The sequence below is a fragment of the Zootoca vivipara genome, chromosome Z2 (assembly GCF_965207765.1).
Source record: "Zootoca vivipara chromosome Z2, rZooViv2.hap1.1, whole genome shotgun sequence".
Taxonomy (NCBI): Eukaryota; Metazoa; Chordata; class Lepidosauria; order Squamata; family Lacertidae; genus Zootoca; species Zootoca vivipara.
In genome coordinates, this window is record NC_142585.1 from 29,137,294 (window position 1) to 29,281,472 (window position 144,179).

Sequence of the window (144,179 nt, forward strand, 5' to 3'; positions counted from 1 at the left end):
GGAGAAACAAGGGTGGTGTGTGCGCTGTGGGTGGTGTGTGCAACTGAGTAGTGGGGACCAGACAGGTCTTTTCCTCCCTCTCTCCTTTGCCTGCTCAGCTGCAGGGTGCAATGAGCAAAGGAGAAGAAGCCAGATCTCTTGTTGCAAATGAGAGACAAGAGTAGCACGAGGGGCAGCTTCAAGTGAGCAGGGGTGGCAAGACATCACAGTGCAACTAACAACTGCTGTGGGGAGGAGGAGGTGAGAGAGGTCAGGTGACAGAGACAGAAATGGTGCCATAAGAGGAGGAAGAGGAGGCTAATGCAATAGTGCAGGAGAAACATGGCGGTGTCAAAGAACATTAATGTCTCAATAGAAGGAGCAGGCAGCCCAGTACAATTATAAATTCGCACTGGGAGCATACACCAGCAATAAGACACCTACCTGGATATGCTCTAAGACCATAAAAAGAAGCATAAAGAACAGGAGTAGAACAACCAGTTAGCAAGTAAGAGAGAAAATAAGATACTGCAGAAGAGGATGGGCTTCTTAATTATGATGCTTTGAGATGGGGTGGAACCCAGACATTCTGCTGCCTAAGGCAAAGGAAAAGATGGCACCCTCCATGCCATGAACAGAGACTAACTAGACTGGCAGTTGAATCTGACTTCAACCCTGGTAGTGAGGTAACATACACTACTGCCCCCTGGGGGCAGCAAGCTAGTTTACAGAGGTTCTGGGACTCACATAACTCTGCTCTCCAACAGAGGGGGATGGCGGCCTGCCCCCGCCCCCGCCCCAAAATTTTCCACCTGAGGCGATTTCCTCACTTTGCCTAATGGTAGGACTGGCTCTGCTCAAAGGTAAACATCAAATGGGTTTCAACTAATTTGCCTTAAGGTTTTCTGATAGGATCTTAAAGCTGGAAGAGTAATTATGATTTATGCCAAGCGAAGCAACGGGAGCCTGAACAGCTTAACCATTGATGGGTGATTTCATGTGAGCAGACCCCACTGTCTCTTTTTAATTCAGTATATCCATCTGCAGCATAAAGAGGTTAGCATTGTGGGATCCATTTCTTCTTTGGGAACTGTCTTATACGGTAATTTCCCCTAAACACACACCATTTGCAGCTGCCTATGCCAGTGGGTCCCCCCAACTCTAATAAGCTTTTGGGAAGCACCAGAGGAATAAATGAAAATCAAGTGCCCTGCTTTGCAAAAACAGAACCAACAGTGGATACATCTCTGCATCCATTTCTTATTTACACATCACTTTCCACATACGTAGCAGCCTGCTAATGTGAGCTAATGATCTCCATTTATAAATGGGTGTAGAAGGCAGTGGGGAGGAACACATACAGATCAACGAGGGCAGAGGGGTTCACTCTTTTGAACCTTACAGAGCTGAGTCTAGCTGTAGGCAAGTGGGTGAACATATGGGGGAATGGTGGAAGCTGCCTTATGCCACGTCAGCTCATTGGTCAACCTAGCTCAGTACTGTTGACAATGATTGGCAGTGGCTCTCCAGGGAGGAGTCCTTCCCAAACCTACCAGGAGAAGACAGGGATTGAACCTGGGGTCTTCTGTGTGTGAACATTTCCCACCCACCCCTCCTCCAACATTCTCCTGCACGCCAGCTCCGCTTTTGCGTGTGGTGCAGGAAGATCAGAATGGAGAGTTTGTGTTCCACATGAGACGGTCAGAAGTTGAGCACCGGCTGGACTGTCAAGGGCAGAGCTTGTGTACATGCATGCCCTGACCCATTTTCAGCCCTTGTCAGATACACCAGACAACTTGTCAAATACACTGAAGTTAGAAGCAGTAATGCTTCTGAATATCAGTTGCTGGAAATGCTCTTCTGCAACAGGTTTCACTCTGGGAACTCTGGGAAGAGGATGCTGGACTAGATGGGCCACCGGCCAGATTTAGCAGACTAGATGCATAGGACTTTTCTGTTCTACTCAACCAACAATGAACTAATAAATCACTTCTTAGAATATAGTAAATGACTTTGTCAGGCTGGAAAACCAAAAGTGACTGGCTGGGAGAGCTGAAAGTGACAAAATGAAATTCAGCCTAGACAAATCTAAAGTTATGCATTTAGGCACACATACATAAATAACAAGAGACACGGGTGGCGCTGTGGGTTAAACCACTAAGCCTAGGACCTGCCAATCAGAAGGTCGGCGGTCCAAATCCCCACGACGGGGTGAGCTCCCGTTGCTCGGTCCCAGCTCCTGCCTACCTAGCAGTTTGAAAGCACATCAAAGTGCAAGTAGATAAATAGGGACCGCTCCGGCGGGAAGGTAAACGGCATTTCCGTGCGCTTCTCTGGTTCGCCAAAAGTGGCTTACTCATGCTGGCCACATGACCCAGAAGCTGTACGCCAGCTCCCTCAGGCAATAATGCGAGATGAGCGTCGTAACCCCAGAGTCGGTCACAACTGGACCTAATGGTCAGGGGTCCCTTTACCTTTACCTTTACATAAATAACAATCATATGTGCAGGCATAGGATAGCTACATATGTACATGGATTGCTGTCTGGACGTACAAAAAAAGATCTCAAGTTTGCAATCAAACACAAGCTGAAAGTGAGCCAGATAAAATAAAGCTAATGTGTTTTCACACATTACCTTTAATGTGTTTTCAAGCTGCATTAATACAGCCATAGCTTCTGTTATGTACTGAGCTGAATCCTAGAACAATAGGATTCAGAATCAGCGGGAGCTACCCAATCCAACTCCAGGTGGAAGTGAATCCGCAACCTGATTGGCCTGCTGGAGCAGCCAATCAGGCGGCTGGCAGAAGTGAATCTGCTACCTGATTGGCCTGTAGGAGCAGCCAATCAGGCTGCAGGCAGAAGTCAATCCACAATATAATTGGCCCACAGGTGTAGCCCTGAAGTAGCCAATCACGCAAGGCCCATTGTGTAAATAATGTATATAAGCAGATGGTTTGGGGAAAAGAGCCATTCGTCTTCTCTTCTCCTCCTTGATGACTATGAGCTGAATAAAGAGCATGAAATTCACTCTTGACTCCGAGTATATTTCAGCTTCCAAGTCACAAAGCAAGTAATCATTCCACTTTACACTGCACTTAACTAGTCAGATCTCACTTGGCGTATTGTGGGCAGTTCTGCACAACATGGGAAACAAGTTCAGAAGAAGGGTGATGATGGTGGTCAGGGGCATGGGGAATAAGCCCTATCAGGAAAGGTTGAAGGACTGGGTGTGCTTCACCTGCAAGAGAGATTACTCTTGTAATCCCTGGAAGCCTTTATTATTATTATTATTATTATTATTATTATTATTATTATTATTATTATTAAGTGACAGAAAGGAGTAGAGCAACAAATGTGAACTTTACAAATGTGCAATAGACTCAAACAAGTGACAGCAGAAAAGGAGAGACGCATTTGCCCCCTACATTTGAAGCAGTATCATACCCAGGTCCTTTTTTCAGTTGGAACTCTCTGGAAGTCAGTTCCAGCACCTCTCAGGTAGGCACCATTGCTATTCCAAGAGAACAAAGGAGGTGTTCATGGTGAGTTCAAGCACCTCTTTTTCTAGGTTGGGAAGAACTGATCATATCACTTCGACGTCACAGCTTTTTCCAAAGATTATGGGAAATGCAGTTTTCTCATTCTCTCCAAAAACTAATTCTGTCTCCTCTGTTATCTCTTACACACAGACCACATTCACACAATATATTTATGATTCCACTTTAAACAATCAGGGCTTCCCACAAAGAATTCTGGGAGCTTTAGTTTGTTCAGGTTGCTGCAAGTATCGAATTCCTCCTTCACAACAAGCTGAGAGTCAAATGTGTCCCTTTCCTTTGCCCTGTTTGCATATCCTTCTGTGAAGGCTTAAAATCTCTTTTCCCACTTTAAATGCCATCTCTAAAAAATGGTGTAGGAATTGTGTGGCCAATATTTTTCCACTGCCGAAAACATTCTCTCCTATCCTATAGAGCAGGGGTGGCCAACTCCCAAGAGACTGTGATCTACTCACAGAGTTAAAAACTGGCAGTTCAGTGTTTTTTTTAGGAAGGAGGAACTCCCATTTTTGAGGGGTGCAGGGCAAAAGTGTTGAGCTTCTTTTAGGGGAGTCAAACTTGTTGAGCTTCTTTGGGGGGAGCCAGTGATCTACCACAGATGTTCAGTGATCTACCGGTAGGTCACGATCTACTTGTTGGACATGCCTGCTATAGAGCATCCACTATATATAAGTTTTAAATATCACAAAATCTGGGAGACTCTCACATAGGCTCTGGGAGGCTCCTGCAAAATCTTTCAGGGCCATTTGAGTTCTCACAGGAACCTCCCAAAGCCCTGTAAAAAGCCTGAGAGCTTGGAAGCTCTTTTTGAGTCAGGAAAACCCTGTGCAAAAAGAGCTTCTAAGCTGTCTGCCTTCTGTGCATTCAGTTTGTGTGATTTCAGACATCAACTACCTAAAGGTTTTGTATTAATTTTAAAAGTCCTGAAGAGTTTAGCTCCAAGGTGTCTCAGGGTTGCCTGAGTCCTTATGTCCCAGCTCAGTCACTGTGATCAGTGGCGTAGCAAGGGGGGGCGTGGGGGCGGGCTGCCCCAGGTGCCACCCTGGAGAGGGGGTGACACTCCCCCCCCCGCAACTCCCAAGCCGAGCCCCGCTGCCCAGTAAAAAGCCTCGCTCGGTGGCTGGCTGCTCGCTCACTTGTTCAGCGTGCGTTTTGCTTCCTCCTGCTGGGGCGGAGGCAAGGGGTGGGCCAGGGAGGGGCCTCACACGCCCCGTGTGCACAGCAATTTGCCGCTCCAGGTGACGCAGCAGCTTCCTACGCCGCTGACTGTGATCATCTGCAGGAACGTTGTTGGTCGTTCCCCGAGTTGGTGAGGCTTGACAACAATGAGAAACTGACCCTTTGGTGTCATTTGCCCAGTCCTGTGGAACACCCTGCCAATAGAGATTAAGTGGGCCTTCTGTGCCAACCTTTAAATGCCTGATGAAAACTTTTTTTAAGAGTGTATCTCCCACAATGGTTTGTTGATGCTTGTTAACATTTTTTGCTGTTTTAATGCTTTTATTGCATGGTTTCTATCCTTTTAATGTTGTAAACTGCTTTGATATGTTTGGTGAATTAGTGGTGTATTAATATTAGTAAAATGTTATTATTTATTAAATTTTTATACCACCACTGAGTGTCACAGGGCGGTTTACAATATAGCAACACAAAAATACATACCATAATAACAAACTAAAACCACACACACACACACACGTTTAAAAGGCCAAAAATTATTTAATTAGCCAAAGGCCTGGGAGAAGAGGAATGGTTAGCCTGGTGCCTAAAGATACATAATGCAGGCACCAGGTGGGTGTCCCTGGGCAAGTGGGGAGCCACCACAGAGATTAGCAATTGGCCAGTAGTTAGTTAGGTTTTCAAAATCCAGCAAGGACTTCCTGAGGAGTGGTTTTAATACAGCATGCTTCAAGCAGGCAGGGACTACCCACTCTCGCAATGAGACATCAATCACTTCTCTGGCCCAGACAGCCCAGACCCCTGCTAGTTTTGTCAGACAAGGGGGCCAAAGGTCCAGAGCACAAGTGGTTGCCCTGACCTATCCACATTCTTGAGGCTTATTAGCGGAAACTCAACCAACATAACAGGACTAGACAGTGTTCCGGACACCTCAAGATTTGTCCGCTTTCGGGATGCCTTCCAGCTCCACAATTGTATGATTCTCCACCAGTGCCCTCATCCTAACAGAGAAGGGGGGGAAAGAGGAGGGAACAGCGGAGGAGGTTTAGGGTGCCCAGGGGGCTGTGTTGGCAAAAGTCATGACAGGAGGTGCTTCTGGATTCTGGATCGCATTAGTGCAGTCATGCTTTTTGAATCTCTGTCTTGTACATATGTATATAAATAAACCCTGTAAAAACCAAGTGCAGGGTTTGGAGCTGCTTACTCGTGAGGAAGCGACTAATACCATTACAATTATGCACGGCATAGAGTGGATAGATTTTTTTCTCCTTGCCTCGTAATGCTAGAACTTGTGGACACCCAATTAAGCTGAACATTAGAAGATTTAGGACAGAGAAAAGAAAGGACTTTCAACTATGGATCCCACAGGAGGCAGCAATGGCCACTAACCTATATGGCTTCAAAGGATCATTAGACAAATTCATGAAGATGGCTATAGCCTATGATGGCAGCAATGCTTCTGAATGTCAGTTGCTGGGAACCACAGATGAAAAGGTTCTTGTGTTTGGGCGTTACTTGTAGTTTCCCCCAGGCATTAGGGTGGCCAGTGTGAGAACAGAATGCTGGACAAGATGGGCCACTGGCCTGACCCAGCAGGGCTCCTCTGGTCTTCTGCATGTGTCCCTTCCCTTCTGGGTCTCAAGCATTGCTTGAACTCTGGGGATTCAAGCACACTGTAAAAGGAACTTTCGCAGCTGCCATCCTCCCCGAGCCTCCTGCACACACACACACACCCCAAGAGAATCAGGATACACTTCTCTGCCTGCAGACCAGTTAAAAGCAGCTTGTTCTGGTCTCTATGATGCTGGGTTCTAAGCACATTCAACACAAGGCCAGACTTCCCAGCATTTCTGCCACATTGTTTGCAAAATGTTACGAAGTTAATTTTATCATTGGCCACTGAGCCAAAGCTATCAGAACCGCCAGAAAAAGGTGATTAGATTTCCTTCAACACCTGAGACCCGCAACTCTTGAATCATTTAAAGCTCTGGACCAGAGTGGAAAACATCTTTCAATTTCCTTCTGGACAACTTTCTGGGGTCCACATACCCCAGGTGGGAGGGCTACAGGGACAAAGCGGCAGAGCAACAAACGTGAACTTTACAAAAGTGCAGCAGGCTTGTTGCCTTACATATGCACAGACCTCAATCCAGACAAGCAAAGGGCACTAACAAGAGTTCAATGATATGTTCCATTCAGTCAAAAAAACCCAAGGGGGGGGGTTAGCTGGCTGGTGCAGGTTGTGGTTTGGGTAAAGTTCAGAGGGCCATAGAGGCCTAGATCATATCTGACCCCTGGGCCCAAGGCTCCACACTCCTGCTCTATAAAATGTCAGTATGAAAACCCAGTAACCCCTGTACCTTGCTCCCCACCCCATGGCACTGCACTATGAGTTGCTTCCTGAGGTTCCAGTACTTGTGCCCCCCCCCCCAAAAAAAACCAGATTGTGTGGCAAGGCTGATTACATGTCATTTTCTTTGGATCAGTATTCCTCCAAGATATGGTGGTATGATTAGGTGGAAAGATTCATGCAATAAATCTTATCCACGTGGTTGCAATATTCATACGTTCTGCACCACGAAAGCAGCAGGAAAGCGGCTGTGGCTGTTTGTGAAAGCAAGACTGGGTTTCCACATTTCCAGTACTAGTTTTTAATACAGCTTAAGTTTTAAAGGGTGCTATTTTTCAATCATTAATTTTTTTAATCTGACTAAACCTCAAAAGATTAGAGAAGCAGCAAGATGTACAGAAAGCACATACTGCTCTACAGGGTGTGCAGGATGAGAGAAATGGTGTTCCTGGATCCAGCTCAGCTCAAGGCATAAATGTATAGTATTAACCCCTTCCTCTCGCACACACAAAATTCACAATGGCATCTCTCTCTACCTATCTCTCTAAATCCAGCAAAACTTTTGTGACCATGAATATGAATGGAAACACTTGGGATACCTTTGTCTTGTTAGGATGGATATTTGTTATTTTTTAAATTGGTGTTTGAATCGCAAAAGTTGAGTTCCATGAACTGTACCTGTGAACTGAACTGAAGGTTCTCCACAGCAATTAAAGCAAGTTATCTGGTAAACCTGCAAAGGAAAAGCTGCTCAAACTGAGCCTTAGAGGGAGCTGTTGGAATGGATGAACTAACAAGAGCATAATCCATTTTCAGGTGCATCTCACAATACAGTGGTACCTTAGTTCCCGAACAGCTTAGTTGTTGAACAAATCGGCTCCCAAACACCACAAACCCGGAAGTGTTCCTGTTTGCGAATGTTTTATGCAAACAGAACATCCAATGCAGCTTCCGCTTGACTGCAGGAAGCTCCTGCAGCCAATTGGAAGCTGCAGCTTGGGTTTTGAAGGGTTCCGGGAGTTGAACGGACGTGGTACCTCTAGTTACAAACTTAATTCATTCTGGAGGTCCGTTCTTAGCCTGAAACTGTTCTTAACTAGAGGCGTGCTTTTACTAATGGGGCTTCTTGCTGCCACTGTGCCGCCAGCAAACAATTTACGTTCTCATCCTGGGGCAAAGTTCTCAACTCGAGGTAACTCTTCCAGATTAGCGGAGTTTGTAACCTGAAGCGTTTGTAACCTGAGGCGTTTGTAATGCAGCTTTTGGGAAGTACGTTTGGCCATGATGAATATGGGTCATAGATATTAGTCTTTCAGGAACATTACTACTCAGACAAAGTTTATGGTTTATCAAAATCTAGGGGTTTCTTAAATCTCCCTATTCGGCACCCACCAGTTAGCTATGTCAAGAGCATCACGTGTCGTGTTAGCAAAGCAGCACAACAAAAATTAATGCATTTTGGTCACTTTATTAAATCAGATATTAAATAGCTTTAACTACCAAACAGCACTTCGAATGGTGAAAACACAGATAGCGTATTGCCATACTTGAATGCTTCTCCTTAGAAACACGTTTCCAGTCCTTAATATATATTTTACAAAACAGCCTTATAAGAAGTGACATATTTTCTACAGTACTCTTATGATATTTAATACACAACTGAAAAACTGTCTTAAAAACAGAATAGAAACAAAGGCCAAGTCTTAACAGCTGTATGATTTCAGCAGCCAAAGCTGGTCAAGGGACTGAAACATTACTATGCAACTGGGACAAAAACATGTACAATATCACAATACTAAGCAAAAACGCTTTACATCCAAAGGAATAAACAGGTTACAAAAGGTGGAGAATTTAGCAGGCAAAACTGTATTACGAGCAACAATTTATCATCTTATATAAGCTATTTCAACTAGGTAAACATTAAAAACAAATATAAAAATGAGTTTTTTAATAACTGATGACATTTCTGTCATTAAATGTTGGTTAAAACTTGACGCTATACTAAAAAGCACGTTATTATGCAGCTATATGTCAAGTGAGAAATATGTATGAAAAGTGGTCCAAGTTTTAGTTCAATGCTTCTTGTCTCCAAGACATCCTCATCCACTCCAGTTGCCTTTTTTTCTGTTGTTGTTGAGGTTGAGAAAAAGTGTTGTCTTTTGAAAAGTTGGCTAAGACTTTTGTCTCCTGAGTTGATCAAAATGCCACTCAGATTCCCAGCTCTATTTTTACAAAATGTAGGAATATCCTGGGCTGCTACCATTTGCCTTCAAGCATTTGTCTCAAGGAATCTATTTTCACTTCCTCTGAAGCAAATATAGCAATCTTTGAGCATTTCCCTTCTCACCAAATTAAAGAAGTGAATCACGCCACTAGCTGAAATGGCTCAGGATGTCTTCCCATTGTAAAAAGAGCTGAAAACAGCAACTTATGGTTAAATCTGCTGCAATGATCAAGCTGTATTCCTATAACCAACCAAAGCGTTTTCACTGCAAAATTGAATCTTTCCCCAAATTAGCATCGCCTGGGTGCTGACTGATTTACTCAGATAGGAGATATAAAACCCAACCATTCTTCTAGAATGATTCATAAACCCAAACTTTTATTATTATTATATATTTATTTATACCCTGCCTTTTTTCTGACAGGGACTCAACACACATTATAGATAAAAAATAAGAAATTTTAGCCTACAAATTAGCAACTTGCTTTTTCAGTGGTGTGAATCCTACCTAGCGTTCATAAATCTCCAAAATAACCTTACTCTTTACTTGCTCCTTCTCCAATGCCTCATATGCAACTGTCATTTAATTTTATGCCTGCATGCCAATAGCTGTATTTTCTTCTGGAGACATCAGCTAGAGTGATGCAAGAAAAAGATTTGGTGGGTCTTCATAAGCCCAGAAAACGGACAACTATTCCAGGTCCATGTTGTAAAAGTAGCTGTTAATGAAGTGTAATTATTTAGAAATTTACTTCTCCCTCCAGCACAGAAACAAACAAACAAAAAACAAAAAAACCAAGCTGTTTATTCCACTTTCATATTTATATTTTTAACAAAAGGAAAATAGGGTGGGACAGGAATACCTATAAAACAAGGAATTATTTCACAACTCTGACAGTACTGCAAACTGTGAAAGCACATTCCTTCATGTGGTTAAAAAGCAAATGGTTCTAGCCATTTCAAAACTGCTTACTGAAGAAGGGCTCAATCCTAACCACTGCCACCATATTTGAACCCCAAAGTACCAGGAGTATATTTCTCTTAGTCCGTCCACCACCATCCTACTGCCGGCAACAGGATGAGACCCTAGCACCAGCATAAAGGAGTAAAAAAATGTGCTTTGTATCGGAACCAGCACATTGTGGAAGTATACTGGTGAAGGATAAAAGATTACTTGATATTATTCCATCAGATACATGAAATAAAAGTGGCAGAAGGCTAGAGGAAACAGCAACTTCTCAGGCTTTAACTTAAGGCTGCAGAGAGTTTCTACAAAAACCTGCATGACTTGGTAGTTTCAAAGCAGTAGTATTTAAAAATATTGCACTCAGTTCTGTTTTAAGATTATTTAAAATCGTATGGTTTTCCGCATCACAAATTCTAAAATTAGAATAAATTTCCATGTCAGTTGTCTTTACACTTCCCATTTTGTGAAAGATTATAAAACGTTCCATAATTTGAGGAATCAACTTTAACAAAGAACTCAGCTGTGCACATTTGTGTGTGAGACAACCAAAATATACAGATCTGTGTTACTTCACTAAGTTTCTCCCATTTGATGGCTGTTTTTATGGCTATTAACAGCAAGCATAGGAGTTTAAACAGGAAACCTGTACAGCCCCTAATGTTATGGAAAGGACCTGTTTTCACTGAAAACAACTGGATATCTCCTGTACTCAACACATGTAAGAAGATTCTAGGCAACACCACTAAATATCGGGGGGAGGGGAACGTTATGTCTTATTAAAGCAAAGTGAATACATTACAATGGAACATGCAGATTAAGCTGGGGGAGCAGGGCGGAAATCATTCAAACTATTTAAACAGTTGAGTTCTGTTAAGCCATTGATTCCTAAAAAAATAAAAAAATCTCTCTCTCACTCTGTGATTTTAACAATCCTTAAAAACATTTAGTGCAAAATAATCACATTGGTTTCCCTTGGGATGGTCCTGGGCCTTTGCCACTCATTGGAAGAGGAGCCCGCTGCAAGGGGGGTGGGTGCTGCATTGCACCAGCAACAGATTGATACATCCCTCTCATATCTATCTGTTGGAAGTTGGAAGGATTCATAATCAAACCCGGCTTTGGCATCATCGCATGACTCATGGCTGCTTGCTGAGCCACGTGCTGTGCTGCTTGCTGGTAGGTCAGCTGCTGTGGCTGCTGTTGGCTGTACTGCTGATGGAGTCTTCTGCTCATCAGAATCCTCTGAACACAACCAATTAGCTGTGGAAGGAAAAGTGGAGCTGTTACAAGGGCATGACCTGTCTCAATAATGCCTTTCCCTTCAGCCACAGTATCCCTGACAAATTGATTTTAACCTGAAACTTGATACTTCTTGCACTGCTACCACCATCACTAATGTGGTGGCATTTTCCAGCTAGTGACTGGAGGCACCAGTTAGCAATACCATTTAGGACCACAGTCCCCTAATGGCTCACCCATTTGTGTTGCAAGCAACCTTTGTCTTGGTTGCCATGGGGGCAAGCACTCTCCTGTGAAACTGCTCCCATATACAGTCATACCTCAGGATACGCCCGCTTCATATTGGGTCTTTTCAGGTTACGGATGCGCCGAACCCAGAAGTCCTGGAATGGGTTACATGCGCAGAAGCACCGCATTGCGTCACACGCATGCAGAGATGCAGCGCTTTATGTTGCGGCCTTTTCATGTTGCGAGCAGGCCGCCGGGATGGATCCCATTCGCAACATGAGGTACCACTGTATCAGTTACAACATTCTCTCCTCTAGTGCCATTTTCCATCTCTCTACCCCACCCTGTCCATCACCCTAAAAATTCTTATGTGAATGACCAAGCATATTATTTTCTAGAGATTAGCCCACACATCCCCAAACTGCGGCCCTCCAGATATTTTGGCCTACAACTAATTTGAAGAGGAGGAGAGGAGTTTGGATTTGATATCCTGCTTTATCACTACCCAAAGGAGTCTCAAAGCGGCTAACAATCTCCTTTCCCTTCCTCCCCCACAACAAACACACTGTGAGGTGGATGGAGCTGAGAGACTTCAGAGTAGTGTGACTAGCCTAAGGTCACCCAGCAGCTGCATGTGGAGGGGAGACGTGAACCCGGTTCCCCAGATTACAAATCCACCGCTCTTAACCACTACACCACGCTGAAGACACAGTATCATCAGATTTTCAATTCCGTTGTTATAACTAGCTCACATTCTTGAACCATATAAAGTTCCTTTCTCTTTAAAACTAAATAAAAATAAAAATTAACATTTTCAGTACCACATATGGTTAAAACTCACTTGAACAATACCTGTGCATAACATCTTTTTTCTGCAGCAGGATTATTTGGCAAGGTGATAAAACACCCAGCTCTCACCAAGCTAAATCTAAGCCATTAAAAAAGAGCTGGTGCAGATTAGGAGCAAGGAATGGCAAGCTGCATCACACCATGTAAATTACAGCTCAAGCAATTGCATGGATGCGTCTAATCTGCAACTGAGACCTAGGGAAGTGTAAAATTGATATCCACAATGCTAATAAAGCACTTGGGGTGGGATAAATCAGTTAATAGCTCCCCTTTTCAAATGAGCTTCTACATTACTGCCCTGTTTGTTGTTTCCATGTGTCTACCTGAATCAAGAAGTGTTTGTGAGTCTTACCATCTGCTGCTTTGTCAGGACATCATTATAGATGGCCTCCCGGCGCTTAACATCCAACTCCTGGGTTGCTTGTCGGCTTAGAGCTAAAGACTGGACCTGGGACTCTGTGAGCGTCAGATTCTCCTTCCACTGCAAATGAAAACACAACAGAGGGTTTTAGCAGTAGTTCTTATAGAGCCTTAATTTGTCCTGGAATGTGTCAACAGAGTTTTTGCCTTGAGTATACAGCAACTCAAGTTTTCAAAAAATGGTCTAAAATAAATCTGCTGAGACACTGCAACAGATTGCTCTGGCTGAAGTCAGGTCACTGCGATTTTTCATTCATGTGCAGGTTTTGTCTATCCACATATTCTTCATCTCTACTTGAGTGTCTTGTTTGGTAGTAATGCTGTAGAGAGGGAAGGGGTGGTGCTCATTCCAGTTCAACAGCTGCAGAAGGGCTGCTTGGTCAGAGGCACCCACCTTGGACAAGACATGTGAGACAGATGAGAGCAATGTGCCCCAAAAGTCTTTGATATCAGATGGAGAAGGTAAACAAAGACGGGAGGAGAAGTAATGGTTCTCTGGGTAATCTACCACTTCCTCAAGGATTATGCCTGCCGAATGTACCATGGCTACAATTCTAAAGAGGATCTAGGGTTCTACAGCGCTGTGTTAGGTACCTCTCTGACCTTAACATGCCCAACAGATATGCAGAATTTTCCCCTTTGAATGGCAGCTGGTAGACTGGGGAGAGGGAAGGGAAGAAGGGAGAGAGTACAAATTGCAAAGGGATAAGGACTATTTGGAAATGCAGGTAGAGAAGTAACAGACAGTCATTTTATTAAGCTGCTCATAAAAATAAGCATTCATAAAAATTAAAGTAGACCATCCTGATACAAAATTATGCAAATAGTTTCAGTTCATAATATAAATCCTAAATCTTTTACAAATTGAAAATGGCATATTTTGCTTGGCTGCTGACAAGATGATAGTTTAGTATCATTTTAGCACAAACCTTATTTATGAAGTCCTCCCCCTCCCCCCACAAAATATATAGATGTCATCAATTAAAATGAGTGCCAGTGTTGACAATCATTGTCTGCAACAATATTAACATACACTCATGTCCAACCCACAACCTGCAACTCCAAACCATTTAAAAGCTCCACTGATTTTGACTGATGAATTAGAAGTATGTGCCTACATCTCCAGAGAGAAAAAATAGAACTTAACTGTGGCTGGATTGTGTTCTGATGTCAGTCATCCCATTTAACAGTTAACTGAATACTATGTGATACTATACGGGAAATCAGTTTAGAAGAGGTTATTTGGCCAAGTAATAAAGAAACAAATTAATGGAGTCATCCTACATAGGCCTCCTTGAAAGAAAGCTCCACCAGATACAGTATAGTTTATAAGTAAATGACCATAGGACTGGGCTTTTTAAATGCCTGAAACAGATTGCTTCCTCACAGCACTGCAGCCAATTGATTAACCAGCAATCTCAGTATTACTGAAGGAAGGGGGGGAAACATACTGAAAGCTATAATCAGCAATTGATGCAGTTCTCTGAAAAATATACAACCTCAGAGCAAAAATGGCACTTATCACTAGTGAGTTTACTTACTATACTGGAAATGATGTCTTCAAGGGGTTGAATTCTTGCTCCAGTAACATTGTTGGTAGCTTCCAAAACTTTTTCTCTGCCTTGATTAATGAGGTCCTGTAAGAAAAGTATGATTAAGAGTGGCCGAATAACTATTGTTGTTGTTGTTTAGTCGTTTAGTCGTGTCCGACTCTTCATGACCCCATGGACCATAGCACGCCAGGCACTCCTGTCTTCCACTGCCTCCCGCAGTTTGGTCAAACTCATGTTCGTAGCTTTGAGAACACCGTCCAAGTTTAAGGTAAAGGTAAAGGGACCCCTGACCATTAGGTCCAGTCGTGACTGACTCTGGGGTTGCGGCGCTCATCTCACGTTATTGGCAGAGGGAGCCGGCGTACAGCTTCCGGGTCATGTGGCTAGCATGACAAAGCCTCTTCTGGCGAACCAGAGCAGCACACGGAAACGCTGTTTACCTTCCCGCTGTAGCGGTATCTATTTATCTACTTGCACTTTGAGGTGCTTTTGAACTGCTAGGTTGGCAGGAGCTAGGACCGAGTAACGGGAGCTCACCCCGTCACAGGGATTCGAACCGCCGACCTTCTGATCGGCAAGCCCTAAGCTCTGTGGTTTAACCCACCTGCGTCCCTATAACTATAACTATAGATTAAGACATCTACAAATACAGCGAAATTCCATTCCTAACTAGCTTCTTTATAATGCTTCCATATGAAACAACTACAGTGTCCAATCATACACACTGTTGGGCTACTGAATGGAAAATAATTTCATACACTACTGTGTTTCTCATGCAAATAATTTAATTGTGAGAGGCAACTCTGCTCCTCTGGTTTTTATTTAACTACATTAAGGAGCAACTTTCGCGAAACAGCCTAGATATGAGCATCTTACAAGTCAATGCACATAGCACTTTCATTGTGAAGCAAAAGAACTAGGTTCATTGTCGGGCACAATAATATGACTACGTAAGGCATCCTCAGCATGAAGCAACTATCATGTTAATGGTATTTGAGACTTTCCCACCTACCTCAAGCTGCTGGTTGCTCATAGCAGACAATGCTGCCAAATTGAAAGGAATATATGGTGCCTGAGCATTAAAGTTGGTGGGGAACATGTTTGCCCCCATTGGCATGTTGAAACGCATCGTCAGGCCCTGAAAAACAAAGGTAGCTCTTCTGAGTATTCAAAGCTGAAGGTATGAGAATATATGACTGGTACTCACTTGAATAGTAGGCATGTACAGTGGCACCTCTACTTACGGATGACTCTACTTACAAATTTTTCTACTTACGAAGCGAAAAAAATAGTAAAAAATGGTGCGCTTACGAAATTTTCGACATCAAAACGGCCTCACTGCCCTGCGCTCGCTGCCGGATCAAGCCCTCGCCGCTGCGAGGCTGGCCTTCTGCTGGCCTCGCAGGATTGGGCTCTTGCCGCTGCAAGGCCAGCCTTCTGCCAGCCTCGCGGGACTGGGGCCTCACCACTGCCGCCGCTGCGAGGCCGCCTCTCCTGTCCTCAGCTTCTCTGCTCGGAGCGCAGCCGGAGCCGCCATGCGGAGGAAGTGCCCTCCGCCCCTCGCCGTCGCTCCAGCCTAGGCGCTCGCCCACCCGGTGTCGGGAGAGGCTCCGCATCACCGCCGCCTGCACCGTGTCTGCGCGAGCCCAAGTCCCACTTGGCCGACCGTGGGTGCCCTGGCTCGGCCTCCGACGTCGCCAAGACTGCAGCGGTGGCAGCGGCAGCGAGGGCTCGATCCCGTGAGGCTGGCAGAAGGCCGGCCTCACAGCGGTGACGAGGCCCCGATCCTGCAAGGCCGGCAGAAGGCCAGCCTCGCTGCAGCGGTGGCAGTGGCGAGGCCCCGATCCCACGAGGCTGGCAGAAGGCCAGCCTCGCAGCAGCAGAGACAGCAACAAGGGCCCGATCCCGTGAGGCCGGCAGAAGGCCGGCCTCACAGCATCAGCGGCGAGGGCCCAATTCAGAGGCGGCGAGCGCAGGGCAGCAAGGGAGGTAATGCTCCGGAACTAATTAATCCGTTCCCAGTGCATTCGTATGGGAAACCGTGTTTCGACTTACAAATGTTTCTACATACGAATGTGCATCCGGAACGGATTAAATTCATAAGTAGAGGTTCCACTGTATTACCAATTTTTTAATGTTTAATATTTTATTATGCTTTTATATTTGTTGGAAGCCACCCAAGTGAGATGGGCAGGGTACAAATAAAATAGTAAGAATAAGATTACTACTAGGTTAGGCTCTGGGCACCTTCCCCTTGAAGAATGTAGGAGTGTAGTTTAGGAAATAGGCTGCTACCTTCCTCAGTTCTGCACTCACCAAGCACAAGTAGACATCAGTCATCACAATATGCTTATTTCAATAAACCAAACCAAAAATTTGGGAGGGCTTTCTAGTAATTGGAGGGGCAAGGAGATGTTTGGTCTTTTACAGATAGCAATGGATAACACTTATTTTTCTGGAAATACACTGTGCAGTTTTGTTTAAGCCCCAAACCAAATGTGTGCAATCATAGTAAATGCCTTAACAAGGCACCGAAATGATATATTCAGAAATGGGGCATGGGGCATGAAGAATTCCTGATTTTTGCTTATCTTTATTTTGCATGTGTCCTCCCTTCCTGTGTGGTTTATATGGAGCAGTGCTTCATTGCCAATCCAGTCAATAACAAATTAGTAGTACTGGGGTAGGGCAGTGAAAATAATAAGAGCTTTTCACATTTAACAACCAAACTCTACAAGGATTTCTCTAGCAAATGCATTTTTTGATCACAGGCCAAATCAATCTACTAAAGTCTGTCCATACTGGAAACTCAAGGCTCCTGTTTTCTGAGGTATACTTCTTGCCCAAACATACAGAAGATGCAGAACAACTGTCTGAGTCACAGAACAAAATTGCTCTAAATCTGCACTAAATGGCTTAAGGCATCCTACCTTCTTTTCAGCTTCATATTCATCCCAAGCCGCCTTCCTCTCCTCTTCAGTCAATTCTTCTTCCTCTTTGTGGTCCAAGAGGGAATCATGTTCATGATAGCCCACTATATGTTCTTTGCAGATCTGGAGGAGTTCAGCTAGAATTGTATCCTGGTAAACAAAAATGCCAGAACATTCAGTAAGCACATATAAAAATTCTTTAATGGCAATTGGCGGATCCTGATGCATGCTTCTCATCAGGGGATATTAAAGCAGTGGAAGGAGGAAAGTTTGTTTCCTCAGCAGTCTCATTTCTATGGTCTAATCAAGCTTTTGGTGAATTTTAGCTTTTGAAGTCCAATTTGGTCGTTGTCCCCATCCCCCCAGGGGCGGGGAATGCAGTTTTTAACTGTGCAAGTGCACTCCTATCCACCGCAGAAACCTGGGCATCCACCCTCAAAGCTGATTCCAGAAGCACACCCAAACTGTGAACCTGTGTCAGGGGGGAGGTGTTACAGGGCTAACAAGACAAATAGGCACCTCGTCTTCAGGTGAGATATAACCTCCACTTTTAAGTCACAAAGCCCCAAACACATCCACAGAATAAAACTGATCACAAAGCATAGCAGTAACTGGGAAGAACAGAAAACTAGAGTAGTAAAACTATGTAGATGGATGTTGAAAAAAGGCCAGATTCAAAAATTAAATTAGCACAAAGGCGCTCTCTTCCATGCTATGTAAGAGGACTTAAAATGGCTGGAGAGTTCTCAGACATGCATTTGCCTTGGTTCCTATGGTAACAATACTGTTGAATACAGTGCAATTTAATCCATATATACCATGCCAACAGAGTCATCAAAATGTGGTTTAAATTATATGCAACTGGGTAGATCTGCATTTCTTTGTCTGAAATGCAACTTGTATTCAATGAAGGTCAAGACTTGAAAGGTAAAAACTTCATAAACTATTTATTGATGGTCTCCCACACTTCAAAATGCATGTTTAATGCAGGAATTTGTGTGAAGATTTATTTCAAAAATGTAAAATATCTTTGCTAGAAGATACTGCCCTTTATAGATGTCACGAATACCTTTTTTAACAGTATCGTACAAAATCTCTCAAGCTGCTTTTCAAATCTATACATTGAAAAAAACCTCTAAGTTTCAGTATAAAGACAGCTTGAGCAAAAGCAACAGCATGCGTAGAAAAGTAAGAACCACAAAAGTATCTCACTAACAAGTTCAGCTTTGGGACACAATGTATGTCCATCTTTTAAAGCCAATTTCTAAAAAGTTAGGTAAAAGGTAAAGATAAAGGGACCCCTGACCATTAGGTCCAGTCATGACCGACTCTGGGGTTGCGCGCTCATCTCACATTATTGGCCGAGGGAGCCAGCATACAGCTTCCAGGTCATGTGGCCAGCATGACAAAGCCGCTTCTGGCGAACCAGAGCAGCACTCGGAAACGCCGTTTACCTTCCCGCTGTAATGGTATCTATTTATCTACTTGCACTTTGAGGTGCTTTTGAACTGCTAGGTTGGCAGGAGCTGGGACCGAGCAATGGGAGCTCACCCCGTCGCGGGGATTCCAACCGCCGACCTTCTGATCAGCAAGCCCTAGGCTCTGTGGTTTAACCCACAGCGCCGTCTGTGTCCCCTGCATCTAAAAAGCTACCCCCCAAAAAATCACCTCTATTTTCCAACTTATTTCCTCCCCAAAAAAAAACTCTGAATTTTTTTCATAAAGATGATATCCCAAGAAAGTTTAAGTTGTGTTCTTTCAATTTTCTTTTAAGCATGGGATTAAAATGTTTACTTTTTCAGTTATTTTTTCAGTTGAGATATCATTTTAGGTACTTCTCACCTAGTGAGTTCATGAACCAATCTGAAAGTTGTCCAATAACTTCAAGCTTGTAATCCTAAGCACACTGCAACATCACTTTCTATTTAACCCAGGGGTAGGCAACGAAACCAACCTGCCAAATACTCCATCTTCAAACTGATGAGCGAGAGAAACTTGTTGGGTGCAATACAGATCAGAGAATGTAACATTAATTATGTAAGTTATGTAATTTCACCACAGCAGATAACAAGATGAATAATGCATTTTGGCAACAAATACAGTTTAGAATGGAAAGTTATGCCTTCTCAATATCTCTACGCAACAGCACTTAAAAAAAACCTCAACAACCACCCACCAACATGCCCCAATAAAACATTTCTTAATGTTTGCATGATTCTTGAAACATTGTTTCAATGAACTCATCAATAAACACTTCAATATTGATAGGAATACTGTTTTCTGATGTGAATTGCACTCAACAAGTCTCCCTTCTTTTCAAAGCAAAGAAAACACAATGCAAATTGTTGTTAAAAAAAAATCCACAACCAATTACATATCATCTGCAGAGTGAAAGCATCAACCGCAAATAACCCCCCCCCCCTTTTTATGGATTGATTTCCATTCCGGACATGGTACAAATAAATGAACTTTGGCAATTTTTGCAATTCATCAACATCTATACTGTTCAGTACTCTACCACATTCAGCAACATCTGATTTCTTTATCGCACACTGTGGTGTAACATCAGTACATATGGAACTAAACATGGAAACAAAGTAAGGAGAGCTGAAGGGGGAGACTAGGAGTCGTGGCCTTTTATATTCAATTTACTTTTACCAAAGTGACCAAATAAGGGTCAAAATAGTGAATCTAAAAGGCTGAGCTTTTTGTTCTTGTATAGATAGAAAAAAATGTATACACTGATTATTGTTTTTTTTAAAAAAAAATTGGAACCCTAACCTGCAATTCTGGAAGCTTCAGCAGAAGTTTAGCAGCATAGGAAATTTGTAAAATAAGGTAAAAACACAACAAACTCCTGGCAAAGCTTCAGGTGTGGCTGCACTGTTCTAATCATTAGGACTGCTTGGTAATGTAGTATTAAGTGCAACAAAGTGAAATCACTAGAAATTATGGGAGTGGGGAGTCAGAATTCATCAGGGCATTTTATTCAAGGAGCAATCTCCCAGGACTCAAAAATTAGCAGGCAATAAAAGCCAACAAGAGTTCCAAGGAATGTACAATATGGAATGGCACTGAGACATTGTTAGGTAGCTCTCTTGGTCAGGCAGTAATAAATCAAAATGAATGAAATGAAGTAGTTAAAGAGTTCCTAATGTACAATTGAGGACCCAGGTGTTTAAAAAAGGAAACTTGGCAGAGAAAGCCAAGCCAGCTAAATAAATCCTCCAGGAAATGAATCCTCATACAAATCTGAGAACATTATTAAGCCATTATGAAACTAAGAAGCTGGATGCTCTGCAATCCCATGAATGAGGCAACCCTTCACACTTTGAGGCACTTGTCATGGGAGAGACTTGCAAAAACCACTTCTGCGATTTAGGTAAACTGTTATATGGAAAGCAGTTCAGGGATTAGCAGCAGAATGATGACTCCATTAATTACTTTTCTCAGGTCACGCCTTTTATTCTGGGGGAGATTTTGTAATGCTAATCCATCCCGTTTCCTACTTCAATTTCACAGTGCCAAATTTACAGGTGTAATGCCTGGGTTTAGGAAATGCAATGTAGAAAGAAGCCCTGATTTGTCCAATCTCTCCTACTCTCTGGTTCATCCAATCTTGCCCCCTCCCTCAATGCCTGATTTCTGCCCGAAAATGGCTGCTGCCTACTATCAAACAAGCAAGAAAACGTAGTGAGTAAACTCCTGATGTTCTGAGTTTATAGTGAGGATTAGGCATACTTATTTTCACATAGTGAGCAAGTGGATCGGGACCTTCATGTACTGCTCAAGACAGACAGAAGGGCTAAAAAGATCCTTGGTTTCATTCTGCATAACAATTCATATTTACTCCCTGCTCCCCCCACAAAAAGACACATAACTATATATTTTTGTATTGTAGGTGTTAATTGTACATATTGACTTACTTTTGGTAACATAGGTGTATCCCTTTTTTTCTTCTTTTCTGAATTAGGATCATCCAACAAGTCTGGCTCAAAAGTATACAGCTCAGTGAGTTCATTCATGGTAAAGTGGCGTTCAACCTGCTGCTGATCAACCACCCGGAAAGATAGTGACTGTTTAGTTACTTGCCGGTCGTAGATCTTGTCTTCCATTGTTCCCTTTAAAACAAAAAATAATTACAATTTATGTCCGCACGCACACTTGAGAGACCCCAAACACCAACCCAGAGTTCCCTCAAGCTCTCTGCAACACACACACACACACACACACCCTACTGCTGATGAAAGGGATACCCAATGAAGCTGGTTGGCAGTAGTTTCAAGACAAAAGAAAACACTTAACTCACCTGATGCAAAAATATGCCATTCTTTCAAACCTTATTGAATGCAAGGCGGCAAGTAAGTAAATAATTTTTTTGTTAAAAAAAAAACCTTTCAGAATTCACTGCAACGAAACATGTGGTGGCGGCAGCTGGTTCAGATGGCTTTAAAGGGGGAATATGAGAAATGCATGGATAATTGGATGGAACCTCTATCTTTAGAGGTACTACACCACTGAGTTGCAGGAGGGCAACTTTTGTGTGTGTCTGCTAAAATGTCAAGTCACACAGCTTGAAAGAATAAACAGTGGTACCTCAGTTTACGAACTTAATCCATTCCAGAAGACCATTCTTAAACTGAAACCATTCTTAAACCGAGGCGCACTTTCCCTAATGAGGCCTCCCACCACCAGTGCCCGTCCACCCTTCGGATTCCATTCTTAGACCAAGATAAAGTTCTCAAACCAAGACACTATATCTGGTTTTGTGGAGTTTGTAAACCGAATACTTCGTAAACAGGGCTGTTCTTAAACCGAGGTACCACTGTACATGGTTGGTATGGTTGAGTTTTAGAACTTCATGTTTTCTTCTTGCTTCAATTTCTTAGTCTAAAACTACACTGAAGCTAACAAATACGTGAAGACAATAAACAAGGGTGAATCTAGTCATACCACATTATTTTCCAGAAAATACTGTTGAACTTATCTAGAACCATACACACATCACATGGAAAGCCTTTAATTCAAACCTACCTGAGCCAAGAAGCGGTACACAAACACTGGTTTATTTTGCCCAAAGCGATAAACCCTGAAAATACTCTGGATATCATATGATGGATTCCAAGAAGCATCAAAAATAATTACTCTATTTGCAGCCACCAGGTTTATTCCAAGGGATCCTGCTTTAGTAGAGATAATAAACAAACGGCCTCTGCAAAAAGGAAAGTAAATTTTAATTCCTCTCACAATTATTCCTAATTAATTTAAACAGTTTCTTCCCTCCCCTCCCCAAATAAAATGAATATTCATTAGTTTGAGTGACAAAACAAGATTGTTGTTGTTTAAAAATGTGATATTATTGTGTTTTATTTTTGCAATATTTATAGTGTGTAGTATTTTTCATCTGATTGCTCTACTGGGAAATTATCATGCCTCTTACACAACCTTGTACCTTATTTCACATTGGCCCATAATTTAAATTTGTTGCTTGAGTGAAAACAAAACTTGGCAGTTACTGTAGTAAATGCCACTTTGATGTCATAGTAAACCATATTATTATTGCAGGGAAAGGAGAAGGACGGGGGAAGATGTGCCCATAAGGAGCTCCCAATCACCAAGCCATGGTTTAGTAAGCAAGTCCCAAGGTATCTGAACAGTTTGTCACACTGAAAAGCAAACAAATTTTAACAGGCTGGGGTGATTGTTGGTTACACTGCGGAAGCAATCTGCATTCTGTGGAAGATAGTTATAAATATACATCAAAAGGTTTGAGTGGAACACTTGAAATCTTGGAAAACTATACGTAGTGAAACAGACTACGTGCACACAATACTACTTGTTTATCTGGTTTTTTTTCTTCTTTTCTTTAATCTGTATTCTCTTTTGATGTTAATGTACTATAAGGCAATTCTTTTTTGTATAAAACACCTAACAAATGCAATAACAAACAAACATGGGGGGGGGGGTGTTAGTGCCACATACCGTATTTCTCCGAAAATAAGACACTTATACAGTATTTATTTTTCCTCAAAAACACCCCACTATGGCTTATTTTCAGGGGATGCCTTATTTTTTTCCTCCTCCTCCTGCCACGGCCGGCATTGCTGCTGCGCCTATCACTATTTATTATTCTCAGGGTATGGCTTATATTCTTTGAATGCTTAAAAATCCTGCTATGGCTTATTTTATGACTACATCTTAAAATAGGGGAAACAGGGTAGATAAGCCTGATCAAATCTGAGCGAAACTGCAAGTTACAATAAGGATTACATAAGGATTTTTTTTAGTTCAGCGCTCAAATACAGAGGAATACTAGAGAGATTTACATTACTATGGTCAGAAATTGTCTAAATGCACACATGTGTTGTGAACAGCAAGTTTGTCACATCAAAGGGTGGGACATGTGGCAACACAATCCTATAATCAACTAACTCAACAGGAAGCCCTTAACGTAGCGACCGAAGCCCTTTCTTAAACGAAATCCAAACATCAAATGCATTTCTTCTCATTAAGAGCGGAAGTAACTAATTATGCCAGCAGCAGGGACCAAAGCAAGGCCGGAAAAACAAGGACAGGAACTGAGTGGGTTAAAAAAGGCCACTTTATGGATGGCGGCTGGAACAGCAGGAACAGCAACCCCAAGTCTCAGAGTGCTGAGCTGCTGCTGTGGCTAAGATGGCTATTGGGGAAGGACAGCGACAGTGCATGCTGCTCCACCCACTGTTGTCAACTAGTGTGTGTGGCAGGAGTATCAGCCCCCAAATTGAACAGGCTCTTACCCCAAGCCACCACCCCCTAGGCACCCCTGTGGTGGTATGTAGAAAGATCACTCCCGGTTATGATCCCTGTACATAGCACCAATAGATATCAACAATGCTGAGGCAGAAAAATGGGCAAAAAAGACAAAATGCTCCCAAAACACCAAAATTTGGTTGCTAATGAAAATTTGGGGGGGCGGGGCGCTAATCAAGAACACAGGTAAAAATCCTTTGTGGTCCTGTCACAAATGATGAAGAGGTCTTTAAATAAGGAGGGAGAGGAAGTCAAAAGGCACTGACCAATGCCTAGGATGGATCCCCAATAAAAGACCCAGGAGTTAATAAGAGGGGTGGGGAGGGTAATTATGTCTTAGGTCTACTCCAAGCCAATCACACACCACTAGTCAATGACAGGCTGGCTCAGAAGAGTCACATGGACTCTGGGTGTAGTAGGATGGCCTAGCCCAACTGGGTCTTCCTGCTCTCCTGCCTACTGCGTGGTCTGGTCCCAAAGGAGGATTCTTGCTGAAGTCAGAATACGTATTAACTCTCCAAAATATTTTATTGAAAATAACTGTTTTTAAAATGTGCTTTAATCTGGTTTTTAGCTTATTGTTGATTTTAATTATTGTTTGAAGGTTATAATTTTTTTACAGATAAATTGTTCTTTTTATAAAGCACTTTGAGAGTTGCTTTTTTAAAAAAAATCAAACGCTATATAAATTTTATGAAATAAATAAAGCAAGTTAAAGATTTGTAATTCAATATTAAACCTACTTACATGGAAGTTAATTCCCACTATTTTTATTCCCTGACAATGCAACACAGGCTTTTTCCTGGGCAAGTGCATATAGGACTGCAGTCTGTGGCATTAATAAACTAGCTTGGGGAAACAAAGTGTCCCAGCACCTACAATTGCTTCACAGGGCTCATTTCCTAGATGCATTATAATGGTTGGAAAAGATACATACTTATATCGCTTATATAAATTTAGAAGCAGAAAGGGGTGTGGGTTTCTTTTACCTGACATTAGTTACATCATTAAATTCTTCAGCCCACTTCTTTCTTGACTGTGCTGTTGTAGAGCCATCTAAACGATAATAATCTATATTTCTGAACCATTTCCCTTCACCTAGGAATTAAAAAACTCAAATTATTATATATCATTGAATAAGACATAGGGGCAAGTCTTATGTTTACCCACCCCCGTAGTTCTTCCTCTTTAGCTTCCCTGATGAGCAGCATAATCCACAACGTTTGCCCACACTGTATCCCTGGAAGGTGTGTTTACAATGTCCAAATTCTAATGTGAGCTGCTTGCAGGATATGCATGCTTCAAACAAACAAAGTTGTGACAGAAAGCTTAGCTCGACCAGAGTTTAGTGATGCAGTGCAGCAGAATTCCACCAGGGTGCTTGGCTGGAGCCTCCCTCTGATTGGCTGTGGGTACAGCTAGCCAGAGAGGGGTTGAGCTAGCACTTTGGGGGGTTCTAAAGAAAAACAGTTCGAGTTGAGAGCTGGAGTTCTTGGCGTTCAGCTGGAAAGGAGTATACCTCCTGAGCTGTGTAACATCCACTCTGAGGAAAATATCTGCAGCCAAAGAAGAGTAACTGGGAAGCTGAATTGGGGACAGGAAGAGGAGACTTGTTACAGAACACTGTACTTGGGTCTCAATTCAGTAAGAAGGGAAGGGAAGAGAAAGAGAAGAATCCCAAACCAGTTAGGAGAGGTATGGTGATCCCTTGATCTGTTATACTGCCAGAGGAGTCTCAGGAGTGTGATTTATAGAAGGTTGGGAAACTGACAGAAAGTACCACCTTGTTTAAGAGCCCAAGTATTAAGACCTAAGCTATAACACTCAAACAGTTATCTTAATAAGCTGAAATCAAAAGAAGCTGTGGGTTTACCACCTTGTTTACAAGCCTGTAACACATAAACACACACATACAGTTTCTTGAAAGTATCCTATCTCCTAACACATCTTTTATTTTACCAATTTTGTTCTGTAAAATAAAAACCTTTCTCCTGTTGAGCTTCCCTAAGTCTCCAAGTACCAGAGTTTTTCATATAAAACCCAAAAATTAAACAGTACAGTGGTCCCTCGGTTTAACAACAGCCCTGTTTACAAACTATTCAGTTTACAAACTCCGCAAAACCAGAAGTAGTGTCCCAGTTTGTGAAGTTTACCTCTGTCTAAGAACGGAAGCCAAACAGTGGAAGGGCACCGGTGGTGGGAGGCCTCATTAGGGAAAACGCATCTCGGTTTAAGAATGGTTTCGGTTTAAGAATAGACTTCCGGAACAGATTAAGTTTGTAAACCGAGGTACCACTGTAGTTAAAAATGGGTTCTCTCACAATTCTTCCATTTCTGCAAATCTGGCATTTCTACACTTGCCTTTATATATAATAGGTTTGTCTTCTTCTTTATCCCGGCTTGCCAACTCCAGAAAATCTTCTATCAAATCCAGTGATATCAGAGACTGGCTGAACACTAAGCTGAAAGTTGAGAAAAAGAGACATAGTTACTAGTTTTCAATTTAACTAGCACACCAATTTGCCTCACCACTCTTAGTCTCATTGACACACTTCATGGATATAAAGCAGAATGTTAATCTAAATCTGCCAATTCTAAAAAGCCAAGTCTGCTTAAAGCACAAATGCTTTGGAATCTTTCCAGAATGACTCTTACACTTTATCCCCGAGCTCCTCAGCCATGCGAAGAATTTCAAAAAGAAGCATCATCTTTCCAGAATGCTCCAACACTTCAGCATCAGCATCAGTGACAAAATCCTTGTACCAATCTGGAGCTGGGCTGCCTGGGTTGGAAGGGGAAGCAGTTTTACCTACGGGAAAATACAACAAACAAACAAAAACCTTATTATATGTATCTTAAGACATTTTTCAGGGTTGTTGTTGTTTTTTACTGTGGTAGATTTTATGCTACTTTTATCCTGTTTTACAGTGGAACCTCGGGTTGCGAACATGATCCGTGCAGGAGGCACGTTCGCAACCTACAGCGTTTGCAACCTGCAGTGCCGCTGTGTGACGCGATTCAACGCTTCTGCACATGCACGAGCGCTGAAACCCGGAAGTAACCCATTCCGGTACTTCCGGGTTCGGTGCGTCCGTAACCTGAAAACGCGCAACCCACAGCGATCACAACCTGGGGTGTGACTATAAATGCCTGTAGCAGTAATGCTGTATGTTTTGCATCATGTATTTTTGTCTGCCTTGTTGACATATTTTCCAGAAGGCCTAAATCAGTAAGCAATACTTTTTCAGCCTTAACTGCAAGAAATGCATTTCAAAAAAGCAAAAGGGAAACGTCTTCAATGTTGGTTTTAACTAAAAATTGCTTACCAACCATGTTTTCTAATATAGTTAACACAATATCTGAATAGCTTACACAGCTGTCATTTCCTCTGAAACATGATCCATTTACAACATTTGAAACTCAAATTACAGCAAGGGCTTAAAACTCTTCAGGAGAAGGCAATATTCCCCAAGCGCTGCCAGCTTGTGCTGGCCGGGGGGTGGGGTGGGCCTTGCACACTTCTCTCCACCACACTTTTTCCACCACCCTCCCACCGTTCACAACTGGAGGGAATTCATGGTGTTAGCTCCGAGAATGACATGATTTTCTGATCTGATTTCTGCATATCAGTGGAGGCTTCTCACCAAGTGGAGGTGGTGCACTACCCATCCTAAACCCCCAAAGATGGCTCTTTTTAAAGAACTCAAAGGCTAAGCTATCCCTATGCCAAATTCATAGAATCACAGAATTGTAGAACTGGAAGGGTCCTGAGGGTCATCTAGTCAAACCCCCACAATGCAGGAATCTCAACTAAAGCATTCAAGATAGATGGCAATCCAACCTCTGCTTAAAAACCTCCATTGAGGGAGACAAGGTTCCTGTCACGAAGTTCTTCCTTATGGTTTAGTCGGAATCTCCTTTCTTGCAACTTGAAGCACTGGTTTGGGTCCTACCTTCTGGAGCAAACAAGCTTGGTCCATCCTCCATGGGACAACCATTTAGATCAGGCATCCCCAAACTTCGGCCCTCCAGATGTTTTGGACTACAATTCCCATCTTCCCTGACCACTGGTCCTTTTAACTAGGGATCATGGAAGTTGTAGGCCAAAACATCTGCAGGGCCGCAGTTTGGGGATGCTTCCTTTAGATGTTTAAAGATAGCTATCATATCTCCTCTTAGCTTCTTCTTTTCCAGGTGAAACATACCCAACTCCCTCAATCGTCTCTCTTAATGCTTGGTTTCCAGACCCTTAATCATCTTGGTCTCCCACTCCTCAGCATACATTCTAGCCTTTTTAAATTGTGGTGTCCAGAATTGGGCACAGTATCCCAGGTGTAGTCTGACCAAGGCAGAAGAGGATAGTACTATTTCTTCCCTTGTTCTGGATGCTGTACTTCTGTTGATGCAGCCAAAACAGCATTAGCTTTTTTTGCTGCTGCATCACCCCTACTCGTGTTCAGCTGGTTGCCTACTGAGACCCCTAGAACAGTCCCACATGTACTACTGGCAAGTTAAGTGTCCCCCATCTTATAATTTTAAAGTTGGTTTTTCCTACCTAAGTATAGAACCTTACATTTGCCCCTATTGATTTTTTTTTGTTAGTTTGGACCTAGTCTCCAATCTGTTAAGATCATATTGAATCCCGATTCTGTCTTCTGTGGCATTAGCTGCCCCTCACAGTTTCAGGTCATCTGCAAATTGGATGCTGCATCCTATTGTTGACTCATATTAAGCATGACTTGTTTTTTGAGAAACACATGCTGGGTCTTAGTAATCACAGCATCCTTTTCTAAGTGCTCACAGAGTGACCATTTAATCATATGTTCTACAACCTTTTCTGGTTTCAACTTCAAGCTCACCAATAGAAACCTGGGTCCTTTCTTCCCCTTTTAGGACATTTGCTTATCTCCAGTCCGCAGAGACTTCATCTGGCTATAAATAGATAGGCTTTAAGAGTTAATCTACAAGCTCCTTTAGTACCATTGGGTCAGCTAATCAGACCCTGGAGATCTGAATTCATTTAAAGTAGCTAGCTGTTCCCTTACCAGCTATTTTCCTAGCTTGGGAGGAGGTCTGCTATTTAAAATTTAGTGAGGGAAAGGTTTAACTGTTGCACTCAAGAGTTAGCTGTGATGCCTTTTGGACTGTTGAACTATTTTGATGTGAAACTTTAGATCCGAGTTGAATTAAAATTGGAAAATACTGGAGGTCCATTAGCTATCTGCATTCCTTTCACTGTGATGACTTCCAACACACACACAAATACATCTACAAATTTATAACTTGATACAAGATTCCAGGGTTGACTTTATTTATGTTACCTACATTCTTTAGGCAGTACTATAAATATGTGGCTTTAATTTTACTTCAGTCGTGTGTTATTTATTGTTAAATTTGGGGGGGGGAGTCTTGAAAACTTTGATATGGTTACTAATTGCAGCATGCTCTTCCACAGAATTATCTTATTGGTAGTCCAAAATACTGACTTGCTAAAAATAAGATATACACAATAAGATAAGCAAGAAATAAGGCACAAATATACCTAACGCTCTCCAAATTAAAGGTAAGAAGCCTGGGTGAATTTTTTTGCCTGATGTCTGAAAACTGATAAGGATGGCACCCTTGGGGAAAGCATTCCACAGGTAAAGAGTCACCACTGAAAAGGCCAGTTCTCATGTTGCTATGTTCCCTTGTATGGGATGCAAAGGGCTTACGGAATACAGCAATCAAGTAACATCTTAAGGCCCTGGATACTGTGGGGAGAGGAAACAGAGTTCATATAAATGAGAGCTCTAGACCTTCCAGCTACTTTTAAGACAGAATTGTTTGTAATGCTCCCAACCTAATACATCTCTCCAGCCTGATTGGCAGCCTGACTTCAATAGAATGCACTTCCTAGAAAGTAGGCCTTAGATTGCAGTCCTTGATCACAATCCTAAAAGCATATGCATGGGCCATAACCACCACCACCACCCCAAAAAAAACCTTCCCAGACTTGCTTTTCACTAAGTTTGTCATTGGTGTGAGCTTTCGTGTGCATGCACACTTCTTCAGATACACCGAAAGCTCATACCAATGACAAACTTCGTTGGTCTCTAAGGTGCTACTGGAAGGGATTTTTTTATTTTGTTTCGTCTACGGCAGAGCAACATGGCTACCTACCTGTAACTAGAATTACCAAATGTTAGTTCAGCTAGGAGAGGAGCTGCAAGGAACAGTTCTGCAATCCTCTCTCAAGCAGTCTTTTTGGATGTTTAAAAAATTGCTATAATGCCATTTTAACACATTCTACTTTAGGTTACCTTTAAAAAATATTCAAAAGTTACAGCTGTTGAAAAATCAGGTGACCCAACTAATCTCTGGTGTCAGCTTTTTGGACCTTGTGATACTACATTTCTGTTTAATTTTCACTGGTTTCCGGTTCATTTCCAGGCCCAATTCAAAGTGCTACTTAATACCAATAAAATTCATAAATGGACAGAACCCAGATACTTGAAGGACCTTTTGTTCCTGCATGAACAAGTCTACAAACTGCATTCACCCTTAGAAGCTTTGCTATGTGTTTTGCCACTGGGAATATGGCATGCGATGTTTTCAGTCATCGCACCAAAACCTCCCAAGAGAAATCAGGTTGATTTCCCCATTAATTGCTTTCAGGAAGGTAGTAAAAATATGTCTCTTCCACCTTTGCTTTATTTTACTTTAACAGATTCATAAGCTGCCATTCAAAAACCATTCACCCCCAGAAACAGAAACCACTACCTTTATGCGTCTACTGACTTGTTTTAACCCTCTCTAATTTTGTATGATTTACCATTTATTTTGATTGTGTTGATTTAATCTAAGCTTTGTGGGCCCTTCTGAGAGATGACAGTATTTAAAATGCAGGATGAATCACAAGTGTATGGATGAAAGGAAGATCATTATGGGCCTGCACTGGAAGTGATTCAAGTTTTGTAAATTACTTGGATGCATAACTTACATCAGTGATAGGCAACCTTTTGAGCTTGGTGTGTCAAAATTCGCCAAAAACCGATCATAACTTGGGTGGTGTCACTTCAAGAAAAAACCCCATAATTTCACGATATTTATAGTTTAAATAACAAAAATGTATAATTGTAATATATAACTGTATTTAATAAACAAAAACTAATTATTTAACCTAACCTAACCTAACCAAAAACCCCTTATTTATCACAAAGTGCCCAGAGTTGTTGAGCTTTTGGGGGGGGAGCTGCTGACCAAAGTTGTGGAGGTTTTTGGGGGGGATGCAAAAGTTGCTTTGCTTTTTTGGGGGGGTGCCCCAAAGCTGCTGTGCTTTTTTGGGGGGGAAAGAGAACAGAAATAATGATGAATAATCAAAGCACCAAAAAAGCAGCACAGAACAGGTTAAAAAATGAGTACTGTTACACCCAATCATAGTCTGCCAAAGTGCCAGAAAAAAGCACAGAAAGGGTTAAAAAACCAAACTCTGGCTACCAGCAGCAACAACAACAACAAAAGGATCCGGGTTTTAATAGCGGAGACAAGCTGTAGGAGGAGCGGGAGAACAAATTGGGGGGGAGGGATAACAACAGTGTGAATGGGCCGATGGGGCGCGTGCCAGCAGTGAGGGCTCTGCGTGTCACCTCTGACACGCGTGTCATAGGTTCGCCATCACTGACTTAATCAAACTAATAATATTTTGTGAGCTACTGAGGGAGAAAGGTGTCGTATAAGTACTTTTTAATTGCCTGATTTACTTTGTTTAAAACATTTTTTCCCATTGCTGCAATACAGTGGTACCTCGGGTTACTAATGCTTCAGGTTACAGACTCTGCTAACCCACAAGTAGTACCTTGGTTTAAGAACTTTACCTCAGGATGAGAACAGAAATCACGTGCTGGCGGCACAGCAGCAGCGGAAGGCCCCATTAGCTAAAGTGGTACCTCAGGTTAAAAACAGTTTCAGGTTAAGAATGGACCTCTGGAACGAGTTAAGTACGTAACCAGAGGTACCACTGTATAATATAATAATAACAATAATAATAATAATAATAATAATTCATTATTTATACCCCGCCCATCTGGCTGGGTCTCTGCAGCCACTCTGGGCGGCTTCCAACAGAAAAATAGAACACAGCAATCTATTAAACATTAAAAGCCTCCCTGAACAGGGCTGCCTTCAGATGTCTTCTAAAAGTCTGGTAGTTGTTTTCCTTTTTGACATCTGTTGGGAGGGCGTTCCACAGGGCAGGCGCCACCACCAAGAAGGCCCTCTGCCTAGTTCCCTGTAACTTGGCTTCTCGCAACGCGGGAACCGCCAGAAGGCCCTCGGTGCTGGACCTCAGTGTATATACGAGGTATATACTGGTATAACAAGCTGGTATCAGAGGAGGACACCCAACATTATAGTTTCTACTTGAGTCCTGTAGGGGTGAATTTCCTCTACAATGGTGTGAAAATTTTGAAATTTAGCTGAAATCCCTCATTACCTTCATCTGACTTTACAATGGCTGGAGGATTGTTTATTGGTTCTTCTATGTTTCCTTCTCCACCTCCACGAGATCTTGAATTCCAGACTTTAATCACTTCAACATCATTATCACTTCCACTTTCACTGCTGCTGCTCTCCTTTTTTTTACCCTTCGGTTTTTTCTTCCTATAAGCATAACATTTGATGCTTGTTATTATAAAAAAAAACTTGCAAAAGTTGGGGTGTTTTTTTTGGGGGGGGGGTTATATGTTGTTGTTAAATAATGCAATTCTACAACAAACACAAATTCCACCAACTCAGAGTAAATACATTTACAGTTTATGTAGAACGGTTTTACTTACTTGATCTCTTCCTCAGAGCTTAAGCTCATTGATGTTTCTTCAGAATCAGAAGCTATGAATTCATCAAGACTATCTTCATCAAAATAGCCCTGAACAAAACACCAAATTGCATATTTTTTAGAAGAGGCATTTTCTTAAGTTTAGCTGTCCTTGCTTAAGCGTTTAGAACATCTGCTCACTCATCTGAACAATGCCAGGGTGAGCAAGGGACTATTTTGGTAATGACAAAACACATAGGAAAAATGGTCAACAGTTACAACATATATATATATATATATATATATATATATATATATATATATATAATCAAGCTATCAAACCGTAAATAAATTTCAGTTATTTCAGTGAAGCTGTCTAGGACTTGGCATGTTTCACTGAAGCTTTCATTAGAGACAGACATATGTGATTTACCTTATTTTCTTTACTAATATAGTCCAGCTGTAAGCACCAAGGATGAGTCCAAATTCTGCTTAACATCTGGAAATCCTGGAAGAGCTTAGCTCCAGCTTTGCCTCTTCCACCTTCATTGCTGTTGCCGACACCTGACAATAGAGTTCAGAAGTTAAACTAAAATATTCATAGTTAAAGTTTGCCAAATTAGCATTTGCTTCTTAAAAATACATCTCTCCTGCCTACCTCTCTCAAACACAAACAAGCTTCTTCCACAGATACAACATCTCTTGTAACAGAGGAAGTTATTTAAATGACTGAAATCAACATTTTCTTCCACTTAAATTCTTAAAATTTTATAATTCCTGCTGTTCCTCATATTTGATAAACTGTAACAACTTATCTACACATATGCTGTTTAATTTCTTGTCAGTAAGTTTTGGAGCTTATATGTTTCTGAATTCCAGTTTCTGCAAACCATGTGGGGTGGATGGGTCTTGTGCTTAGTGCCTCAAAAATTTCCAGAATTTACTATAGAAATACTTTATAGCCTGTGCAACATTCAGTATATTGGTGATATTTTTTTTCAACATCTTAAAACATTAACAATTCCTTCTGAATGGTGCATATTGGTGTACTTGGGCTTGCCACTCCTCCTCACACTGCTCAGCAGCACTGCCAGCCCACACACCGTTATTGCCAGCCCCCTCCATTTACTTCTGGCCAAGAGGGTTTGAAATTAGCAGGGCGCCAGGCACATTTTGCACCTAAGATTCTCCATTTGTGAGCACCTCCAAAAGACTGGGTGCCATTTTTTTTGCGTCTGGCTGACATTCAAGGATTACTGACATGTACCGTGTTTCTCCAAAAATAAGCCATACCCCGAAAATAAGCCATAGTGATAGGCAGTTTAACCTTGTAGGTTAAACTGTACCATACTTAATAAATAAAAAAGACATCCCCTGAAAATAAGCCACCGTGTGTTTTTTTTGAGGAAAAATAAATATAATACAGTGTCTTATTTTTGGAGAAACACGGTATGTGCTTTGAAGCCTCAAAGTAAATGTTAAGGATAGACAATATGTTATGGAGTTTAATTAAAAGAAAGAATAGAAAGCTTGGAAAACTGGAGTATGGTACCAATTTTTTGTTGTCAGCACCAAATTAAACATGTATTAACAAATTCTGCTAAAAATGTGATATTAAAAAGTGTCCCTTATGTGGATTGCATATCAATTCATGCTTATCACAATAATAAATATAAAGTGTTGCTGTCCCCCCAATGGCACCCACAACCCAGGTCCCAGAAGCCATTTGGTTCCTAGCTTTTCTATCCCAGTTTCTAACACTGCTGGCCAACCCTGCTCCCACTACACCTCATCCAATCCTCCCTCCCTCAACATCTCAACTCCTCCCTTTACACCTTGCCCTACAAAAATATTCCCTTCACAGCTTGTCCAAAAATTCAAGCTCCCTTTCACAGCTCATTCCCACAATAGCCTTCCCCCCATTCCCTCAGAGCATGTCCATAAAAGTTGTCTTATCACACTTTGCTCAGCCCACCTTCCCCCATAGCTTTTCCAATCCCCCTTCTCTCATGCCCTTAAAGTTCACCCAACCCCAACCCTGCATCACTTTAGAGCTTACCCCACCCCCACCCCCAACCTTGCTGGCAGAGGGAGAATGGAGAAAGATTTCCTCTCCTTCATCCCGCTCTCTCCCATCAGCTGAAGCAACAGTACAGGAAGGCTATCAGTCTTGGGCACATTCATACTCAATCACCAGCACAAATATAATATAGAGATATACACTACAAGGGGTAGGGAAACCCATATGAATGGAAGTCAGGTATGATCGAAGGCAGCCCTTAAACAGAGAATTCTCCAAGCCCAATAAACTGTTGAGGACCTTGAAGACAATCTAGTTCAATGCTCTTCCCAATATAGTTAATCCTGACCTAGAGTATTCCTAACAGATGGCTGTCCAGCCACTGCTCGAAGACCTCTAGCCAGGGAAATCCCACAATTTCTCTAGCTCATTGGTCCCATTGCCAAGGTACTCTTACTGACAAGACATATCTTCTCACGTTCAACTAAAATCTATTCTCTTATAACCTAAGCCAGGCTTCCTAAAACTCAGTCATCCAGATGTTTTGAGACTACAATTCCCATCATCCCTGACCAGTGGTCCTGCTAGCTAGGGATCATGGGAGCTGTAGGCCAAAAACATCTGGAGGGCTGAGTTTGAGGAAGCCTGACCTAAGCCAATTAAACCTAGTCCTATCCTCTGGAGCAGAAGATCAAGGTTCTGCTGTGTGAGAGCCCTCAGTCTTCTCCAGGCTAAACATACCCAGTTGTTTTTCATACCTTGACCACCTTTCACTGCCTTGTGGGATTTGATCGTGCAATCCTAGATTACATACACTGAATTTTTCGCTAATAGGCATTATCAAAATGCACTGCCCACATGGGCCACCTATGGGTCCAGCGAGTAAATGCAAATCCACTTCCACACCACACACAGTCAACAATATCCCATGGATCAGCTCTTTGTTGGCATTAAAATCTGACAATAACTTTCAAAGCAGCCTTTCCCCTGAATGCCTGCTGAACACACAAACTGCAGCATTTCACATGCAGAGTCTAAATTTTGAAGCTAGTGTAGAAATTTTAAAAAAACTGTCGCAGCAATAAGCCTCTGGACCAGTTACACCTGCATCCACACACAGAGCTCAAGGATGCAATGGAATCAAATCAAATAAAGTCCAAAGTGATAATGGATCATCACTTACCTGTTAGATTATCCAAGTAGAACTGATACAGTTTACACTGAAGAGGAGTCATTCTAACAGCCAGAACATATTCATATTTTGGTGGCAGGAACTTTGTTAATGCTGTATAATCTTTCCTCTGTAAATTGTAAGTATTTTTTAATGTGCCATAGAATATTGTTATAGAATAGTACAATTAGCCAACCAACTAAATATTGGTCAGCTCCAAAATCTAAACTACAGAAAACAAAACTTGGTGAAGGACATTTATAATGTAGGAATCTACAATCCAGAATTCAAATGTTTATCACATAATGGAAAAAAAATGTGCTGGCAGCCATGTGTCCGACCATGTGTGGTCGGACTGGTTGGGTGGGCTGACTGGTTGGGTGCAGAGTGTGGTGAACACTTTGCTGATGAAGGGGTGGCCCCTACTGCACTGAAAGAGGCAGTGGTGCAATTGCTCCTAAACAAACCAGCCCTGGACCATTTGGATTGGAACAGCTATTGGCCAGTTGCCAATACCCCCACCCCCATTTTAGAGAACGTGGTGGATAGCGCTGTGGTGGGGCAGCTGGAGGCATTCTTGGAGAACACAGATTATTTAGCTCCATTCCAATCTGGGTTCAGGTCTGGCCACGAGACTGTGTCAGCCTTCTTCACCCTGACATTTGCTGCATAACATCTGGATCAGGAGAGGCAGTGCGGCCCCTGGGCGATTACCTGGACACAGTAGTGAAATGGATGAGGGAAAACAAGCTGAGCTTGAATCCTGGCAATATGGAGGAACTGGGGGCAAGCAGCTCCTCTATCTGAGAAATTGATCAGTTGCCTACCCTGGATGGAGTTACACTCTCCCTGAAGTTCAAAGTTTTGAAGTGCTTCTGGAACCAGCTCTGACACTGGAGGTTCAGGTAACCTCAGTGGCTACAGGTTCCTTTTACCAACTGCAGCTGGTTCAACATCCAGTCATTCCTAGACCTGGCTACAGTAGTTAAGGCATTGGTTACTTCCAAGGGTAGATTACTGCAGTGTGCTCTATGTGGGACTTCCCTTGCACTTGATATGGAAACTGCAGTTAGCACAGAATGCTGCAGCACGACTGATGACAGGAGTGAGGCTTTGTCAGGTTATAACATCTGTGCTCAGAAATCAGCACTGGATGCAACTTTGCTACTGGACCAAATTCAAGGTGTTATTAGGATATAAAACCCCTAACAACTGGGGCCAGTTTATGTATGAAAGTATCCCACCCCACATGTGCCCACTTTGATTGGCAGAACTGCCACTACTACAGCTGCCACATAATACCTGTTCCACAATTTTAAGAACTCACCAATCATATAGAGTAGCAACACCTGCACTTTGGAACTCCCTGCCTATTGAACCTTTTTCGGTGCCTGCTAAAAGCATTCCTGTTTAGACAAGCCTACCCAGATGCGTTGAATGTTAAGGTTTTAGTATTTTAACTTTCTTTTTGTAAACTCTTTGAGGTTTTCTACAATCAAATCAGTGTATAAATTTTATGAAGTAAAAATTATTTTGATTTAGGCAATGGAACACATTGTAATTATAGACCACACATCCCTTTCCTCTCAGAATATTTTACTATTGATTCTGTAAATCATAAAGCTGCATCCTATACTCCTTTATAAGCCACTGTGACAACTTAATAGTAATTTTTCTTTTCTTTTTTTCTGCAAATTCCCATTGTCATTAAAGAACTGAAAGAGGTGTATCTTTGGTTAATAAAAATAGACAGAATCCAAAAGCTGTTAAAGGTTACGTAATCCTTAGCTCTCATAGATTGCAAGGCAATAAAAAACAAAGATTCACATACCTGAACGCATCCATTTAACATTTCGTACAAGATGTGGGCACGCTTTTTCATCACCCTGACATCAGCCAGGGTAGAGTCCGCACACTGACCATTCTGGATGGGATTTATAAATCGATTTCGGAACTCCTTAATTGACCCAAGCAAATTCTCCTTGATAAAGTTAACCATGCAGTGATCTAAGGAACCACAAATTAAACTTTAGCTTAATAATAATAATAATAATAATAATAATAATAATAATAATAATGTTATTATTTGTACCCCGCCCATCTGGCTGGGTTTTCCCAGCCATACTGGGCGGCTTCCAACAAAAATTTAAAATACGTCACACATTAAAAACTTCCCTGTCCATATAGGTTTCTATGCCAAAATAGCTCCCATGAAATATTTTTAAAATGCACCATGTCATTTCCTATTTGGCAAGCAAGTTCAAAAGAAAACAGTTTAAGGAGGCACTACAATATTGTACTCTGCATACATTAATACTTCTGGAAGCCCTGGAGGGTCCAGCTAGGACTCTCCTCTCTGCCTACTGCAAAGCTCTTCCAGGTCGTTTGAATCCTGCCTTTCCACGGCACAGGATTATAGCCTTGCCTGCTTTGCAGACTACGTCAAACCTGTTAAGTATACAATGCTTGCATACCCATATTAAATCATATGAAGTATATTGCTAAACAAAGACAGGAAATAAACCTAAGCAAAGTTCTCTCAAGCATATTTGATAAATGTGGTAACACTGTGCAGGTAATAACAGCTGAAGCACAGACAAAGTTTAATAATTTCAATGGATCTACTCTGAGTGTGACTGACACAGGAAATAACTGAATACACCTGAGGATTACAAGTGAAGAAGAAAATCAAGACTGCAGGAATACTCACTTCTTCATATTAGCAAAGCTTTTAAATTTTATTTTACTGAAATCACAGACCTATTTAAAATAGATGTTCAGACAGGAAAGAAAAAACTGAGGGGACTGCACCTGGCTCCCAGAGTTCTTTGCTCTCCTGCCTCCGTCCTGTGTTGAGGGATGTTACCCAACCCATTCAGGTCATCAGGAACCAACTCAAATTGTACTTACATTCTATGAGGTTGTTTTGCAATGGAGTTCCTGTAAGAATGATCCTCCTCCTGGATCTTATAGAATTCATAGCTTTAGAAACAGCAGAAGCTTCATTTTTCAGTATGTGTCCTTCATCACATATGACAAAGTCAGGGCCTGGTTTAAAAAAGGGTGGGGGGAAGAGCCTACTTTGAATCTTGCTGACACCAAGAAGAAATACTTCACAGGGTTCTTACAAACATACAGCTTAACTGCCACTTCTACTTTTATCCAGAGGTAACTACACCTCCAAAAGGGAAGCATACATGCAGTCTTTTGATGTGGCAAAACATTCACTCATTTGAGTCCAGATGGAAGATACACACTTCCAGTCTGGAAAGGACAAGTTCTCTATCTGCCCTGTACTGCCATGGCACCTCTCTGTGCTCAAAGTAAGATCTTGCAAGGAAAACTGCTCATGTGCAACAGCTTTTCAATGTGCATAATGTGACCCTCCTGAGAGTGGTAGATTATTACTGGGTATTTTATACTAGCTATGATTTTCCTTGACATTTTCTCAAATAGAAAACAAGAGGATTACCCTTGGTACTTTTTAATGCCTACAGGCCAGAAAGGCAAGAGAAACATGACAATCACAACTTTAATAGATATATGCAAGAAACAACATCACTTGATCCAAGAGCTTATTGAACATTATGTGTTGGTCCACGGGTTACAAAACACAGCGTTCTGTAGCAATTCCCTTGAAAAGTGTCCCAAAAATTAACCATGCAGATTCTCTCTAGCGGTATTTCTCAATATGCATTTATAATTCCAGGCTATACCACCATCTACTGGAACATAGAAATAAAGTCAAGCTTGAATATAATCCTGTAGAAATGATCATTCTCCATAATTAATTTTCAGCAATATCCGAGTCAAGTTAGCAAGATGGGCAACACCTTGTACAAAACTATGTCTTGCAGTTAACCATTTATCCAAGCTGAAATAAAATGCCTCCTGGCAGATCTATTCAGTACATTACTCTTACCCTACATGTACATGTTAGCAGTCATTAGGTGACAAGGCAGTCTTTCAAGTATTGGAGGGAGGGTGGACAAATATATGGAGAAAACTAAAGCAACAACGAAAACAAGGCAACAGTTCCTACATACTCAGGGGACTCCCTTGGTACACAGGAATGCATATAGATGCAATATAGTAACAGAAAAAGTAAGGATTAAATACAACAGACTACAGAGAAAGATTTCAATCCTCAATCTAAAATGCTATGCAGAAACATCATCATAATATAGATATAAACAACCAATCATATATAACTGATCAACAAAATAAGAAACACTAAATGTATTACTGCAGCATTTCACACATCATCATTGTTCCAGGAATTACTGTAATAGGAAACCCCAAAACAGTCTGACAAGAAGACTGTGTGCTTCCAAGACATATGACATATTGAGGTATCCATTGAGAAGGGAGAGGGGGAGAGAATGGGAGGCAGCTGGGAATATGTGGCCTCTTCCAACTCCTAACAACTTAAAGTAAATGAACCTGGATGATGAGTCTAGAGTTGGGGAGTTGCATGCCATGAGGTACAAAAAACTTCCCTTCTTGCACTATACAGGAATGTTTTAGGAGGACAGAAAGCAAAAACACCTTTCCCCACTCTCCAGAACCCCCAACCACCAGCATTTTATTTCAGAAAGTGTAGGAAAGAGGAGAGCAGGAGGTCTCCCCTTTTCTGAGATTTCACTTCATGTATAGTCTGAACCATGTTTCAATGCTTCTGGCATGGTTGGAATTCCTCTTGGGAAGCTAGGGAACACTGCAGAGTTTTGTCTCTGTGTGGAATTCCAGCTGCTAAAGGGATCCACTTTACACATACCCGCATCCAAATATGTAATGGATGAACTACCTTTCCATCAATGTCCCCTGCAATAGAGGAAGCATCAAAACGATCTGATCACTGTGACCAGCTCACATAAAATGATTTACATAACGTTCTGGCTTACCTGGATCAACCAGTGCTTTGTTAAATATTTCCTTGAGTTTCCTGCTCTTCACATTTCTCCCTTGTGCAAGGTTACGGTACATCTCATAGCCTATGATCATTACACCTCCTTCATCCTGCCATCTTTGGAGCAGATAGCTTCTCTCTTGAGGGCGTTTCACTGTTGCTAGTTCACAGACCTTGTGAAAACAGACAAAAAAACTGAATTTCCACCCCAACCAAACATGCCATTAATGTACTTGCAGAATGTAAATATTGAAAATGCTCATACTCAATGGATAAACTTCTCACACATTTAACACAAATGTTATTGTTTGCATTTCTTAATTATGTAATTTGTCATGATTGAAACTGAATGTACCCTGAAGTCCATCATGAATTATACATACCTCAAGTTTCTCATCGTCTTCTAAGCCTTCTTGCCATTTCTCAAATTCATTCAACCAATTCAGGGCTGTGTTCAGCGGACAAACAACAAGAGCTGTCCTGAAATCCATCTTGTCGCACAGAAGAATAGTATGAAGAAAACTAACTACCTTCAAAAGAGCAAAAGTCAAACAAATCACCTTTAATATATGTCTTCACATTTTTATAAAGAAAAGCAGCTATGAATACAGTGGATGCTCAGGTTGCGAACGTGATCCGTGCGGGAGGTACGTTCACAACCTGCAGCGTTCGTAACCCGCGTCTGCGCAGACGCGGGTTGTGATTCGGTGCATGGGCAAAGTGCAATTTAGCGCTTCTGCACATGCGCTGAAACCCAGAAGTATTCTGTTCAGGTACTTCCAGGTTCGGCGCAGGACGCAAGCTGAAAAGACACAACCTGAAGCATCTGTAACCCGAGGTATGACTGTATGCTTTTTTAAAAATGTGGTGACTAACATGAGGCAAAACTAGTTGATTTTCATAATGAATTATTTATTAGGGGTTTGTGTGTGAATCAAAGCCTTTCTCCTTATATTAAGCTTGCTGCATGTATGCAACCAACTAATTTTGCCTTCTTCCAATATAACTGTTCAGTGGATAATCTCTCTCTAGGTAGTTAAACTAACTGCCAGATGTTTGGGTGTGAAAAGGACCTTGTGCATAGAATGTTAATCCATTCCAAGATGTACAACTTTAGTGTAGGAAAGCCCAAGGAAACACTGGCACTTAAAGATATACTTGTATTCAGATTGGGAGAAAAATGCTACCCAGAGAGACAAGAGATACCCCCCCTCAAACACTCAGCCATCCAAACTTCTGATGGTAGAACAACACATGCATAGCCTTTTACTCATTTATTGGGTGCAGTCCTGATACTTTCCTATTATGTCTTCTCCCCTGCAAGGTTACAGAATTTTCCCAGTACAAAGTGCATTTTGTTATACCTGGAAAAAATGCAGTATTTCCCTAAGATAGCACATCTACTGCTTTGAGACTGCTTTAAGGAACAAAATTACACAAGCATAATAGGGAGCCAACCATCACTTCTGCTATAAGCTGTGACGGGCATGTGCATATAACATGATATTTTGTGCGTTATTTCTCAATTTTCTTTTTTAATATTGTTTTAGAGGCTGTGTTCAATTATTGTAATACTACTGTACAACAAAGGAGTATTCTTCCAGTAATCAACACAGCTACGCTATCCTTCTGCCACTGTTCTTTTTTGAAAGATGTAACATTTTGTGTGTGCATGCGAGCAGTTAGAAACTCAGATATATAAGCTAGGCGCCAAATGGCTCCTTAAACTAAGGTTACAGTCGCCAAAATGGAATGCCTAGTTACCATTTTTGGGTAAGACAGCTATAAGGTCTTACTTTTCAAATGATGGACTGACTGTGATTGATTCTCAGTTAAACATCTGGCTAGTTCAGGTGACAACCTTGAGCTAGGTCAAGAACTTTGAAAACTTGAAAGAAAAGTCGCTTGAACCAGGGACAGTCCACTTATATGTTGGCCTATTCCTACCTCTTTTTCTTAATGATGACTGCCCCTGCTCATGCTGCACAGAAAAAGTGTTTCGGTTCTTGAAATTCATTCTGATTGTGCAGATAAAATATAATGGATAGAATTCTACAGGATGTGGTATTAGTGTGCGCAAACAGTCAAGATGCAATAATCTCAAGAAATGCACCTCCTAATGGTAGAGATATCAGGTGCCATCCTGGTGCCCAGGCATCTTCACTTGATCACAAGTGGTCTAATTTCAAACAGTGTGTGTGTGTGTGTGTGTGTGTGTGTGTGTGTGTGTGTGTTTAAAGTCATGGTATGTATACATTCCCATGCTATAGAGGGAATGAACTGCAACACAGGTGCAATATGTCACTGTAGTATAAACAGAACGTTGCATCAGCACAGGGGAGGCTAAAGTTCAAATTCCCAGATCAACTATCAAGCTCACTGGATGATTTGGGGGCAAGCTATTTTCTCAGTCTTACCTACCTCACACAATTGTTCAGAGAATAAAATTGGATACCTACCCTTCTTGTAAAGTGTTTGAACCCCTTGGAGGAAGAGTGGTATCAAGATGTAATCTTCCCTACACCAAGCTATTCTCCCTACAGTGACTACAAATAAACTGGATATTGTATTATTACCTTAAGATGGAAACTGTAACAATAAGGCTAAAAAAGGCAATGGGAATAAACACACAAATAGTCGGGAGAAGGCTTTTACATTTACATGATGCTGCTTTTACCAAAGCTGGAAGAAGCAAGTTCTATCCCTGCCAACAAATCCTTGAAACATACCTGCAAGGTCTTTCCCAGACCCATACAGTGGGCAAGAATGCATCCAGAGCCTGCAGATTTCCTTGTTTTTTTCACAGATTCACAACAGCAATCCCACATAAACTGTACACCTAGAAGTAATATTTTCAAAAGATCCTTAAAGAAATATTAAATACTCTGCACTGCTTGTTTTTTTTTTAAAAAAAATCAGCAATAAACAAGCACTATTTCTTGCTTAGGCTTATGATAGCAGTCACAGAACACTGCAACATCTCTCTAACCCTACCAGTTAAAAAGGTCAACTCATGGAAATCCAGAGTTTTGGGGGCAAAGCTCCTACCACAGTTTCTTACCATCAACTTGATGTGGCTTCAGCTTTGTAACTATGTCACGATGAACTTGTACTATAGGTTCTTTGGTTTCTTCATCTTCATCTAAAACCAGCTTAGTTGTAATTGGACATTTCATTGGTGTATCTTCTAGTTCTATCACCTGGAAAGATTTTTGTGTGCCATTAATTCAAGCTGTTACAGAAGCAACAGAGCTAACACCAGAATAAATATTGTGAAGCCTTACTTTTTCAGTTGCAACTATATGGATTTATCCCAAGATATGAAACAATTACTCTCTATTTGACAAGGAGGGTTCCAGGCCAAGTCAACAAATGAGGCCTGCATCATAGTCACAGACTTCATTGAAAAACTGCAAATTGGTGCTTCATATGTGTGGGGGGAAAGTGTTGGAAAATGGAGGCACTCTGGTCAAAAGAAATGAGCTAAAGCATAAATAATATTTAAGCTAGAAATGAAAGTGCCCTGGGTTAAATCTATATCCTGTTTCTGGGGAATGCAGTAATGCTTGCTTCTAACCTGCAAACAGTTGCATCTTTGAATAATTTGTTCTATGCAACAACAGGAGATTCTCTTAATCACAAGCTAGTAGATGTAATAAATAACAAGATGAAAGATTTTAAAAAATATTAAAAGATGATCCAAAATTAACTCCCTTAAGAGAATCAAGTATTTTTGTCTTAAGACAGTCTTTAAAAGGGCAGCAATTTTAAACATTTGTAAAATGTAAGACATACCCTGAAAATAAGACGTACCCCCATGCCTGCCAGCTTGGGGCCTGGAACTGGCTGCTGCTGCAGCAGCAAGCGTGTGGAGCGCCCAAGCCAGCGGCTGGGCCTCTGCCGAGCCTGGCCGAGGAGCCTTACATCCCAATGCCCGGAACCGGCGGCGGCTGCTGCAGCGCCGAGCACACGGCATCGCCGAGCACTCGGAACGCGCAGCAGCGCCGAGCGGAGCCCCTGAAACAGCGGCCGGGCCTCTGCTGAGCCCGGCCGAGGAGCCTTCCACCCCGCCGCCTGGAAGCGGCGGCGGCTGCAGCGCCAAGCACGCAGCATCGCCGAGCACTCGTAGCACGCGGCAGTGCTGAGCGGAGCCCTTGAACCAGCGGCCGGGCCTCTGCCAAGCCTGGCCGAGGAGCCTTCCTCCCTGCCGCCCAGAACCACCGCTGCTGCAGCGCCAAACGCGCAGCATCGCTGAGCGCGCAGCAGCGCCAGGCGGAGCGCCCTGCCATCCCGCCACCCTGAACCAGCTGCTGGAGCGCACCGAGTGCTCAGCAGCTCGGAGCACCCAGAAGCGCCCTTGCCCCTTTCTTCTTCCCTCTCTTTTTTCCCCCATACGCCCATCCTGTCAACAGCATATCCTCTGCTTTACTGGTAGGTGATAGAGATAAATGAGAGAAAAGCTACATCAGCAGAAAATAGACAGATTTCTGTCTGACCTTTATTTCCTAGGAAAGTCTTCCAACTGCAAAAGTAGACTGCAGCGTTAACTCAAATCTCATGCACATTCAAAGAACTTGCTTTCCCTCAAAGAATTCTCGGCATTATACAGTAGTTTGCTCCTCAAAAATTTACAGTTCCCAGCCAACCCTTAACAAACTATATTTTTGCATACATTGTATTGTTCTAATACATACAACAGCCTTGTCAGGTAGGACAGAGCCCAGCAGCGCCGTGTGCAGTGCCCAGCAGCACCCTGAGCCAGCGGCCTGGCCCGGCCAAGGAGACCGTAAGGTAATAAAAACCATAATAAAAAAATAAGACATCCCACCAAAAATAAGCCACCCTGTGTTTTTTTGAGGAAAAAAGTTATAAGACAGTGTCTTAGCACTCTTCTCGATTGGAAGTGGTAGTAATAATGGACTTCAATACAGAGAATTACTGGTGATGTTACCGGCTGCTGCTCAGCTTGAACTACCATATTTTTCGCTCCATAAGACACACTTTTTCCCTCCCAAAAAGGAAGGGGAAAAGTCTGTGCGTCCTATGGAGCGAAGACAAGAGCCAGAGCTGCGCACAGCGGGAAACCGGCTCTCGGGATGCTTGCTTGCTTCTCCCTCTTTCTTGCACTCTCTCTCACCCCTTCTTTCCTTCTGTCCTTCCTTCCTTCCTTCTCTCTCTTCCCTCCCTTTCTTTCTCTCTCTCTCACCCCTTCCTTCCTTCCCTCCTTCCCACCCTCCTTCCCCCTCTCTCTTTCACCCCTCCCTCCCTCTTTCTTTCTCTCTCTCACCCCTTCCTTCCCTCCTTCCTTCCCTCTCTCTTCCTCTCTCTCTCTTTCACCCCTTCCTTCCTTGTCTCTATTTCTTTCTCTCACACACCCCCCTTCCTTCCCTCCCTCCCTTTTCCAACTTGAATAAAATATTGGGGGGCAGGTAAGCCCCACCTCACATACCGTATCAGCCTTTCTCAACCTGTGGGTCCCGAGATGTTGTTGAACTACAACTCCCATCGCCCCTAGCTTTTCTTGTTTTCCTCCTCTAAAAATTAGGTGTGTCCTATCGTCAGGTGTGTCTTTTTGGAAGGGGCTTTCTGTGCCCACAGAGAAGGAATGGTACAAAAAGGTGGGGAGGACAATATACTGTATATTCCTGCGTATAAGACTACTTTTTAACCCAGGAAAATCTTCTCAAAAGTCAGGGATCGTCTTATACGCCAGGTCGTATTTCTTATACGGCGAGTATATCCCAACCTCTATATTTTAATGAGAAAAGTTGGGGGTCGTCTTATACGCCCAGTCATTTTATACGCCGGAATATACGGTAATATGAACTCTTGACCCAACACAGGCAAGTCATTAAGGGGTTTTACAATCAAGCAGTGTGTAAATGTTATAAAATAAATAAAAAGTAAATATGAAATAAATAAAAAGTGATATGGGCCAATTTTGATGTTACATGGTTTCTCTTCATTAGGTATATCAATAAAACTCCCTGGGCTACCAGTGTCACCAAACAACATAACATTACCGCTAATAATGAGAATGATGACAGTAGTACTTTTTATGGTTATTTACATTTCATTCAGTAGACAAGTTGTTATCTTCATACCTATTTTTGTGATTTTGTATGTATACATTTTATGTAAAATTTTATGTAAAAGTTTCTAATAAAGCTCTACAAAAATTCATTTAAATTTTTTTTTGAAGGGTTCATTGTTGAGGACAAAGACTATAGTTCAGTGGAATAACACATGATGTGCATGTCTATGTTGCTATGTTCAACCCCAGTACTCCACATAGGGCTGGGTGAGATTTCTGTCTGAAACCTTAATGAGCTGCTACCAGTCAGTGTAGAAAACACTGAGTTAGATACACCAACAACCTTAACAGTTCCATGTTTTTACAAAGAACTGGATAATCAAGAGTAATTTTTCTTGAAGTTGCTAAATTTAACAAGTGTTTTCTGAACATTTTTGTACTTTTCACACATGGGTACTATCCAGCTTGTGTTGCCCCACTGACAGAAGGCATCCATGAGCAAAACAGGGAAGGAAGCAATTTGGGAGGATTCATCTGGTCTGGAGGACAGCTGAAAACTGTCCTCCATAGGAACAAAGGAAGCTACTTGTGATCAATTCAGGCTGCTGGGCCATCTAGTTCAGTATAGTTAACACTAACTAGCACTGGCTGTTCAAAGTTTCAGACAAGTTTTCCTAGCCCGACCTGGAGGTACCCCTATTGTTTAAAATATCAACTAGAATGGACTTGGGTAAATAAAAATATCATAAGCATATGTCTGAAAGAGTAGATTGTTGGTAAGAGCAATAATAATAAATAAATACGTTAAAAATGTTTATAACATTTCCCGGGAAACGCTATTGCACACTGAAGTTTTCTATTATAATTCCCTCTTAGAGCTTTCAAGGTATTACCAGCACCTGGTAGGATTATTAAGATTCCCCAGCACCAAAGTTCAAAGCTAACAACAAACTGACTAATCCCTGATGCCCTTTGTATATAATAAGCAATCTTACTTCTCTTAGCTTCTCCCTCTCACGTTCCCTTTCCGCGATGCGCCGTCTTCTCTCTTCCTCTTCTTTCAGAGCATTTTGAGTTTCTCGTCTGAGCTTATCATCTTTAAGTATCTTCCGTATTTTTTTCCTGCCTTTCCCGGGAGATTTTGAATCATCATTATCATCATCATCAGAATTACTCTGTCAAAATCAGAAGAAAATACTGGTTGAAGGTCTACCATATTTAATAGGAAACAATGAATAGTCTTGTAAATAAAGACGCTAATATGGACCTACTTACTTAATACTTAAGATGCGGGTGGCACTGTGGGCTAAACCACAGAGCCTAGGGCTTGCCGATCAGAAGGTCGGCAGTTCGAATCCCCGCGATGGGGTGAGCTCCCATTGCTCGGTCACAGCTCCTGCCAACCTAGCAGTTTGAAAGCACGTCAAAGTGCAAGTAGATAAATAGGTACCGCTCAGGTGGGAAGGTAAACGGCATTTCCGTGCGCTGCTCTGGTTCACCAGAAGCGGCTTTGTCATGTTGGCCACATGAACTGGAAGCTGTATGTCAATAACACGAGATGAGTGCCGCAACCCCAGAGTTGGTCACGACTGGACCTAATGGTCAGGGGCCCCTTTACCTTTACTTAATATTATATTAAATGGTGCCAAATATTAGTAGTGTACAATACACGGCAACCGTAGCTGAATAAAGTGCATGAGGAAAAAAAGTTTTCAAAACTGAATGGCTAGTTTGTTACTATTTTATTTACTTATTCTAGTGAGCACTTACCAAACAAGGATGCCCTTACTGTATTTCAGAAGCACCCTAAATACCCCAAAGTTGCAACACAAACTGTTTTTGAAGGTCCATCTGTTTCAAAAGTGGCTTGCCATGCAGTGTAGGACTGCATGGGAATCAAAAGGAGGGAATCAAAAGTAAGACGTGCAACAGTGGCAAACTACAATTTATTCTGAGTACAGCAATTGCAACGTGTTGCAGGAATAAACTCTTCATGGGGGATATTTAATTCCTTCAAAAGCTCCACCAAATATTACCATATGGCAGCCGTATCAAAGCATATTCTATTAGATACTACCAATTGAATCCAACCATTTGTCTTACCTGAATGGGTGTTACTTCACTACCTATTGTCCAAGGCAGAAAACAGGGTTCAAGGCTGCTTCCTGCCCTCATTCAATCCATTTTCTGACGAGAATGACACAGAGCCAGAGCAGATGATTAACAAAATGAATACTGGAAGAAGAGAAGTCAACACATGCACAAACAAACTTGAACCAATAGACAAGAGACATGGACCTTGGCAAAGGAAAGAGCCTACATAGATTTGCAGCCCACCCATAGAAGTGGGTGGGGCTTGTGATGGTGTGACATCCATGAAATTGACTATTCAGGTGAGACCAACAGTCCACTTTCTGTGGGTGGCAAGCCATCACATGGAATGTACCAAAGCAGACATTCCCAATAGGTTTTTTTTTGGGGGGGGAGCAGAGAATGTATGAATTAGATCTGCAGAAGCACCTGTTCTAAAAACTCGCCACCCAAGAGAGGCATCTGCATATGCAAATTTATCCATTTTGTAATGCTTAGCAAAAGAGTTTGAAGTAACCCATGCCGTGGCCTTGCACATGTCCTGAAGCAAGGCATTGGTCGCAAAGGCCACCACAGCCATAGCTAATCTAGTAGAATGGGCTATGATATTTGAAGGCACAGGTAAATTAGACTCGTAGCCAAAAGAAATACAGGCTTTCAGTCAACAAGTTATTGCAGTTCGAGAGACCTTCTTGCCCAAGGTTTGTGGATGAAAGGAGACAATATTTTGTGCAGTTAATATACACTTCAATTGAAGGTCCACTGGTCAGTGAGGTAGTGTCATGCCTTCTCAAGATCAAGAGGATGACTTAGATTTGGACAGAAAGAAGGCAAAAAACTGTCCTGGGTTGTGATGAAAAGCAAGAATTCCCCTTGCAAATGAAGGCTGGATCGGTTCAGAGAACCACAGTGTCTTTGAAGACACAGAAGTGTCAGTCAGTAGACAGGGGTCCCAGGTTAGAAACACACAAAGCTGATGTGATGGTGATGAGGAAGAGCACCTTAAAGGAAAGAATTCCTAGAGGAACAGTGTGAAGCTCAAAGAAAGCCACTGGAGAGCTTGCATCACTTTGTGAAAACTCCTAAGATGGAAGGCAGTGTGCTACAGGAGGCAAGAACAGGGAGGCATATTTCAAGAAGTAATTCATCAGTGGATGGGCACCAAATGAAGGAGCAACCAAGTCAAAAGTCACAATGGACTTGGAGGAAATGGCTGAGATGTGACATCTAAATGTATTAAGTTTCCAAGCCAATTTTCAGAAAATACAGCATTTGTTGAACAGTAACTGTTTGGGATGGAATTACACCTTCAAAACAGCACCACTCATGAATGGTTTACCACATGCTCTGGTATCTTCTATTGGTCAAATGTCAATGGGGTACTATAATAGTAGTTGTAACTGATTAGCCCCAGGATGGAAGATTTATTACACCCTGGATTAGAAAGAGTTAATCCAGCTTCAGTTTAATTGACAGCGCATCTTTAGGAGGCGGGACGGTGCCCGGTTTAAAAAGGAGGGAATAACTGTTTTGGCAGTTGGAAGAGGGGGAGTGTGCTGTAGTTTGTAAACTAAGCTTGTAAACTTATGCATCGTTAAGAAAAGAAAAACCTATGTTCTCAAGAAAATAAAATTCATCTTCATTTTGTGCCAAAGAGTATTGTCTTGGTTATTCCAGCAGCATATTAAAACTCACCAAGGTGGAGACTCAGAAAAGGGCAAAACTTACCTAAGGAAAAGGGGATAGTTTGTGTCCTAGAGTCACACAGGAAGGGGAGTATGGTGAAAACCTAGAGTGCCACAAGTTTGCCAGGGTGATATGGCAGACTGATACAGTGGGGATCTGAGTTGAGGGAGTCCCTGTTCTGGAGGCAAGAGGTTGTTCATTCAAATAGCCCTGAGTGTTTGTGACATCAGGCCACAAAAGCTGGAATTAGACTCTCTTTACTGAGAAGCCCAGAATTGAGAGGTTTATTTTAAGGCGTAAGGAATTGAGTAGGGATTGCTTTACCCCTGTACCCTTTTGTCTCATAATCTATCGGCAACGTCGGCGAGGGGGTTCGTCGCAGTAGTCACCACCTATGCAGTAAAGAATACTTTAGATGGCTCCACTCAAATTATAGGTTGTCAGGCCAAAATGGCACCAGCAGTAATGAGGCCATTCCAATCACGGCTAACTGAAAGTCTGGGCCATAAGTGGAAGAAGAGGAAAGGCAAACAATAATCAAGGGATGGGGGCTACGTAGACAGGGCACTGATGCCCAAGAGTCCCTTCTACTTGCTACCTTTCACTGAACTTGGGCAGCTTAGTCTTCTGAGGTGTGGCAAACAGATGCAGTTGTTCTAAAAACTCGCCCTGGCAACACCCCAACCTTAAGAGACTGGCATCTGGCATGATCAGGACCCTTTCTGGATCCCTAGGTAGGACCCCTTTGTTGAGATGTTGAATGGCGGTATACCAATAGTGAGAGGCAAAGAAGGTAAAAGGAGCTTGTGCTAAGAGTTGGCAGAGTATAGCTGGTATGACAACAGGAACCATTGGTTTTAGCATGTGTGGTGAAGAGCCCAAGATATGACCAGGATGGTTGACAGAAAGAGGCCTTGAGCCAGCAGCTAGGCTGCTTCAAACAAGGTGAGAAAAAAATAGTGAGAAATTAAACCAGGGGGAGAGAGAAAAACCATAGAATAAAGGTGAACTTTAAAAAACATATGATCAAGGGAATAAAAGGCTAAGACACAGTGATGGAGGAAAGCTTAAAAACAGTAACACACTCAACCACTCACACAAGTTAGAAAAACTCACAATGGGTCTAAGGTCAGCAAGAGAGACAGGCTAAGTTAAGAGCAAAGCTGGATATGTCCACCCCAAGATGAAGGCAGGAAATGGACTGAATGAGGGCAGGAAGCAGCCTTGAACTCAACTCTATAATCATTTATTTCCTTGGACAATAGGTGGCGAAGCAACACCCATGTGATGGCCTGTCGCTCACAGAAAATACCAAAATTATAAGAAAGCCTTGTAAGGAGCTGCAGCAGTAGAGGGAATGGTGTTTCTACATTCAGGGTGAAGCTCAGTCATTTTTGCCACTGCCAGGAAATACATGGTTAAATTCAATGTTGTTACATATACAGTGGAACCTCGGTTTGCAACTACCTCAGTTTACGAAAACCTCAGTTTACAAATGCCGCGAACCCGGAAGTGTTTACATCCAGGTTCCGTGGCGTCGGATGCACAGAAGCAAACTGCACAGCGCATGCGTGCATGCGCAGAAGCGCTCTACTGGTACTTTGCGCACGCGCAGAAGCGTGCCTTCGGTGAGCGAATGCCTCGGTGAGCGAACGCCTCCGCAGAATGGATTGCATTTGCAAACTGAGGTACCACTGTACAGAAAAGAAATATTACTTTTGTATGCTGCTACTTCTGTCATTATTTTGTTATTTTAGTCTCCCTCTTAATATGAAAGTGTTCCTGAGGTTTTAATTTTGTGGTGTATTGCTGTTCTCCTTGGTGTAAGCTGCTTTGAACAACTCTTTTTGTGTGTGTGTGTGGAAAAGCAGCATATAAATAAAGTGATGGTAATTTATTTCACAAGAATAATAAAGAGAGGCCAGGATCCAAAGAGCTGCTTAGGATCATGCAAAGGACTTAAAGCATCCTACAGAATGACAGTTCTGACTCCCTCACTCACCTTGAAGAGTTGACCCATCCCTCTGTCATATTAAACTTTTTTTAGAAACTCTCTTCGGGTTTAAATGGAGTTTGCCTTTTACTGTGGGGGAGAGGCACTATTTGACATGTGCACTCTAAATCCTCAAGGCCACAGAACTTATTTCTGTGCAATACCTTGTTCTCACTGGATGAATCCTCCTGAACTTTTATGCGTCTTCTTTTCTTCTTCTGCTTGTAACTTCGCTGATTTTCTTCTAATTCAGCTTTCTTGGCAGATCTGAAACATTGAAGAGGATTCACAGATCTTCTGTTCCTGGATTTTCTGCTCAATTACTACTAAACCAACAGATCCAAAACTGAAAATGTCATTTTCACTTCCTCTGCCAGAAGATTAAATATATCATGCATCAATTTGAACACAAGAACTGTAGCTGTTGCTTCTGCTCCTTGTTATTAACTAATTAACTCCTCTAGTTTCATCTGCACCAACATTTCATAATGAAGCACTATGATGATGGCCTCTTTTCCTATGCTCTACTAAAAAACTAATGACTCAGATAACCAAGAATGCACTCCTGCTTAAGGAATTAAGAAACTGGTAGTTGCAACAAACTTGAAATTAATGACCCCTGAATAATGTTTATAACTCAATGAACTGTTTTGGTATACGAACGTAAGAACAGCCCTGCTGGATCAGGTCAAAGCCCCATCTAGTTTAGCACTCTGTTCTCACAGTGAATAACCAGGTGTACCAATGGGAAGCCGCAGGGATGCGGGTGGCACTGTGGTCTAAACCACTGGGCCTCTTGGGCTTGTCAATCAGAAGTTCGGCAGTTCGAATTCCCGCAATAGGGTGAGCTCCCGTTGCTCTGTCCCAGCTCCTGCCAACCCACCTGTTCGAAAGCACAGCAGTGCAAGTAGATAAATAGGTACCACTGTGGCGGGAAGGTAAATGGCGTTTCTGTGCGCTCTGCCTTCCATCAGTGTCCCTTTGCGCCAGAAGTGGTTTAGTTATTCTGGTCACATGACCCAGAAAGATGTCTGTGGACAAATGCCAGCTCCCTTGGCCTGAAAGCGAGATGAGTGCCGCAACCCCATAGTCGCCTTTGACTGGACTTAACTGTCCAGGGGTCCTTTACCTTTACCCTTTTCCAATGGAAAGCCAGCAGGCAAAACATGAGCACTATAGCACTGCAACTCTAGCACTTTATCTTCACCTGCAATTACCAGCACCTGTGATACCCAGCACTTGGTATTCAAATCCATGATGCCTCCAGCAGTAGAGGTAGAACATTCTGTGGTAAACTTGTGGTAAAGTATTTATATTAATGAACTACTTGTTGACTAATTGTTGACCTAATATTAGGTCAGTAGAGGAACACTGATCTGAAGAGATTTAAGGGTTGTCTGTTTTACAACTTAAGCTGAAGATATATTAATTTTTTAGAATTGATAAACTGCTTAAAACTCTTAAAAATCTACAACATTATGCAGTATCATTATAAGCAATATGAACAGTAAAAACAGGAGAACTGCAGTATACAGTAAAATAGTAATATAAGGGCAAATATAAACAATGTCTGATCCATTTCAAATTGGTTTCCTAGCTAAGCCTCACATGAAGTTTGATGCATTGACTTGTGGATTTCCTATCTACCATTGCCTTTTCCTAGGCTATGGACCAGTTCTGTTCTATTTTGGGGTGGGGTGGGGTGGGGGATTTCCTGTGTCAGTTTCACACATTTTCATCATTCATTAATCTGTTTTATCAAGCTTTTCTATATCAATCTGCATTTAGTCCAATAAGACACATTATGTTTGTTTGTATTTTGTCCTGAAAGGCATGCTAATTTATACGCATTTTGGTACCTTTCTGAACAAAGTCCTACATAAAAAATATGGAGATGTTTAAAAACTAAAAACCGTGCTCTAGTTTGGAAAGTGCAAACCAGGTTGGTTTACTTTAAAACATGGACTGAATGAGTTATCCTTCAGTTTTCAAATCTCCCCCCACCCCACCGAAAAGAAAGAAAGATATGCAATACAGTTCCTGGCTGAAAATCAAACTCTCAAGAGCATATTTTAGAGTGAAGTACCTTGTTCTAGGACGCTGATCATCTTCAGATTCACTGACTTCTTCACTGACTCCAGATTCATTTGCTTCCGAATTATCTGAATCCTCACTGCTTACTTTAAGGTTAAACAAAAATTGGTATCATAATTGCTGCATCAGTAGCAAAACACTTGTAGTTAAGTACAGGACCATTATGTATCAGCATTTTAATAGAAAGCCAATAGAAGTACAGTTGACTCACATCTTGCATGCAATTAATTTGCAAATTTTCAACTTTATTTATTTTGGTCCAGGAACCAAGAGAATTCAGTTTGTGGCAAAGGGCAAACAGGAGAGAGGGTAATAAGAGAGATTTAAATCCTTTCACCAACCACAGTTACCCACTCCCTACTACTAACCTTGCAACTGCTGAAATACTCAGCTTCACGCAAGCCAGTCCACAGCTGAGAACAGGAGTAATCTTGTAACCTCTACACCTGAAATGTACATCTCTGGAGTGCAGAACCAGATAAAAGCAGATACTGGACCACTGCTACATTTTGACTGTTTTAATGTTTTTTAATTGTTTTAACTGTCTTTAATTCATATGGTGTTTGTCCAGATAAGACTGAGCAACTTGTTGGTGGGTAGTTCCCTAGACTGATATTGCCTGCTCTTAATGAGGTAACATATCCTCTGATGCAGCTAGTACTGCAGATGGGGGGGGTACCTATGGATCCACTGTTGGCACTTGTGGCACAGGTTGCCTCAGTGGGGCAGCATGCCTTCCACTAGTTTCAGCTGGTGGCCCAGCTGCGCCCCTCTCTAAACAGGAGTAGCCTAACTTTTGTTGCCTAGGCTCTGGTAACCTCTAGGTTAGACTAGATTAGTTATATGTAGGGCTGCCTCTGAAGGTGGTTTGGAAACTTCAGCTAGCACAGAATTCAGTGCCCAGGTTGCTCACCAAAGCAAGATGGTTTGAGCATATACAGTATTGCCTATCCTGGCCCAACAGCACTGGCTGCCAATTAGTTACTGGGCCCAATGGAAAGTGCTGGTTTCAACCTATACAGGCTTAAACAGCTCAGGACCATTATACCTCAAGGACTGCCTCTCTCCATATGAACCCTTAGATCATAATTTGAGACCTCTCTTTGTATGCCTCCTCCATGAAAGGAGTATTCCACAGAACTGGGCCAGTGACACAAAATGGTCAGTTTCTCATTGTTGCCAAACAATTCTCATTGTTGCCAAGTAAGCCTCACCAACTCAGGGAATGACAAACAACAGTCCTGCAGATGAGTTGGGACATAAGGACTCAGGCAACCCCTGAGGCACCTTGGACCTAAACTCTTCAGGGCTTTAAAAATTAATACAAAACCTTTAGGTAGGTGATGTCTGGCCAGTTGAAATCACACAAATGAAATGCATGGAAGGTGGAGAGCTGAAAAGCTCTTTTTGCACAGCTTTTTCCAACCACAAAGAGCTTTTAAGCTTTCAGATTTGCTTACTAGGCTTTGGGAGGCTCTTCTAAGAACTCAAATGGCCCTGAGAGATTTCGCAGGAAACTCCCAGAGCCTGCATAAGTCTCCCAGAGCCTGGGCCTTGCTTCAGGGGGTAGGACTCATTCAGTGTGCTGGCTCCAGAAGGAATAGGTGGCCGTGTGAGTACGTTCAATGGGGTTCTTTTTAACCATATGTGATTTTGACTACATCCCCAGAATGTGCCCACCCACACACACAAGTTGCAAGTCAACTGTAAAAATATGTCCAATATTACGAAAAATAACAAAAAGGGAAACGTAGAAACTGTGGCACCTGCTGATCACACATTGACATGTTTCAGAAGAAACACTTATTTCATTATTTAAATGTGGGTGAAGAATAATGAGGGTTTAGGACTTCCGAGTTTCTAATAAAAATAGCAGAAAGGGGCTAAGAAAAGAACAGAAGATACTGCTGGTATTTACCTGTAAGGTATTTCAGAGGCAGTAGGACACCACCAAGTGGGTATTGTGATCCTCCACTTGCCTGAAAGCAGTTCACTTTTTCCTACCTTCAAGCAAGTGAAGGATAGTGGCATCCTAGTGCTTACTGAGTAAAGATATAAAGCTGTTTCAACAGGTATATTATTTTCAGTGCTATCTAAATATAAAACTCATGCTAAAACAATTCAGCAGAATTAGGCAGAACAGTGAAATGTAATTATCTTATATGTATAAAAATAAAACAATAAAAACGAACAGTAGCAGACAATACCTGACTTTGGTAAACTTCTTTTTTAATTGTGAAGAAATGGAAGAAAATAAACAGAGAAAGTGACACCGGATGCAAAACACCAGTGCAGTCTCAATCTGCTTGCATTCATGCCCTCTAAATACTTATTAAGGCCAGAATCCAAAGAGCTTACTTAACAAGTGAAATCCTAGAAATGTCTACTCAGATGTTAGGCCCAACAAGGCTGCAACACCATACACACCTACCTGGGAGTACGCTCTATTGATAACGAGACATACTTCCAAGTAGATATACATAGGATTGCACGGTATGTGTGTCTGTTGCCTGGCACGTATCCAGTGGGATTTCCTCTTCCACAGTAATCTCCCATCCCAAACAAAGAACACAAGTCAAGAGCCTCCTGGGGATGCGCAAGCTAGTTCTAAAACAGGAAGATAATTTAAAGTTCTAAATTAAGATTAGAATAAACATTTGGGAAAAGGTGAGAACCCCCTAAATCTATGTTTTTATCATTTCAAGACATACAATGTTCTTAAGTTCGCATGCTGAATCATGTGGCATCATCAACATGATTTCAACTATCAAGTAGCAGCTGATTCAACAGAATTCTAAACTCGCTGCTCTATTATTATTATTATTATTTTTATAATGACCAGGATGCAGAAGTAATTCCACAAGGTCAAGGGGTTTTAAGCTTCTGCATGTTCAACAACAACAATCTGTTTCACATGGCACTTGTGAGATTAGATAAAACTGGCCATATTCAGGGTGATATGGTTGTAGTTTGGGTAAGTGATATGGACTGCCATTTTTGTTTTTATGTTTTATACTATAATGGTCATTGGCCTCAAGCAATAATAATTTGTCTCAATGTCATGGCAAAATGATTTTGGAACTGAGGAAAAGTAGTTTGCGAATCATTAGATCTGCTATTCAAGTAAACAATTCTCACTGGGCATTCCCAAACCCTTGGGGAAACAAAAATACTCTTACTGGCCTGTTTCTCCAAACCCAATACCCAACTAAAGTATCCCTTTCCTGAGTAGTTTGATCTTCTGCATCATGCTACCTGATTTCATCTACTCTAATCAATGTTAGACCCATTGGAGATATGCCATTATCAGTTAGGGATTGGCACACACATTTTAGAGGTTTCTGCTGCATCTACCCCACTACTTCATGCTCATTTGTCCAATAGTACTGGCATTCTATTGTTGTACTTTATTGATATACTTCAATGAGACTGTAAACAGCTTTGAAAGACCATTTCCTGATAAGCGGTAAATAAGCCTTTCATGTGAATACATAAGCATTTTTAATTCTTGCTTCAAGAAGTGCCAGAGTATGGATTATCAGCTATTTGACAGATGCATTCCAATAAAGTAGCAATAAGAATTGTACCACCATCTTCAAGGACCAATATGTTAGCAATATAATGGCTGCCTATAGAGCCCCTGGTATGTAGTCACACATCACACATTTTAGATTTTGTACCTTTCCTTCTGTTCCTGCGTTTAACTTCTTTTGCCTCTTTAGATTTTCCCTTTTTCTCTTCCTCAGACTCTCCATCACTCGTGGTCAACTTATGTCTTAACAAGCGGTGCCTGTATCTGGGTTTCTTAGCCCCATCAGTATCTGAATCAGAGTCAGACTCATCTTCCTCTTCATTCTCTCCTGTCACAAAAAAGGGGGGGAACCAACATAAAGCTTCTCCCATACAAATTATTTTTCCAGCTCATATCAGTATCAAAGGGAGGTAATGACAATACATACCATGTACATTATGAAGGACTTGAATTTAGCAGTTATTATTTTATTATTTATTAAATTTATTCACTAAGCAGAACACACTCCAGTTCTTTTTAATATGTGAAGGATATTGTGAATATAATTAAGTATTCAAGTTATATTAAGAGTGTCATAGGATCGAAGACACTATATGAACACTTCAGCACAACCTTACACTGTGAGCAGATGGCTATAATAGCTATCTGCTCACTACTAGCTGCCATATGAGTTCAATTAGAGCTTCTTTTGGTCTAAAATGAGGTGCTGGTACTCATATATTGATGAAAGTGCTGTGGGTACCAGCACCAAATGGCTGCCACATGTTCAGAAAAAAGGAGTTTTAGTACTTACTGTTAAGAACTGTGAGAAATACAGTTCTGAGTTCTATGTTTGGTCAATTTACATATTTTGTTTAAAAGATGCTTTGCTGATTAATCTCTTACAAAATATTTTGAAATGACAATGGATTTGAAAAGAACAGTACCTCTGTCTGGCAGAATGCCCACCCAGTTCACTGATCACATTTTTGTACTCTTATTGTACTACTATGTGGTGCTCACCATTGTCACCTCTTTTTTCATAATGCTTTCCTTTCTTCTTTTTCTCTTCATCAGATTCTTCATCAGAAGAAGTTTCATCCTCTGAGGAAAGATTGGCTTTGATTTCTTCTAAAAGCATTTTCTTGGCAATTCTTTGAAGTAAAACAAAAAAGGTGTATTCCATTGGTTCAACAATAAAAATCAGTAAGTGCCAAAGTAAATGCATAATAACTGAGCAAGATTAATGGTTGAAACAAACCTGAACTGAGAATTTTAAGAACTGAGCAAGAGTAAAGCTGGAAATGGAAGAGTAATTTTGTGGATTAACCTGCTTGTGGAAGAAAAGGCTGGTTTTCCCCCCCTAATAATGTCCAAAAAAAACCCTTGCAATTTCAGAAGTATTTATTTTGCTGACTTGGTACCATGACATGGTTACACTTTTATATGCCTCCTTTCTGTGTCACCCTCTTTGAGACATCATCATAGCTATACAGCAATATCTAACTGAATATCAGATTCCCACATCAATCTTGGTAGCCTCCAAAATATCACAAGAAATCCGTATCTCTGAAGGGCAGAAAACCACATCCCAAAAAAGTATTTTAGATTATGGCAGTGGTCTATCCAACAATCTCCTTACAGATTTAGTAGTTTATAAAAAAGACTGTAATTCTATGGTCACCAATTGCAGAAGTGAGTCGCATGAGTTATAAAAAATAAAGTGCATTCAAACAGAATTAGTTACAGAGTTCTTGATAAGGACTCAATCTGTGAATCACCTTTTTAAAAAAAATAATCCCACATCCCTTGACCAATCAAGTGAGCTTTATTCACTCACTCATTTGTTTGTTTGTTTGTTTGCATACTTATGGACTGACTTTAATTTATTTACTTTATTCACTTATTTGCTATTAGCATACTATTAAGCTACTATTTACTTACTATTATTTCCTCATATATTCACTTATTAACTTACTGTTAACTTATTTACTTGCCTACTTGTTTGTTTGTTTGCATACTTATGACTGACTTTAATTTATTTACTTATGTACTTATTTACCTATTTATTCACTTGTTTGCTATTAGCATACTATTAAGCTACTATTTACTTACTATTATCCATTTATTTATTTACTTATTAACTTACTGTTAACTTATTTACTTGCCTGTTTGTTTGTTTGTTTGTTTGTTTGTTTACAAGAAAAGACAAACTATCTCCCTCACAGTAGGATAGCTTTGGTGGATGTAGGGCAGAATTCTGAAAGCAACAAGTCTGAAGCCAGCCAAATTAGTCCACTAGATCCCAATTATTTTCAGGCCACCACCCTCACAGTTCCATAAACTCATTTCCTGTGCCCCTACCCTATAAAAAGCAGAATTCAGAATAAGGGTCTTACACAACCCACAAAGGAAGATATTAACACAATAAAATTCAAAATGGTAACAACTGCACATTTATTCAAAATACCATTAAAACTATTTAGTTTAATTAATTCAATAATTTGATCCATTGATATCAGATATTGCATGAAAAATATTTCATGCATTATTACTAAAAAAAATAGTAAGGGTGAAGGAAATTTATAGCATAAAGTGTTTATATATAACTACTTACCAAACATGCACAAACCTTCACCTACCACAGATGTACTGTAACTAATTTATAAGAAAATCAAAAGCTATTACCAATGATTGGCTATCTTGTGACTCATGACAACTCAAAATCGTAAATACAAACATTACCAAAGGAAATAGCTTTGAAAGTGAAAAGAGCAGTAAAACTTTAAATATAACACAAGGCTCTAGTGATCAACATGCTTGGATGGGCCCATCTCCAGTGCCCCCCTAGGAAACGCATCACCCTCTGTAGGGCAGTACCATTCACTCTGGGAACTACTGTTTTAGTCCCAATGAAATATGCTGAGTGCCATTTATTAATGGGACTTTTGTTCACTTCTTTCTCTTGCTTGAACTTTATTATATGTATTAGCACGGTTTGCATGTCATGGTAAATAATAATTATTGCTCTAACATAGACATGGTGATCATTCCCACTTTGCAGAAGTAACAAATCCATGATTTCTGGTTTAAGTGTTGCATCCAAATTGGATATCATGGTTTGTTTGCTCAAACCATGACTGGTAAGCTAAGAAGAAAACTTGGTTTCACCTCATGACTTGTTGCTCTTGCCCATACTAGGTCAGGAGCCATCTGTGCATTCCTGGTAAATCATTAATTTTGTTTAATTTTGTTAATTTTGTTTACCCTAACATGTGAACAAAGTGACGGTTTTAAATCATGGTTCTGGTTAACCACTGCACTGTAATAAAACAACTTCTGAAGAAGTGTGCATGCACACGAAAGCTCATACCAAAATAAAAACTTGGTTGGTCTTTAAGGTGCTACTGAAGGAATTTTTTTATAAAACAACTGTTATTAAAACAACTGTTATTACAGTACAGTGTTGACCAGAACCATGATTTAAAACCGTCGCTTTGTTCACATGTTAGGGAAAACAAAGTTAATGATTTACCAGGAATGCACAGATGATTGCAATCATTTGTAAAGTATTTGAGGGATGAATTCCTGCTCTTTCATACAGAATTTGATTAATGAACGGGCACTCCTTTGCAGTTTTATCAAAGTCTAGGGCCTCCCGCTTCTGCCCCCAATAAGCAGAGCTGATTAGCACATTAATACCTGATCATTTCATTTACAGCATTGAAGAGAGACCACCTTTTGCCCCATTTCAAATATTGTGCAGTCATTTGCAGTTATAACTACAATGCAAGATTAATACAGTGGTACCTCGACTTACGAACAACTCAACAACTGAATTTTTCGACTTACAAATGGGGCAAATGGCCACACGCTTATGAATTTCTCGACATCCGAACGGAAACCGCAGTGGTTTTAGATAGGTTTTTTCGACCCTATCTAGGGTCGAGATGCGGTTGCTTAGACTTACGAATTTTTCCATTTCCAATGCATTCCTATGGGAAATCGCATTTCCAATGGCGCTTTTGACTTACGAATTTTTCAACCTACGAAGGTGCCTTCGGAACGGATTAAATTCGTAAATCGAGGCACCACTGTACCATGCATGTGCCTGCTGCCTTTTCCATAGACATCAATGGCAACTCCTAAGCTGACTCACTCACACAACCAACAAATCAATGCAATACTATTGATATTGTGGGAAAGAAAGTGTTATGCAATTTGCCAGCACATGTGCTTGCATCATGCAGACTTAATGCATCTGAAAGAAAATGATAAATCCTTAATGCATGCACAAGTCTTCTGTGATATGTTGGCAACTCCAACAAGACACAAACTCACAATTATTTATTTGACATGCTCCTAAATTGCTTACAATACACGCTTCTTTCATGAATGATGTTTCATGCTTTAACACAGCTTTAACCTAGCGGACCACAAAAATGACTAATATGTGGACACTTTTTTAATATGAAAGAAAATACCTCAATAAATTGTGCCCTAACATCTTAGTAGAAAAACTGGCAGTCTACATTTCTTAAATTAAATGCTTGGACAAGAAACATGTTTTACAAAAATTTATTGCATCCATCAAATACTTCAAAGGCATTGTGCATGAATACACTATGAATCTCTTAATGAACAAAAATAACTCCAAACATATTAAAACAGTAAGTACTATTTCAAATTTCAGACAAACCAAGAAGAAACAAATACACACCACATTGAAATATGACACTCTGTGTTATATTATGACCCACTAAAATATTGCACTTTGGCAAAAGATTTTTCTACACTTTAGTAAGAAACATGTTAAAATAATAGTTTTGTCAGAAAAAGAAAGCTGTAGGTACAGCCTAAGCTGTAACATTACAACAAATATCTAGCATCCCTCTTTGGCCTGGTGGAAATGGGTCTTTTGACCAAAAAAAACAAGCAACCATTAAATTGCAAACCTAAGTGCATTTACTTGAAAGTTTGGGATGGGTGTATCAGGGAACAAGTCACCGAACTGTTAACAGTAGTCACTATGGTTGAGATCCGAACAGCCCCATATGCTGGCAGAAAGAATTTTGGTGTGCAAATGGGATTGGGAAATACCCCAAGCTGCATCCCTTTATTCCACAGCAGTCAATGCTTGGGGATGAAGGGTTGGGAGGAGGACCAGAAGCGCTCATGTCTTATGGAACTCCTTAACAGCTCTTTGGATCTATCTAACATACATAGTCAGTGAATAGACTCTTTAAATTGCATTTTCTTAATTCTGGTACAACACGATTTTCTTAATTCTGGCACAACATAAAGCATTGCAAAAAGATATAATACAAGTCAGCCAAAATTCACCTTGCATACTGGTGAAGACTATTTGCTGATGAACACCAACTCTATCTAAGAGAGGTAGATTTATTCTTTCCTGGATTAAACGGTACAAGCAGGTCCACTATCGGAAAGCTCATTATCCAAAATCTCAGTTTTCCAATACCCAAACATCACTACAAGAATGTCTGATTCAGGTATCTTAGCAGCCAGTTTTGCTATTTGGCAGCAGCCATTTGGGGGCAGAAACCATGGATGGAGCAGTGCTTTTTCTTCTAGAAAAAAAGTGCCAGTACTCCTCATGAAGTTGTTACAGTAAGTGCCACAATTTTAACCAGTACTTTTCTTCTAGAAAAAAAGTGCTAGTGCTACACACCCTTGAGTACCCCCAGAAAAAAAGCACTGGAACGGGGGGGGGGGGGAACCATTGCTTCATCCATGGTTTCTGCCCAAAATGGTTGCCAAACAACAAAACTGGCTGCTCAGATATCTGATTTCAGGATCTAGGGGTCTTAGATTCATAAATTAGATGCACCCCAAAAAAGCTAACACTATTCAGCATCAACAGACGTATAGTGCCCAAATCAAGGGAAGTAATAGTACCACTCTATTCTGCCTTGGTCAGATCACACCTGGAATACTGCATCCAATTCTGGGCACCGCAATTTAAGAAAGATGTTGACAAGCTGGAACATGTGCAGAGGAGGGCAACCAAGATGATCAAGGGTCTGGAAACTAAACATTACAAGGAGCACTTGAAGGAGCAGGGTATGTTTAGCCTGGAAAGAGGAGACTTGAGAGGAGATATGATAGCCATCTTCAAATATATTAAGGAATAGCACATGGAGGAGGGAGCATGCTTGTTTTCTCCTGCTCTGGAGGGTAGGGCTCGAACCAACAGCTTCCAAGTTACAAGAAATGAGATTTTGACTAAACATTCGGAAAAGCTTTCTGACAGTAAGAGCTGTTCAGCAGTGGAACAGACTCCCAAGAAAGGTGGTTGACTCTCCTTCCTTGGAGGTTTTTAAACAATGGTTGGATGGTCATCTGTCATGGATGCTTTAGCTGAGATTCCTGCATTGCAGGGGGTTGGACTAGATGGCACTTAGGTCCCTTCCAACTCTAAAATTCTATGATTCTATTAAAAAGATCAGATATATCAGCGAGCAGGAGTGATTGAACAAATCAATTTTACTTTTGTTTAGCTTTTGTTAACTGGCTGCAACAGGTTCAGGCAAAAAATATAGGTTAGAAATGTTTTCATAAGAAAAAATGGAAATCATCAGCTTGTTATGCAAATGCTCACCTGACAAACAATTTCCTGGGAACACATTTTGTTCCGATAGCGGGACCTGCTTGTATTCATTATCTCCCCCCCCCCTTAAATACAATTCCAGGAACTGACGTATTAGATATTTCTTTATGATTTCAAGATACATCTGCTATGTATTAAGAAATAAAGTATAATACTCCATGCTATGTATTAAGAAATAAAGTATAATACTCCATGCTATGTATTAAGAAATAAAGTATAATACTCCATGCTATGTATTAAGAAATAAAGTATAATACTCCAAGCAAGCACCTAACAACTTTCTAACAAAAAATACCTACTAAAAATTTAAAATCTATTAATTAAAAAGGGACTCTAGTTTGCATCTTTTTTTAAAGTCCCATTTTGTTCAAAAGTATGCTCATCGTTTTATACTGCCAATCTTTAAACAATTATTTTAAACATTCCTTTATACATTTGTTTTAACGCTGTGTGTGAAAAGCAAGTAACAGCTAGATTAGCAGCATTTTAATCTATATCCAGGTGCATATGGCAGAACAAGTATTAATATTCACTTAAGGGAGAGACAAATAGCTCTCCTCTGTATGTAAAAGCCAGATAAATTGATAACAAACAATTCTTAACCCCACAAAGCTGATTGCACATATCATTATCAAAGACACCTCATTCCAAAACATAGTTATTGAGTTTTGTAGAAACAGTGCCCAGGAAAGAAACTTCCTGTGGTAACCAACATTAGAATTTAGATGCCTTGGTAGTAAGTATTCTTGGTATTCCAACAAATCTCCCAACGAAAAATTCACTTTACTTGAATGTTTCTTCCTCTCTTCCCCCCACCCTCCAGTCTACTATTTGGCAATTTCTTCTATTATAGAATTTACTTATTAGGAAACCATATGGTAGGGCTGGGTGAAATCTGGTTTTCAACATTGTGATATATCATCAGCTAAACATGGCGATATACTTATATATCACAATGTCTGAAATAAAGATGGAGTTATGTAGAGACATGGCTGGCTTCATGGTTTTTCCCACATTATGATTTTTTCCAGCAGCTGCTCTTGTGATTCGCTTCCTCCTGCAGGAGACAGCGGAAAGCTGAGCCAGCAGAGTTAAGAGAGGCTCCAGGAATCAAGAGAAGCAGTGGTTGGCTTTACGGTTTTTCGCACACTGTGATTTTTGCACAGTGCACACACACACACACATCATGATTCACAATATACCTTGCCAGGTCAAAAATTATGAAACCATTATTACGATATGGACTTCAAACCTGTTTTGCATGATGTTTTGATAAGATCACCCAGCCCTATCGTATGGCGTACAAAACTAAAATCTTTTAACTACAACAATACGTTAACATTGCACTTTAATATCATATATGCATACATGCACATGTTTAATTTAACATGTGACTGAACGCCCCCAAACAATGCCAATAAACCTCAATGTCAGAAATGGGTGGTTTTTTTAATAAAAAAAACTTTAAAAAAAACAGTCATTCATTTTATTAATGCCACCAGATATTCACTTTTAAATTTAAAAGTGAATCATTCTGGATACAACAGAACGGATTTCTTCAGAAGCATGGCTCTACTTTCTAATCAGATTTTCTTAAGAATGAATGAGCAAACCAACTCAAAAAAATTCAATACCCCAAACAAAGATTTGTGTCACAATACCAGCTAAACGCTATTTCTTATTCCTACAGGTAGCCATAATTATCAAATTGTGTTCAAGTTACACAAAATCTGCATTTTACATGGAAACTTAAAACAGACAGTGCTGCAACGCATTTATAACACACCCTATGCAAGGTGTGTGAATTATCACTATTTTCTTAGTTTCTTTTCATTTCTGGATTTGGGGGTTTGTTTTCTGGCCCCTCGTTCAAACTTGCGGGAAGCCTGTGAGCGAGTCTTTACAAGGCAGGCACTTCTGGTTTTTACAACCTGCTTGCTGTTCCGTTGCTCTTGTTTGCGCCCACGCCTAGGGTGTGTTATAATCTTTTTAAAGTCCTTACGGATGGAATCATACCTATTCTCAGGATCATCGTCATCATCTTCCTCCTCTTCCATTGGTACAGTCTGCGATTTATTGTCTCCTTCGTCTCCTTGGGAAGGGGGGAAAAGGGAATATATTTGGCACAAGCAGAATAAACTTTTGTCACATCAAATGCCATGAGATATCACCAGTCACCTGAATAGTGATCATCAACGTTTCTTACAATTACTAAATTCAACTCATCCTTTTCTAAGGACTGCTATTAATTAATTAATTAATTAATTAATTAAGCACAGAATAATAAAAGTAATAATAAACAGAGGAAAAGAAAACTAATACCATTTGTGTATTGTAATGATCACTGTAGTTTACATGCACGAAAAATAGCTGCCAATTGTAGATTAACCAGATTCACTGTATGTAATATTATACTGATACTCTACAGATTTGGGTCAATTCGCACTCATCCAGAAGAACCAGTCCCTCCAATTACAAAGCACAGAAGTGCAAGAAACAGGAAGAACAGAAAGAGGGAGGCATTCTTTCTGAGGGTCCACCATTCTCAGCTTAGCTCCCTGCTGCAGACTTGGCGGTGGGAGGAAGGAAAAGAAACAGTTAGAAGGGTAGGCAAGACCTTCCACTCTCTTACTCTTATAGGTGTGTCTTCTCTTTCTGCCCACCTCATCCCAATGTTTTCATTCTGATCTCCCCATTCACAATCTTTTAAATTAAAATTCATATGCTCTAGGAATAGCAAATATAATTTAAGATTGTTACTTAAATGTTTATAGTAACTCCAAGTGAATTCAGTGTCCCATGCCAATAAAAAATGAGTTATAACAAGCTACTGAGAAGCAAGGAGGAAGTATCAGCATAATCATTTAAAAAACATTTAAGTATCCAAAAAGTGCCACCCCTCTCCCGAAAGAAAATAACCAAATGAAGATGAAGCATGCCCTACAGAATGTTGTCAGTTTGTGAAGAGGAGGGTGAAAGGAAAGCAATTTGTCCTGTTTCTACTCCCTACAGCCCTGAGAGGAGCTGGAAGTCACCCATTTGAGAGGAAAGGGTGTTTGGTCAGAGCTATGGTTGAGAACACTTGTTATGGAGTGAAGAGATATTGCAACTTTCTGTGCATGGCTATTCTGTGCCTAAGGTGGAATTAGTTAGTACCCTGAATACTTCCCTCTTCCAAATTACCAAGAAACTGTCAACACATGTTGCAGCTGTTCCAATACTGACAGAATGAACTTTCAGTTTTAGAAAAGGGACGGTGCACCACCATCAAAAGCTGCACTGCAGTTAACACATTTAAGTTTCCTACCTTCCATTTGTGTTGCACTGCAGTCCATTCCTCATTTACATATTTTTCTTCCTATCACAGCCCTCTAATCCTAGGCTGCTCTGACCAGAATCCAATTGCTGCTTTTAAAAACCCCAAAACATCAACATTTTGCAGTACCAGTATCTACTAGATTTCTTTTCACATGTTCTATCTAAAGCTATTATCCTTCAATATTTAAATCTAACAGTGCTCCTCTCTTCAAATATTTAAGTTACAAAAGGAACTATTATCATCATCATCAATTGAATTTATATAACCGGGGGTCTCAGGGTGGTTCACAGAATAAAATCAAGATATAAAACCACAAAATACCTAATAAATCCAGGAGTACCGCCAAGCTACGAACCTGCTCCTTCAGAGGAAGTGTAACCCCATCAAGAGCAGGCAACCTCCCACCCATCCGGCCTAGGGAACCACCCATTAACAGTGCCTCAGTCTTATCTGGATTGAGATTCAGTCTGTTGGCTCTCATCCAGTTCATTACCCAGGTAAGGCACTGGTCCAGCACTTCCATTGCCTCACCTGCAGATGTAAAGGAGAAATAGAGCTGAGTGTCATCAGCATACTGCTGACAACATACTCCAAACCTCCAGATAACCCCACCCAGTTTCATGTAGATGTTAAACAACATGGGGGATAGGACTGAGCTCCACAGGAACTCCACACTGAATGTTCCACAGGGCTAAAAAGTATTCCCCAAGCAACAGCCTCTGGGAGTAACCATCCTAGTGGGACTGGAACGACAGCAAAGCGGTGTCAAACACCCCTTGTTTGAAGAGTCGCTCCAGAAGGATACCATGGTTGATGGTATCAAAAGCTACTGAGACGTCAAGAATCATTAACAGAGGCAAGTTTCCCTTGTCTCTCTCTAGACAGAGGTCATCATACAGGGCGACCAAGGCAGTTTCTATGCCAAAACCAAACCTAAACCCCAATTGAAATGGATCCAGAAAATCAGTTTCTTCAAAGAGCACCTGGATCTGGTCTGTGACTACTCACTCCATGACCTTGCCCAGGAAAAGGAGATTAGCAACTGGCCAGTAGTTAGTTAGGTTTTCTGAATCCAGGGAAGGTTTCTTAAGGAGTGGTTTTGCCACTGCCTCCTTCAAACAGGCAGGGATCACCCCTTCTCGTAAAGAGACATTGAACACCTCCCTGGCCCAGCCAGTTGTCCCCTCCCTGCTGAATTTCATCAGCCAAGAGGGGCAAGGGTCTAGAGCGCAAGTGGTCGCCCTGACTGATCCAAGCACTTTGTCCACATCCTCGAGCCTTACTGAGACTCATCCAACACAACAGGACTAGACCAGGCATAGGCAAACTCGGCCCTCCAGATATTTTGGGACTACAACTTCCATCATCCTTGACCACTGGTCCTGTTAGCTAGGGATGATGGGAGTTGTAATCCCAAAACATCTGGAGGGCCGAGTTTGCCTGTGCCTGGACTAGACAGTGCTCTGGACACCCCATGAGATCCATCTGCAACAACAACAGTCAAGCAATTTTATCCTCAAAATGCTTTGCAAACAGATCACAGCAAGCTACCATTGGTTCTATCACCTCCTTTGGGCCAGCCTGTAAAGGGCCCCATACAACCCAGAAAAGCTCTGCCGGATGACATGATGAGGATGCAATGGAGGCAGCAAAGTATGCCTTCTTTGCTGTCTTCACTACCACTAGGTAGGCTTGATAATGAGCCCTTACCAGTGTTCGGTTGCATTCATTTGGATCTTTCCTCCACTTGCGTTCAAGCTGTCTCCTAGCTTGTTTCCTCGCTTTAAGCTCTGGAGTATACCAGGGGGGCAATCCTCCTAAAGACTGATCAAACTCTAAACAAACCACACTGGGCTATACCACATCTGCTTTCTAGCCCTGATAAAATCAATCACCCAGGAATCAATTACCCAGAAACTACCAGGAATGTTTATAAATCTGAACAGCATCATATAAGTGCTCATCTTTCATACTACAGCAAAATTCAGCTTAACTGTGACTATCTTCTTAAGTATTTGGAAATTATGAACTGTGGACAAGTATGAGAAAACTTTAATTTACTCAGTTTTAGAGAGAGTAAAGGGAATCATAGAATCATAGAGTTGGAAGAGGGCCATCCAGTCCAACCCCCTGCCTTTGGATCCCACCTTTGGAGGGGGGATCCAAAGGAGATACTCATGGTATATCCAATCAATGAACTAGTGAACATTCAGATTTCATCTATCACTGTCCTTTTCACTCCTCTGTGAGACCTTCTGAGGTGACATTCAATATAGTACAGTGGTGTCTCGCAAGACGAAAGTAATTCGTTCTGCGAGTCGCTTCATCTAGCGAGATTTTCGTCTTGCAAAGCGCAGTTTGCCGCGACAAAAAAAAGCCGAAAAACTTCGTATTGCGAAGCGCCGAAAACATCGCAAAGCGCTTTCGACTTGCGAGTTTTCCGTTGCGCGAGGCATTCGTCTTGTGAGGTACCACTGTAAATGCAACTGGACTCACAGCACAACTAGACACAAGCCTAGTCAGAAGTCAGTCTCATTTTCTTCCATGCAGTTTATTCCTAAATGGGTATAGGATTGAAACCTTGGTATTCACCTTATCCCAGAGACAGGAAACCTGTAGTTTCCAGTGTTGTACTCTAGCTCCTATCTGCCCCATGTAGCATGGCCAATGGCCAGGAATGATGTGGTCTGGAGCTAACAATAAGGCAAGAGCCACAGGTTCCCCATCTGTAACCTACTTGGTCCTGGTTCCTACTGTATATACTTAACACTGCTGGACTGAATTTCACAACTGAAGTTACAATGGAAGTGCATGTTGAATATTATTGTTACACCATGAACCTAGGGATGCAATTCTAGGTGACTTTAGCAGTAAGACAAATTCACAATTCCATAGGTCAAGTACTTCTTTACAAGGCACATAATTAACCTTTGGAATTCACCTCCACAATATGTCTGGATATCTCTACCATAGAAGACTGCTGGAGAGAATTAGACAAATTCATGGAGGAGAAGGCTACCAATGGATTTCAGTTTCTGGGGAACAGCAGGAGAGGGCTCTCACACATGTCCTGTTTGTCAGCTCCCCAGGACTTGGGCACTGTAGGAAACAGGACAGTGCTATAGAAATCAATTTGAGTGCTATAGAAATCATAAACATTTCAGCATTTTTTGAACATCATTTAAAAACCAAAATAGGGTTTTGATACATGATTAAGTATCAACTAAAAAATGGAAATTAACATCTTAAACTGCAAAACCCATACATACACCATGCTAGTAAGGATTTCCAACTACATTCATACTTTAAGAAACTTGTTTTATCAGAGAAGTGTTAGAATTTCTAAATTTGGCTAAAAGGCAGCATTAATAACAAAAAAATTAGATTTAAAACATTTGCACACCTGAAGACTGACAAAATCCAATTGTTGCTGGTGCCAATAAACTTTCTGTCACGGGCTTAATTTTCTGTTCATCACTGCTTGCCTCGCCTGCTGAATTCAGGTCCTCGTTTTCGGCTTCATTGGATGATGATGGTGATGTGGTAGCGGAATTGAGGGTTTCATTCTTTGCCTTTTTAACATTAATATTCCCTCTCTCTTTAAGATTACTCTTGGAATTTCCCTTAGTGACTGCCCCTCTCTTTTTTTTCTTTTTCTCCTCATACAAGTCCTCCTCAGAAGAGGAAAGCAAGTCACCTCTAACTTGTTTGGAATTTCTTCTTTTGGGGCTTACTTTTTTCTTTTCTCTAGCATTGTTTCTTTTTGCATTTAAATTCTCTTCTGAAGTATCACAGACCTGTTCATTTTTGGGAGATTTTGCAGTGTCTGAAGCATTACCCTGCAACTTCTTAGAAACCCTTTCTCTTGAGTTCTTTTTATTCTCAGCAGTACTTTGTTTCTTGCCTTTACTTCCAGAAGAACAACTCTCTTTTTCAGGAGAAAGCTTCTCAATTTCAGAAGAGGAATCATCTTGTCCCCTTGTGGAATTTTTTCTCCGATTCCCACTTTCCTTTCCTTCTGTGCCTTTTTCACCAGTTTGTTCCGGCTTTAGTGACAGTCCTATATCATCAGAAGAAACATCACATCCTTCCTTTGCCAGTGGTTCGCTTATCTTGCCTGAAATGCTACTCTCTTTTTCTGGAGACACATTCTGTTTACCTTTGGAGGCTCTGCCTTTGGAATCCCTTGATCGCCTCCCCTTAAAACCTAGCTCTTTACAAGGTGCATCTTCTAAAGAATTGTCTAGCTTTTCTTTTTCTGAAGCAGAGACTTCAACATCATCAACTTCATTGCACACTTCACCCTTCTGCTTTGAATTTCTTTTTCCTTCTTTAATTGGCTCCTCTTCTGAAGAATCATTATCTTTCTTTGGTTCTTTTTTTGTAGCTCTTCTTGCAGACTCTGTTTTACTACAATTCTCTCTCTCCAACTCAGAATCATTATTGGAAGAATCTGAACAGTTCTGGCGTTTTTTTTTCGCAGCAGCCAAGTTCTTCCTTGATTTTTCATCTTTAGCATCGATATCTGATCCGGAACTAGAACTTTTTCTTTTACGCTTTCCATTGTCCACCTTCACTGGTTGCTTCTTTAAAGCATTTAACACATCCTTGGATGTTTCACTGTTGCTGTCAGTATCTGAAGTACTGTGGCTCCTTGTGGTTGTTGCTTGCAGGATTGCAGGCACCTCATCAGAATCAGAGCTTTGGTCCATTGTGTCTGGTTTGTTTGTCTCAGAAAATGTGTTAGACTGAGGACTGTGAACTGTAGTAACAGGAGAGTCTGGCTTATCTTTTTTCCTTTTAGATTGTGTGGATTTTCTCCTTTGTTTTTCACTGTATGCATGATTGCTGTCCTCTTCTAAATTACATAGTAAGGTGTTTATGTCTGTTGGGCGTCTCAGAGGTGTAGTTTTAACACGTGGAGACCTTCTGAGATCATGATCTTCTACCAAAGGAATAATTTTACTTCCAGGTGAACATTCAGTGCCATGATTTTCTTTCCCGTCTTCACACTCATCTCCCTTTTCTGGCTTTCCATCTGAATCTTCAGCTTTTACAGAAGAACTAGAGAGGGAAACTGGAGTCAGTTTCACAACCAATGTTTTTGTTACTTTTGTGGTTGGTATCAATTTCATTCCTCTCCTGCTATCTTTAGATCTTATATCTGCATTTACTGCCCCTTGCTCTGTTGCTCTACTTCCACTGCCCTGTTCACCGGCAGCTTTTTGTGCTTCCATACAAGATTCAAAAATATCTTCAGGAACTGATGAGGGAATTGATACAATATCCATATCTGTTGCCTCAGCTCTATTGGGTTCATACTGAACATCAATTTTCACAGCTTTTTTATCTTTACAGTTGGGTTTTTTGCTTCCTGATTGGTCGATTATTGGTGCATCTGGATCTGTATGTTCACTGACTTCTAATCCAACTTTATGCTCTTTTATTTCTTTCCCTTCTGTTTTCTTCTCTTCACCGGTATCCAAATTAATTGCAGTTTCACTCTCTTTGGTGTCTTTTTGCTTAGTTTTAGAATCTAGAGACCGAATCTCAAAATTCACACCTTCGTCCAATGCCATATGAGCCTTTTTTATGTCACTCAACACAGATTTAAAAGCCTTCAGCTGACGTAAGTGCACTGTCGGGTTTATTTCAGAATTTTCAATTGCCTGCTTTAAAAAATTAACAAAACTAGCATTCATATTTGTTGTCGTTTCAACCAGTTTTTTTGTTTTTTTAAGCAGGACTCTTGGCACCATCAGTGCTTTGTAGGAATAGGTTAGAGCACCAGAATGTGGATGATTTTGTTTCTTTTCTTCTCCATTGCAACTTGAACTATTTTTCTTTGGAGAATATTTAAGTGCATTATCATATATTTTACCTTTGTCATTGTCAACTCTTATTCTCTTTTTATTTTGCTGTAATAATTGTTCTAAATTTTCAAACACACTATCACAGGCAGTAACCAAGTCCAGCAAAGGTTCTGGTTGGCAGATATAGCAATGCCATTGACTGTTTTCATCCAGTATGGTTGATAGTTCTTTTCGTCCTAAGTTTCGTAATATACATTTTTTGCAGAAGGCGTTATGGCAAAAGTCACAGCAAATTAAGTTTCCACCTTCAGCACACCATCTGAAATTAATAAAGTTTGAATATTTTTTTAAAAAAATATGATGGCACAAATTAAGAAAAACTCTGTTACATAAGTATCTAAAGTCAGTTATTGATCATCAAAAATATTTCTCAGAAGTGCAAATAGTTATGCTGATATCAGAAAGATACAAGTATCCAGAGAAAACAAGAGAAATTTAGTGCTATTTTCACAAATACTGCTTTCAGGCACAGCTAGTGACACATTTGCCTCAACACACATAATGTCCTGCACTGCTAAATCCACATCCTCCCCCTCAATTTTACTGCATCTGTGTTGTACATGCACAGTGGCAAGACAGCATGCAAGTTAAATAAGAAAAATCATAGATCATAGAATTAGAGTTGGACGGGACCACAAGGATCATCCAGTCCAACTCCCTGCAGTGCAGGAATCTTTCGTCCAACAAGGGGCTCAAAGAAAACAGGAACATGGAGAACTTGAATATAATTTTTTACTCCATACTAACTTTCCATTTCTTTCTGCAGTTTAGAATTCAGCTATCCCCCACAGTCTAGGTGCCATCCAGTTGCCTTAGATTATAACTCCCATTCACCCAAGACAGCACAATCACTGGCTGGGGCTGATGGGAGTTCTAGTCCAAAACACACAGAGGGGAGGTACCTGGTTGGGAAAGGCTGACGTAACCAATTGGCTGGCATATATTTATACTAGCAAGGGGGGAAATGGTATACAAAATGTTATATTGTAACCATAGAAATGTTTTAATCAACTTTATACAATGCTATATACATTGTATATTTAATAGAACATTAATAATTTAGGTCAGAAGCCAAAAGAGCACTTGAGACTTGGGCTTTTGACTTTCTTCAACAAAGAAGCCCCAGTATAACTACTCTGATATTTCATTCAGTTTCAAAACAGCTTGCCATGAGTCATGAGGGCAAAGTGCTGATGAAGAAACAGAAATCCAGAAATCACTTGCAGTGCAAGTAACAAGCTGCATGGTTCTTTATATCTGGACTATAAATACTGACAAGCAATTCAAGAAATGTACTCGCTAATACTGATCAATGTAGGCTCAAATATACCCCTGTTCACTCTATAAAATTTTAGGATATTGAGGAATCTTCATACACCTACCTACACTGTTCATCAATTCCATCTGCATCACGGCTGATGTCATCACTCATATAATATTTGAAGCAAGTCTATGAAGAAAATAAATTTCTTCTTTCAGAAACCTTAAAATTTTTGCAGACTATGCAATATAAACACTAAACATTATTATTGACCTCTTACTGCTATTAAAGTGAATAAACTTTGCACAATAGAAAGAAACTTCTTCACACTCAAGGCACTGCCAGGCAAAATTTATTCTTAATGTGGAGATTAAGGATACTGGTGCACTGTATTCCATGTAAACAGTATTTGGGGGGGGGGCTTATTCTGTCATTTGGCTTTTCTAAGGACCAAGCGTGAAGGTTCTGAAATATTGGCTGATTTTTTTTCTAGGGCTACATTTAATTGCTCTCCTTCTCCTCAACTGGATGGCTGGGTTTTATAAACAGCTCTGCCACTACAGGGAAGGAGCAATGTAAACATTAATACATGTCCTTTTTTTAGAGATGTGCGAAATAGATTTACTTCCATCCTACTAAAAACATCACGAAGAGTCAGACACGACTAAACGACTAAACAACAACAACTAAAAACCAAGAAATAACTTTTGAATGGCATCTGGCCAACTTACTGGCTGACATGAACAAAATAATAATAGAAACACTTGCTAAATTTCCCATTGTATTGTTTTTTAGTTTATATAATATGTATTTTAACTTTTTGTATGTTACAAATTGTATGATTTTAGTGTTTTCTTTTGTCTGTAAATGTATTATAAAATTTGTTCCTGCTTGCCCATGGAGCACCAAAGCATGGTTTATTGTTAAATGCAAAAATAGCCGCCGCCCCCCAATAATTAAGCCATCTCTCTAAAGTACTATAGAACAGGGGTCCCCAGACTTTCTGCGCGGCGGGCCGGTGCCCGCCGCGCCGACCGCGCGGTGGGCCGGAGGGCAGGGGAGTGCGCGCGCAGCGGGCCGGAGGGCGGGGGAGTGCGCGCCCGTGCGCATGCGCACACGCACACGGGCGGGAAAAAAATCGCCAAAAATCGCTTGTGCGCATGCGTATGGGCCTCCCCCGACCCGGAAGTGCACCAGAAATGACCTCTTCCGGGTCGGGAGAGGCCCATACGCATGCGCACAAAGGATTTTCGGCGATTTTTTGCCGATTTTTTAGATCGTCGCTGCGCCGCGCGCCGTGAGAGCGGGTGGCGGCAGCGGGCGGCGGGAGTCGTCGCGGGCCGGATTGGAAGGCCGATTGGGCCGCATCCGGCCCGGGGGCCGTAGTTTGGGGACCCCTGCTATAGAACATGGCAAAGTAGAGAGTTGGCTTTTCTGTGGTGCTATCAAACTATCTAACACTTCATTTATACCCTGCCTTCTGATTTTAAAAATGTCTAAGTGACCAAAAATGAAATCCACAATAGAACAATATGACAATGGACTGGAGGGTGGGACACAGAGACAGGACCTGCATATCACAAGTATCTAGTGGAAGCAGGAAATGAGACTCTCTCTCTCTCTCTCTCTCTCTCTCTCTCTCTCTCTCTCTCTCTCTCTCTCCCTATGTATATATGTCCTATGCACAGAGATGCATTCCTTTTTTCTTTCACTAATGCATCCAGATTGTGTCCAGATGTCGCACTAAAAAATAGTTTAGCATCACAAGAATGAGCCATAGCAAACCCCTGGCATAACCGCAAGAGGGAATTCAGAACCGCTCACTTCTGGTTAAGCAAAAATCTTGCTGGGTCATCTGGATCCTAAACTGTGGTTACTGTTACGAGTAATTTGAATCAAACCATAGGTGATGAAATTGGCTTTTACAAATCAGTTAACATTTACAAAGTTTGTCAAACCATATAACATAGCAGACTGAGATTAAGCAAAATTGAAGCTTCCGAATACCTCCTTGCAGTGAAGTAGGAGGGGCAGGCGCACATGTCCCAGGGCTCATTGCAGTTCATCCTCATCATACTAACCAATGCATCTTCCCCAGAGAAATCTGCCTCAGTGAAGGCTAGGATACCAATATTATGAATGGGAAAGATATATAAGCTGTCCTCCTTGGACCCAGTGTCACCAAGTGCAGTAACTTACAACTTATCACTGAAATAAAAGACTGTCATTCCCTTACGTATCTATCTGCACCAGAGGTCGGCAGCCTCCGGCCCACGGAGACTTGTTTATCCAGCCCACGAGCCGCCCGGTCACCGAGCCACCTGCTTGGCAAGTCCCCCACATGCTGCGCTAAACCGGCGCAGCGCAGCACAGAGACACGCCGAGTGGTGCCGGAAATGGCACCTGCATATGTGCAGATGCCAGAAACAGCCTCTGTGCATGCCCAGACACCAAAAATCGCTTCTGCGCAGGTGCGATTTTTGGCTTCCGGGCATGTGCAGAAGTGATTTCCGGTGCCCCAGACATGGGCAGTGTGGCACTGGAAATCGCTTCTGCGCATGTCCGGCCCATGTCCAGCCCACGGACGATCGTCCGTGGGAATAATCTGGCCCACAGCTGGAAAACGTTGCCGACGCCTGATCTACACAATGAACCCTATTTCTTGTGGGTAGCAGGTTTTGTTCCAAGCCTGAATGAAAAAAATTCTATTTACACATAAGAAGGTATACACACACATCCAACATTTACATACCTTACATATAAGTACTTTTAATGTGGGATGTCTATAGATTGAATCCTTTTGAAAATGATTCACCTGCTGACCACAAGCTGTACAGCTCACAATACCATGTAGCCCTTCCTCTACAAAAAAAAGTCAGAAGGACCATATCAATTTTTCTTCCACAAAAACCTTTTTCCAACACAATTTAGCTTGCATGTCATTGTTAGAAGGACTCAAAGTGTCACCACTTCTGCAATATTACCAACTACAGAGGTATCTTAAAAGAAAACTGTTGTAACCAGTTAATAATTATTTTCTTCCCCCTGAGGCATTGGATTCACACATAAATATAAAATTAGCTACTTATGGAATGGCGCAACCTAAATAATCGGTAAAAAATATTAAAGATTGACTTCACAGATTGCAATCCTGCATTCTGTTTTGCTAGAGATTTAACAACTGCATTGGGAGTTTGATTGGAAGTGTGCAGAATTGCTGTCTACGTTGTGAGCATAAAAATTATATTTAATTCACCCAAGAGAACAAATTTATGAAAGCTTTTAACATTATTCACATTTCAAATGAGGAAATACTAAAGAATAAAATAGAGGGGGAAATGTTGTAGTATAATTATTTTTTCAAACAGAACAAAAACACCAAAAGAAAAATATTGCCCCTGAACAATTACTGTGACCTGCTAAGCTGACTCCTTTACATCCGACACACAATAATATACCCTTCATCCAACCTCCCATTTATCTTCTTTCTGCTTCACTATCTCCCTAATCATCCAACTGATATTAGGATTTTCTGTAATTCATAGAGCCCCCACAAAAGGGGCTCCTCTTTTCTGATTGCTGTTTTTCAACAACTAATTTTAGTTATACTGTAATTCTTCTGCAATCCTATTATGATGTAATATTAATAACATATTACTGTATTATTGATTGCAGCTTTAAAAAAAATCCACTATGTTGCAATCATGGGTTTGGGCATCCAAAAATAAAGTTGCACATTACAGGAGGCAAATTATGCAAAGAACTCCTCTTCTAAATGTATCCCACACTCTGTTCTTCTCTCACTACAATAAATTTATAATTTGAAATAAATTGCTATTGTAATGCTGAGCTAATGCAAGAGCCCCCAAACCTGGTGGGGCTATCAATGGTCCCTTGATCTTTGTTCCCATCAACAACTCAGCCTTACTCCTTGCTCCCAAATTCCTTTAATGGCATAGTTGCCCTTCTGCACTTCTGGTGAAACTCTTCTAGAAATCATTGCTGCCTAGGAACACAAGAACTGCTGCACTAGGTCAGACCAAGGGTCCCATCTCATTTTCCAGCAGTCTGTTTATAACAGTGGTCAATCCAGTGTCTCTAGAAAGCTCACAAGCATCAAGAATGCAGAGGTACGATAATTCAGACTTTTTAATAATAGAGTAATTTAAATGCATCATTGAACTTAATTCAAGTGCATTTACCTCCACGCTTCTTTTGAGTTTCAGGTTTTGTTCTAGCAGTATTTCTGTTCCTAAATTCAGGTCCTTTAAAGTCATCTTTGTCTTCATTACGTACTGGCTCTGGCTGTACAACAATTGTACCTAAGATGACAATTTTAAAATTACACCAAATTATTAAATGCAGAATTGTAAGATAAAAGTCTAGCAGGGTTTTCCTATACTCTTACTGCAAGGATGACCAATTCATCTAACACAAAAGGCATCAGAGTTATACAGTACATGTGGTTCACATAGTGCTGGGCATACAAATATGGAGATTAACATGCTATATACAAAGCCTCAGAGGGAAATTGCATACATTCATGTTCCATATCTATCACACAGAACTTTAGCACAGTTCTGGCAAGACCATCAGAGGACCAGGAAAAAAATAGTTATGGGTTACATTAAGCCTTAGGCCACTAGCCATCTATCCCTACTCTTATAAACAGATATCCAGGTGGCAATGCTTCTATTAGTCCTCATTCCTTTCGCCCCATATTTATGCTGAAAGTAGACTAAATTGCCATGTTCCCCTTACCCTCACTCCCATGAGATGGCCAGGAACGTTCACAGCTGTCATTATATTAGACCATTTGAAATTAAGGTTGCAACTATTTGTCAGAGGTGCACTGCAGAAACCAATCACAGCAACTACAAGTGGTCTTCCCTCTCTCAAAATACATTCAGTAATACAAAGCATGGACGATGACCTTTCCAGGATGTTTTACTGACTGCCACTTGAGACAAGGGGGGAAATCACAACAGAATGGTGTGTGTTATACCAGAAGATGCTAATGGTGGTGATACATGACCTCCCTAAAGAAGGCAACAAGATGTCCTGGGAGGTGTGCTGTTTTTCAGGTGCAAAGATTCACAAAGTTGCCAGGTCTTATAAAGTCCACTGACCACAACCCCTTCCTTATGATTTATGAAAGTACAAACAATTCTGTCAGTCACAGCCATCAATGTATAGCAAAGGACTCTGGCTGGGAAACTGAAGGGCCTTGGGGCACAGGTGTTTTTTTCATCATTTCTTCCTGTTGAAGGTCATAGCCCAGGGAGAGGAAAATACTGAGGTAGAGCACTGACTGTGAGGTGGTGTCATCAGGAATGTTTAGGCATAGGCATCTTAAGACCATGTTCTCCATTTCCTTGAGAAAGAACGTCTGGCAAGAGAGGAGTTGCACCTCAAAGTAGTTGGAAATGTGTTGGCTGATAAGTCTCAAAAACCTGACTAACAAAACTTTAAATTAAATCTTAAGGGGGAGGGAGACAATATTAGAGATGACTAGGGAACAAATGATACGGGGGATAATAGCTTCATTGATGCATAGGAAACTGAGGCAGTGCTACAGAAACCTGCTAAAGGGTAGAAAACTACAAGAAGGAAGCAGCTGGAGGAATTAACGCAGGATTTCAGTTATCTCTATACCAATGCACAGAGTATGGGAAACAGGCCAAAAAAAATGAGCTCTTTATGCAGGATGTCAAATATGACCTAATAGGCATTACTGAAACTTGGTGGGATGAGAGTCATGACTGAATGTAGAAACTGAGGGGTATAACCTATTCAAAAGGAACAGACTAAACCAGTGGTTGTCCGCCTGGTCCCTACTGCCCACTAGTGGGCATTTTAGGATTCTAGGTGGGCGGTAGGGGGTTCTACGGCACAAGCTGAATCCTCCTTCCATCAAGCACTGGTGGGCGGCAAGGAAATTTTACCATCAAGAAAGATGTATTAGTGGGTACTAGGTATAAAAAGGTTGACTACCCCTGAACTAAACAAAAAGGGAGAAGCAATATATGTAAAAGATGATCTCTTCACAAGTATATACCATTACCTGGAGCACGGAAGGCAGATTGATATATGGGTAAAAATTCTACAAGAGTGAAACAAGAATGACCTATTTGCCTTCCTACAGCAGACTGCAAAACATTCAAAAAAGTGAGATAAACAGTAGAAATAATGGGAGACTTTTCCTGCCCCAGGGGGCAGGCAGGTAGGACTCAAGCCCAATAGCTTCAAGTTATAAGAAAGTAGATTCTGAGTAAGCATCCTGGGGAGAACTTTCTGATAGTAAGATCCGTTCAATAATGGAATGTATTCCCTAGGAATCATAGAATTGTCGAGTTAAGGGACCCTGTGGGTTATCTAGTTGAATTCCCTGCAACACAGGAATCTCAATTAAAACATCACTGACAGATAACCCTCTGCTTAGAAACCTCAAATGAAGGAGAATCCACCACATCCTATAAGACATGAGACATAAACATGAGGCTGCTCTTTTAAGCAGCAGCACTCAGCAATATTGCAACATCCATTCCTAGTCCAATGATGGGGCTTCCCAATTAGCTAACTGTAGCAGACCCCTCCTTCTTTTTCAAAAGCCAACCCCCTACTTTTGGAAATCGTGTTATCACATGACCCAAGCAAGATGCCCCCAAAAAGCAGGATGTCCCGGACAGTTGATGCTTATGTGGCATGAACCACCAATTGGGAACCATTAGTGTTGTTGTTGTTGTCATTTAGTCGTTCAGTCGTGTCCGACTCTTCGTGACTCCATGGACCAGAGCACACCAGGCACTCCTGTCTTGCACTGCCTCCCGCAGTTTGGTCAGACTCATGTTCATAGCTTTGAGAACACTGTCCAACCATCTCGTCCTCTGTTGTCCCCTTCTCCTTGTGCCCTCAATCTTTCCCAAAATCAGGGTCTTTTCCAGGGAGTCTTCTCTTCTCATGAGGTGGCCAAAGTATTGGAGCCTCAGCTTCACGATCTGTCCTTCCAGTGAGCACTCAGGCTGATTTTCTTCAGAATGGATAGGTTTGATCTTCTTGCAGTCCATGGGATCAGCCTTCTTTATAGTCCAGCTCTCACTTCCATACATCACTACTGGGAAAACCATAGCTTTAACTATACGGACCTTTGTCGGCAAGGTGATGTCTCTGCTTTTTAAGATGCTGTCTAGCTTTGTCATTGCTTTTCTCCCAAGAAGCAGGCGTCTTTTAATTTCGTGACTGCTGTCACCATCTGCAGTGATGATGGAACCCAAGAAAGTAAAATCTCTCACTGCCTCCATTTCTTCCCCTTCTATTTGTCAGGAGGTGATGAGACCAGTGGTCATGATCTTAGTTTTTTTGATGTTGAGCTTCAGACCATATTTTGCGCTCTCCTCTTTCACCCTCATTAAAAGGTTCTTTAATTCCTCACTTTCTGCCATCAAGGTTGTGTCATCAGCATATCTGAGGTTGTTGATATTTCTTCCGGCAATCTTAATTCTGGCTTGGGATTCATCCAGTCCAGCCTTTCGCATGATGAATTCTGCATATAAGTTAAATAAGCAGGGAGACAATATACAGCCTTGTTGTACTCCTTTCCCAATTTTGAACCAATCAGTTGTTCCATATCCAGTTCTAACTGTAGCTTCTTGTCCCACATAGAGATTTCTCAGGAGACATCTTTCTTTAAGAACTTGCCATAGTTTGCTGTGGTTGACACAGTCAAATGCTTTAGTTTCTGGAACTCTCTAGCTTTCTCCATAATCCAGCGCATGTTTGCTATTTGGTCTCTGGTTCCTCTGCCCCTTCGAAATCCAGCTTGCACTTCTGGGAATTCTCGGTCCACATACTGCTTAAGCCTGCCTTGTAGAAATTTAAGCATAACCTTGCTAGCATGTGAAATGAGCGCAATTGTGCGGTAGCTGGAACATTCTTTGGCACTGCCCTTCTTTGGTATTGGGATGTAAACTGATCTTCTCCAATCCTCTGGCCACTGCTGAGTTTTCCAAATATTTTTAAATAGTTCGACTGGAGTATCATCACTTCCACTGGCCTTGTTATTAGCAGTGCTTTCTAAGGCCCATTTGACTTCACCCTCCAGGATGTCTGGCTCAAGGTCAGCAACCACACTACCTGGGGTGTACGAGACCTCCATATCTTTCTGGTATAATTCCTCTGTGTATTCTTGCCACCTCTTCTTGATGTCTTCTGCTTCTGTTAGGTCCTTTCCACTTTTGTCCTTTATTATGGTCATCTTTGTACGAAATTTTCCTTTCATATCTCCAATTTTCTTGAACAGATCTCTGGTTTTTCCCATTCTGTTATTTTCCTCAATTTCTTTGCATTGCTCGTTTAAGAAGGCCCTCTTGTCTCTCCTTGCTGTTTTTTGGAAATCTGCATTCAATTTCCTGTATCTTTCATTATCTCCCTCGCATTTTGCCTGCCTTCTCTCCCCCGCTATTAGTCTAGGATTTTGCAAATAATTATTTGCCCCACTTCCAACACAGTTATCACAGAAAAACATCTTACAGATGTTGCTGGGTTCCAGGATTCAAATTCAATTCAAATTCAAATTCAATTCAAATACCCATCATCCCTGACTATGGGCCATGCTAGCTGGGGCTGACAGAAGCTGGAATACAACAATGTCTGGTAGCTACAGACTACCAACCATGTCTGGTGGCTACAGACTAGCCATCCCTAACTTGAAGTAACAAAGTTGTAAAGCAGAGAGGGAAAACATGTTTTACATGTTTTACATAATGAGGGGTTCGATATTTTGTTGCTCTGAAGCTTTAAGAAAATTCCCAGTGATGAGTTATTGACAAAAGGAACAAAAATAATTCCCAGTTTTATCATCGTTTCACTGAAATTACAAGTTTCAATGCTTCTAGGTAGCGTGTCCAGGCAGTATCCTAGCTAAATTTTAATATACACAGTATACTGTTAGAATATTTTGTAATTTATGAAATAAGTTACCTTTAGGTAAGCTTTTCATATCAACTTCATTTTCGGAGTTTTCATTTGAAACATCTTGATTTGTGGTTTCATCTAAGGTCTGTTCATCATCTGAGCCAACATACTTTGTTACAACTGTAGGTTTCCTGCATGAGCAGCAAACATATTTATGCCATCAGTGTGATAACTTAAAGATATTTAAAACAATGCACAAATTTGCTGCTGCTTAGAACACTGCAGCTTCTAAACCCAGTTTATTTTACTGAATAAAAAAATTAAAAAGTTGTGCCACATTTATACTACAACCAGTACATGTGAAGCCAAATTATCTCCAACATTCTTTTAGACAACAGAATCTAGTGAATAGTATTATATAGATAGGCAATATAATGGCCAATGAAACTGAGCTGTAAGATGTGCAGATTACAAACACTGAAAATATAATGCCAAATTTACATAATGTAACCATTACCCATTACTATTTTTATTAGTATGTGTAGTGCTTATATGTCAAAGTGGCTTATTACTAAGAAAGTCATATTTGACCCATTTTTGAAAGCTTAAAGGCTCACTGAATTACATGAATTATTAGAAAAAGAAAACAAGAAATACCACTATGAATTATTAGAAAAAGAAAACAGGAAATACCTTCATTTATTAGTTCATCATTCATTCAATTTATATACCACCTGGAGTAGGAATAGGCAAACTCGGCCCCCCAGATGTTTTGAGACTACAATTCCCATCATCCCTGACCACTGGTCCTATTAGCTAGGGATGATGGGAGTTGTCCCAAAACATCTGGAGGGCCGAGTTTGCCTATGCCTGACCTGGAGTATTAATTCCTTATTTGTAGTGAATCTGTTAAATATTTAGGTATGCCTATACCAAAAAATATAATTTGATTAAAGGTAAAGGTAAAGGACCCCTGACAGTTAAAACCAATTGCAGACGACTCTGGGGTTGCGGCACTCATCTCGCTTTACTGGCCAAGGGAGCCGGCATTTGTCCGCAGACAGCTTCCAGATCATGTGGCAGCATGACTAAGCCGCTTCTGGCAGAACAGCGCACAGAAATGCTGTTTACGTTCCTGCCAGAGCAGTACCTATTTATCTACTTACACTTTGACGTGCTTTCGAACTGCTAGGTGGGCAGGAGCAGGGACCAAACAACGGGAGCTCACCTCATCACAGGGATTCGAATCTCTGTCCTTCTGATTGGCAAGCCCTAGGCTCTGTGGTTTAGACCTCAGCGCCACCCGCGTCCCTTATAACTCAATTAGTAATATGCAATTTAAACAAAATATAAATAGAGGTTTCTTCAAGTATTGATAGATGGGAATCATTAAACTTTACTCATTGGGGGAAGGTGAATACTTTCAAAATGAACATTATTCCCAGATTAATTTATATTCCAAGAGGATCCTAGTTCATATATCTGGAAAATATTTTCAGAAAATAAGAAAATTTCTAGGGAGAGGGTCTTCGATTTTGAGGATATCTTTACAGAAAATGCAATTACAAATTAAAGGAGGAAGGATTCAGGATTCTGAATCTGGAGCTATATTATCATGTACATTTATTGTCAAGTATTAAACGATGAAAGCAAACGGTGTTATTTTTCCAATTTGGACAACTTTGGAATATATATATACAGTAATACCTCGGGTTACGAACGCGATCCGTTCCGGATCGCAGTTCGTAACCCGAATAGTTCGCAAACCGAGCGCGATGGGCGCCGCCATTTTGCGCATGCGCAAATCGCGCGCACGCGACGAAAACACTTCCGGGTTTGCGCAGTTCGTAACCCGAACTGTTCGCAAACCGAGGTGGTCGTAACCCGAGGTACGACTGTATAGCACTTTTCTTTGGTATGAGTATGAGGATCAAAATATATTAGAACTCTGGTATCTCTCAAAATAATTAGAGTGGTACCTTGGTTCTCGAATTTAATCCATTCCGGCAATCCGTTCGACTCCCAAAATTGTTTGAAAATCAAGGTGTGGCTTTCAATTGGCTGCAGGAGCTTCCTGCACTCAAACAGAAGCCACGTCGAATGTTCGGCTTCTAAAAAACGCTTGCAAACCACAATACTTACTTGAGGGTTTGTGGTGTTTGGGAGCCAAAACGTACAAGTACCAAGGAGTTCGAGAACCAAGGTACGACTGTATGTCTGTTACAAAGTTATGGAATATGATGTCTAATAAAAACAACATGACCCCTTTACCCACAGTAAATTGACTTTATGGAGAAAGCCATCGAAAATTTAGAAGAATATGGTGATAAGGTAAATTGTATGGACGTAGGTGTATTGACTTTGGATCAACTGAAATATGACAATGAATTTTTACATTGTGTTATGAGATAAATATCAGCTATCAGATGTAATCCAATGGCAATATTTACAACATTTTTTAACAATTATGTTTGGACCAGAAGCATTTTTAGCTTCTGAGACACCTGAGATACCAAAATAAACTGGTTAAATCCTTTAGAACTAAAAACCCATGATTACTTTTTAAAGATATTTGTTACGAATAAATCAATTTCATATGGAGATGTTAAGAAATTAATGGAATAAAGAATTGGAGGTTCCTATATTGCCTTGACAATGGGAGTGTTTTAACTTCTATAGCAAGGGTGTCAATGAACCTTAAATCATTACTTATACAACAGAAAATAATATTTAGAATTTATTGGTCTCCACTACGTTTGTATAGAAAAAGACTGTCTGAGACAGCAGTATGTTGGAAATAATGCTTCTTTAAAATACACATTCTTACAATATTCTATATTTACTATGTTTGGAAGAAAGTAGTGAATTATATAAATACGGCTGTGCAAAAAAAGCTAAAATTTTCAGATTATCAGGTTCTTTTGAACTACATACCTACTGTATGGAATTTGACAACTGGACAACGTAATTGGATTCTCCATGCTCTTACTATGGCCAAAAGACTGAAATTGCTGCACTGGAACATTAAATGTATGGCTCGACTTATTCAAGGGATTGAAGCTGATTACTGTGGCCACCTATAAGCAGATTGCTTATAGACATAGACTTTGCATGGATATGTATAATGGAATTTGAAACTCATTTATACAAAATACAGTAGGTTTAAAATTGTGTTTGATAACTGTTAAATAACATTTGTTTTAAAATATACAACACTTCTTTCTCTTTCTCCATTTTTAAATATTAAAAACCTCACTTTCTATGTTTTGTATTTAAGTTTTTAAAAATAAATAAAAATTTAATGAGGGATTGTATACCACCCTTCTTTCAAGGATCACAGGGCAGGTTACAGTATAAAAACAGAAAAATACATAACACAGTAACATGTACTATTTCTTAAAATGACCACCATGGAATATAACAGACAGTGAGTTGTTCCTTCAGACTCACTGTAGCAAGCAATTCAAACTGGTAAACAGAATATCAAACTAACCTTTTGGAACGTGGTGAGCATAATGATTTGGACTTTTCAGAAGAACTGCTACCCTGAATATGAAAGGGAAAGGAAACACAAAATCACAAGCCATATACAGTCAAACCTAGGTTTACGCCTACCTCTGTTTGGGACCACTTTGGCGAGCGACCGCCGCGGACCCGGAAGTGTTTACATCTGGGTTCCACGGCGTCAGATGCACAGACGTGATCTGCGCAGCTCGCACATGCGCAGAAGCGCTCTATCGGTGCTTCACATACGCACAGAAGCGTGCCTTCATGGAGCAACCGCTTCGGCGAGGGACCACCTCCGCAGAACAGATTGCTGTCGCAAACCAAAGTACCACTATACAATTAAACATCCCTATGCATGCACATCAATTTATACATAACTTACTATGAAGTTTAAGGACAACTCTACCCTACTTTTATATATGTAAATGTATCTAACTGAGCTGGTGCTTTAGATTAGAAACTATAAAATGCAATGGAATTAAATAATTGTATAAAAGTAAACACTAGACTCCAAATCTCGATCTTACCAACTGCTTTCAGCCACAATAATGAAGTATAGCAATGGCAGAAAGGTTTGCACATCTATAAATTTCATACAGGAAAGCACTGTCCATCTGAACAATATAGTTTGCATGAATATTATGAACCACAGGGCAGAACATACAATCTTTCTAGGTTAAGTAATCCTAAAATCAGTAAAATTATCATCCTCCACAAAATTGAAAGTCACAGTTAAGATGCTTAATGGGCACAAACAATTAAAAAAAAATATTTGTAAGAAGAAAATTGCCTCTGAAACAAAAAAAACAGAAACCAATAGCTGGATCTCAGAAAAATGAAAGAATTTAAAAAATACAGAATTTATATGCTGAATATAAGATAATTCCTCAAGTTTTCAAAATACCAAAAAATAAAACCAAGTTATTATTGTTGTGAGTTATCTGGTTCATTTGTTATCATTGGCTTATTAAAGCTGCACTATACATCCTGGGAATTCCAAAAATTTAATCAAAATCATTTCTAAATAGATGCTCTATACAAATTCACTCTCACACACCATGGAGAAATTAACCTAAGCAATCTGAGCGCCTATAAAAGCAATCACCACTTTCCACAACTGTTTTTCATTATTATCAACTAAGCTACTAAATTGTTCTTACTTCTTCCCTGCAGTTTTCCATTTGAGTTGGAACTGGAGTTGGAATATTTTCCGTCATACCAAATTTATCTGTAAGAAACGGATGAAAGATATTCATGTGTAAAGATGGCTAGTAATGATTCAAAATACACAAAACAGCAGGAATGCATATAAATACACTGTAGGCAAAGTACAGTGGTACCTCTGGATATGAACTGGAGGTCCGTTCTTAACCTGAAACCGTTCTTAACATCATCATCATCATTCTTTATTCGACCGTCAGTCAGAAAACCCGTTCTTAACATGAGGTACCTCTTTAGCTAATGGGGCCTCCTGCTGCCGCCGCGCCGCAGCCACACGATTTCTGTTCTCATCCTCAGGGCCGGTGCGTCCATTTAGGCGAGCTAGGCAACTGCCTAGAGCGCCAAAATTGAGGGGGTGCTGGGCAGCCGGACAGCCTGCCCCCCGCCCCCTCCCGCGTCTGCAGCGGGGCGTAGCACCGGCCCTGGTCAGACGGGAGCCTCTTCTGCCAAAGAAGGGCGCTTTCTGGCACGCCGCTCGCTCCCCCCCTCAGGAGCCCAGCGGATTCCCCAGTGGGCGGGGAAAGGCACAGCCTCTCCCTTTCGCTGAAGCAACGACGAGTGCGCCCAGTGCTCCCTTCTTCTCTAAGCCGGGGCAGACAGTGCACGGAGACCAGCCCCCGAGGCGGGGTCGCCCCGCCCCATGCCGGCCTCGCTCCTCCTCCTCGGGGGGACGGGAAGACCGCCCCGCGCTACAGTCTGTCTTCTGCACAAGGGGCCGCTGAGGGCCTTCGGAGGGGCCAGCGCCAGGCGCGCTGCAGCCGACTGCCTCCTGGCGCCCACCGGACGCTGGCTGGGCGAGCGGGCGAGCTCCCCGTCGGGCGCGCCTCCACCCCAAAATGCCCACCCCCCCTCCGCTCATGCCCCCGTCCCGGCGGGTCCTGTCCACGGGGGTGCAGCAGCGCCGCCAGCAAGAGGTCTGCCACTGCGATGGCCTACACACGCGACCGCTTCGTGCTCCGGATGGCACCCGTGGGAGGCCGCCGCGCCACTGACATCCACCGGCGAGCGAGCCCAGAGCCGGGTCTGGCTTCCTGTTGAGCGGGGGGGGGCTGCACCTCCGGGACGGCCCACGGCCCTTGTGAGCTTGCCTACGGCTCTCTTGAACCAAGGGTGAGGTGAGCAGATGGAGTGTTCCTGGCTGAAACTGCTTGTTAACAAGGCCGTCCTGTTAACTCTTCTCAAGATATTGAGCCCAAACCTATTGCTGCTTGCATGAATAAATTGTGCTGTGTGAAGAAGTTCTTCCTTCTGCCCTGCATCTCCCAGCGCCCACCTCGACCGGTGGCCTCCTTGGGTTGCAGTTTTGTGAGAGAGGGAGAAGAGCTTATCTCTCGTTCCTCTGCTCTACATAGACTTAGACATCTTTCTCATTGCCCCTCACCCACCTTTTTCATGGGTTAAAAAGCCCTCATGGGGGATGGATAAAGGAGTCCCACTTTGCCACCCGTTGACTATGTGAAACAGAAACGCAACAGTCATAGGAAGACACCTCTGCCATTTGCTAGGAATTGCAAGTGGGGAGAGGAGAGGGTTGCTGTGCTCAGGGTCTCCTTGTGGGCTTCCTAGATCCTGTGGGAACAGGATGCAGGGTGGCCTTCTTTGGCTGATCTGGAAGCCAAGCTCTGCTTCTTTACTTTTTGCATATGTTTATATTGTGCCATTAAAAGACAGGAAATGGCTTTTCCTTTTCCCATCCGGAAAAGCAGCTGGAAGAGAGCCTGTCCTGGAACAAAGTATAGCATGCATTGTCCATGACCACAAACAGTTCATATGCAGCAGCCCTGAGGACTTCTTTCATGATAGCCCACCTCCAGCTGAGCTCTTATGAAGTCTGTAATGGGATCTTAAGTATAAAACTAGAGGTGAACTCCATGTGCTTCTTCTGTGGCATATGGGCATGGCATGTGGGCAGGAAACTGCCAGCACTACAGCCACTTGGTTTATTTACTTATATGGTTTGCATTCCACTCAATTGTCAATGTCTTATGGGTGGGTAATAAATCCTTTGCCCCTGCCTACAGGGGTTTAGAGACCCACAAGTAAATCATATATCTATATCTGTATCTGTGTGTGTGTGTGTGTGTGTGTGTGTGTGTGTGTGTGTAGGGATGCGGGTGGCGCTGTGGGTTAAACCACTGAGCCTAGGGCTTGTTGATCAGAAGGTCGACGGTTCGAATCCCCGGGGTGAGCTCCCATTGCTTGGTCCCAGCTCCTGCCAACCTAGCAGCTTGAAACCAAGTCAAAGTGCAAGTAGATAAATAGGTAGCCCTACAGCAGGAAGGTAAACGGTGTTTTCATGTGTTGCTCTAGGTATGAAATTGTTTTATGACTTGTTTTCACAATTTTAAAAAATAAATTAACAATTTCAAATTCTGTGCTTTTCATTCTTCCTATAATACTTCTGTGTTTGAAATATGATTGGGGGGGGGCAGAAGGTGATCTCGCCTAGGGCGCAAAAATCCCTAGCACCAGCCCTGCTCATCCTGGGGCAAAGTTCTCAACCTGAGGTACTATTTCCGGGTTAGCAGATCTGCAACCCGAAGTTTTTATAACCTGAGGTGTTTGTAGTCCAAGGTACCACTGTACTATCTTCCACAAACAACTCAAACTGATCCTGGCTGGGTTGTACTGTATTTATTTAGTACTAGATCAAATCAGAGAGAAACACTAAAGACCAAAGATTCCCTTCAGAAAATAAAATCAGATTGTCACAGAGTACCTTTAGAAAGTGACAACCGACAATGCATGCTGATTCCCCATTTCCCTCTGGAAAAAGTGGGGGACATGGGAGAGAGAGAGGAGTGTCAGCTACTAATGAACAAAGGGGTACTTCTTCCCAAAGGTACACAACAGTACATGCTCCCCCCACCTAGTGTTTGAAATTCCCATTGTTCTAGGAGCATTTTGCGACAGGGGATTTCATTAGTGCGAGCAGTTTCTGAGCTCTGGCTACAGTATTGCACCTAAGATTTCAGATTAAACCTGAAGAGTGGAAGGAAGACCTTTTTCTGTCTCCCCGCTTCCAGCTACTCTCTGAAGACTAGAGAAGAGAATATTAGGGGGGTGGGCAGGTGAAGGACCAGACCATGTGAAAAATGAACACATTATTTTAGCTGCTGTTCATTCATTTTCAGCTTTGTATTCTTGTTATAAGAAAGTATGCCTAGACATTTCGTTCTTGCACCCATAACCTAGGTTTAAGGTGCCATTTAGCTTCTGGCTTTCATATCTCAGTTTCTAACGGTGCCTCCACCCCTCCACATTTCCATGGCAACCACATTTTTTGCTTGGACAAAAATTAATCCATATCTGCAATTTGTGGGAAAGAATGATTCTCCAATGCAAAAACTGATGGTCATCATTTTTAGCACTAATATTTGCATAAAAATGTAAATCAGTCAGACTGTTATTGTTTATAGACAAGGGCAATTTATAATGCAAATCACAAAAAAACAAAGACAACACAAGAATAAGATAAATCATACAATTTTTCAGAACTGAAAGTTATCAAAATTTAAAGTTGTAAGTTCTCCTGATTATTTACATTTTTAAAATACCCTTGACAGGCAAGAGTTTTGAGTCAAAAAAGTTCAGCATAACTTTCTCATTGCTAGGACATATAAGGGTACTCTGCAAGTAGCATTATATGTTCCTCATTTACCCAGCTTTGGAAATGCAGTCCAAGGGCTCTATATTGTGCCAGAGCCCTCATGCCTCCTTCCCAAAGCTTGGCAGAATCCCAATGCCCTGGTGCTGTCTTCCCAAAGCCCAGTAAGCATGGTGGCACCTTCCTTACCAGCCTCCAGTAAGGCACCTCCTCACCTAAATCGATCTCAAGACCCTCCTGCGACCTTCCCAGACTCCGGTAAGCTAAACTAAATAGTTTTGCTGAATGGCTTGACAGAATGAACATACAAGGAGCAGAGATCTGAACAGGTTTTAAATAGTAAGGCTGTTTACCTATAGTTAATCTTGGAGGAGACTTTGCATCTTCAGATTCTTCTGACGAGTGAGCCAAAAAGTCATGAAGCTTCTGCACCAATGTAGTCAACTTGCTTTCACTGTTTTAAAAAAAAATGCACCATTTGAATGTTTGCCTTTTTGTAAATATTGTCAACTGATGACATGCAATCTCAAAATCTCTCAAAAATGGCATAGTGTCCAGTTTTCAAGACTTCTCATGAAACAAATGTAAGCCTCAAGTGAAAGGGGGAGTGAAGGATGGGGGGAGAAACAAACTCATTCTGCTCTCCTATCTTCCAAGGTGTACACACTTGACTGTTATGCATGTTCTATCTATCCTCCTTGGAATGTTCTATGGCCCAATGTCTGAGAAGCCTAATGACATTCTCGTCAAATCATTTCAGAGCCAGGACTAGGCCTGGGTGATGTAGTGACTTGTCGCCCAGGACCAGTATGAGGAACAGACCACAATGAAAGCTTCACTCAACAATATATCACTGGTAAAACTGCTGCTGCTCCTAAGACCCTCTGCTGTTGGCTACCGTAGCCTTGTCCAACTTCAGGGAGAGAGGCATGGGGTAGCCTGCCAACCCTGCACTAGCAAAGGCAACCACAGAAAGGAGCCCTGAGGCAAGGATATCAGGGCTGGCTCAGAAGGTGAGCAACAGGCTGAAGACAACTGCATTGGCCCCAGACCACTAAGGCACCTGAGTGAAAATGTCTCAGCTCCTGCAGTGAGAGCTAAGGAAGTTTCACCCTGTGCCTCACTGACTGGGGCCAGTACTGCTTGTTTTAACATCACAGTTCATTGTTTGGTTGAGGATACATTGCAATGTTGAAAACCTAACATTGCCCAGCCCTAGTCAGGACCAGCATTAGAAACTCAAATATAGGAGCTAGGTGCAAAATGGCTCCTTAAACCAGGGTCACGTTCACCAAAATGGAATGTCTAGTTGCATTTTGGAGCCAGAAGGCTCAAAAGTTTTATTTTTCCATTCAACTTTTTGGGTCCTAAAATTCATTCTGATTGTGCAGATAAAATATCATGGATAATTTTCTAAAGGATGTGTTGGTCTGTGAAAACCGGCAAAATCCAAGGATCCCAAGGCTTGAACCTCCAGATAATGGAGACATCAGGTGCCATCCTGGTGCCCAGGCATCTTCAATTGGTCACAAGTGGCTGATAGCCATGTGCAAAATGCACTTGGTGCCTGGTTAATTTCCAATGCTGGTCAGGACTAATTCTGACAAGATAAATCAGGAAAGAACAGTTCCATCCATGGACACTCCAAAAAGTATTCAACAAAACTTAACAAAGGTACTCCCTTTTGCATGCAGTGTCTGCAAATATGAGCATATAACTGGGATGTGAAATTTTCTGTGTAGTGAGCCACCACATGGATCAAGAGCTTTAAAATACAGCTCCTGCTACATTGTCATGCCCATGTTAGAAAACTTCTCTTCCAAGAATCATCTGGCTGAGGATGAAACACAATCTTAACATTTCCCTCAAAATATGAGTGTTTACCAAACATTTTAACATACAAGAACCACTCTAATCAGAACAATAATGAACAATAATAATAATAAATTTTTATTTGAATCCCACCCTCCCTGGCCAAGGCCGGGCTCAGAGCGGCTAACATCATAAAAACAACATAATATGCATAAAAACAGACATCAATTAATTAAAATACATCTTAAAAATTAATTCAGGCAAGTTAAATCTGGGCAGGTGGCAATTATCAGGTTGGAGTTGAGAGCAGTTAATACTTGCCAGGACCAACTGTTTCCACTGAGCATACAAGGACCTATGAGTGGGTTGGGGGCCTCCTTCGGGTTTGTTTTATACAAAGGAAAATAAGTCAAACTGCATCCTGCCCAAAGGCCTGGCGGAACAGCTCCATCTTGCAGGCCCTGTGGAAAGAGGTCAAATCCTGCAGGGCCCTTGTCTCTTGCGGGAGAGCGTTCCACCAGGCTAGGGCAACGGCCAAAAAGGCCGTGGCTCTGGTCGAGGCCAATCTAATTTCCCTGGGGCCCGAGATCTTCAAAGTGTTGTTGTTAGCAGGCCATAAGGTCCTCCGTGGGGCATACCAGAAGATGTGGTCCCGTAGATACAAGATTCCTAGGCCATATAGGGCTTTAAAGGTTAAAACCAGCACATTAAACCTGATCCTGTACTCCACTAGGAGCCAGTGCAGCTGGTATAGCAATGGATGAATGTGATCCTGCAGCGGAGACCCCGTAAGGAGTCTCGCCGCGGCATTCTGCACCCGCTGGAGCTTCTTAGCCAGTTTCAAGGGCAGCCCCACGTAGAGTGAGTTACAATAATCAAGCCTCGAGGTGACCATCGCATGGATCACAGTGGCGAGGTCAGGGTGAGAGAGATAAGGAACCAACTGCTTACCTCGGCAGAGATGAAAAATGCCGCCTTTGTTGTAGCTGTAACCTGCACCTCCATAGAAAGGAAGGCATCAAAGATTACACCCAAACACTTGATGGAAGTCGCTGGCACTACTTGCGCCCCCGCAAGGGATGGGAGTTGGTCTCCCAATCCCATATCATCCCAACCCAGCCGAAGGACCTGTCTTTGAGGGATTTAACTCCAACCAGCTCCCACGTAGCCATCCAGCCACAGATTCCAAACATTCTATCAGTGTGTCTGGGGCCGAGCCAGGATGCCCTTCCATCAACAGATAAGAGTTGGATGTCATCAGTATACTGATGGGAACCAAGCTGGGTGCATAAAGATGTTGAAAAGCATTGGGGAGAGAATTGCGCCCTCCACATACCAAGGAGTAGCGCAACAACAGCTCTCCCCCCCCCAGCACCACCCTGTCCCCAACCAGAAAGGAATGAGTGCAGCCATTGAAGGACTGTGCCCCAAATCCCCACGTCGGCGAGGCGGTGGTCTAAAAGTTCGTGACCATGTCGAAGGCTGCTGACAGATCTAAGAGAATCAACAGCCCCGACCCACCTTGATCCAGCTGCCTACGGAAAACATCTGTTAGGGCGGCCAGAGTCGTCTGTCCCAATTACCAGAGCAGAAGCCAGACTGGAATGGATCTAGAGCTGATGTATCATCTAGAAATCCGCCAAGCTGTTCAGCAACCGCTCTCTCAATCACCTTACCCAGGAACAGAAGACTCGAAACTAGGTGGTAATTGAATAGTTCTAATGGATCTAATGACATTTTCTTTAACAGTGGAAGCACCACTGCCTCCTTCAATTTCCCAGGGAATGTCCCGGTTTAAAGGGACAAATTGATGATCTCACTCGGGGGGGGGGGTCCGCACCTCATCTGAACATGCTCTAATCAGCCAGGACGGGCATGGGTCTAGAGTGTTAGGAGTGTTAGGATCTCCTGACAAGCGACATGAAGCAAGGCCAGGGATGCAGAGCTGCAGTGCAGAGATGGTAACCAGCTGTTCCAGTGCTGAGGTGCAAGAATCTTTTGTGCTAGATTCTGAGGCAGAAGCACACCTTTGTGGAAGAACTGGTTCACCTCGTGTACACCACAGAAGGAACTGCTCCACCAGTCAAGTGGAAATTCCCTTGGAGGTGGTGGGCTTTCTGGCACAGAGGAGTTTGTCCACATCAGCTGGGAGTATCCAGTTGAAGTGGTCCAATAGTGGACCCAAGGACAGTTGAGGGACCTCCAGTTCCGTTATTGTATCCAAATTGGCAGGGAGGTCATGGCGGAGCATCAGGACTTTCTCCGCAAAAAAGCTCACAAATGTCTAACAGCTGTGTGTCTGATTTATATTTAAATTGGCTGTCCCTCTAGGGACATTAGAGACCTAATTATACTAAAAAGTTGTGCAGGGCGAGAGATAGCGGATGCAATGGAGGCTGAGAAGTAGGACTTCTTAGCAGCCTTCACTGCCATCTCATAGGTTTTCATAAACGCCCTATAAGATGTTCTTGAGGCTCGGTCGTGGGCATCCTGCCATACTCGCTCTAGCCCTCTGAGGTCCCGCTTCATTTTCCGGAGCTCCTTGGTAAACCAGGGGGGCCAGTTTCTGTGGGGTCACAGAGGGTGCCTAGGTGCGATCTCATTGATGGCCAAGAGCCGGGTATTCCAAACCTCAACAAGCTCAATGAGTCGCCAGGGAGAGCAGGATCCAGCTAGGCCTGACAGAATCAGGATCCAACAGCCTTCGCGGGCGAGCCCAAATAGGCTCACCACCTAAGCAGGGTAGGGCCTTGAAGTCAATCCTGGATTTCAGAGCATAGTGATCAGACCATGACAGCTCCATAGTGGGGGACATGATCACATCTACGCCTGCGCCGAAGATCTGGTCCAGCATGTGGCATGCTTGATGTGTGGGGCCCAAAACAAACTGGGAGAGCCCTAGCGTTGTCATGGAAGACTCATTATTAAATGAGTGGCTTGCATGGCTAGGTTATCCAGACATGCTAAGGAGAACAAGAATCTCCTACTTCTTTCAAAGATGGATTTTAGGGCAAGTAGAGAACAAAAGGAGATAAAGAGAAGGAGAAGAAATCCAGTTAATAAAAACAACAAAAGTCTTTCCAGTAGGCACTTTGTAGATTTTGTGCCAAGCAGAACTGATTTGTCCACTTGAGAGATGGTGAAGGGGAATGTTTTAATATATATATATATTGTATGTGGATATATGGTGCGGCTTTTTGGAAGTGCACCAGTACTTCCTTTCTTTAGGATGAGCAGATTTATTGAAATCAACTGTTTCTCTTCTTGGGGGCAGGGAGGAGGAGGAGGAGGAGGAGGAGGAGGAGGAGGAGGAGGAGGAGAAGAAGAAGAAGAAGAAGAAGAAGAAGAAGAAGAAGAAGAAGAAGAAGAAGAAGAAGAAGAAGAAGAAGAAGAAGAAGAAGAAGAAGAAACCACATTTCTCAAGATTCTGTATGCAGGCAACTCCCCATTTACGTGCATTCAAGGCACGCACAACTGCACATGCATGAATCACTGCAAAACTGGAAGTGGCACAAAAAGGGGCAAAAACAGCCCTAAAAGAGTATGACAACGGCAAAAATGGTGGGAAAATAGCATCCAGCATTCCCAGGAGCCTTGGCAAGTGCAATACAGGAGAGTTGGGAGTTTGAACAAAGAGGTTTGGAGGGAGCAACTGTGGTGGAGTTTCCACAGGTTTAGTGTGTTTGCAGCCTTTTTCAATGATGCTCCCAATATGCGCAATTTCTCTAAAATATGTTGCCTCGGAACATAACCCTGGTTTAAATGGGGAGGTGTCTGCACTTAAGCTCTCCCCCAGTTTTCTCTAGGCTTAATTTAAAATGGAAGGGTTTGGGGGAAGAGAAACCTTGGCAGGCAAAGGCAATCAAGGTTTTCTGTAAGGCAGAGGATTTTTTTTAATGTGTTCCACTTGTGTTTGGTGTGTTAGCACGTGTTAGTACTCTAGGAAACTCACTGGGTGATATTGGGCCAGTCACAGCCTCTTAACCAACTTCACAAGGTGGTTGTAAGGATTAACTGAGGAGGAGGCTAAACTGTGTACCTCTTGGAGAAAAAGAAGGGATACAAATGCAGTAAATAAGCTCTTCTGCTTACCTGCTTAAGAAGCCTGGGGCCAGCCTGGGGCCAGCCTGATGGAGATGTCAGTCACCACCCAGTGATCTCCACATGGTCGCAATTGGACCCACACCCAAAGCCCATAGTGGATTTAAAAATCATATACGGTAATTAGAAAATCTTTGTATAAGGTGTGGATAAGATATAAAGATCTATTAGAAAGAAGAACACCTAGGTGGATTTCACCTTTAGAGGCTAAGGCTTATAAAAGATTGAATATGGAAATTAATTGGTTGAAATATAGTGATTTGCTGATTGAAACGGAAGATAAATTTAAATTAAAACCTTAAACATTAATTAAATTAACACCTTAAAAATAAATTGAATGATTAATCATCAGATTAATTAAATGTTTAAGCTGGATATGAAAAATGCAGGAAAAATGCAGGATTTCAATCAGAAAAATCTAAACTGGAAATCGAATTGCTGGACACTAAAAGAATCTTTCTAAGATGTACAATTTATTGTTGGAGTGGCATACGAAGGATGAACAAGTTAAAGCCGTTATGATAGATTGTGCAAAAGATTGGGGTATAATATTATGTGTGAAGATTGGGAGAGATTGTGGAGAAAGAAAAATAAATTTACTGCATGTATAACCTTGAGGGAAAATATGATGAAAATGATGTACAGGTGGTACTTAACACCTGTAAAGGTAGCAAAAATATATCGTACATCTGATAATAAATGCTGGAAATGTAAAGAAAAAGAAGGGACCTTTTACCATATGTGGTGGACGTGCCCGAAAGTAATAGACTTCCGGGAGAAAATTTATAATGAGATGAAAAAAGTGTTGAAAGACACTTTTATTAAGAGACCAGAAGCCTTTTTACTGGGAATCGTGGGGAAGGAAATCGTCAAAAAGAATATTACATTCTTTCTGTATGCCACAACGGCTGCGAGGCTACTACTTGCTAAGAACTAGAAGAGTCAAGAGTTGCCAACAATAGCGAATGGCAAATGAAGATGATGGAACTTGCCGAACTGACTGGGAGACTCCGGGATCAGGGAGAAGAGATGGTGGAGAAAGGTTGGGAAAAATTTAAATTGTATCTGGAAAAATATTGTAATATTTAGTAATGCCAATAGAAGTAGCTACAGGCTTTTCAGAATTTATCTAGAATATAGGTTAAATTTTAAGATGCTTTATGGAATTATGATATGAGGTAATAGTATAAAGAGACTGCCAAAGAAGATTAGATTAGTGAAATCAGATGGAGGGGATTTGAGGAAGTCACCGATGGATGTAAAGGATATGTCATGATATATTAAGATGTTTTTGTTTTACTTTTGTTTCTTTTTTCTATGTCTTTTTATAAAACGAATAAAAAATATTATTTTTTTTAAAAAAAAGCAATTGAACCCACACCAGTTGTGGGTCCAACTGCGGATTTCTTACACTGTAGAATAGTCATCTAGGCCTCTCTTCAAACTATTGTGTAACTCCTTCTAATCAGTATGTTTTTATGCGCTCTTTAACAGCCAGAAGATGGGGCAGGATGCAAACTTACAAATATAAATAATTTAGTTTCTTTACAGGAATAGTATTCTTTTGTTTTACCATGTTTCTACCAAAGTCCATTAAAATTGAAGATACTAATCACACACAAGATTACTCTTCTTCAAAACATTGACCATACACATTTTAAGAACTACGTAATTCTGCAGTATTAGCAATTATAATATTCCAGACCTCGTGGGAATAGATTCCCAATAAAAACTTACAGGCAAATATTTACTTCTAATCTATGGCTGGACTTCAGCTTTGCAGCTGCTGGTCCTAACATCTCAGTTCAGTTCATTTTCCACTTAAGTGAGCTACATCCCATCCCAAACCAGCAATCAACTTCCAGGTGTGCCTTGTTTGACACCTTTTCTTCCTTTCCACGGCTTGTCTACCATTTCTTTCCCACAGTACAGCAGCTTTACCAAAGGAACACATTTGTGTCTGCCACAAACCCCTATAACAGCTCAGTCAATTTCCAGACCATTCAACGCCATCACAAAAACCCCTAGTGGATTACAATCAGGGTGGATTTGATTTAAATCAAATCTATTTAAATCACGATTTAAATCACTTGTTAGTAAGACTTGATTTAAATTACTAGTCAGGCATTTCCGTGAGCTGCTCTGGTTCTCCAGAAGCGGCTTAGTCATGCTGGCCACATGACCTGAAAGCTGTACGCCGGCTCCCTCGGCCAATAAAGCGAGATGAGCACCGCAACCCCAGAGTCAGTCACGACTGGACCTGATGGTCAGGGGTCCCTTTACCTTTACGACTTGATTTAAATCTTTTCTTTTCTTTTTTACAGAAAGACTTGCTGGTATAATCTTAATAAAGGTAAAGGTAAAGGGCCCCCTGACCATCAGGTCCAGTCGTGTCCGACTCTGGGGTTGCGGCGCTCATCTCGCTCTATAGGCCGAGGGAGCCAGCGTTTGTCCACAGACAGCTTCCAGGTCATGTGGTCAGCATGACAAAGCTGCTTCTGGCGAACCAGAGCAGCGCACGGAAACGCCGTTTACCTTCCCGCCGGAGCAGTACCTATTTATCTACTTGCACTTAGACATGCTTTCAAACTGCTAGGTGGGTAGGAGCTGGGAATGAGCAACGGGAGCTCACCCCATTGCAGGGATTCGAACCGCCAACCTTCTGATCAGCAAGCCCTAGACTCTGCACCACCTGGGTCCCACATAATCTTAATGTTTACAACCATATAAAGGTTTCATTTTTGGAATAATAAATTTTCAGAATAGTTTTTACAATTATATCAAAAATGGTTATACTATTAGAAATACAAAATTACAAAATTATTGTGAGGTTTAATAAGTTAACTGTTTATATTTGGACAACTTTTCTGCTATACTTTATTGGAAGGAGAAAAAGAATCATTTCCTTCATAACAATGTATTTAATTAAAGCAATAATATTATAGCATATGTATCCATGTTTGTTAACTGATGTGGTTAAACTTTTTTTAATAAAAAAAACCCTTAGACTTAAACAGAAAGAAGCCTACAAAGAACTATATTGCAAGGTTAACATGCAATGGAAAAAAGAGTTCCAAAGAAAGTAACTAGACATGACATAATTCACACAATTAGCAATTATGTTAACCATTTTTCCCAGAGTAAATAACCATGCAGTAGGAGGGAAATCCAATTCAGGTCTGCAGCAGGGTACCCCACCCCTCCACCAGGGTCCAGATCCAGATCCACCCTCCTTGCCTCCCAATTACTCTAGAAATAAGCTGGAAAAAGGAGGAGAGGTTACTCTCTGAGTAAGCTGTTGCTTCTTTGGTTTGTTGCTTGCATTACTGTATTGTTTCATTTTATTATTTTATGTTATTATGCTTATTGTAGTAGTCGTCTTACTATTCTGCTGGAGACCATAGGGACATAAAGTTTATATACAATGTGTTAGATATTTACTTACATAATTTGCAAATAAATAAAATTTGAAAACAAATGTTTTACAATGCAGTATAAACTAAGCACAAGCACTGGTTCAAAACAAGCGCACAGGTAAGACAACCAATAGTCAACCTAGCATGTACATGTGATGTCTTAAGCCAATAGTATATGAATCATCAGCATTTTAAAGAGCAATATGCTTTTATTCACATATCCATTTCAGATCCCATTTTCAAGCAACCTCTTAATAACTTATTCAAAATGTTTCCAGGACATAGATAATGTGCTCTACTATGAATTATTATGCTCGGAAGGGAAAATAGAAGCATCTCTCATATGAACCAATATATCACGTTACAGTAGTTAAAACACAGGGCGACAAATCTGGTATACTTTCCATGCAAACAATTGGTCGCAGAGCACACTTGTGGTGGTTAATAATTGCTATTATGTATACAGTATGTGTGTTTTTGTGTGTGAGTATCTCTCTCTCTCTACTGCACATGTAGGTAACTATGATTTCTTCCAACTTTTGCACAATGGCACTTACCACCAGGTAGGCAACAAGGAACTACAGCCCCAACCCTCTCTCAGTTAACCTTCCGAAGAAGCCAGGACGGTAATGTGTGACCCCTCCTCCAGATGTTGCTGAGCTGCAACTTCCATCATCCCTGAGTACTGACTACGTTTTGAGGAACGTCTCTGCAATTCAGTAGTAAGGCAGTTGCCTTTCATAGAGAAAGACAGAGGGTTCAACGCAGCCCAAGCAGCTCCAGGTACAACTGGGAAAGATTCTTGTCCAAAACAATGGGCAGCCGCTGCCAATCCACACGGAGGCAACACTGGGCTAGACGACCCTCCCCACAACTCAGTACAAAGCACAACTCAGTACAAAGCATGGACGTGGTCTGTAGCTGGGAGGCAGAACAAAAATATTTAAAAGTGCTCAAATTCAACCCTCGAAATCTTACCCTAATCTGAAGCCCCGGAGGGCTGCTGGCGCAGTCAACGCTGCGCTACCATGCACCGGCAGCACGGCACGAGGCGGCTTCCATGTGCGGAGGCGGCCGATCAACATCAACCATGCCGCTGGCCCCCCGACGACCGAGGCCTGGTTCCGGCAAAGGATAGGCCGCTCAGGAACCCTATGAGCAACGCGCGCGCGCGCTTGGGTGGGCGTGGAAGGGACCCCGCTATTCTGATCAGTGGCCAGCAAAAGGGGAGGGTGGCAGGGAAGGAATGGGACGGGTAGCAGGTTCTGCGCAGGGAGCCACGCCCCTTTCCTCCGCAGTGGCCCCGCCCCCTCGCTCGCCAGGGGAAGAAAACGGCGCCTCTCAGGAGGGGGCGCAGTGGAGGGGGGAGGGGGACGTCCGTCTCACACTGGGCATGCGCAGGCGGGAAGGGAGACACCCGGCCCTCCCCAACCTACCTCCCTCCCCCACCCTGCGCTGCCGCTGAAAAAATGACCTCGTCTGAAGAAATGGCGGGAGGAGCCGGCGGGAGTGGGGTGTTGTCTAATTTGTCCCGCGCGCCCTCTCGGCAGGCCACGCGCGTGAGGCAGAGAGAGCGATTGCCCCTCAGCTCCGGCTCCTCCCCCGCCCCACCCCCACGCCTTCCCATTCCTCACCGCCCGCCATGACCGGGAGAGTAGCGAAGCGACGCCGCGTACCTCACGGACTCCGCAGTCATCTCGCCCCCACTTCTGTCACTTTCTTCCAGGACAGTGGAAGGCGAGCTTCAAGCCCTGGTGGGAAACAAAGCGGCTGGCGCGGCCATCCCCATCGCTGCAGTCGCCATCTTGTCGGCGAGTGTGAGACCAGCCTCCTGCCGCCTTCCCTCGCCCACTCCGGTGCGCCTGATAGGCTCTCGGAGGCCCGCTTCTTTTTTTTCTATTGGACAAGGCAGGGCTCAGTCTGTTGCTAGGGTCGTTTGCGTCATCCTGGCATCGTCGCCACTCCGGATTGGCCGCAGCAGGAGCTGCCGTCATTTAAAGCTGCGCATGACGTCATGGCGCGGGACGTTAGGCTGCCTCGCTCGCTCTCTGCGCTTGTGTAGCTTCAGCTCTCCAGCGTTGTAGGGGAAAGATGAGTTGAGCTGTGACTCTGCGGCCGCAGTGTCACCTGCTCTTTCCTCATCCCAAGTGAAGGTCAACCGATTCATCTTGACCTAGCCAGAAACTTACTTTCCTACAATACGTAGGGCCTGTGGTTGTTGCGTGTTTGCAATTTTCCTTTATTGTACCGTTTAATATTCTATGCAATAACATTTAGAAAAATAAAAACAGTCAAACACTGCCCATAACTAACCTATAGTGGCTCTTTTGTGAGAAATAATCCAGCTAGAGTTTTTCAGGTATTTCAGATCTCATTTTCGTTTATTGCAGAAATTGTTTCCCTACAACATGTAGCTACAGTTGCTTCTGTGTGTTTGGAATTTTCATTTTTTCCCTCTATAATTGTACAATAAATTTTAGAGAGGGAAAAAAAGTCCAGCACTGTCCATGACTACCCCATAGTGGTTCTTCTCTATGAGAGATAATCCAGTTAGAGAATTACAGATTATTTTTTCTCATGTAAGATATTATTTTAACTGAGAGTCGGCAAGGATTTTTCATTGCTGAGTACAGTATATAAAACTTATGCTAATGGATTCAGAATAGGGTTTCTGCTAAATATGTTCCTTTTCTTTGGCATTTATTTTATCCATTATTCATAAATATTTAACATATAATGCTTCTCAAACCAAATTATACATTTGATCAAAACTTCATTTTAAACAAAAATGAATTTAAATTTGGTGATTACAAATAGTACAAGAAGAAACAACAGGTAAAACTATGGCCATTGCTTTTAACCAGTCAGCAATGATAGCACCAAAACCATTTTCCTTCAAAAGGGAAATGAATTTTTGTTTGTCAATAGTGTTGTGAGTTTTGGGTGTTAGCCTCCATGATGCCTGAGGCGCTTGTAATTTCTGGAGTCCTGGATCCAGCAAAGGTTAAAATATAATGGAGGGTTCCATTGTTTGTCAGGTAGTTTATTTGTGAGTTAATGGCTTTAAGTACTGTTGTTAGTATAACAAAAGAAGAGCAAATGGATGGGGCCCTTCCCTCACCTGGCTGGTAGACAAAAGCCTGAGTGTGTGACAGCTGAGAGCAGAGTAAAAGCAGAAGCTGAGTGTTGAATCCAAGCCTGTGACTATGAGAAAAGCAAGACCTTTTGTGTTGATAATGCTATGAGCCCAACCCATCCAATGGAGGCTCAGGTTGTACATGTGCAAATAAACCATATATCATACAGACACTGCAGTCTTCGCTGCCCCTCGTTCCAAGGAGACCAAACCCTCGGTAAGTCTCTGGAACCCCTGGAATTTTGTGCAACTCTGAGGTTGGGGTGAGATTGTGCAACAATATGATCTGAAGGGGCAAGGAATGCTACAAGCTCCCAGCTCCTATGAAAGGACACTGCTCCTAATTTAAATTCCCTAATTAATAGAACACAGGTGCCGCTGTGTTCTAAACCACAGAGCCTAGGGATTGCGGATCAGAAGGTCGGCGGTTCAAATCCCCATGATGGGGTGAGCCCCCGTTGCTCGGACTCTGCTCCTGCCAACCTAGCAGTTCGAAAGCACGTCAAAGTGCAAGTAGATAAATAGGTACCACTCTGACAGGAAGGTAAACAGCCAGAAGTGGTTTAGTCATGCTGGCCACATGACGCTGTACGCCGGCTCCCTCAGCCAATAAAGTGAGATGAGTGCCGCAACCCCAGAGCTGTCTAAGACTGGACCTAACGGTCAGTGGTCCCTTTACTTTAGGGACTTTACTTTACTTTACCTTTAGGTCCTAAATTAAAATTAGCTGCAGGGGGGTAAAGTTAACCAAAACAGGGTCTCAAATATACCAATGTTTTTAAAAAGAAATGTACAAGTTGAGCAGCTCAGCTGTGAACAGAAAGACAACAATGCCCACCCCAAAACTTAACCCAAACAAAATCAAAACCCTTGTCCCTAATTTTTACCACTTCTTAACCAAGCAGTGCATACTGGTATCAGTGAAAAGATACAGCAGAGAGCACAGCACTGCTGCCTATCATGGGTGGATGCAACAGGGGAGCAGGGAATTGGAAAACAGTGGCCTGAGGCCCAGCAGAGAGATCTGTAAGGGCTGCATTTGGTCCCTGAGCCTCACATTCCCTATCCACACTCTAACTCAACAATAAACTACGATTCCCAGGGGATGCCATTTCCTGGTATCAATCCAGGCAGCAAAGTGTCTTCAGCTTTTGTCCCTAAACTCTGACAGTCTTCTTACCAGGCAGTGCAAAATGGTGTTTGTGAAAAGATACAGCAGAGGGCATAGCACCGCTGCCTTACCTGGGTGGATGCAACAGGGAGATAGGGTTACCACCATGCAAGGCCACACTTGACATCACAGTACAGGACATGAAGTTACCTGGCATTTACCCTTTCGGATAGGCTTATGTTTTTCACCGTATTGTGGAAAAGGTTTAGCTTGACCCTATGCTTACGCTCTTTCCTGTTCTTTCTTCATCCTATTTTAAAGCACTGAATAATCCTACAGGAAGACTACCAGCCTCATTTTGTAGACAGCAGCATGTTGCAGATTGCCTTGCCAGATAAGGTTGTATGCATAAGCAACTGATGAGCTATAGTGAGCCAGACTGTTGGTCCTTCTAGCTCAATATTGTCTACACTGCCTGGCAGCAGCTCTCGAGGGTTTCAGCCAGTGCTCACCCGGTGCTGCCTGGAGATCCAGTGATTAAGCCTGGAACCTTCTACATGCAAAGCAAATGCTCTGCCACTGAGCTATGGCTCCTTGCAATTAGTTCAGATGTGGTGGAAGATGAAAAACAGACTATGAAAGAGGAGGAGTTTGGATTTGATATCCCGCTTTATCACTACCCGAAGGAGTCTCAAAGTGGCTAACATTCTCCTTTCCCTTCCTTCCACACAACAAACACTCTGTGAGGTGAGTGAGGCTGAGAGACTTCAAAGAAGTATGACTAGCCCAAGGTCACCCAGCAGCCGCATGTGGAGGGGCGGGGAAGCGAACCCAGTTCACCAGATTACGAGTCTACCGCTTTTAACAACTACACCACACTGTAGTGTGATAATAAAGAAAGAAAGAAATAACTTTTGTCCAAAATGTACAATTTGTTATTAGAGTGGGAAACAAAAGACAAGGTTGTTAAAGCCTCAATGACACACTGGGCAATAGATATAGGTCATAATATACATTTTAATCTCTAGGGGAAATCTCGGGAAAAGTGATTTGAAGTTCACAGCTTGTTATTCTTTGAAGGAGAACTACTTGAAAATGATTTACATATGGTATTTAATTCGAAGTAGGCTAAGATGTATAAGACTGAATCAGTTAAGTGCCAGAGATGCAAAGAGGTTGAGGGAATGTTTTTTCATATGTGGTGGACTTGTAAAAGGGTAAAAGAGTATTCGGAAATGATCCATAATGAATTGAAAAAAAATGTTTTAAAATCATTTCTCTCCTGAAAAAACAGAGTTCTTTCTGTTGGGGATAATCCAGACTGCCAAAAAAAAAGGTTATTTATGTATGCTACTACTGCGGGCCGTGTTTTGTTAGCCCCAAAATGGAAAACAAGCAAGGTCCCAACCAAAGAAGAATGGCAACTCAAGATGACAGAATATGCGCAGCTTGCAGACTCAACATATAGAATAAGAGAACAAGAAGAACATGTGTTTAGAGAAGATTGGAAAACGTTTATTTAATATATGGGAAATAAATGTACAGCTGAAAACGCTGGCAGTATTAAGATAAATTCAACAGTGTAAATAACTTTTGATGGATGCAATAATGGAATACTGAATAGTATAGTCTTTGTAAAATATGCAGGCATTTATGATATGTAAAATGAATCATGGAAAGAGAAGAATGGAAGTCATTGATATTTTAAGGATGTAAAAATGAGTACTTTAAATTGTAAAACAGAAAATTAAATAAAAATTAATTGATTGATTAATTAATTGATTAGATCTTGCACCTCTTTCCAAAACAGAAAAGAGTCTTGCGTCACTTTAAAAGACAAGCACATTTTATCGCAGAAATATTAGTGCCATAATTCAGGTCTTTAAGGTGCTGCAAGACTTTTGTTTTTGCTGCTTGAGACTATCATGCTTAGCTGCTAGGAACTAAAACTAGATTGAAACATCTCAAATATTGGCAAAGAACAATTAAGTGTTGAGAGTGTGAGGTACAGTGGTTGGAAGAGTGTTGGAGTCCAAGATTCTAATTTCTTTGCTGTTGTTTAGTCGTTTAGTCGTGTCCGACTCTTCGTGACCCTATGGACCATAGCACGCCAGGCACTCCTGTCTTGCACTGCCTCCCGCAGTTTGGTCAAACTCATGTTCGTAGCTTCGAGAACACTGTCCAACCATCTCGTCCTCTGTCGTCCCCGTCTCCTAGTGCCCTCCATCTTTCCCAACATCAGGGTCTTTTCCAGGGAGTCTTCTCTTCTCATGAGGTGGCCAAAGTATTGGAGCCTCAGCTTCATGATCTGTCCTTCCAGGGAGCACTCAGGGCTGATTTCCTTAAGAATGGATAGGTTTGATCTTCTTGCAGTCCATGGGACTCTCAAGAGTCTCCTCCAGCACCATAATTCAAAAGCATCAATTCTTCAGCGATCAGCCTTCTTTATAGTCCAGCTCTCACTTCCATACATCACTACTGGGAAAACCATAGCTTTAACTATACGGACCTTTGTCGGCAAGGTGATGTCTCTGCTTTTTAAGATGCTGTCTAGGTGTGTCATTGCTTTTCTCCCAAGAAGCAGGCGTCTTTTAATTTTGTGACTGCTGTCACCATCTGCAGTAATCAAGGAGCCCAAGAAAGTAAAATCTCTCACTGCCTCCATTTCTTCCCCTTCTATTTGCCAGGAGGTGATGGGACCAGTGGCCATGATCTTGTTTTTTTGATGTTGAGCTTCAGACCATATTTTGCGCTCTCCTCTTTCACCCTCATTAAAAGGTTCTTTAATTCCTCCTCACTTTCTGCCATCAAGGTTGTGTCATCTGCATATCCGAGGTTGTTGATATTTCTTCCGGCAATCTTAATTCCGGCTTGGGATTCATCTAGTCCAGCCTTTCGCATGATGAATTCTGAATATAAGTTAAATAAGCAGGGAGACAATATACAGCCTTGTCGTGCTCCTTTCCCAATTTTGAACCAATCAGTTATTCCATATCCAGTTCTAACTGTAGCTTCTTGTCCCACATAGAGATTTCTCAAGAGACAGATGAGGTGATCAGGCACTCCCATTTCTTTAAGAACTTGCCATCGTTTGCTGTGGTCGACACAGTCAAAGGCTTTTGCATAGTCAATGAAGCAGAAGTAGACGTTTTTCTGGAACTCTCTAGTTTTCTCCATAATCCAGCACATGTTTGCTATTTGGTCTCTGGTTCCTCTGCCCCTTCAAAATCCTGCTTGCACTTCTGGGAGTTCTCTGTCCACATACTGCCTAAGCCAGCCTTGTAGAATTTTAAGCATAACCTTGCTAGCGTGTGAAATGAGCGCAATTGTGCGGTAGTTGGAGAATTCTTTGGCACTGCCCTTCTTTGGGATTGGGATGTAGACTGATCTTCTCCAATCCTCTGGCCATTGCTGAGTTTTCCAAACTTGCTGGCATATTGGGTGTAGCACCTTAACAGCATCATTTTTAAAAAAACTTAAATAGTTCAGCTGGAATATCAGCACTTCCACTGGCCTTGTTATTTGCAGTGCTTTCTAAGGCCCATTTGACTTCACTCTCCAAGATGTCTGGCTCAAGGTCAGCAACCACACTACCTGGGGTGTACGAGATGAAATGTTCCTTTCATATCTCCAATTTTCTTGAACAGATCTCTGGTTTTCCCCATTCTATTGTTTTCCTCTATTTCTTTGCATTGCTCGTTTAAGAAGGCCCTCTTGTCTCTCCTTGCTATTTTTTGGAAATCTGCATTCAGTTTCCTGTATCTTTCCCTATCTCCCTTGCATTTTGCTTGCCTCCTCTCCCCCGCTATTTGTAAGGCCTCATTGGACAGCCATTTTGCTTTCTTGCATTTCCTTTTCCTTGGGATGGTTTTTGTTGCTGCCTCCTGTATAATGTTACGAGCCTCCATACATATTTCTTCAGGCACTCTGTCCACCAAATCTAAATCCTTAAACCTGTTCCTCACTTCCACTGTGTATTCATAAGGGATTTGATTTAGATTGTATCTTACTGGCCCAGTGGTTTTTCCTACTTTCTTCAGTTTAAGCTGGAATTTTGCTGTAAGAAGCTGATGATCTGAGTTACAGTCAGCTCCAGGTCTTGTTTTTGCTGACTGTATAGAGCTTCTCCATCTTTGGATGCAGAGAATATAATCAATCTGATTTCGATGCTGCCCATTTGGTGATATCCATGTGTAGAGTCGTCTCTTGTGTTGTTGGAAAAGAGTGTTTGTGATGACCAGCTTGTTCTCTTGACAGAACTCTATTAGCCTTTGCCCTGCTTCATTTTGAACTCCAAGGCCAAACTTGCCAGTTGTTTCTTTTATCTCTTGATTCCCTACTTTAGCATTCCAATCCCCTGTAATGAGAAGAACATCCTTCTTTGGTGTCATTTCTAGAAGGTGTTGTAAGTCTTCATAGAATTGGTCAATTTCAGTTTCTTCAGCACCGGTAGTTGGTGCATAAACTTGGATTACTGTGATGTTAAAAGGTCTGCCTTGGATTCGTATCGAGATCATTCTGTCATTTTTGAGATTGCATCCCATTACAGCTTTTGCCACTCTTTTGTTGACTATGAGGGCCACTCCATTTCTTCTACGGGATTCTTGCCCACAGTAGTAGATAGTCATCCGAACTGAATTCACCCATTCCCTTCCATTTTAGTTCACTGATGCCCAGGATGTTAATATTTATTCTTGTCATCTCATTTTTGACCACATCCAGCTTACCTCCATCCATGGTTCTTACATTCCAGGTTCCTATGCAATATTTTTCTTTGCAGCATCGGACTTCCCTTTCGCTTCCAGGCATATCCGCAACTGAGTGACCTTTCGGCTTTGGCCCAGCCGCTTCATCAGCTCTGAATCTACTTGTACTTGTCCTCCATTCTTCCTCAGTAGCATGTTGGATGCCTTCCGACCTGAGGGGCTCATCTTCCAGCGTCATAACTTTTATAAGCCTGTTGTCTTTGCCCATGGAGTTTTCTTGGCAGGGATACTGGAGTGGCTTGCCAGTTCCTTCTCCAGGTGGATCACGTTTAGTCAAAACTCTCCACTATGACCTGTACATCTTGGGTGGCCCTGCATGGCATAGCTCATAGCTTCTCTGAGTTATTCAAGCCCCTTCGCCACGACAAGGCATTGATCCATGAAGGGGATTTCTAATTTCTACTTGGCCACATAATTCACTGGATGACCTTGGGTCAGTCGCCATGACAACCTAACCTGACTCACAGGTTTCTTATGAGGATAAAATGGGGAAATTATGCCACTTTGTGGGAAATGGGTAATATATACGTATATATAAATATTACACCCTATTATGGTTAAAATTTGTCACAATCTTGCAGACTGAAGTCCCATGGAAGATGGAGTGTGCTTGTTTCCTCCTGCTCTGGAGGGTAGGACCCGAACCAGTGGATTCAAATGACAACACCATTTCCCACATGCCTTTAGTTGGTGGGCTTCATGGCCCCTAGGAAATACCAGATTTTGCAAGCATGAAGTCCTCCTATCAGCGGCGTAGCTAGCCACCTGGCTGCCCGAGGTGGCAAACGCGAAGGCACCCCGCCAGGGGGCGGGGTGTCCGTCAAACGCATATGTCGTGCGTCAAGACGCATGCGTCATGATGCACAACACACGCATCATGACATGCGACACATGCGGCGCATGCGCACAGGAGGCATACAACGCGGCAAACCCCGAGAGCAAGCCATGGAGTGAGGCAGTCTCACTTGCGTCAGGGCATCTCCTCTATGGCAGCGGCTGCTTCACATGCCCCCCAACCAGCCTGCTAGTGTGCCCCCCTGCCCCATTACTAAGCCACTGCCTCCTGTGACTGTGACTATAAAAAAAACCAGTGTGTGCTTAGTCTGTGGTCCACTTCTTACGGCACGGGTGTCAAACACAAGGCCCGGGGGCCTAATCCGGCCCGCCAGACCTCATCATGTGGCCCGCGTAGCCGCTGCTGACAGTAGCTGCTGACAGTAGTTGCTGACAGTAGTTCTGGAGCCTGCGATTGGCCGAGGGTCAAAACCGGAGGCGGGGCTGCAGGTGGAGGCCGGGGCGCTGGAGCCGCGCTGACGGCCTTGGCCAGGGAATTTCAATTTCGAATGAGGCTGAGGGAGGCAGTGGCTCAGCGGCCAGATGGGGAAGTGAGATGCAGGAGGAGGAGGAGGAGGAAGCCCGCCAAGGAGGTAGGAAAGCCCTACAGGCGCCGCCGGCAAAGTTGGTGCCGGGACAGAGCAGCACTGGATTTTTTTTTGGCGGGCTTTGTTGTTGTCTCTGAGAGCGAGTGAGGCGGCACTGGGGAGCCGCCGCCCGCTGCTTCCCTTCCTCTCCTCGGCTGCATCCGGGAGGTGGGCGAGCGAGCGGGCGAAAGGGACACGGAGTGAGCCTGAGGGGGAAGTAGGCGAAGCGCAACAGTCACTCTCTTGATGGAGCCAGGTTTCTCTTCCCTCTTCCCCCATTTTCTCCTCATAGACACTCGGGAGGGTGCCTGGCTTTTGCTCTGCCCCCCACCCCCGAGCCGCTCTTTGGCTTCTCAGTTCCGGCGGAGCTGCTCCCCGGGGGGCGGCCGGGAGGGAGGCAGCAACGACGGCACAGGTTCCTGCTCTTCCCGCTCTGCCGCCGCCTCCTCTCAGCCCCTCGTGATGTAGGGCTCCAGATGGAGTCGCCTCGCGGTTTGAGTAGGTGGGAGGGGAATTTTTTTTGGGGGGGGGAGGTTTTCAAGCCTCCTCTGCCTGCAGTCCCGGTAGGGAGAGGCGGCGGCGAAGATGACAACAGCGCGGGTGGGGGGAAGAGCAGCTCTGAGGCGAAGATGCACATCCGCTGGGGCTGCCGCCACCTTCCTCCTCGGGAAATCCGCTGCCCTCCCTCAGCGCGAGGGGAAGGGACTCTGGCGCTGAGGAGGGAGGATGCAAAAGCAAAGCAGGGAGTTGGCGCTGCACCGCATGTTCCTGCCCCTCTCCAAAGCATGGGGTGGGTTGCAGCGTGTGGCATCCTGCCTAGCGGGGTTTGGGTGTGCGCAGGGCGGGAGAGGGAAGCCCTCTTTCCATCTGCAGGTTTTCAATCCCAGCAGTGGCTTTCTCCTTCCTGCCGAAGGTTTAGTTGAGCCCCCCCCCCAAGCCGTCGATCCCCACCTTTTGTTCAAATTTCCCTCGTTTACATCCCCTCCCACACACGCGCCACGACGCAGGAATGTGATCCGCGTGGGGGTGGGAATGAGCTTACATTATTACAAAAAACAGTAATAATTGAATGCAGTGACAATAATTTATGATAATAAAGAGTGGACACATAGGCCTACAGACACAACCGGCCCTTTGAGGGTGACCAAACTGCTGATGCGGCCCCCGATGAATTTGAGTTTGACACCCCTGTCTTACGGTAAGCCTTTGGACACATCCAAACTAATTACAGTATTTGGATCTCATACTGAGCTCTTCCTCCCACCTCAAGAAAAGGTGCTACCGGTAGATAACCAGGGCCTTTCCCCCCCAGCCAGAACTCACCAGAACTCAGTTCTGACACCTCTCAGGTGGGCGCCATTGCCATTATAAAAGAAAAAGGGAGGCATTTGTGGTGAGTTCCAGCATCTCTTTTTCTGGAAAAATAGCACTATCACAGTATCTCATAACAGGATTGTAATTATGTTCACGGTGCATCCTTACAAGTATTGGAAACATTCATTTACATTATGGCATTTATTTAACATAAGGAAATTGAAACATGGGAAACAATTCAGGTGACTTTTGGCCAAAAATGTTGATTTAGCAATAATCAATCTCTAAGCTACAACAGAACTGGTCATCTTAATACCGGAAGACACATCCAGGTAATAGACTGATCTAGCACAAGTCAGTTCATATACCTAACTTCTGAGCGTTTCAAACTACATATTAACTATTCCTCACTGCTTACCCCAGTGACCATGTGTCTTTTGGGCTAAAACTGGGTTGGTTATCTTAGCTGTCTGGGGACTTGCTTGTGTCCTTGTGTGCTTTACCATGTGCCTTCCTACAGCATGCAGTCTGAAGGGGAGGAGTTGCTGCTCAGAGGAGGTGAGGCTGAAGGGAGGAGTGAGCCACTGACCTTCTTGGGAGTGGATATATCAGCCACCAGTTCTACATAGCTGCTCTCTGTCTCCAGGAGCTCGCAACCAGGAGAGTTTGCCAGGGCATTTAGCTGAAGTGCTTGAGAGGGGACCCCAGAGAACTACACCACAGTATACAAGGCAGCAAAAAACATGGAAGGTAATGGAGCTGCTGCCGTGACTTGCAGCACCTGTGGTATGTTTGTTATTCTGCCTGAGAAGGCACAGCGCTACACATGCAGCAGGTGTAAGCTAGTTGCCTTGCTGGAAGATAAGATACAAGTGCTTGAAACCCAGCAATCCACATCGCAAGTCATTGAAAAAGATAAAAAACTTCTGAATAAAGCAATGCAGCCTACCGTGGAAGAGCAACACAGTGAGGGTACCCCTATGGAGGTAGACGAGCACCAAATGCAGAAGGCAAACCCTGGAGACGTGACACCCAGAAGCGGAGCTGTCGGGAACCAGGCAGCTGCCCAGGTCCTTCCCATGGATGTTGATTCTGGGCCACAGCAACAAAGTCAGGCGTTGCAGATCTTGGTGGTTGGACAAGGTGCAGCAAACAGAAGGATTCATACCACTTCTCAGAGGAGGAACCAGCGCTTTTTTGCAGCCATGACTCGCCGGAAATTGGTTCCAGTTCCGAGCAAGTGGGCACCATTGCGATTATAAGAGCACAAGGGAGGTGTTGGTGGTAAGTTCTGGCATCTCTTTTTATAGAAAAATAGCACTGGGAGGAAGAGACGTATGGTGGTTCTAGGTGGCTCTGTGGTGAGGGGGGCAGAGGGACATAGCTGCCAACCCTTCCTTTTTTTGCGGGAAACTCCCTTATTCCAAGACACAGCTGTCAACTTTCCCCTTTTTTGCTGGAAATTCCCTTATTCCAGCGCTGTTTCTCGCTGCTATCCTGGATTGTTAGATATACCGTAGACTGTCCCCGGGACAGGTGAGGCTGCTGATCCCTTATTTTCAAATCCGAAAGTTGACAGCTATGCAGAGGGAGCAGTGTGTAGATGTGACAGAATGTCCTGAAAGGTGTGCTGTCTTCCAGGTGCAAGGATTCAAGAAGTGACAAAGAAGTTGTCAAGTCTTATCAAGCCCACCGACCACAACCCCTTCCTTTCTGATCCATGTGTGTAGAAATGATACTGCCAAACAATGTACAGCATTGATACTGCCAGACAACGATACAATGTACAATGTACAGCATGGGACTATGAGACTCTAGGTATGAAGCTAAAAGGCTTTGGGGGACATTGAAGGTAATGGCCCAGGGTGGAAGAGGAAAATATTGGAAGTAAACCACTGGCTGCACAGGCAGTGTCATCAGGAAAAGTTTGGCTTCTCCACTTCCAGGGAGGAAGACGTCTGGCAAGAGATGGGCTGCACCTCACATCGGTTGGGAAGAATGTGTTTGCTAGGAGTCTCACAAACCTTATCAGAAGAACTTTAAACTGGGTCCTGAAGAGGAGAGAGACAATATTTCAGAGTGCGGGAGTGGGGGCAGGACACAAAGTACTGGGGATAATAACTTCATATATATACCTTAGAGACCAACCAAGTTTGTTCTGGGTATAAGCTTTTGTGTGCATGCACACTTCTTCAGCACACGAAAGATTATACCAAGAACAAGCTTAGTTGGTCTCTAAGGTGCTACTGGACATTTATATATATATATATATATTTCGACTGCGTCAGAGCAACACGGCTACCTACCTGAATCTAAGCAAAATTTAAAAACATTTCTTCAGTAGCACCTTAAAGACCAACTAAGTTTTTATTTTGGTATGAGCTTTCGTGTGCATGCACACTTCGTCAGATACACTGAAACCCAATACAGTGTATCTGATGAAGTGTGCATGCACCCGAAGGCTCATACCAAAATAAAAACTTAGTTGGTCTTTAAGGTGCTACTGAAGGAATTTTTTTAATTTTGCTTCGACTCAGACCAACACGGCTACCTACCTGTACCTGAATCTAACTTCATTGATGTGTACAAGAAACTGGTGTGGTGCTTTCAGAACCTGCTAGCAAGCAGGGGGAAAGGAAGCAAAATTCTACGTGTTGCTTCTAAACTTTTAACACTTCTGTTTCAAGCAGTGCACTGCAAACTGGTGTCAGAGAAGGCACACTCTGAAGGCACCACATTGCTACCTTTCATAACTGGATGCAACAGGGAGGTAGAGCTGCCATCATGCCTGGCCACACCTGACATCAGTGTGCAGAAGGTTGGGTTACCTGACTCTTACTTTGGGCATATAGGTGTATCTTGTTTTATTTATTATTTATTTTTATTTATCGTATTTCTGTAAAGGTTCTCAAACTAGATCATAATATGGAGAGCAGACCAACGGAGGTTACAGGTGATCTATAACAAGAAATGATCAGGCAGCGTTTATAAAAACTAGGCGAGCATCAGAAAATATTGGTCTAATAGTTTTAAATAAAAATAAAGACCAGTTTGTGACCTTATCCTTAGATGCTGAAAAAGCTTTCGATAAAATCCATAAACATTATATGCAGGATACATTAAACAGATTCAGGTTTTCTTTGGAATTTATTAAATGGGTCAAGATGCTATATGGTGCACCTACCGGTATGTCAAGAGTTAAAACAACAATTGTTAGATGAGAATGATATAACAGGTATGTTATATTAAAAGAAAAATACGGTACCAATTGGGCCGGATTCAGCCCAATGGCAATACTTGCAGTTGCAACATACTGTATGTTACTATATTTTGTGCGCATCAGCAGCTTTTACAGCAACTATGATGCCTCAGATATTAGAACAATTGTCTAAATCCATTGAGATGAAAAAGCGAGTGGTTGCTTTTTTTACTGGTTTCAATTAGTCAATTTGATGTACAACTTCTGAGAAACAAATGGCATAATGAACTGATGGTTCCTATGTTACCTACACAGTGGGACAACGTTTTAACTTTGGTAGCTAGTGTGTCATTAGATTATAAACAGTGCCTTACACAACAAAAAGTAATGTTTAGAATTTACTGGACTGCTCTACGTTTATACAGAAATGGACTTTCTACGACAGCATGCTGCTGGTGATGTGATAAGGAAAATGCTTCTTTGAAACGTTTGTTTAGGCAATGCCATACGCTTTAAAAATTTTGGAGGGAAGTATTAAGATGTATAAATGTTACTTTGGGAGAGAAATTAAAATTGTCGGATGACAATGTTATTCTAAACCACATACCAATGTAAATGGACTTTTCCACACCTTTACTTCTACTAAAAGACTTATATTGATACATTGGAAAGAAAACGCCATGGCCGTCTCTGAACGATGGTTGGAAGATATGACTACACTTGCAAAATACGAACCATTTGCTTTTAGTTGTAGATTGTGTATTGATAAATATGATATTTATGATCCATTTATAATAAGCAAAATGATTTATTAATACATTTACACTTGAATAATTGTAATTGTTATAGACTTACATATTGTTCTGTGCCACAGTTTTAAGTACTTTTCCCTCTTTTCAATTTGTTTTGCTTTGTGTTCCCATTCCCTCACCTTTGTTATATTACTTCTTTACTGAAATGTTATAATAAATATAAAAATGCTAAAAGTTAAGTAAAAAATATTTATTCCTGCATTGCGGGAGGTTGGACTACATGACCCTGGGGTTCCTTTCAACTCTACAATTCTATGATTTTATGAAGAAGACCTACAGAGGACTCGGCAAGAAAGGACTCGTTTGCACCACCTTGACCCCTGTTTGGGTTGCTCTCCCATCCAGCAAGTGTTTGTGTGTGTGTGTGTTCTGCCTGCATTCATCTTGAGTGTTGTCTGTACTGGTATGTTTGCTGCATGCCTGCTGGAAAGACATTTTTTCTGGCTGATTATGGGTGTTTTGTACTGTTTGGTTGCTGGCTGAGTGGATACAGCTGGGGTGTGGGTGGGATCCAGGGCCTGCTGCATGTGGCAAGGTTGACCCCGAATGTGGTTGCTACTTTGGGTTGCCACAGGGCAGGGGTGCCCCCCACTATCAGTCAAGATACAGTGGTACCTCAGGTTAAGAACTTAATTCGTTCTGGAGCTCCATTCTTAACCTGAAACTATTCTTAACCTGAGGTACCACTTTAGCTAATGGGGCCTCCCGCTGCCACCACACAGCCACCGCACAATTTCTGTTCTCACCCTGAGGTAAAGTTCTTAACCCGAGGTACTATTTCTGGGTTAGCGGAGTCTGTAACCTGAAGCGTCTGCAACCTGAAGCACCTGTAACCCAAGGTACCACTGTATAGAATTTGCAGGCCACTGTGGTAGACAAGCCTGTGACTCTCACCCAGGGTGAAAGCCCGATTGAGGGGGAAATTGGTTTAGTGGGGTTCCCCTTAAGTGAGAGGCAAGGGGAGGAGAGTTGAAGAGGATTCACCATCTTCTTTCTGACAATGTGGGATGCACATAATACTGGGCCTTAGTTTTCTGCCTGTGGCCCTCAGCTGTACACAAGGATTAAAAGTGGTACACTAATGTGTCTGAGTGGGCAGGTAGCAAGAAGTGGTGAAGTTGCTGCTCCAATCTCATTGATTGTGGGCAGAGGAAGGTACAGTTGGAGTGGCTCTCCATTTCTAGATCCAGCCCTTTGACTCCTTTAGCATATTCACTGAGCCCTCTGGTCTAGTGGTGCTGTTGCTGAATGCCAGTCCACCATAAGACTATGCTTATCCATGATCTGATCATGGATGAATGGGCAGATCTGGTCTGCATTACCAAGACTTGGTTGAGTGTTCTGGGTCAGACTGACATTACCCAGCTGTGCCCAACTGAGTACGTGGTACAGCAGCAGGCCATGGTCTGACTGTTATTTGGCGAGGGCAATTCCTGGCAGGGTGGTGGGCCCATTCAGATGTGGCTGCCTCTTCCCCCCCTGCTCTGTGTGTCCACCACCATGCCCCCCCCTTGCTGCCCTTCGCTTTCCCTCCCCTCCCTGCACGCTATTTTCCTTCTGCAGTTTGTTCTTGCTTTTCTGCATTCATGCTTTCCCTCTCCACGCCATTTTCCTTCACCATTTCATTCCCCCTTGCTTCAGCACATTTCTCCTCCCCATTTCATAGCATCTTTACTTTCCCTTCCTTTCAAATGAGCAACTCGCAAAGTCCTACTGAAGTGCCATGCAGCATGTATGCAGCTGCCTCCTGATAGGCAGGCTCCCTCTCAGTTTTGCAAGAGAGGAGCTTCAGTCTCTCCATCCAACTGAGTAAGCAAGGGTGCAAAGGTGAGAAAGAGGTCATTCAGCAGAATTGGGGGGGGGGGAAGCATTGTGGGGGAGGGGGAGGAAGTTGGGGCAAAGTGAGACCACAGACCACAGCACCTTTTCTCCAGTCAAGGACACATTTCAGTGCGTCAAACACACTCAAAGAGGTTGCAAGGCAGGCCCAACAGAGACCTGTAAGGGCTGCATTTGGTCCCTGAGCCTCACATTCCCTATCCACACTCTAACTCAACAACCTTAACAAACTACAATTCCCAGGGGATGCCATTTCCTAGTATCAATCCAGGCAGCAAAGTGTCTTCAGCTTTTGTCACTAAACTCTGACACTCTTCTTACCAGGCAGTGCAAAATGGTGTTTGTGAAAAGATACAGCAGAGGGCATAGCACCGCTGCCTTACCTGGGTGGATGCAACAGGGAGATAGGGTTACCACCATGCAAGGCCACACTTGACGTCATAGTACAGGACATGAAGTTACCTGGCATTTACCCTTTCGGATAGGCTTATGTTTTTCACCGTATTGTGGAAAAGGTTTAGCTTGACCCTATGCTTACGCTCTTTCCTGTTCTTTCTTCATCCTATTTTAAAGCACTGAATAATCCTACAGGAAGACTACCAGCCTCATTTTGTAGACAGCAGCATGCTGCAGATTGCCTTGCCAGATAAGGTTGTATGCATAAGCAACTGATGAACTATAGTGAGCCAGACTGTTGGTCCTTCTAGCTCAATATTGTCTACACTGCCAGGCAGCAGCTCTCGAGAGTTTCAGCCAGTGCTCACCCGGTGCTACCTGGAGATCCAGTGGTTTAGCCTGGGACCTTCTACATGCAAAGCAAATGCTCTGCCACTGAGCTATGGCTCCTTGCCATTAGTTTAGGCATGTGTGGAGGATGAAAAGCAGAATATGAAAAGAGAATGAATGAATGAATAAACAGATCTTACACGCGCTTTCAAAAACAGAAAAGTCTTGTGTCACTTTAAAATACCATAGTTCTAGTTCAGGGGTCCCCAGACTACGGCCCGGGAGCCACATACGGCCCCCGGCTCTTTATGAGGCTCTTTTATGCGGCCCCTGGGGCCCTCCGTCGCCCGCTTCCGCCGCCTGCTCTTACCGGCGCGGTGTGGCGCGGCTGCCAACTTCCAACCTGGAAAAGCGACGGAAATAGCTTGTGCGCATGCGCAAGCGTCATTTCTGGTGTAAGTCCGGGTCAGAGGAGGCTTCTGCACATGCACACAAGCTATTTCCGGCGCTTTCCAGGTCGGGAGTGTGCTAGAAATAGCATTTGTGCATGTGCATGGGTGCACACAGCCACGCGCTCCCGCACCTCCAGCCCCTCATGCAATCGGCACGGCGGGCATCCGGCCCAAAGCCGGGTAAGTTTGGGGGCCCCTGTTCTAGTTACAGGTAGGTAGCCATGTTGGTCTGCCATAGTTGAAACAAAATTTTAAAAATCCTTTCAGTAGGCCCTTAGAGACCAACTAAGTTTGTCATTGGTATGAGCTTTCATGTGCATGCATACTTCTTCAGATCAGTTTTGAAGAATTGGCCTCTAAGGTGCTACTGGAAGGATTTTTTTTATTTTGTTTAAAATATCAGTACATTTTTATGGCATCAATCTTTTTAAAAAAGAATGTATGTTATTGATTTTCAATAGACATATAAAGACTACCATTGAATCCCAAGCATAACCAAGCAAAAATGGCCTTAAGCGGTCTTCTGTATTAAGTAAATGCAAATGTATTTGTATTAAGTAAATACAAATAGCATAACTCACTTGTGCAAATAACTCACCCCCCCAACAGGGATACATGTGTCAATGGAAGTTTAATCAAGGAAGCTGACTTCTTGACATAACTAATAAACATAAACCATGTTGTTTCAAACTGTTATAAAATTTTAGGGTGCACACACATAACAGACATACACTTCACCCTTCAGAATTTCGGAAATATTCCCTGAGAAAATTACACTTTATTTTAGCAAACAGAACAATCCCAAAAGCCATCTTGGCTCTCCTAATGACTCTAAATATTTATTCTGCAGAAGGAAATGTCTTGGGAAAACCTTTCCCAGTAGTTCTTTTCACTTACAAATCCTGTCTTAGGAACATATTTTGTGTATGAATAGGGTAGGCCTGTGACCTGGATTCAGGAACTAAGTTATTTACCATCTCAAAAGAATGGCTCAGGCCCGCCTGGTAAATGCAATTAGTGGCCATGATCAGGTATCTTGCCAGACAAGAGACAAGCTTTACTCTCAAATTTCTGTTGTAGACAGCCTCTTTATGTAACAGGTGTATGTTTTTGGGTGGTCTTTGGCTAAGGGGCTGGGCAATTTCTAAAGTCTTTAAAAGTTCTTGCACACCCTTGTTCTGGGTCCTCACTGCCTTGCAAGGGAGGGTGGACTCTCCTGCAACAGAGAAAAAAGAGATCTGCCTTGTTTTCCCTGGTTCCTGCCTCCATCTATAATGGAGATAATGGACTTTGGGAACCCTGAGCCCCTTGCTGGTGAGCTGGGCTATAAAAGCCAACCCCACATTTTTCTGTAACAAAAATGTCCTTTTTAACTTGACCCTTAAGCATTCTACTGTATTGAGATAGCGACTCTAAGTGTGCTTTTTCTCAAATTCTAGCAAACCACTTTTGGATAGTAAGACCTGAACCTATCTTCCACTCGACTGCTCTTTATATCTAAGGAAGTGGAGAGAATGAAGCACGTTACCCTTGCAGCAGCCAACAGGAATTGCTATCACTTTCTAATGAAAGAAGAGCTAGTTCTGTGTAGGGCACAACCTGTTGATGTACAATAATAGATATTTCTTTAGAAATAATTTCTCAAAAAGTTTGGATCAGGGCCTACGCCCGTCAAATATGCAGGAAATATGCATCCGTGTATGTGGCACTAAGTAAGATGGTTAGGACAGAAGAGAAGGAGATAAACTTAGTGGCATGGAGGGAAAGCTTGTTCAAATAAAAGTTATTTGTTTTATAATTTCCTGCTTGATCCTTAATGATAAATAACACCAGCTGAAACATAGTGCATCTCATACAGTACATGCACATCTTGATCTAAGCAGCAAATGAATTCCTAACTGTTGCCCAAAGCATAAAGAACGTAAGCATGACCAATTTGCCACAGAACTCACACCAAATGCAAAGCAAGAGAGAGAGGCTTGTCTTGAGGTAAAGCCTTTATTGGTTCGAGTGTTGTGTAAAGTGAAGTTGCTTGTTGGAGCTAGGAGAGCTAACTAACCCTTGGAAATCTAGGGTTTTTGTACTTACAGCCAATGAATATTAAAGGAGAACAGATGAGCAATTCTTATAAAAGCAATATTTATTTTTGGTAGTCTCTCTATTAAAATCCCGACAGTTTCCTCTGCTTAATTAGTAGTTGAAATAATATTGTTATAAGGACCCCCCCAAAAAACCGAATAAATTAATCAATGTAAGGATGTAGCTAATTATTTTGGATTATTGAAGATAAAATTCCAGGCCAGTGGAAAAATACAGGCTAAATTTCCTTTCCAAACCAGGGCCTCACCTCGTATAGAGGCATTAACATGACAAAAGGTGTTGATGACCCCATCACAGAGGAATCCTTGGGCCAGGGCAGGCAGGGGTTGCCAAGGTGACAGGGAGAGGGAAGGCTTTGCTCACAGGAAAAATGTGCCTCTAAAAAAACTAGACTTGGGATAGCAGGCAGATGGGAGGGGTTGGGGCAGGGATTTGCTGGGAAGAAGAAAAGAGAAAAGGCCAGAACTATCTTTGCTGCTGACTGCTGAGGCGGCAACCAAGAGACTGGGTTATATTGAATGAGATCAACTTTACTAATACCATGATCTACTACAATGATAAATCCTGTATAAAGTACAGTTTGACACCCCTATTTACAAATCTAACAACACATCCAAAGTGACTGGAATGTTTAGCAGATTTTTATGCTGCATTGGTTTAAAACTCACTTTGCACAAATAATCACTGACCTCTGAAGTATAAGGATTATCTGAGGAATAGAGACGAGAATAAAAAACTAACAAAGGCACTGTGAATTTTCTGAGAGGCATAGCACATTTTACCATTTCTGACTGATTCCCGTAACAAAGTTATGTGCTTTATGTTTATTTAGTCCTTGAGCCGTTTAATGAGGGTGAAAGAGGAGAGCGCAAAATATGGTCTGAAGCTCAACATCAAAAAAACTAAGATCATGACCACTGGTCCCATCACCTCCTGGCTTTAAATAGAAGGGGAAGAAATGGAGGCAGTGAGAGGTTTTACTTTCTTGGGCTCCTTGATCACTGCAGATGGTGACAGCAGTCACGAAATTAAAAGACGCCTGCTTCTTGGGAGAAAAGCAATGACAAACCTAGACAGCATCTTAAAAAGCAGAGACATCACCTTGCCAACAAAGGTCCGTATAGTTAAAGCTATGGTTTTCCCAGTAGTGATGTATGGAAGTGAGAGCTGGACCATAAAGAAGGCTGATTGCCGAATAATGGATGCTTTTGAATTATGGTGCTGGAGGAGACCCTGAGAGTCCCATGGACTGCAAGAAGATCAAACCTATCCATTCTGAAGGAAATTAGCCCTGAGTGCTCACTGGAAGGACAGATCCTGAAGCTGAGGCTCCAATACTTTGGCCACCTCATGAGAAGAGAAGAATCCTTGGAAAAGACCCTGATGTTGGGAAAGATTGAGGGCACTAGGAGAAGGGGACGTCAGAGGACAAGATGGTTGGACAGTGTTCTCGAAGCTACCAACATGAGTTTGACCAAATTGCGGGAGGCAGTGGAAGACAGGAGTGCCTGGCATGCTCTGGTCCATGGGGTCACGAAGAGTCGGACACGACTAAACGACTAAACAACAACAACAACAATGTGTGATGTCCCAGGACATTGATAAGCAAGTCCCAGTAAGTATCTGGGAGGGGATCCTTGAGTACCTGGCGGGGGGAAAAACAATGGGTCCAGGTGTGTGTATTGCCTCTGGCTTCAGAGGGTCGGGAAAGGCAGGAGATGGTACCTGAATGGATTATGGATATGCAGAGGAGCACCACCCTGGCTACATGACCTCTTGCTTAAAGGATTATGGCTGTTCCCTGCATCCCTGAGAGCCCTTGGCTAGAGTAGCAAAAGGGGGCTTCATTTAGAAATACAGATACATGGTATTCATTCATAAAGAAATATGGTTACATAGAGTCTCAGGCAACAGAGAAAGGGTAGGAAAGGGAGCCTTTATTACACAGGGCTTGATCTTGAGGGGTTCGATCGAGGGGTTCGTGTTGGTGCAATACTAGAGTGGTCTTGTAGGATCAGATGGGGTCCCCTTGAGGGCATTTGTGTCAATATTGATTCCCAAATGAAGCCTCGTTTGGGTGCCCCCCCCCTATAAAATTCCCTAACAGCTTATTAGGCTGGTAGTATCATAGAATGCAACAACTGATTGGCCTGCAGGAAAAGACCAATCAGGCTCCAGGAGGGAAGCAGACTCAGCCAATCAGACGGGACTCATTCTGTAAATAATGTATATATAAGCCTGAGGTTTGGGGGGCATTTCATTCACTGTTTTACAAGCTGCAATAAAGAGCATGAAGTCACTGCAGGACTCTGAATATATGTGGCTGCATAAGGAGAATGGAGATTTAAAAAGGTTTTCTTTTTAAAAAAATGGAAGAAAGGAAATCACAAAGGAAGTGTATACACAAGTAGCCAACAGTTGCAGGGAGAAGGTGAGGCAGGCCAAAGCTCAGGCTTGCAAGAGAGGTTACTTTAAAAAAAAAAAGGTTTCTTTGGCTATGTTCAAAGCAAGAGGAAGAACAACCAAGTGGTAGGTCCTCTCGGTGGAGAAGACCGAGTGAGAGAAAGAAGATAGAGCTGCTCAACCCCTACTTTGCCTCTGCCTTCACCTAAACAGAAAGCAGTGCCCAACCTGGTGATAACAGAATAAACAATGCAGGGAGGAGATCCATATCAAGATAGGGAAACTAGCTATTTTAAATTAATTCAAATCTGCAGTGCCCAATGAGCTGCACCAAACGGTACTAAAGGAGATGGAAACCACAAGAGGGGACAAGGCTCTTGTGCCCATGCCTTGCTTATGGGCTTCACTTTGTGGGCATCTGGTTGGTCACTGAGAGAACAGAATACTGGACTACATGGCTCATTGGGTCTGATCCAGCAGGCTCTTCTTATGTTTAATGTATTTTTAACCTTCTGTTGAAAGCCGCCCAGAGTGGCTGGGGAAACCCAGCCAGATGGGCAGGGTAGAAATAATAATTATTAGGGGGAACCCTATGTGTTTTTTTAATGGTTGGAATGTATCCTACTGTACTACCTACCACTACCCACATGGGTCCCTATGAGGGAATGCAGTCCTCCAGCTGAAAAAGGTTCCCCAATGCTCTTAAGATATAGCAAGTAGACCTGTAAGAGCTCTAGTATTATCTGTCCTTGGAAGGGATCTATGGTGAACATACACTCTGTTCTCCAGCTTCCTTGCAATTACTAAATGTTCTAGGACATCATCAGACTCAGGTATTAGGAGGTAAGCTTTTTCTTCATTGAAATATACCAGATGAATTATTTTTCCCGTAGCTGATCTTTATACTTCCTTGATAAGGAGCTTTAGATTAAATCAATGTCAGGCTGACAATATCATTAATGGCTGGAAGGACGTCATTGGTGTTGGGGCTCGTATTTGGTTCATTATGCACAGGAGGGATCTTTTGCTTGTTACACCATCCCAGCAATGCACTTCCTTGGGGCTATGGACCACCTTTGGGGACCCTCTCCAACAGGAAGGTGCTACAGAAATACGCTGTTGAGTCTGGAGCTTTGCCTGAGCAACAAGGCTTTCCCGGCTCAGCTGAAGTTGTGTTGCATCCCTTGTCTCGGATACACTTCAGACACCTGCTTATGGCTCAACCTTGACATTTACAAAATATCATCGCTGCAAACAATCCCTATGCTTCTTCCCAGGGCTGAGCTGTGGGCAACAGCCTGCAGTGAATCATGACCAAACAGCATGTTCAGAAAAACAAGATAGGCCAGAGCCCTAGAAGACCTTATTTGCTTGAACAAAACACAACTGAGATGAAAAGTTCTCATATGGTCCTTCCATCCCAGGACAAGCCAGAGGCTAGCATATATCCAGCTGGTCTTTCAGCAATAATGGACACCCATCATCTGCAATCAAACCTTCCTCTCCTATATCAGTCTCTACAGCCATGTCAGGCGCTGTGACTCTCCAACTGCTTTGACTTTACCCCCAAAGGCGCATTCTTCCATTGTCTCTCAAGACCAGGGCTCGGAAAGGTTTACCTTGTCTGGGCCAGTTCACTCCAGCAGAGATCCCTCTGCGGGCCAAAGCGTGAGCGTGCGCACCCGTGATTTCTGGCGTCTGTGCAATGTGATTTCCGGCATCTGCGCATGCACAAATTTCTGATGCTGCAAAAGCGAGTCCCTGCACTGCGCCAGTTTAGTGCAGCACACAGGGACTCGCCAAGCAAGCGGCTTGGTTCAGGGGCGCCTCAGGGGCCAGTTAAATGACACCCGTGGGCCACTTGCGGCCCATGAGCCTTAGGTTGCAGACCCTTGCTCAAGACAGATGCCAACAACCTTCCTTGGGGAGGCCATAGTGGTGCAGCTTGCCACATGGGCCAGTGGTCAGAAGTTCCTAAGGCTAGATAGGTTGTCAACCTGCGTGTTCCAGATAGGATTCTCTGCAAGCCACATGACGGTTATGCAACAGATGAATGTGTGTAGCATGAACACGAAGCCCTGCAGGGACACATCTTCTGCAACTGTCAAAGGCAGAGAAGCACTTTTGAGGTGGTTAGCACAGTGGTTCCCAAAGTGGGTTAGTAGGAACCCACTCCATCCCTCATGCTGTTCAATGAAGGCTTTGGTTTTGTTGTTGCTGGAAGTTAGCAGACAGGAATCCCAACATCTGCTCAGTCAGGCGACAGCTGACTTCAGGGGCCTTGCTGCTACCAGGGCTTGGTGTTAGTGATCCTTCCACTCTCTGCTCAACTACTGTAGGAGAATATGAGGGAAAGCCTCTCAGAATTTATGGTCTATTAAATGCGGGGACCATGACTGTTGTTGTTGTTGTTGTTAATACTGTGTATTATTATCCTCTGTATTATGTTTTTATTATTACGCTGTGTAAAGTTTGCTCTTAATGTTGTACAACACCCTGGGACCTTTCGATAAAAGGAAGCATATAGATCAGGCATCCCCAAACTTTGGCCCTCCAGATGTTTTGGACTACAATTCCCATCTTCCCCGACCACTGGTCCTCTTAGCTAGGGATCATGGGAGTTGTAGGCCAAAACATCTGGAGGGCCACAGTTTGGGGATGCCTGATATAGATAAAAGAAACAAACTATAAATACAATGTGCAAGTGGGATGGCCACTCTGCAGACCTTTCCAGAATGAAGTCCTGGATGGTGTTAGTACTAACAATGTTTTCACTGCTGCAAACATTGCTTGTTAGAGTAAAATGTGATAGAGCTAAATGTGGGCCACTTATAGATCATCTCAGTCAAATGCACCTAAAAATATTTCTATCAAAATGTAGCCTTTTGAGCAAGTCTGATTTATGTCAAGTTGAGGCTTGCAGAGGGGAAAACATCACAGTGGACGGTAGTCCACAAATGACATTTTAGAGATGTGATAAAGTTCAGAAACACAACAGCAGGGGTAGGTAAAATATTTATTGAAAGTTGTTCAAAATCCATTGTAGTCCTTTCAATATCCATGCTACAACTGAATGCTGTGAGCTGTATAAAAATGCATTTTTAAAAATATTTGTGGAGTCAATATCAAAAAATAGACTAATGGTGTTAAGGCACTTGAAATATAATTAAATATAGCAAATTTGCATAAGAGAAAACTACTTTGTTCAGTATAGTAGTAGTTACCTCTATTCATCTTTTAATGAGAAACATAATTTCCCTTACTTTCCCCATACCCACTCCCTTCGAGAAAAAGCACTATGTTTTTCTTGTTCTATGTTGTCAATTACACCCAGTATTAGGCCTGCCTTGAAGGAGACAGTGTTATCAAGCCAAGAAGCAGGAGTTTGAAATTAATACAGTTCCTAGAATCCTTTTAAGATTCCTTCTAGATCCAGTTCCTAGTATCCGCATGGGCTGCAGGATGAAAATCAAGCAGATCATTTTCTTTGAACATGGAAGGAGCTGGGGAAAGCAGCAAAGCAGAAGAAACAGAGGCTTTCTTATAAAGCTTACAATCACCAACTAAGATTCATTATACATATTGGGATCTTCCCTCTCTCACCCCACACATTTCCACTGCATTCAGAGGTAAAGAAAAGCAGTGAAATATTATTACAAGGCAATGGCAAAAGCACTGACATGTTTGATGCTTTGTCCTGCATTCTGCATGCAATATGTTCAGATTTAAGAGATGTTGTCCCAAACTGGCAATGGAAATCAACTCCGAGAGACAGGTTTCCATGTGAAAACTGTTCTGTGAGTCAAGTCTCAAATGCACTGAAGAGTTCTGTGCACGACAAACCACACACACACCACCTAGAACAGTAGGCATGTCATTAACATACTGGATCAGGGCCTTATTTTCAGCCCATAGCAAGTTGGCAATATGAATAGCTTCACTTGTTTGGGAGACTAACACAATAGCAAATTAGTACTATCAAGGCTGACCACACTGACTTTGTTTGGCTGGTGAATGTGTATACAGCAGACTGCTCTGCACAGAGAATCAGATCCAGGCTGTGCACCTTTTAACACAAATTGTTGAGGATTTTTCTTTATTGAACAAAGGTCTGCTGAGGCTACAAGCCCAAATGAGTTTCAACATCAGAAAACACTTTATGGTAGTCATGAGCATTTGCACTGTGCATGGAGTAAGAGGACGATGCACATTACTGAAGGAGTTCTAGTGTAGATTACAAAGCGAATGAATGCAACTGGGTCCCCCTCATAATTATGACAGCAGTATTGTTGAAAGATACTCCAAGGGTTTGAGAGAGAGAGAGAGAGAAAGGCTTATGGAAGTCACATTCAAGTTATGTATTTTTAAGTTATGTACTTTTTTTTAAAGCCACTTCTCTTCTCAGGTGGCTCTGCATTGGAACATGTTGCACAGAAACCGAGGTTAAAATTTTCTTCATAGAGTTGGATGATCATCTAGTCCAGGGGTCCCCAGACTTACCGGGCTTTGGGCCGGTGCCTGCCGCGCCGACCGCGCGGCGGGCCGGAGGGTAGGGGAGTGCGCGCGCAGCGGGCCGGAGGGCGGGGGAGTGCGCGCCCGTGCGCATGCGCACACGCACACGGTCGGAAGAAAATCGCCGAAAATCGCTTGTGCGCATGCGTATGGGCCTCCCCCGCCCCGGAAGTGCACCGGAAATGACCTCTTCTGGGTCGGGAGAGGCTCATACGCATGCGCACAAAGGATTTTCGGCGATTTTTTTCTGATTTTGAAGGTCGTTGCCGCGCCGCGCGCCGTAAGAGTGGGCGGCGGCAGCGGGCGGCGGGGGTCGTCGCGGGCCGGATTGGGAGGCCAATTGGGCCGCATCCGGCCCGGGGGCTGTAGTCTGGGGACCCCTGATCTAGTCCAACCCCCTGCAATGCAGGAATCTTTTGCCCTACATAGAATCAGATCACCTGGAAGCTGAACATCTGCCTTACAAAGAGGGACCTACTGAATGCGTCTGCAATGAGTCCTTTGCAATAGGGGGAGAAAAATATGGGCAAAATGTACAGACCTTGTAGGTGCTAGAAATACAATCCAGTGTATATAACAGTTAAAGCCACAGCCCAAAGGACTGTATGGAGAACTGCACATGCACACTGTACTGTTTTGGGGCACCTCCCTCCCTTGTGAAAGCAGCCTTCCCTATGCCCCCCACCCCACTAAAAGCCACCCTGAAATGCAGGTGAACTATGAATAGGTCCAGTAGTTCATGAAGCAACAAGTGGTGGTAACTGTGATTATCAGGGTGTCTCTATGCATAACACAGAGGCACTAACATCTGCCGAAAAGAGGGCCTTTGGACTGTTGCCTGAGAATTAAAATTTAGTTTTCTTTTAAACTAATCAGAAACAAGGAACCCAGATGCAAAATTATACAGTGGTACCTCGGGTTACTTAAAGTAAATGGAGAAAAGAGCATGTATCTTAATACTCCCCATGACTTTTAGGGCAAATTGTCAAGGCACTTGACATCTTTGGTTTGGTGTCCAACAGTCTCATTCCCATTCATTTCAAATGGAGGTAGCATGGTCCACATATTTCACGCTTCAGGAAAACAGCAGAGATGCAACATTCTTTAGCTCATTAGGAAGCTGAGAGAGAGAGAGAGAGAGAGAGAGAGAGAGAGAGAGAGAGAGAGAGAGAGAATGAGAACACACACTTTTCAGGTTACCAAATCAAAATAAGCAATTATTGCTCACAAATCCTAAAGACTCAAAGTGAACACCCACTGATTTTAAAGAAATTTAAAATGTACCTGGCATCAGAGTATGCTGCATTTAAATTTTAGTTAGCATCATTTGGGAAGTGTGACAGAAAACATGCCAACAGAACAGCAGCAGATGAATTCTTAGCTCAGGGTCCTCTCCCTCCAAGTCCCACTTAGACAATCTGTCTGCAGGCAGGAACCTGTGCATTCCATTTGTATACAGCACGCAGGCCTAGCATATTTTAGGGACTTGTCCAAATACTTGTCCAAAGTATGTTTTTTTTCTTTAATCACAATACAGAAAAGGTAGTCTTGTCTGGTTTTAAAATAAAGATTCCCCTCTGTGGTTTTAACCCTGTGATGTACTGCATTGTGCCTTCTGAATGGCCATGCTTGCTTCCCTTGATCTGGTTTATTTATCTTCTAACTTGCTTGTTTTAAAAAAAAAATCAGTCTAATTCATGTTACAGGTAGGTAGCCGTGTTGGTCTGCCGTAGTCGAAACAAAATAAAAAAATTCCTTCCAGTAGCACCTTAGAGACCAATTAAGTTTGTCATTAGTATGAGCTTTTGTGTGCATGAACACTTCTTCAGATACACTGAAACAGAAGTCACCAGACCCTTATATATAGTGAGAGGGTGGGGAGGGGTATTACCTCAGAAGGGTGGTGGGAATGGGTGATTGGCTGATAGGCGTGGTAAACCTGTTGACGACTGTTAATGACTGCAACTGGTATCACAGGAAAAAGCAAGGGGTGAGATGGCTAAAAATAGCTTTATCATGTATAATGAGATAAGAATCCAATGTCTCTATTCAGATCAGGTCTCTCCATGGTTTTTAAGTCTGGTAATAAGTTACAATTCAGCAACTTCTCTTTCCAGTCTATTTCTGAAATTCTTTTGTAATAAGACAGTTACTTTGGGATCTTGTATAGAATGTCCTGGGAGACTGAAGTGTTCTCCTACTGGTTTCTCTGTCTTGTGATTCCTTCAGTGTATCTGAAGAAGTGTGCATGCACACGAAAGCTCATACCAATGACAAACCTTAGTTGGTCTCTAAGGTGCTACTGGAAGGATTTTTTTTATTTTGTTTAGTCTAATTCATATTCTTCATAAAACATCAATTTATTTCTTTAAATAATCTTTTTATTAAAGATTTCTTGGTTTATAAAAGTATGTGCAATGTCTCTTTTTTCAAGTTACCTTTTCTACAGACCAGTAACATTAGTGTTACTTCATAAGACACCAAATAGGGAAAAAAGTGACACCATGTTCAGGGTTCTCTGTTAAAGTATCATTAATAGTTTGGAATTATCCAAACAAACGATGCAAGTTTCTTTTCAGATGTGCTCAATGTCAAAATACTATTAAAATGCTATTTATTGGAATAAAGGAATTTTAAATAGCAAAAAATACATACCTGTATGGATAGCCATGGTACTTAGCTCTAAATATTGAGAGCAGCCAACTGAAGAACAAGACCACCAAACCGATGCCAGCCATACACATTACTGCAGGAAATAAACCACAAAACGAAGTCAGCTTGCCAAAACAGCATGAAAATAATCTACCATGAAACTGAAATTTAAATAATGCTTACTGATTGTCTAACTGCAGTTTGAACGGAATTAATTTGTGAGAAAACTGTCAAAAGGAGCAAAAGAGGCCATACAACTTAGAAAACCAGCAGTAGGTAACAAACCTATTCTTACTGACAACACAACTGCCAGAGGAAAGTTTTCCCAAGTACCAAAATATTTTTTTTTACAAACACATACACACACCTGCTTTTTTCCATCCTGGCATTCCCGATTTAAAAATGCAAGCACACTGCATTCCAGGCACAGGAAAGAAAGAAAGGAAGGGGGGAATGCTGTGGTGTCAGAATTGATCAGAAGATGGCGCTGCAACCCAACATTACCATCCCTGCCAGGTGAAGGGAAATCTGGTACTTACTTTTTCTCTTCATTACCTCCAGGTCAGAAGTAGCAGCTTCATGCAGGAGCACCATCCCAAGAGTAACACCAGCATCTGAGAAAGCTGTTTAAGGCTAAACCACTTCAACAGGCTGAACAAAAGTACGGCACATTCCTATCCAGTTTCTTAATGCTAAGCATTTAGAAAGATCCTAACTTTTGCTCTAGTTGCAGAGTTTGAAAGACTGAGCCAAATTTGAACTCAGCAACTATGTCCTAGCATTCTGGGTTGAACTACAAAAAGAGGGAGGAAGGGTAAGAGTCATTACGTTTTAGGTCTCTGCATTCTTAAAACCTTGCTAGATTCCCGCTCACCCCACCTGACTTCTGTTAGCTGAGCAAGTAGCTACTGCACTGCTTTGTGCTTTTTATCTTTTATGCACGATTGGAAGCAAGAGACAGTAGTGAGGGGAGCTGGAGGGGCAAATCACTGAATTAGGGATGGGGCGGGCAGCATAAGTTACACAATGTTAACCAAATCAAAGAATTCATAGCGGCTTATAAAGACAAACTTATTGAGTCAAAAGCTTTCATGGATTACAACTGACTTCACAAGCAATGCTATTTTCAGTTTGTACTAACAGATATAAACTCAAGAAGCATAGAGAGGGAAATGCACAGTCTGTGGCACTTTTGAAGTTACAATTAAAAGCTTAAACTTACACAGATAACCCCAAGGACGTTTATAACAAGAGTTAAAAGTACAAACATTCTAAGCATGCCTGTCCTTAAATATAACAGCAGTCCTACTGAGAGAGGAGCCACTGAAAATAATGGACACACATTTAGATCTATTCATTTCACTGAGTCTACTCTTAACATAGTTTGCTACCACCTATATGAAAATCTAGCAGTTACAATGATTTTCCATCCAGATAACCACACTTGACTGGCATCAGAATTCAGCAACTACTTGCTTGATCTGATCAATGATTTCTTTAGAAGGTTGCAAAGTCACTGATGCAAGCCCCAGGAAACTTTGGCTACTGTAGATCTGGTTGAAAGGCTTTCATGCTTAAGTATTTGTTGTTAAGAAGGATACTAAACAACAGAACAATGTGTGTTTCAGCAACAAATTGAGCTTGACTGCTCCCATGGATATAGCTCTGCAAGAAAAGGGTTTTAAAAATTATGCAGTTTTGATCATTTCATATTTGATTATAAAATTCCTGAGCTAAATTTGCACATGCTCACACACAGATCTACATGGGGATGAAAAGCCAGGTTCACTTAGTCTCCAGACTTGCTTAAAAGGGATTCTCACGACTGCAAAACTGTTCTAATCAGTAGTTATTCCCATGGCATATTACTGTGGTACCTGGCTTTTCAGGTCAGCTAATGCTGCATGTGATGGTCCATCTCCTGCCAGGAACTACAACAATATTTCAGGATGTGTAACAACGATTGCTTTCTACATTTAAAATGCAGGCTTTAACCTACAAAGGATAAAGCTCAGTCCCCGTAGGCTAGAGACTGCTTTGTTACTGTCACCTATAACAATCTCAAAAAACAAGGAAAACAAATATTTCAGCAATTCCATCTACCCAAGAGCCTAAGAGAGTCGGAGAGAAGCAACTGTACCTAATTTAGCCAAGAGAGGAGCAAACTAGTGGTTCCCAATTAGTTAAGTTCTGTAGACCCCCTTTGTTTCAAAAGCCAAGCCATGGACCCCCACCTCTTGAAAATTTTGCTCTCTCTATAGTACTTTCTGTTATGTGAATGGTGTCACAGGCCCCCTGGGAACCACTGCTTACTGGAGCATCATGGTTGTTATAGCATTTTTCCAAAGCATTTGCACCTGCCTTGACCAGAAGTTGGAGCCATAACTCAAAATACCATACCTCCCAGCAAAAGGGAAATCTATCGAGTTGGTTTATGAAATGCATATATGCATTTTATAGACAACTAAAAAAAAACTGCAGAAAAGATTTGCTTCCAAGGAATGCGGTTTCATTTTCTCCCTAAGTATAAGATATGCAAAGGAGCAAAAGGGCCCACTTAAAAAGGTTACTGGTCTTTCTAACACACACTCCTTATCCTCCTTTAAGAATTGTGCAACTTCCATTTAAGTGTATTCAGATTAATTTACTATCAGTGTTTGGCTTCTGAAGTTGTTGTTTTGTTTTGTTTTAAAAAAATGTTTATTAGTTTTGCATATATAAGAAATGAACTTAGAATAACGAACGCCCTGTAAGACGAAATTTTCGCTTAAAGAAAGGATTTTTTCTAGTGAAGGTTGCCTTGCTAGACGAATTCATTTTACGAAAAATTCATCTAGCGAATCACGGTTTCTGATAGGAATGCATAGAAATTCAATTAATGCGTTCCTATGGGCAAAAATAAAATCAAAATAATTCAATGCATTCCTATGGGATTCGCTAGACGAATTTTTCATTATAAGAATAGACCTGTGGAACGAATTAAATTCGTCTAGCGAGGCACCACTGTACATTTGATTTGTATCCACGCAGTTGGTCCAATCCCTGGATTACTAGTAATACTGAATGATCACATCTTGCACACAATTAACTAGCACAATTTCAACCTCCGTGACTGAAAGCTGGCCAGTTGAAAGCCCACAAATTAATTGCATGTAAGTTGGAGAGCTTAAAAGCTCCTTTTGTTCTGGGTTTTCTTGGCACACAAGTAGATTTTAAGCTCTCCACCTTGCTTACCAAGCTCTGGGATGCTCTCACCAGATCTTGTGGGAACGATTGCCCTGTGAGATCTTGTGAGAGCCTCCCAGAAGCCACAAGAGAGCCTCCCAGAGCCCAGTACGCAAGTAGAAGAGCATAAAAGCTCTCTGCCTTGCTTGTGGGGGCAAGACCTGTTCAGTGCACCAGCTATGGGAGGTAAAATTGCTCATGCAGGGGTTTTTGTTCTGTCCCCAGAACATAACAAGATGCGATCGTACTTCATACTTGTCAGGGCCGGAGTCAGATGCAAGTCAGTACGAAAGACGCAAGGCTTCATTGTCAGTGAAGCTAACTCTTTATTCAATGAAACTTTATACAACTCAGCAACATTTCCCAGCAGGTATCGCCACTATGGAGCAGTTGCCAGGACTGAAGAGCCTTGCACCCTTTGTGAGGCTCCTCCTCTCCCAGATAGTTCCCAAGCATGCCTCTAGTCCCTGTTCTGCCCTACTCATTATTCTGCATATTCTTGGAGACCAAGAAGGAGGGGAGCTTGTAACAGCAGGAGAGGGAGAGTCCCTGGATTCTTTAGCAGTCTCTTGATCCCCCTCCTCTGCTTCAGCCTCGGAGTCTGAACTGCTCCCTATCACAAGCGCTTCCTACTCACTAAACCCTGTTGCACCTTCCAACATCCAGCCCTTCCTTCCAAGTCTCTCCCCCTGACCTCTCCTCAGCATCCCACCATCAATCCCCTGGCTCTGAGCCTTCCTGCTCTGGGGTTTCCATTGGGGGTTCCCCGGCTGGTGCCACCCACTATTCCCCTTCAGCCAGCCAGTCCATGATATCACTGTGCAGAGGTGATGTGGTGTAAAGCCATCCAATATTACATAGTGTCTCACCCCCTTGTGAAGTCAACTGAAATAATAGTGTGGCAAACAAGGCTTCCATTGTATATATGTATAAATGTTAGAATCATGCTTTGCCAATTTTAAAAATGTCCAGTCTTCAATCATTCTCGGTATGAATCTAAATAAGTAGAGATGTGGTGGCAGATTAAAACTCGCAGCAACTTGCTAAACATCTGGGCCTGCACAAAAAGCAGCAGGGGAGACAGAGCTTCATGCAGGAGCTCTGATTGCAAGTCATGTGCCAAAATAACCACAGAACTCCCCTGATCAAGGTTTAAAGTAGATTTATAAAGAAGGTCCCCTTTGCAAGTTTTCAAACAGAAAACTCAATTCAATGTGCTTCTGCACTTTTACTAAACATGGGCTGGCACTGAACTCATCTTACTCATTGAAATTAATGGACATAACTTAACCACGTTCCTTAATTTCAGTGGGTCAACTCTGAGCAAAACCAAGTTGAATACAAACAAATCCAGGATACATAAATTTTGAATTGAACAGTATGTAGTGAAAGCAAATAGGAGGGGGAAATGTATGTATTTTTAAAACTGAAAATGCGAGATTTAGCATTACTGTGGCCAACAGTTTGTGAGAATCCGAAAGCAATGAAGTGTTGCTTAAAATAACCACACAATTTTCACTTTTAGCACAGCCTAGAAACTCTCAGTTTCACATTTAAGAGGCCTGCAGCTATGAAAGACAGAACCTTTAACAATAAACTGAAGGAAGGAACATGCCTAATCAGGGACCTCGTTAACAGGCAGTGTGTGACAAAAAAAAAATTTCAGGAGAGAAATGTATACTAGCTACAATAATCTACACCAGTAAAAAGTGTATCACCTATTCTGAATACTCCTGTTCTGTATCCATTACATATTCTGTACCTCCTATTTTGAATACACCTATCCTGTATCAGTTACACTGGCAGCCCCTTTGCTTCTGGACTCAATTCAGAGCTGGTTGTGGCCTTTAGAACCCTAAATCGTTGGAGACTATATTGTCTAAAGGACCACCTATACCTGTATGAGCCTGCCCAAGCAGGAGCCCTGCTCTCTGGTCCATCAAGCAAGAGCTATTAAACAGTGTGAGTGCAAGGAATAGTGCTTTCTCCCGGGGTGTGAATCTCTGGAACTCTTTGGAACCAGAGAGAAACTCTGCTGGTCCTTAGAAAGTCTCTCAAGACACATTAATAGAAGTCTGTAGTTGAGTTTGACACTTGAAAAAAAATACTTAGTAGCTGCTGCTTTTGTGGGATGGGGGTTGTATGTTCAGGTGTTTTAGAGTTTTACAAATGCACTTGAAAGGGTAGTATATGCTGAAATGTTAACATATTTTAAAAAGTGATACTGGAGTTCTGATGTTTGTTTTTTAAATGAGCACTTACCACTTGACCTGAATGGGGATTCTTATGAGCATATGGTGGCCCTCTGATGTGGTTCCACATTTGCCCTGATGTCATTGCCAGAACGAAACACTGGAAACAACAGGTTGAGAAATCAGCAAACATGTAAGCACCAAGAAAGACATCCCTGAATCAAACATTGCTCACCTTCTAAGTGACCTCAAACAATGCTGGTCATTAATCTGTGTCCACTATTTCCCCACAGCTTTAAATTTCAGATATATTCTGAGCCTGTGCCCTAGTCGAATCCTCAAAATGAGTTTGTATTTAATTTATGCACACATCATGATTGCATATTACACAATCATGTGACATAGCCAGGAGCGTCCTGTCCACAAGTGAACAATACTGAACATGCCCCAAGCAAAGCAATTAAAACCCATTTTTTTTCAATCCAACAGAAAACAATAATTTCACAACTGCATCTTTCCTGCAATAAAAGAGCTCCCACTAAGGGAATGAAGCTATTTTATTTCCTTTAAAATGTAAACTCACAACAATTTACAAGCAAACAAACAAAAAACCTTTTGCCACAATCTTAGGTGTGGGGGTGGGGCAAGAATAGTATTCTTCAGATCTCCCTCCCCAAGGACAGAGAGGTTCAAACTCAGACAAGAAGATCTGACCTCATATGCCTGCTCTATGAAGCTGCAGAAAGGTCCACAGCCATTATCACTCTGACATCAGAACTCTGACGCTGGAGAGAACAAGAAGGGATATTCTAGAAATGGCAGTGGATCTGCAGGATCCAAAGCCATCCTGTTTGCTAATACTCCCTTAGTATGGGGAACAAGCTACAGCAGCCCTTCCATCTGAATCAGTGGAAAAGAAACTGTTATTAAAAACCAGAATGACAATCTATTTTTTAGACTAAAACACAATACAGCCAGATCGTGGTAGATGCATGCAAAGAATAGGCCAAGTGATGAGGAAGGTTGGGAGAGGGATCCTGGGGAGAAAAGAGGAAACAAAATGGTTACAAGGTACTGTAATTTGCTTACCAAAGCAGCAAAAGCCCAGCCTGTCTTGTTATACAGAAAATCCAGGTTGCTTCTTCTTAAGTATACAAGTCCGCCAATAACAGCGAGCAGCAGCCCCAACATCAAGGGCCCAGCATAGTTTGGAGGCCTTATCACACGGATCTATGAAAGTCAAAAACAGTTTGCACATTAAAGCAAACTGGAATAATTCTGTACAAAAATATATAGGCACCAATAATTCCTGAAAAAGTTTTACTACTAGAGGGATAGGTAAGTTTTTGAAAATGCAGCAAAGCTACTTCAACTTCTTTAAAAAAAAACAAACCTAAAGTGTTCCATAAGGAAAATTGCTTTTGAATAGCAACACTGTATACAAATAATTTCAATATTTTAATTACATTACACTCTGTTGTTCTCATAAGCTACCTCAAAGTAGGTTGCAATTAAACTATATCCAGGAAGCATATTACAAAAACATCTGCTTTAAAAAGAAAATGTTTCATCTTGTGTATAAAACCTCAGAAATAGCACGGAATATACTGGACACGACTAAACGACTAAACAACAACAAATACTGGACACCAATGAAATTGAAATTTCAAATTGAGATATACCACTGAGGCATTCCTGCTCCAAGTTGTAGTCAATCTTACCTTACAGGTAAATGGTGCAGATGCCCACAGATCTCTAATAAGAACCTTTATACCATTTAAAGCTGCATTTATTATATGCATACTTATGTGGGAACAATCCTCACTGAACACAGTGGACTTACTCCCAAATAATCATGTATAGGATTAAGCTGCAATAATAATACAAAAACCATAGCAAAGGGTTGTAGCTGGATTTTAGAATGCCCCGAAAATAATTTGAAAAGTGACATGAGAATATATTTACTAAGTATTTTTTGAAAGACACTCCAATCACTAACAGTTTTACCAGGATGCTCATGACAACTGGGAAACAAAATTTGCAATTGCCTCTCCATAAAATTATCTAATAGTACAACCCACTGACCCTTTCTCCATCCACCATGGAAAACATGATTTCGTTGAGCACAAAAATAAGACTAAGTAAACTGTTCTGGTTTAAAAGAAATAATTGTACTGAGTGTATGCATATGGTGGAAAAGATGGCCAAGTGCTCATGAACTTGTTCTCTTTGTGTGGCAGTCCTGCTGTTTGAGGCTAAGATGAATGGTCAACAGAACAATAATATATTTATTTATTTATTTATTTATTTATTTATATTACAGTTAGAAGCAAAACACTGCACAGAAGTTGAAGTCTGGCCTTTACTTACATTGACATCAGTTCTATCAGCAACCCAACGGGCTATCTGTTCAGCAGCAAAACCTCGTACTTGCAGTTCGTATGTGTCACCTTTTTTCGGTTTCCCTTTTGGTGGGAAATTAATGAAGGTTGGAGCAGAGTTCATGTTGAGCTGTATTTTTTAAGAAACACACAGAAACATACTGTCACTCAAATTGTTTGTTACCTAAAATCCATGCTCTGAAATGGAGCTCAGATTCTGAAGTTATCCAGGCATTATAACCTGTGAACCAAAACACATAGGTCTATGTTGCATGCAAACTCCACTGTCTCACATAAATACCAGTAGTTGTACTATCAGGTTACCAGAAAAGCTTTTTTCTTACCTCCCACTCCACTTAGTCTGAAATGCTCTGGAGAAGCAAGTTATTACTTAATGTGCAATCCTAAATATTAGAGCAATATTATGTTTATGTTACTGACTCCCCAGTAAGTATAAACATTTTTTAAAAACAAAACAGTAATGCACATCTTTTTCTTAATCTTACTCCACAAGTATAACTACGCAAGAAGCACATTACCATTTGAAATACATCAGAACCTTCATCGAAATCAACCATGGCAAAAAAGATCCTGTTTGTGAATGCACTTGAGTACCGCCATGAGTTCGCCAGAATCTGATATTCTTCATCAGCTTGCCTACAAAAAAATGTAAGAAAGTGCTGTTCAAGCATCTAACCATGTCACAATTGAAAAACATTTAGCCCATCAGATGTTTCAAGAAAGTAAGCCCACACTTTCACACTAGCTGTAAGAAAAAACTTGAACAGCAGCAATGATCATGCAGCCACAAGTCACCACTACAACAGAACAGCATCTGAACTGACAGGGATGCATATACTTCCTGGCATTCCCACAAAGTTGCAATTTTGCTTTCTTTGGAGAAAGCCTTTTAGATAGTAGGATTCAAAGAACCACAATCACTCAGTCTCAGCTAATGTAGTACCAATAAAGAATGTCTTTAGCTGGATCCCTCATGTCAGTGAGCATTTCTTTGAGAATATTTTTATAATTTGAGAACAGATGGCACTCCAGGTGTAAGTAGAATTTAAATCTTTAATGCTAAATGCTAAACCTGTTACAGTTGGCACTTCAAATGTGCGCTGGTAGAATTTAAGTCTCTGATGCCAAATGCTAAGTCAATTAAAGATGATGGTCTGTGAATCAGCTGCTTGAATAAGGTTTAGCAAGCACAATCCCTACACGAATTGTTTGAAGATACATTCTTTCTGTCAAATTCTCTTCATAAGAAGCAGGCATAGTAATGTTAACATAAAAGCAACTCCCTGTGTATGACTTTATATCATTTATAAAAGAATTATTTTCAAAATATCACAATGATTAATTGCTACTTCATCAATCTTTTGGTACACCTGATTTTTTGAATGCTAGCCTGGTGCTTTTCCCTTGAGTACAACAGTATAAGCTTGAAGTAAAAAGGATAAAACAAAGAAGAAATACTCTGACACAAAAAAGCATACAAGGTTTTCTGTAATAATGAATTTTCAAGTAATTTAAATCCATACTTGCACACAACACATTGTCTGTGAGGCTGAAGTGCAGTGAACATAACAATCACAGAGTAGTTTCTTGGTGGTGCCTTTATAAGACGACGAAATTTATCACCGTTCAATCGAATAACCGACCGTTTGCTAGCCCATTCCATCAGCTGGTTCACTTTTTCTGAAAGAACCATCTAAAACATAAAATTGGAAAGAAAACCGTTTCTGTTAAACAAGTCTTCTACTAGGAGTCTAAACTGCTACAGCTTAATCTGAACAACCATGCATGACATTTAAATATGTATTAGCTGTATGATCCCAGAATCAGACCCAGCTCCTAAACTATGTTGGGACACTGAGAATGGAATACTTATGTCTTCTCTTTAGCATTTCCAATATGTTGCAATTTCATCTCCTTCTCAGTACCATTTCTTCACAGCAACTTGCATTGATAAACCGAGGTGAATATTCACTTCCTCAGTGCTGCTTGCAACAGCCTCCCCAATTTCGTGTCCTACAGATGTCGGAAGACTACAACTCCCATCAGCCCCAGAAAGGGTGGGTAATGGTCAGAGGCCACGGAAGATGTCCAGATTATATGGAATACACTAGGCCTGTTCACAGCATTCAGACAATGCAACAAGCCTTTGATTCCATGAACTTGGCCACACAACATATGGTCTGTATAGACATGCCAAGGAAGGCATCCTTAGATGCTGCCCCATTTTCAGTTCTCTCGGTCATCACCTGCCATTCACTTGTTGTTGTTTAGTCGTTTAGTCGTGTCCGACTCTTCGTGACCCCATGGACCATAGCACGCCAGGCACTCCTGTCTTGCACTGCCTCCCGCAGTTTGGTCAAACTCATGTTCGTAGCTTCGAGAACACTGTCCAGCCATCTTGTCCTCTGTCGTCCCCTTCTCCTAGTGCCCTCAATCTTTCCCAACATCAGGGTCTTTTCCAAGGATTCTTCTCTTCTCATGAGGTGGCCAAAGTATTGGAGCCTCAGCTTCACGATCTGTCCTTCCAGGGAGCACTCAGGGCTGATTTCCTTCAGAATGGATAGGTTTGATCTTCTTGCAGTCCATGGGACTCTCAAGAGTCTCCTCCAGCACCATAATTCAAAAGCATCAATTCTTCGACGATCAGCCTTCTTTATGGTCCAGCTCTCACTTCCATACATCACTACTGGGAAAACCATAGCTTTAACTATACGGACCTTTGTCGGCAAAGTGATGTCTCTGCTTTTTAAGATGCTGTCTAGGTTTGTCATTGCTTTTCTCCCAAGAAGCAGCCATTCACTGCCTAAGAGTCATAATCGTCGGATCATCCTCGCAGCGTAGGCAGCGCCCGTCGCTACCCTACGGTGACAGGAAAACGCGCCCTCTTCTAGATATCTCTTGCTAAAATCTGGCGACACTAATTCGCTTGCGCCTATAGCTGCAGCCTGGTCATGCATGAATTAGGCGAAACGTATTCTATTTAATTGCAGTGTAACTGGCAGCAGCCAACAACTTTTTCATTGATTATAATCTTCTTCATCATCATCACTTGTTATGAATCAATCTCTCCACCAAGGGGAACTCTGCGGCGGCAACTTAACAGCAGCAGCCTGAGAGAGAGGAGGACTCGGGCCCGAAGACTCCCACAGGACTGCAGTGGGAGAGACGAGCGGCGATTAAGCGGTGAAAAGTGCTTGAGGCGCAGGGGCGGCGGCACTCTGCACATGCTCGGCAACCCTGTAGTCCGTCGCGCGCACACAAAGCTCCTCCTAGGATAACTGCCGGCCTAGCAAACAGTTGTTGGCGAGGCTCCGTAAATTGGGCCCTGAGAGTAAGAAAGGTGGGAGGTTGGATGACCTCGGTGTGCCCCTCTCCCTCTCCTCCTCCCCGCCTGGATCGCGACCGCATCGGCCCTCCTCCAGCCGGCCCCACTCACCTCCTTCTTCTTCTGCCCTCCGACGCCGGAGCCGGCCAGCACGGCCAAGAAAGCCAGCGCCAGAACCCTCAGAAACGCCGCCATGACTGAACCGGCCTCCCGTCCTTCGGCGACAGGCAGAAAAGACACTCACGGGCAGCCCGGCGCCCATAGGCCAGGCCGCGCGTCGGGCCACTACCGGATTGGGTGAAGGGAACTTCCGCTGCCTAGCTATTGGTCCCCTGGGCTTCTTCCTCTTTCGCTAAG

At 42.2% G+C, this 144,179-nt stretch overlaps 2 protein-coding genes across 8 annotated transcripts; both read right to left on the reverse strand.

The window, feature by feature from the left end:
• Positions 1-8,521: 8,521 nt before the first annotated feature.
• Positions 8,522-104,048, reverse strand: ATRX (ATRX chromatin remodeler). Of its 7 annotated transcripts, none has more exons than XM_035113553.3 (35): positions 103,912-104,048; positions 93,260-93,360; positions 89,239-89,306; positions 88,065-88,117; positions 84,638-84,762; positions 79,861-79,980; positions 78,411-78,520; positions 75,780-75,847; positions 71,928-74,656; positions 67,222-67,297; positions 59,598-59,728; positions 58,744-58,923; positions 55,056-55,149; positions 53,134-53,236; positions 48,195-48,374; positions 44,227-44,365; positions 43,895-44,004; positions 41,549-41,695; positions 41,161-41,338; positions 39,167-39,304; positions 38,088-38,263; positions 36,269-36,386; positions 33,499-33,629; positions 33,088-33,176; positions 32,745-32,911; positions 26,927-27,080; positions 26,633-26,733; positions 25,261-25,369; positions 22,514-22,691; positions 21,406-21,600; positions 17,480-17,629; positions 15,562-15,687; positions 14,538-14,633; positions 12,929-13,057; positions 8,522-11,520 (listed from the first exon to the last, which is right to left on the reverse strand). In XM_035113553.3, exons 1-35 carry the CDS (start codon positions 103,929-103,931, stop codon positions 11,218-11,220), a joined length of 7,092 nt encoding a protein of 2,363 aa, XP_034969444.1. In that variant the 5' UTR covers positions 103,932-104,048; the 3' UTR covers positions 8,522-11,217. The 7 variants fall into 7 exon arrangements, with proteins under 7 accessions (XP_034969444.1, XP_060126175.1, XP_088520805.1 ...); XM_060270192.2 differs by lacking the exon at positions 103,912-104,048 and adding an exon at positions 103,214-103,552; XM_088664679.1 differs by lacking the exon at positions 79,861-79,980.
• A 24,468-nt stretch (positions 104,049-128,516) lies between these two features.
• MAGT1 (magnesium transporter 1) lies at positions 128,517-144,051 on the reverse strand. Its single transcript, XM_060270163.2, has 10 exons — positions 143,934-144,051; positions 142,021-142,190; positions 141,016-141,133; positions 140,466-140,606; positions 139,185-139,325; positions 138,166-138,255; positions 134,280-134,343; positions 133,218-133,292; positions 132,682-132,772; positions 128,517-131,146 (listed from the first exon to the last, which is right to left on the reverse strand). Exons 1-10 carry the CDS (start codon positions 144,015-144,017, stop codon positions 131,131-131,133), a joined length of 990 nt encoding a protein of 329 aa, XP_060126146.1. The 5' UTR covers positions 144,018-144,051; the 3' UTR covers positions 128,517-131,130.
• Positions 144,052-144,179: the final 128 nt, after the last annotated feature.

What these genes read in the sequence shown, in the direction of transcription:
- ATRX (XM_060270192.2), bottom strand. Translation starts at nt 103,320, where the DNA reads ATGTTGATCGGCCGCCTCCGCACATGGAAGCCGCCTCGTGCCGTGCTG. An exon ending in TGCTCACCACGTTCCAAAAG is followed by an intron (nt 84,763 to 88,064) that starts GTTAGTTTGATA and finishes CTGCTCATGCAG; the next exon opens with GAAACCTACAGTTGTAACAA. An exon ending in CATTGTAAAGTCAGATGAAG is followed by an intron (nt 27,081 to 32,744) that starts GTAATGAGGGAT and finishes ATTTTCCCGTAG; the next exon opens with GTAAAACTGCTTCCCCTTCC.
- MAGT1 (XM_060270163.2), bottom strand. Translation starts at nt 144,017, where the DNA reads ATGGCGGCGTTTCTGAGGGTTCTGGCGCTGGCTTTCTTGGCCGTGCTG. An exon ending in GAGGGCAGAAGAAGAAGGAG is followed by an intron (nt 142,191 to 143,933) that starts GTGAGTGGGGCC and finishes TTTATGTTTTAG; the next exon opens with ATGGTTCTTTCAGAAAAAGT. An exon ending in AGACAATGTGTTGTGTGCAA is followed by an intron (nt 141,134 to 142,020) that starts GTATGGATTTAA and finishes ATTTTTTTGTAG; the next exon opens with GCAAGCTGATGAAGAATATC.